This window comes from Eleutherodactylus coqui, chromosome 4 (genome assembly GCF_035609145.1).
Source record: "Eleutherodactylus coqui strain aEleCoq1 chromosome 4, aEleCoq1.hap1, whole genome shotgun sequence".
Lineage (NCBI taxonomy): Eukaryota > Metazoa > Chordata > Amphibia > Anura > Eleutherodactylidae > Eleutherodactylus > Eleutherodactylus coqui.
Window position 1 is genome coordinate 233,680,953 of NC_089840.1, and position 121,896 is coordinate 233,802,848.

Below are 121,896 nucleotides of genomic sequence, written 5' to 3' on the forward strand. Positions count from 1 at the left end.
ATTATGCCAAGACGTGTGCATGTGTATACAAATATGATAATGTGATGACTTGCAAAACTGCAAATCACTGTATTTACACAAGATGACGCTATTGTGCTAAAAAAAAAAAAAATTTTTAAGTCACTCAAGTGTTAGCCCACCAAGGGTCTCCCTTTCTTTTAACTTGCTGTCCACTGCTTGTTAAATCCATCTCTAATAACTTCTAGTAATAGAAGTTAATGGGATCACAGGAAATGGAAGAGAATGATTACTCATGCTGCCCATAGAAGCCTATGGAGAAGAGGGGAGGTAGGAAGACAGAAGTAGAGACTCAGACATGGCAGCAGTTAACCCTTTCCAATCCACTGTCTGACCTCTGAAGACATTAGGGTTTAAGGCTGTACAGCTCCAATGTTCGAAGTTGCCCGCCGGGGTTCTCTTCCTGTATATTGCCAGCCTCTCTGCTGTCGGAGCCTATCCAACGTGTCACCTCATGCAGTACTGGCTTTAGCCAGCATATAGCGCCGTTGTATAACGGCAGAAAAAGTGTTAGCCCCCTAGGAAAACCAGGATACAAATTGGATTGGAAAGGGTTAATGGTGATTTACAGCTACTGAAATCACATGTATACTGCTCAGAACGTCTCTAGGGTCTTCCATGACGCTGTTATTTGTCTGTGTGTTCTACAGAGAGTTAGGGAGTACATGCAGTATGTAAAAGACGACCCCTCAGCTAATCTCCACCCATTAGTTCAGGGAAAAGTGAGAATTCGAGATGGCACCTGCAGAGACCAAAAACGGTGATAAATGCCTTATACAAGCCATACCGTATAACGGTCAGAAATGTTGTCATTCCTTGTGTACACACACGACTGCCTATTCTGAAAAGTCATCTAAAAAGTTAGGCACACTTGGACAACCACCCAATATACATCTTTGTATGATGATTTTCATGGTATCTGTCGAAGGTGACAGGTTAATCCTCAAAAAAAAAAAAACTGTCTCAGTTACTCATTTATTACAATGTGCCCCTCCTTAGCTTGGAGAACTACATGACCATCATAATGCAGTAGCTGCATGTCTTCACCAGAGTAGTACCTTATTTTTGGAGTACAACTTTGTTAAATGAACAAGCACATCATTTTCTATTGGAAACGGGTAACACCGTGTTCTTTAGAGGGGTTGTCCAAGTTAAGGAAACCCCTGTTAATGGGCCGCTATGCATGAACATGAACAAACAAACAAACAAAAAAAACCCATCAGTTCCTCACCTCTCCCCGTTCATCCTCCACCACCAACTCCGATCTCCATGTGACACTTTTCATGCTGAGCCCGTCTAACAAACAAGCTGCAGCAGCCAATGACAATGCTGAGCGATGACGGCCAAGTGCCGTCATTAGCTGCTACAGCAGGTTTACAGGAAGTCACAGCTGCCTATAAACAGACAGCGGAGACCGGAGATGGCGGTGGGGGACGAATGGGGGAGAGGAGAGAGGTAACTGCTGATTTTTTTAATCTTAATGCATGGGGCCCCGTTGACATGGGTTTCCCTCAACTCAAGTACCACATTGTCATATTTAGTCCTTCGCTATTTTACAAGCTTTTTATTGCAAGAATGTTAAGTCAGAAAATGGACACAACTTCATGAAGAGGATTTTTTTTTATTGTGGAAAAAAGAAAAACATATCTGATGTCTCTCTAACCACATAAGAGAAAATCAAAGTAACAGACTTTAACTTGACAGTAGGTAAACAGACTCCTCCTGATTTGTTATAGACGTCACCAAACCACCAAGTATATTCTCCATAAACAGGAACCTGTTACTTGATAGGGCAGATTTTCATGACGGCAAGAACGTTAAGCTGTTGTGGGGGTTTATAGTGACTGTATAATGTTTTTGAGTATACACAGTGAAGGTCAGGCATTGTCTGCCAAACATAGTTACAGTTAAGAGGCACGTAGGGTGACAAGGGACCCGGTCATACTTCGTCAGCAGTTAGGATAAAGTTTTCATAGAAGTCCACAACAAAAGGTGACAGATATGTTAAAGTGATCACATATCTATTGAATGACTTTCAGGTAGAAGATACTTTGACTTAACCATAGACAAAAAAAAAAACCAAAAAAACTTTTCATCAAAGCTGGGTTACTTTTAAAATTATCCAGCCACTAAAGACAACAAATAGAAATAAAATGTGCCTACAGAGACTTTCCAGCGAGTCTTGTAGAACATAGGATACTGAATTACACAAAAACATACATAAAGTGCACTCTTACTTGTCAACATACTATATATCCAAGATCTGTCTCAACGGAGTATGAAGAATAAAAGTTGGAATTTTTAAAAACAACTAAGGGGCACTTGGACAGAAGCGACTAAATTCTTTGTGCCGCTTCCCCATGCTCAATGCATAGTTTTTTGTTTTTTTTTATAATACAATGCACTGAGGAGGGGTATATATTTCCGGGCGGGGGCATAATATTATATGAAGGAGTTAGGAGCAAGTCACTCTTCTTCCAGTATCCAGCACATCTATTTCGGACTTGCAAAAATAAAAATAAAAAATTGGCATGCAGTCTTCTTCTCCGGAGCTTTAACTTTTGAAGGCTCAAACTCATGAAATCTCAACTGCGGTATAGCAGCATGCGTTCGGCACAGGTCTGACCCACCAAAGTGGCATACTGCTTGACAACAGTCTCATCGCTTGGCCCTTTGCGCCTCTTCTTGTATATGCTGTAAGGCATGACGGTGCGTTTGTGTAAGACTCGAACTCGACTCAACTCTGTCAAATAGTCTTTGTCCCCTGTGAAGAGAAGCAGAGGTGATGTTCACACAGTGTAATACCACAACAGAGAGAGGGGGGGGGGGAGCAATAGTGATGAGAATTTCCAAACATCTGTACAGAACAAAGACATAAAAACGCAGGATTGCCAGTTCAATCTCTGATGGACAGAAAATTTTAATTCTGCAAAAGAACATCTGTGGCCCAGCTGGGTTTAAAGAGACCACCTCAGTTAACACAGTATTGAAGGCCTCCACAAAAAATGAACACTATAGGGTCCGGTTGGACTTTCTTGTATGGAAGTTATATAAATGAAAATGTCCGTCAACAGGCTAAATAAAGCAATAATAAAAAATGTGAAGTTTATTAAATAAAAAGTAATAAAATGGGCAAGAATACAGGAAAAAAAAAACTAAGAAAAAACAAATAAAAAACCAACACACCTTCTTTAGGATTCCCATTAAACCGAGAGTACTTAGAGGACTCCAGCAATGGTAAACATTTCTCAATAGGCACCCAGGAATAGCTCTCCGGACAAAGTAGTTGTGATGGCTTATACTGACCCTACAAGATAGTGAAAAACCAAAGAAAAATATATATTAATACTATTTGAGTATTACAATAACTTTCACAGAAGAGAAAATTCAAGACGTTAACCACCATTAGAAAGGTTTTAAACCCATTTACTACGTGGTCTTTGGGTTTGCCCTACCCAATGTCTCCGGCACAGTAGCCTATTTAGGTCTGAGTGCTGTCCATGTTACAGCACACAGACCCATTATAGCTCATGAGGCTATGCACACTACCGCTTTTTCCCCTCGTGGACCGATGGTCCGTGTGAAAGAGTTCATCGTATGTCCTATTCTTGTCCATATCAGGGACGAGTCTTAGGACATGTAAATACATATCTATGTCTGCGCTATACATGAATCAGACAGCATGTGGGCTGATGTCAGATGCAAGTTGCGCCCGAGCCTCTTAGGCACAACGCGGACAAACAGCAAATGTGTTGGCAGCCTTAGTGTAACCTGCAGTTTTGTATTCAAACATCAGAAATCTTTGCTATCAACTTTATGCTCTTTTATTAGAAGCAGATTTGTGACATCAATGCTGGGCCTACCCCTAAGGTCAAAGAAGAAGAACTGGCCACTGACCTCTTCCCATTTCACTATTGTTGCATAACATTACTGGAATACCAGCAGAATTTTTGGTAGCAGCTTCTGCTTCAGTAAGACGATAAAAGTAGAATAGCACAACATACATTTTTTGCTAATAAGATATTGAACAATGTCTTTGAAGCCCAAAAACAGAGTAATGTTACATAATTACTACAAGATGTTTAACCTTCATGATGAAACCGCTAAAAGGGGTTATCCACAAAGAAAAAGAAATGTTTTCCATAGCTGTTCTGAGTGGTGAACAAGCATAAAAGAAGTCACCCTTCACTCACCGGCTCCACTGGTGCCTAGTGTCCCGCTGGCCTTCATTTCCGAGTGACATCATGAGCACAAGGAACATGTGATTGCTGTGTTCTCCAAGCGGGATATCAGCTGAATCGATAGTATCAGCGGTATCCCGCTAAGAACTCAGTGCATGGTCCTGATAAGACTCACCCTTGTCTTTCAGCTTGCTGAAAGACAACGATGAGCGAATCATTAACAAAAACTGCACAATGGCAGCGCATTTAGACGATTATTGCTCATAAGTGTGCTTTTGAGCGAATTTTGAGTGATAATCGTTGTGTCTAAATGGCACTTTAGTCAGACCTCATCTGAAATACTGTGTCCAGTTCTGGGCACCACACTCATTTGCACAGGCAAAGACTAGAAGCAATGGGATGAAACTGAAAGGGAGGAGACCTAGATTAGATATCAGAAAAAAACTTTCTGACAGTGAGGGTGATCAATGAGTGGAACAGGTTACCACGGGAGGTGGCGAGTTCTCCTTCAATGGTAGTGTTCAAACAAAGACTGGACAGATATTTGTCTGGGATGATTTAGTGATCCTGAATTGGACCAGGGTTGGACCCGATGACCCTGGAGGTCCCTTCCAACTCTACCATTCTGTGATTCTACGAGTATTTGTATATATTATGCCTAAAAAGGAACTAATTCAGTCCTTAAAGGGGTTGTCCCGCGCCGAAACGTGTTTTTTTTTTCAACCCCCCCCCCCCCCCCCCCCCGTTCGGCGCGAGACAACCCCGATGCAGGGGTTAAAAAAGAACACTGCACAGCGCTTACCTGAATCCCTGCGCTCCGGTGACTTCTTACTTACCGGCTGAAGATGGCCGCCGGGATCTTCTCTCTCGGTGGACCGCAGGGCTTCTGTGCGGTCCATTGCCGATTCCAGCCTCCTGATTGGCTGGAATCGGCACGTGACGGGACGGAGCTACAAGGAGCCGGCATCCTGCACGAGCGGCCCCATTGAGAAAAGAAGAAGACCGGACTGCGCGAGCGCGTCTAATTTGGCCATTAGACGCCGAAAATTAGGCGGGCTCCATGGAAACGAGGACGCTAGCAACGGAGCAGGTAAGTGAAAAACTTCTTATAACTTCTGTATGGCTCATAATTAATGCACAATGTACATTACAAAGTGCATTAATATGGCCATACAGAAGTGTATAGACCCACTTGCTGCCGCGGGACAACCCCTTTAAAGAGAATGGACAAAAACCACAGCCGGTCATTCTTAGGTCAACGACCCCCGACGGGTTAATCTGTGTGTGATTTTTGGTTACTAGAAGGTTATATAATTTCAAATCAGTTCAAACATCCCTTCCATTACCTTATTAGGAACCTATCACCTTTAAGACACAAACTACGTAATGGGTCATGAAGATGATGAAATGGGGATTCCAAGGAGTGCTTTTTCATATTCACCGGTCACCAAGTCCCAGTGAAGTTGTGGCACGAACACACCGACTCTTTTCAGCTGGCTGTGTGCACGCGGTTTCCCAAAGAAATGGATTGATGAGCGCATGGACATAGTTGGCTTAGTGTCATACTGTGTGTGCATGGGGACACCGTACTGAAAAGGGGCACCTGGTGACTATGAAAAAGCACACCCTGGACTCCCTGTTCCATCACCTTCGAGATCCATAATGTAGTTTATGGGGCTCAAAAAGTGATGGCAGGTTCCCGTTAAAGAAACATTCTGGGAACACACCATGTTACGACTGATGCGGAGCCAGAAGGGTCAGTACATGACTCAATAATTCTTTGGTGTCCATCAATCCCCAAGTCATGCACAGTCCTCCCAGGGGTTGCAATATGTATAACACAGCCTATCAGTTTTGCAGTGTTATTTGCAGAGCACACATTAACTAAAATGAGGTCTCTTCACCGAATGTGACCAAACCAATGGTAGAACCTTTTAATGGGCTCCATAATAGGCCCCGCCGATCCTTATAAAGAAGGAGCAGTATGACTGCCTCTGCTCCTTCACATCATTTCCCTTCGCCTCATTACATATTACAAGGTGGGTATATCCTTTTAAAATACTGGCGATTTTCAGAAATGACTGTCTCTACAGAAATAGAAACCGAAGAATTACCATCTAATGATCCGCTAGTTGTTTCTGACAGATTTAATGGAGCTGATAAAACACCTCTGGAAAAAAAAACAGTTCTGAGGATAGAAACCAGTTTTTCTGAATATTTCCTGGCATGGGTTGTCTATTTACAACTTTATTCCATACAAAAAGCGCACAAAAATAGCTTCAATAATTGCAGTGAATTTCTGTTATGGAAAGGAGCTACTGAAGAACACCAATGTGATACAACCCCAAGAGACCACACACAATTCTATTCTTCAGATGCCTGGCGCTTCAGAGGTTAGACAATCAGTATGAAACTTCTTGAGTTCCAATCCAACCCAAGGTCTACATGGAGCGGTTTTTCCATCCTGGTACTCCAGTTTTTCCTTCCACTCTCTAAAAACGAATTGGGAGACTAATTGGCTTCCTATAAAATTAAATTTATCTACAAGTGTCTCCAAAGAACCTATTAAACAGCCTGAACCTTTGTTTCCCCAACTGGCCTGTGGGAATGTGCAGACAATTAGCTGACGAAGGAGCAAAACGCTCATTCATTGGTTGAAAGTGTCTTTTGTGTGGGCATAAAACCGCTAGTCTTCGAAAGAACATTTCCCTGAGTAAGGACCCCTATACAGCACTCCGCTCTCGAGCAGATTATAACAAAGCCGGTCGATATGCACGAGTTTGACAGAGGGTCACTGGTATGGAGGACGAACAATTGGGGAGGTGTGCTGAGGAAGAGCAAGAATTTTTACCCCGAAAGAGAGACAATCGGCCAAATGAGCGTTTGCTCATGATGTTGTGGATATTCATAAGTATGTTTATAAGATATTCACGGGAGGTGGCGAGTTCTCCTTCAATGGAAGTCTTCAAACAAAGGCTGGACAAATATCTGTCTGGCATGATTTAGTGATCCTGCACTGAGCAGGGGGTTGGACCCGATGACCCTGGAGGTCCCTTCCAACTCTACTATTCTAGGATCCTATAAGTGGAATCGGCGAGACAAACATGTTTGTGAGAGATGACCGGTCTGCGTAAAAGGCCCATAAATGGTGAGATGCTTTCCAATGAATGAATTCTGTTTGGTTGAATGATTGTACTGCATTTCCCCAAAAACATGACCCTATCTTGTATTAATTTTTGCCACAAAAGAGGCACAGGGTCTTATTTTTTGGGGATGTCCTTTGACACTTACCTAGCAGGCGCAGTCTGGGTTCTTCCCACTGGTCTCCAATCACAGCCATCGAATTATTCATCGAGCGCTGCATTGATTGGTTCTCGAGCGCCATGGCTTAGCCAATCAGAGTCATCACTTGCTGGAGGCGGGGTTCACAAACCCAGTTACCAGCAAGCGATCTTCTGTCGGCAGCTGAGAACTAAAGTAAGAGCGACGGCACCTGCTAGGCAATGTATTGTTTTTTTTTAATGTAGTATAGCTAGGGCTTATTTTCGTGGTAGGGTTTATATTCCAAGTCCCCCTGAAAATCAGGGTATGGCTTATTTTAGGGGAAACACGGCAGCAACGTCATGTGTCAATGGCAGTCAACAAGCACTGCTCGACATGCTTTGATAAGCGATAGCGCCAATTATAAAATTTTTAGCAATATGATTATTCAGGCTTCATCCTCCTCAATTAGTTCTTCAAAGCAAAAAGTCTTGTTACTTGTGGGCGGAATGAACCCCGATGAACAGGAGAACAGCTACTGTTACACCATATGGCTTTCCTCGCTTTCATAAACATCCTTTGCAGCCGAGAGACCCTTCCAACGTGGTTCTTACTTGCTGCCAGCTTTCTTTATCCACTTTTGGGAAATCAAAACACAAACCATCTTCGTGGTCAGGAAATGACTTGTTCATCCTCCAAAATTAATAAATCTGTACAGTATACACAGATAACACTAGCCTGTCACCTACAAACCCTCTAACAATAGGAAATCTCTATATATAGTCGCATATGAAAGGACCGGAAAGCCTTAATTGCAAATGCTGACAATTTCTCACCCACTGCGTGCATCCTTAATTAAACAACTTAATCCAGAGGACATTATACTAATGATCAAACAAAAAGTTTCAGCTTGTAGTAAACACAGAATGGACAGAAGATATGCTTTAATAATGTTTAGAGGATCTCAAAATAAAGCAGAAGGATCCAGGACATTCTCCATAAAACAATCCGCAAGGTCAGCCAAATCCCTTTTTTAAACTATATAGCTGGAATGTCTGCAGACCATCTTATAGCGAGCGGATTCCGGGCAGCGTGCCCCATAAGATTTTCAAATGGGAAGATGAAATACCTCTGCAGCGCCACCTATTGGAAGGCAGCATGCCTGCAAGTCAATGTCAGACTTTTTAAACAAGTCTTGTAACAATGACTGGGAATTGTGAGCCAAAGCCAGAATAACCATACACAGACAGCCGATTCGGGCGATTACCCCCCATCACAATGTAGTAGATTTCTGGCTTAGCTGGTGAGAGGCCTATAGATGTGGGTCGGGAAGGATATTGTTTCTCCTTAAGGAGAGCACCTAGTAGGTGTGTAAGTAGGCTTATAAGGCCATTTGGAAATATTCAAAATGAAGAGCTTGCGTGGTAATATCCCACAGAAATGATGACGACTGAAATACTGATGCCTGAACAATACATAAACACAAGTAAATCCATCTAAATCTCATCTAAGGAGAAAGGAGTCACATGACCAACCTGTTTCGGATTGATAGGAATGACTTAAGGCCCATTTAGACACAACGATTATCGCTCAAGATTCGCTCAAAGGCAATCTTTTGAGCAATAATCGTTGTGTACATTTATGTGCTCCGAGAACTGCTGAGCGCTCCAAGCGGGGTATGTAGAACACAGCCGGCGCACTGTCTTCTGCACAGTCCTGCTATGTTCACGGAGCACTTAGCTGGAGCGCTGTCTTCTTCATACTCTTGCTGTGTTCTCCGAGCGGGATATCAGCTGAAAGAATATTATCAGCGGTATCCTGCTGAGAACACAGGGCGCGGCACTAATAAGGCTCATCATTGTCTTTCAGCTAGCTGAAAGTAAACGATGAGCGAATCGTCCACGAACAGTGCACAATGGCTGCGTGTTTAGACACAAGGATTTTGAGCGATAATCATTGTGTCTAAATGGGGTATAAACAAGGTAATACTAGTCAACTGATATATACTGGGGGACTAGCTACATAACTAATGAAGACAATTCACTGGCGTGCCCATTTAAAGGGGTTTATAGAATGACAAACTGAACAATATTTTTTTTTCAGCAGAGCTAATGCTTCACAATACTGTATGTGAATCTGCAAGGAGGGTGTTGACGCTATACCAAACTCTTATTGTGCCCTGGCAGGATGAAGCTACCTGTTCAGAAAGGCACGTTGCTAGCACTGAAATGTGGTTTTGGCTACTTTTACATCAGTACTGGAGTCTCCATTGCAGATTACGCCATATTTCATAGGAAAAATAGCATTGCATGTAGCTGTATTTTGATGACACCTCAGTGGAAAGCTGAATTATACGTCTATATGGACAATTGGGCGCGGTTACTGTGTATTATGCAACTGATCTGGTAAAGCATTGTGGCTTCTAAAATAAATCAAAGCAACAACGCAAATTTATATTGACAAAATTAAGAAGGATCTGCGAAAGAAGAGCAGTTACTAACTGTAGTAGACCTGTGCTTCGACAGGCGGCATACACTTTCCCATCCTTCTCTTCAGGCGGCATACACTCTCCCATCCTTCTCTTCAGGCGGCATACACTCTCCCATCCTTCTCTTCAGGCGGCATACACTCTGCCATCCTTCTCTTCAGGCGGCATACACTCTGCCATCCTTCTCTTCAGGCGGCATACACTCTGCCATCCTTCTCTTCAGGCGGCATACACTCTGCCATCCTTCTCTTCAGGCGGCATACACTCTGCCATCCTTCTCTTCAGGCGGCATACACTCTGCCATCCTTCTCTTCAGGCAGCATACACTCTGCCATCCTTCTCTTCAGGCGGCATACACTCTGCCATCCTTCTCTTCAGGCGGCATACACTCTACCATCCTTCTCTTCAGGCAGCATACACTCCCCCATCCTGCTCTTCAGGCAGCATACACTCCCCCATCCTGCTCTTCAGGCGGCATACACTCTGCCATCCTTCTCTTCAGGCGGCATACACTCTCCCATCCTTCTCTTCAGGCGGCATACACTCTCCCATCCTTCTCTTCCTCAAGATTTCTCCTAAGTCATTTTTCTTCAAACATTGTACATAAAGCCGGCACTCAACATTAGATAAACCCCACTGATTTCTACAGGACTGGTTGACCATTTTATCTGTAGGGTGGTGTCTCCAGTCCCCTGTGGCATAGAAGGCTTGGGCAAGTTGGATTTCAACATGCCCAATCCTTGGTTCTCATGGGAGATAAGCTGTCACCAGAGGTCTCTTGCAGTAGCTTGTCCCCCTCTTCCTTTTGAGAGCACATGTGTGGTTGGCCAACTGTACATATGTATTGGGTTTGGAAGTAATCGCTGTTGGTTGCACACTTCCAATCTAAGGAGTCAGTGATTAATGGAGTTGCGTGGAGGCCCAGCATGTGTAGGCAGAGATAACACTCAATGCTCATCAAGAGCTCCTGGTTTGTTTCAAAAACACATGTGCCCAATGGAAGTGTGTGGGTGACAGCGGATGGAGGAACAATATAAGTTTACCATTTTTAATCGGGTAGATGAAATTAGGCATTGCTAATCCCTAGCATACAATGACACTATTCTATGAAAAAAATTTGGACACCCCTATCAGTAGAATGCATTGCGTCCTATTAACACTTCACAGAGGCAGTAAGGTCCCAATTACTTAATTAAGCTCACTTTTAGGACCCAAAAATATAAATTCATAAAAATTAACTTTTAATAAATATTGCTTAAAAACCTTATGGACACACAAACAACAACAACAAAAAAAAAAAAATCAACTATCCGGTAGGGAATGTGAAATTGTATCATACAGTAACACTTCAAGATCAGTATCGATCTTGGACGTTTTCTTTATTATGTCTTTTACGTCCAAAAGATAGCTCTTTTTTGGGGGGGTTCTTGGTTTTAATGTTCCAAAAAACCTATGCATTTTTTCCGAACCTGAACATGATGTCGTAATCAGCCGGAATCTACATGCAACTCATATAGTCCAATGTATAATAGACATGAGATGTTTTTATGTACAGAATAGACCTTGTAATTGCCCTGGCAGTCCACCACCAGGACTGTCATGCTGCCGCTTGTTCTATTTATTTTATGATTTCATTCTGCTTTATCTGATCCTGATAGGGGGGGAAACCTTACAACCCTTCACTAGGCTGAGAATTTGCCTGACTGCAGAAAAACCCTATTTAGTGGGAGCTATACTATTGATAGCTTTTGAGTATATCAAAACTCACCTACTAAAAGGATCTAATAGACAGCGATGCATAACCTGGGGAACCTTTTTTTAGTGCGCAGACTATCTGGGTATTGACCAAGACATCACTCTAAGTGATAACTGGGCACTGTTCCTCTAGGAAATATTATTAGGCTATTAAGTACCGCATATCAGCTTAAGAGGTATTATTGCAGCGATCACTCCTCATAGTGGGGTGCTAATTCAATACAGTACCTTACCTATACTTACTCATTGCCTCTAATGGATTATAGTCCTAATCTATAAACAATTTTCTATACTCAGTTGATGACTGATAACCCTTTCTCCAGGGAATCATCCCAGGAGATACTTGAGCCCCTGAGGAGCCCACACAGTGGGCGAAACGCGTAGGGAAATTACAAGGTCTATTTTGTACATAAAAACATCTGGGCAATTACAAGGTCTATTCTGTACATAAAAACATCTCATGTCTATTATACATTGGACTATATGAGTTGCATGTAGATTCCGGCTGATTACGACATCATGTTCAGGTTCGGAAAAAATGCATAGGTTTTTTGGAACATTAAAACCAAGAAACCCCCCCAAAAAAAGAGTTATCTTTTGGACGTAAAAGACATAATAAAGAAAACGTCCAAGATCGATACTGATCTTGAAGTGTTACTGTATGATACAATTTCACATTCCCTACCGGATAGTGGATTTTTTTTTTTTGTTGTTGTTGTTTGTGTGTCCATAAGGTTTTTAAGCAATATTTATTAAAAGTTAATTTTTATGAATTTATATTTTTGCGTCCTATTAACAGGTTACGTGTTCCAAGGGTCTGCATCATATGTAGCATGGTTTAGAAGGGTCAGTCAGTTTGTGATGAGAACTGCATACTATTGCATAACAATGGAAGAATGTTTTATGGAGCGCCGATGCTACTCGAAATCAGATGGATGTACCTGTGTTTAGAGGATGTCTGGGGAACAAGTCTTGCCAGAGTGTGTTGTACCACCAATGAAGTATAGCCTAGGAGAGAGACATAAAGGCCCTGACAAAAACTGGGAGGCTATCACGCAAACAGGCCACAAGCCATCAGGTTGTGAGTCTGGATACTAAGTGCATAGAGAGCCATCCACCTAATTTCCATTGTTGTGCAGTTAAGGTAGAGGTGGAATCCAATGCCTAACTTATGCAAGGTAATTCCACTAAGGACTGTCTGAAGATCCTCTAAGACCCATTCTCTTTATGTGTTTGGGCTCCATTAGGGCTTTCCATTTTGCTCTTCCGTTTTTGGTACAGAAAAACTGAAGTTAAACCGATCAGTTTTTCCCCACTAAAATCAATTACAAAAAAAAATAATTTTAAAACACAAACTGGAAATATGTTTGTTTGAATGCATTCCATTTGACTTCCGTCTTCTTAAAGGACCAATAAAGCAGCGAACTGTGCTTTTTGGCCCTGAAGAAGAAAAAAAAAGGATTCAAAACGGAAACATTTGTTTTTTTTCCCCATCATTAATTCAAGGAGAAAAAACCCAGATCTGTTTAAATTCAATTTTACTTCAGTTCCAAAGATGGAACAGAGAAACGGAACGCCCTAACACAGATGTGAATGAGGCCTTAGAAAATGCTCTTTTCTATTCCCAGCCCCAATTAGCGGGGATACCCAGATTAGCACCTGCCAAAACAGGAGATCACTTACAGCAAAACTCCAACCCCGCTGCAGCAACACAGGGGGCACTCCACCACTGAAGGGTTCCCCCACACCTGCAGAAGGATCCCTTGAGGACAGAAGAAAAGAACCTTTCCTTCCAGACCACGAAAGACCGGGGAGTACAGCATCCACCAAGAGGATTCCAGGCTTCCCCAGTGGCTCCCCGTGAAGCTACCACCGGACAGGTAACCTCTCACGCCATCAAGCCCGGCAGCGAGGCCCTGCAGTCCAGCACCTTGAGAGATCTGGAGAAATTCTTGAAAGAGCTGAGACAGCCAAGCAGTAGCTACCTCCTCCAACTTGTCCTATGAACAGGAACTGAGGAGGTGAAGGGTATTCCTGTCTTTAGAAAGAACTAGGTTCCAGTTTCCTGTTTGGAGGGAGGCAAGCTCAATGATACAAGCCCTCATGGGACATAAAGGAACATAAACGAGTTTTGATTTTTTGAAAGTGGGGAGGAAAAACAAAACAAAAAACTTTTTTAAAAAAGGCAGTGCTCATAAAGGGTTAAAGACTGCACATATTAATTAAACAAAAACTTGAGATTAGAATGAAGATTTATCGAAGTCAGGGATTATCGGCCCTCAAAAAAAAAAACCTACTTTGTGGATGAAGGCGGCTTCTGTTAACAGGCGAAGCGAGCCCTACTTACCGATGATCTATGGCGATCCGTTAATACGGCGTAAAGAGGGGATAAAGTGAAAACATAAAGTGTTGAAAAGAATGTGGGCCGGGTAATGTGATATAAAGACAGACTTGAGTTTCAGGCCTCGGCACCTAAGATCGACAGGGAAAATGCCTGTCAACTAAATTTTTGTTTGGTAAGCGAACAGTCTTTTTAAGTAGTGCCATATAACCCAAATATTGGCACGCACACAGCATGCCCCCGCACAACATCAGAAGCAGGCAGCAGCCCTGACCCGCGCCCCCTCCTCTGCCCTGCATTCTGGAGACGTTTCAAAGGGAATACTGTAAGGGATTTGTTGAAGGGTCTGAAAATATTGTTTGTTTTGTCGTATCCCATCTAGGAAAGGGTCGCAATGAGATCAGCCTTTAACAAAGAGGAGATTTAACTCAGCGGAGTCCACCCAGGCTGGTACAGGAAAGGTTAAACATACAGCCATTCTTGCATTCACATCTGCAATCTGTTGCGGCACAATGACCCCTGGTGAGATCTTATTAAAAGGGTATTAAAGCAGCTTTGCAAGTTTCAGAGAATCAGTCGCCGAATAAAGAGACTTTCCTCTAAACTGTCATCAGCAGAAAATTAGTGACAGCAACACCTCCGGAGGGAGGATGGCAGGGGGACGGCGCAGGGACAAAGGCGGGTGCCGTTTATGTCAGTCAGCAAAAAGGCTTCGGACAGGAGGCACATGTATCAACAACGTCGCTCACGGCACCATTTATTGGTACTACTGCCATAAGTTTCCCAAAAACTTGCAAAAAGTGTTGTGTATAGGGGATCTTTTTGGAAGTTTTAGGAGGACATAAAAAGGTTTGACTGCTTGTAGGCCTATGGGGTCATCCACGCCAAAAAATGAGTGTGTTTATATGCGTATTGTGTTATGTCCATGTTTTTTATGTTTTTGGGGTTTTTTTTCTTTTTAACAACTGTGTGCCAGCCGTTTTCAGCACCCAAATCTTTTCTGACGAGCAGGCAGGTACTTGAAAAGGACGATACTCGCTCAAGTATTGTCCCTTAACGAGTATGCTCGCTCATCTCTACTTACCACCAACCAGGGGCATAACTAAAGGATCAGGGGCCCTGATGCAAAAGGTGAGCTGGGCCCCCCCTCTATCTGTATCTGTACCCATACCTAAACCATGCTGCACAGAGACATACTATGAAGCTTCTGGGCCCCAATGCAAAACCTGTAACAGGGCCCCCAACTATAATGCTTTATTCATAGTACTGGGCTCCTTATATGGAGAAGAGAGGCCTTATGGGCCCCCTAAGGCTCCTGGGCCCGGGTGCAACCGCATCCCCTGCACCCTCTATAGTTACGCCCCTGCCACCAACTGTTCTACAACGAGGTTCCGAGTCGTTCCATACAGAGTACGATTTGTGCCCCGAATTTCATTACCAATCAATGTGCAGAGAATATTCTTTATCTCTGCGATATATATATGTGTGTGTTCTTATTAAATCATACCCATGGGGTAAATGGTACCAAGAAATGTTTTAATGGTTGGCGCACACAGCAGAACTGAGCGCATTTATATGTAACCTGTACTGGTGCCATCAGAACTGTGTGAGGTTTAATTCTTGGCCAAGAGACACATGAAGTCATGAAAACTAATTCTTGTTTATAAGTTTGGACTATTGCTAAATGTTTTACAGGAAATGGATGATCGCGGATGTGTGTATGTGTACAAGATAGATGGACATATATAGAGCTGCAGAGCTCCTGCCGCCCCTTATTACACAGCGATAGGCACCCTACGCTTCTAGGGGAGATTCATTGGAAAACACAATATTTGATGAGCCACAATGTATTTTTAGTTGGATTCATACAGAGTCCAACAGCAAAGAAACTGAAATTGAACACAAAGTGTCCTGTAGAAGTCTACGGGTACCATATTTAGGTTCTACACAACTTTGAAGTCGTAGAGAGCTACATGCTTGTGTGTATATGATGTCTTGGGCAAGAGTTTGGGCACCTCTTGTCAAGGTTTTCCATCTGGCCAAGTTATGTTTTAAAGAGAATCCGCACTTTTTTTCAGGTCTTTGACATGTCAAAAGTTTTGATCAGAAGGGGTCCAAGGCTGAGACGCCCGCTGAGCGTTAGAATGAGGGAATGCAGTGCTCCCCTGAGCGTTGTGCCCCTCAGTCTGTCTTCATTGCTTGGTGGCTCCTCTCGGCAGCTGAAAACGGACTCGGAGATCCACAGACATCTTCTACAGATCTCTGTGCATCAGTCTTCACTTGCCAAGAGGAATGGGAGCACAACGAAGACAGCCAGAAGGGGCGCAGCGATCAGCTGGGGTACCAACACCCAGCCCCCCTATTACTCAAAACTTTTGATATGTTGCTCCAACATGTCAAAAGTTTTCAAAAAGTGCAGTTACTATTTGAATGGAAAGATTCTTTTCCTTGGTTCATTAACTTGTTAACTTCAAAAGATTACCTTCTGTTCCATAACATGAGGTCTTAGAAAATGGAAATGTATAGCCTACTTTGGGAGTCATTTATTTTCATGATCAAAAGAATCTCATGGCTGTTGAGTGTAAAGTCTCAGCACAACACCCTAAGAGGCTTGGAGAGGAGCAGAATTTAATTAAAAGTGAATCTGCATTGTCCTAAACTACCCTGGGGGCAGCAAAAGATAGACAGGGGTGGGGGGGTGGGGGGGGTGGGAATGCTGATCCCAGGGGATGCCGAGGTCATCAGGCCATTAAAGCAGCTTTGCCATTTCAGAGAACCAGTCACTGATTAACGGAAACAAACAAAAAGACAGCAAACCCCCTCCCCCAACAAAACAAAAAGGGTCAATGCTTTGTGTTTGTTTTTTATGTTTTTGTTAAATAAGAAAAGTGGTGAAAAACCAAATACATACATGATATAAATTATCTATCTATCTTTATATCTCTATATCTATATCTATAACTATATCTATATATATATATAATCTATCAAGACGATTCTCGTTTGAAAAAGAGGGTAACGTCACCGCTAGCTCGTTCGCGCTCATGCCGGCTATTTAGGCAGGCAGAGGCATCATTGGCCCGTTCAAGGGGGCATCGTTCAGTGTTGTTTAGTCTTTCCCATTTGCCGTATAACTGAATGTGAAACACTGAACGATATGGGTGAATGCATACGGGTGGAAATTCTGCGGCGAGATTTTCCGCAGAATTTCCACCCGTGCCCGCTGCCATAGGATTGCACCGATTTATGCCACCCTACGCAGACAGCTGCAATTTGACTGCGTGAAAACTCACGTGGTAAACAAATCGCGGCATGTCGTATTTCTGCGCGAGGTTCGCAGAGGCCCGCACAGAAACATCACCAGCTGGCACATCGCAGGGCAGAGAGAAGACGCCGGAGGAGGTGAGCTGCGTGCCACGGGTCGCATCGTGCTGCGATCCAACCTGGCTGTCTACATTCACCCTAAGTGAACGAGCCAACAATGGTGTTTACGCCTGCATAACATGGACGAGCGAAAAGCGAACGATTCTCGTTAGTCATTCAATCGCTGACCCGCGTTTAGACAGAACGACTATCGCTCACTTTTGATCGTTGAACCGATTATCATTCAAAAACATTGTTCAATCTAACAGCACCTCAGTGTCAAGCCGAAGCTACACGACCGTATAAAAACCTGTCCATGTTGCAAACAAGAAAACCAGAGAGACAGATTTTTCCGTCCCTGTGCAGTTCTGTATGGCATCCATATGTGGACTGCGTGGCCTTATTTTTCACTTCAGCAAGTCATCAATTTTTCACGCCCACAAAAACTGAAAACGGCCCAATTCTTTTTTTCTACATTTCTTAGCAATGTATTCATGAAATACGTACAGCATAGAGGCGGCGGCCGAGTGCTGTCCGCGTTTTTTTTTTGCACCCCCACTGAATTGAATACGTACTCATCTATAAATCTGATGAAAATGGCGCATGCTGCAGGGCTTTTCTTCCCACGTGATCCGTATGCCCATGTGAAAAACCGGTGTGCGTTTTTAGCCCAATGGCTACTATGGGTCTGTGAGCTATCCGAGTCCAGTCCATTGTAGACTGGGGCAGCATGCCGAATACATGCTTATGTGCCTTTGGTCTTATTACGAGTGCTCCTTTAAAAGGGTTTGACAGCATTCCCCCTTTAACACCGACTATATAACAATACAATTGGCTGTACTTATCCGCCCTCTGCCGCCAAGATCTAGCGCTGTAACCCTGCCATCATCCTGGTGCTTCTTGTTGAAGAGGATGGCACTGTCACCGGATAAAACGTGACCGCTGCAACGGTTCTCCTGGCATCAGCGCTCACATCCCATCCTGGACACCATGATTTCGGGAGTGGTCTTTAAAATCGGGTGAGCTCATCGTCAACAGCAAACTCTGGGGCGACGGCACTGGATCGCAGCAGCAGATGGCGGATAAGCAAGTACAGCCGATGTTGTTGCTTCAGCACAGTTGGCGTTACAGGGGGAATGTTGTCCAGTAACCGGACAACCCCTTTAAAAAGTTTTATAACTTTAGAAAAGTTTGCCCACCCCCGGATCTATCCAGACATCTACACACAGTTGACTTTAAAGACAGAACAAATATAAACTGAGTAATGGCAGCAGTAATAGAAAAGGTGTAGTAAGGAATGAGAGCCTTTGCCTTGGCCGCTAACCAAAGCTCTGTAGGGCATTTAGCGCAAGCACTGCTCTTGTTAAGAATTTCTGGTATGTAACTATACTTCACCCTCTGTAAAAACAACTTCAAATGAGAAAAAAAAAGCAGAGCCCCAGAGTGCTTTTGTGTTCACGGTTACAAAACTGCTCGGGCCGCAGTGTCACTACATATCGGGCGGTGAGACCCCCACAACGCATCTAGGGTGGCAGAATGCTCAAGCCTAGTGCAGACACCAGATGCGACTTTAGCAGCCGGCCCGGTAATTATTCTCCGTCACCAGTTCTTATCGCTGCCAGTCAAAGCATTTAGCAATTCATGGAAATGATGTAAAGTAATCTATAAAACTTGTTAGAAAGATACAAACCCAATCTGTGAATATAGATAAAATGGTTCTCATGATAAAGAGGCTGTTCCCTGTCTAAAGGGTAGAGGATGACTAGCTGACTGCTGGAGGTCCAACCGCAGAGACCCCGTCAATCATGAGAAAGGGGGTCCCGAATAGCCTGCAGGAAATGCAGCGGATCACGGCTGCACATCATTCATTTCAACTGGGCTGCCGGAGATCGATGAGTCTTTGTGCTTCTCCAATAGTCCCATTGAAATGAATAGAGCATTGATGCGCATGTGTGCTGATTGTACCTTTCAATCGAGGACCTTCAGGACCCCTGTTTTCGTGATCAACGGGGGCCGCTGTGGACAGATCCCCAATGATCAGCTACCCTGGTATCCCCTGCCTTGTGAATAGGAGGATAGCTTTATTCTGTGGGGTAACCCCTTTTGGATGAGTCCCAAGTACGGTATACCGATCCCCTATTAAATATTTCCCCTTCATCAGTAATAGCAGCTAACAAGTATCCCCCCCCCCCAAAAGACCCCAAACATTATTTAGCATTACTGCTCACCTTATATCTCATCTTCGGACAGGTGTGAATATAAAAGCCCATGTAGTAATAGCACAAGTCGGCAGCTTTTTTTTGCAGCTCACGGGTGAAAGTTATTTCTCTTGTGGAGGAAAACACAATAAATATTTTTTTATAGAGAACAGCAAGATAAATCGGAAATCTGCCAAGACCAGAAGCAAAGATAACCAATCATGTGACGACTGAAAAGTGCACCATCATTATCTAGCCATGGTGACTATACACATTTAGAGGGGTTGTCCGGGACTTTTACTATTGGTGACCTATCTTCAGGACAGATCAGTAGTTGATCTACAAGGGTCCGCCAGGTGGGATTCCTGCTGATTGCTTAGCCCAGTCATTATGGACAGTGCTGGACGGAAATAGCGCTGTCTATATTGCAGCAGCCTAGTTTGGTACTATAGATGCTACTCCCACGGAGTACAATGGGGGCTGTGCCTGCAGTACCAGCTCAGGCTGCTGCCATGTTGATCGAGTTAGTCTGCCGATTCCAACACTGTTTGCACCATCGATCAAACACAACCTTTGATATGTCCATCTTTCATCGCGATGGCACGTTGCAGGGGGACCCATGGAAGGGTCCCCCTAAACTAGTAAGTGATTTACCTATATAACATGGTTATACACATGGCACCTTAGTGGATGCTTCGTCTACATGCGAGTTGCTTCCATTATACCGACTGAGCGCGGCCTGCCTTTTCTTCTCTCTCACAGAACTACTGGTGATCTATCGTGAAGATAGGTCATCAATAGCAAAGGTCCCAGACAACCCCTTTAATAATGAATAAGCTTCCAGCTTTGTTCGTAATTACCTTAAGGCAGAGTATACTCCGAGTGACAGGAAGGAGTAATCGGGGTCATAGTAGAGGTATACAGATGAAACACAGGATGGAAGAAGGTCAATAACTCCCACTGCAATAATCTTCCCATCAAGCCAATACTGCTGGTGAAAGGAGCCATAACCACAGGACAGGCCATCTGGGAGAGTCTCCGGCTGTCGAGAAATTCATATTTAGGTAACATCAAAACCACATAAAAAAAAGTAGAGCAAATGCATGAAAATGGCATTTAAAAAAAAAAATTAAAAAAAAATTGGTGAGCTTTTCACTGGCCAAAATCCCAGTCACCCGTGTGAATACAACCTAAGGGTACGTTCACCATCGGAGATGATGTGGATCTTCTGCAGCAAAAAATCTGCACCATTGGAGCAGATTTTGGTCCGGATCTACAGCAGATTAGACCCCTTCCATTGAAAAGGTGAAAACAGTTGTGGATCTGCGCCAAAATGTGCGTCAAAATTCCCACCAATGATGTGGATTTTGACGTGTTACTTGCCATTACATGTGCACATACCTTAATAGTGTGCGACAGAGTTTGGCCTCAGATTTTAACTACTGTGCTGCAGTCCAAAAGGAACCCGCTGGAGGTTTTTGATTACAAGCTGCCAGAAAAGCTAATAATGAATTGAGGCTTCAATAAAGGCCAAAAGTAATTAAAAAAAAAAGGATTTTAGGGGTATGTCAATTACAAAAGAAAAGTCAAAGATGCTATTGGATGCTTACAAGATGAAAATGGTGAATTGGTTAAGAATGATGATGAGAACGCTGAACTTTTAAATTCCTATTTTGTATCTGTTTTCTGATCTTCCTTGTGCTATTGGGGGAATAAAAAAATGCAGGCTATCTATAAACAGAGAGATGGTAAGGAAACACATAGCTAACTTAAAGGGGTTGTCTCGCGAAAGCAAGTGGGGTTAAGTACTTCTGTATGGCCATATTAATGCACTTTGTAATATACATCGTGCATTAAATATGAGCCATACAGAAGTTATTCACTTACCTTCCCAGCGCTGGCGTCCCCGTCTCCATGGCTCCGTCTAATTTCAGCGTCTAATTTCCTGATTAGACGCGCTTGCGCAGAAGGGTCTTCTCCCATCTCTTCGGTCCGGCACAAGCGGCATTCTGGCTCCGCCCCCTTGTACGCGTCATCGCGTAGCTCCGCCCCCATCACATCTGCCGATTCCAGCCAATCAGGAGGATGGAATCGGCACATGTGACGGGGCGGAGCTACGCGATGACGCGTACAAGGAGGCGGAGCCAGAATGCCGCTTGTGCCGGACCGAAGAGATGGGAGAAGACCCTTCTGCGCAAGCGCGTCTAATCGGGAGATTAGATGCTGAAATTAGACGGAGCCATGGAGACGGGGACGCCAGCGCAGGGAAGGTAAGTGAATAACTTCTGTATGGCTCATATTTAATGCACGATGTATATTACAAAGTGCATTAATATGGCCATACAGAAGTACTTAACCCCACTTGCTTTCGCGAGACAACCCCTTTAAATGAACTCAAGTCTCAAGGTCCAGATGAATTACATCCTAGGATACTAAATTAAGCTGCGGAGGTAATTGCTGAACCACTCGCCATAATCTTTGAAAATTCCTGGAGAACAGAAGTCCCAGAAGATTGGAAAAGGGCAAATGTTGTCCCTATATTCAAAAAAGGGAAGAAGGTGGATCCAGGAAACTATAGGCCTGTGAGCGTGACTTCTATACCGGGAAAGATCTTTGAACAAATTATTAAACAGCATGTATGCAAGTACTTGGATGACAATGGAGTAATCAACCAGAGCCAGCATGGGTTTGTAACAAACAAGTCATGCCAGAGGAATCTAATTTCCTTCTATGACAGAATCAATGACTGGGTTGATCAGGGAAATGCGGTGGATATAGTATATCTTGACTTTAGTAAAGCATTTGAGAAAGTATCTCATACCATACTTATTGAAAAATTGACCAAATATGGGATTGACAAGGCAACTGTTAGGTGGATTCACAACTGACTGAGTGGCGTAATCAAAGAGTGGTCATAAATGGCTGCACATCCAAGGGGAATGTATCAAGTGGGGTACCACAAGGCTCTGTCCTAGGCCCAGTGTTGTTCAACATTTTTACAAATGATCTGGAGGAGGGAATTGATCGGAAACTGATCAAATTTGCCGACGCCACAAAGCTAGGAGGGATAGCTAACACTAGGGAAGAGAGAGTGCATTCAAAAGGATCTAGAAAAGCTTGAACAGTGGGCAGCATCTAACAGAATGGTATTTAACAAGGAGAAATGCAAAGTCCTACATCTGGGCAAGGAAAACGAAAAAAACACTTACAGAATGGAAGGAATTTGGCTAAGCAGCAGCACATGTGAAAAAGACTTGGATATGCTAATAGATTATAGACTGAACAAGCATCAACAATGTGATGCAGCAGCCAAAAACTCAAACACAATTCTAGGATGTATTAAGAGAAGATTAGAGTCTAGATCACATGAGGTTATTATCCCCCTCTACTCTTCCTTAGTCAGACCTCATCTGGAATACTGTGACCAGTTCTTGGCATCCCACTTTAAAAAAGACAAAAGACAAACTGGAGCAAGTTCAGAGAAGGGTTACCAAGATGGTGAGCGGTCTGCAAAGGATGTCTCATGAGGGACAGTTAAAGGATCTGGAAATGTTTAGCTTGCAAACAAGAAAGCTGAGAGGAGACTTAATAGCTGTCTACAAATGTCTGAAGGGCTGTCACAGTGCAGAGGGATCAGCCCTATTCTCAAAGAAAGACTAGAAGCAATGGGATGAAACTGAAAGGGAGGAGACACAAATTAGATATTAGGAAAAACTTTCTGACGGTGAGGGTGATCAATGAGTGGAACAGGTTACCATGGCAGGTGGTGAGTTCTCCTTCAATGGTAGTGTTCAAACAAAGGCTGGACAGACATCTGTCTGGAATGATTTAGTGAATCCTGCACTGAGCAGGGGGTTGGACCCGATGACCCTGGAGGTCCCTTCCAACTCTTCCATTCTATGATTCTACGAGTATTTGTATATAATATGCCTAAAAAGGAAGTTATTTCGTCCTTGAAGAGAATGGACAAAAACCACATCGGTCATTCTCATGTCAGCGATCCCCGACGGGTTAATCTTTGTGTGCTTTTTGCTTACTAGAAGGTTATACAAATTTCAAATCAGTTCAAATGTCCCATCCATTACCTTAAAGGGAACCCATCACCTTTAAGCCCCATAAACTAAGTTCATACCATTCTATGTGACCTCTGTGGTCACAACATACTACTGGTATCACCGCTCAGCACTAAGCCATGATACTAGCAAGTGCGGCACGTGAATGCTGAGTCCAGTGATCAACTCCAGTGATCAGGTGCAGATACAGTAGGTCAGCACCGACAGACTTAACAGTGGCCAGCGGGGAAACACCCATGTATAGCAGCTGGATTAGCAGAAGATGAAAAAAAGTGGTGGGTTTTTTTTTTCCACTTCTTAAACTTTTGGGTTTTGGTCCTGAAGAAACTGGATGACCCCTAATGACAGCCTTTTTTTTGCCCCCACTTTTGGTTTTTCCTCCAAAGTTTCAAATAAACATATCTTTTATCTATAATCACAGAAAATGCCCGTTACTTACTGACTGAGGAGTGCACATAGATGCATCCTCCCCTCACCATGCAGGTAGCTGACTACCAAATGGAGGAGCCAATAACACCTGTGCCGGACACCGATGAGACACCCACTCACACTGCCTCCTGATAATGAGGGGGGTGGATGCTTGGTGTAAACTCCCACACATAGTGGATACAGGGTGCCAGACCATTCTGCTATATGTAGTTCACCATGCAGACCAGCAACCTATTAATGACGCCATGATAATTCGGAGGGGGGGGCCTGCATTTCAAACAGTGGACCACATTGGTACTGCCACCCTGGGCTCCCCCTGGAGTCTTAAAGCCACACTGCATGTGAATGATAGATAATAAATGGAAGGCATTGGTTGGATGTTGGCCAAGATACATGAAGTTTACGCCAAGCATCCACCCCCCTCATTATCAAGAGGCAGTGTGAGTGGGTGTTTTAGCGGTGTCCCACACAGGTGTAATTTGCTCCCTCATTTGGTAGTCAGCTACCTGCATGGTGAGAGGAGGATGCATCTATATGCACTCCTCAGTCAGTAATGATGCATCTATCTTTTATCTATCAATCAAAGCAGCTGTCTGAGGGCTTGTTTCTTATGGAACGAGTTGTATTTTTCAATGGTGCTGTGTAATGCACCATAAATGTACTAAAAAAAACATAAAAAAATTATAAGTGGAGTATAATGGGGAAAACAACACCAAACAATTCCATTATGTTTGGGAGGGGCTTGTTTTTATGGCGTACACATTACAGCAAAGGAATGACACAACAAATTTATTCTATGGGTCAGTACGATAACAGCAGGACAAAATAGAATTGGGTTTTTTTTTGCTGTACTACTTTTAAAAAAAAAAAAATCTTTGGAAAAAATAAAATTTTCTGCCATCCTCTCTTTACAGCAATAACTTTCTTTTTTTCTTAAATCTATATAGTTGTGTGAGGGCTCGTTTTTTTTTTTTGCTGGACGGCCTGTAGTTTTTATCGGTACAATTTTGGAGTTCATATGACTGTTTCTTATTTAATTTCCCTTGGAGATGGGGAGAGCAAGAAGACTGGCGGTTGTGCATAGAGCTCTAGATCGGCCCCCCCTGACCAAAGCTCACAAGGAGAGGCGCGTGCAGTGGGCTCAGAAATACATCAAGACTCATTACCAGACTGTTCTCTTCACCGATGAATGCCGTGCCACACTGGATGGGCCTGATGGATGGAGTTCTGGATGGCTGATGAACGGCCACTCTGTTCCTACAAGACCGAGCCGGCAGCAAGGAGGCGGCGGAGTGAGGTTTTGGGCCGGAATATTGGGAAGTAAGATGGTAGGACCCTTTAGGGTCCCCGGGGGTGTCAGAATGGACGCTGAACGATATGTGGAGTTGCTATCTGAGCATTTTCTGTCCTGGTATAAAAAGAAGAATCGTGCCTTCCGAAATAAAATCATTTTCATACAAGACAAGGCACCGTGCCATGCTGCAAAAACAACCATTAACTCCCTGGCTGCTATGGACATAAAAGGGGATAAAATCATGGTTTGGCCACCATCATCTCCTGACCTCAATCCTATTGGGAACCTGTGGAGCATCCTTAAGAGGAAGATATATGAGAATGGGCGTCAGTATACCTCAGAACAGCAGCTCTGGGAGGCAATACTGGCGGCATCTAATAAGAGATACATTGATTGGAAAAAAAGAAAAAAAACATCCCTCCCCTAGAAAGAATTGTCGGAATCAAATGAAACTTCCTGTGTAATTGTAACGTTAATATAAGTGTTACAATATCAGAGCAAAAGGATAATTTATTGCAGAAAACTGACCATTTGAAGGCAGGTTTTAGTACCCTGTTGTACCACCTCAAGCTTGGATACAGGATGTGAAAAAGGCGGGCATGGAGGCTCTAGTACCCTGTTGTACCGCCTCCAGCTTGGATACAAGATGTAATACAGGGGATGGGGGGCATGGAGGCTCTAGTACCCTGTTGTACTGCCTCTAGCTTGGATACAAGATGTGATACGATCAGGCATGGAGGCTCTAGTACCCTGTTGTACCGCCTCAAGCTGGGTAACAAGATGTGATATGAGCGGGCAGGGAGGCATACAGGTTCCATATCTTATCCTGCAGCATATCAGTCCACATGTGCTGTAACGGAGTCTTTAAATCGTGCAAACTTGTAGGCTGTCAAAGTTGGTGTCCCAGATGGTTCTATATATATGTTCTACTGGTGATAAATCTGGTGACCAGGCGGCCACGGAAATGTGACAATGTTGTAGAGACATTCCTGTGACCCCCTTGTGTGTGGCCGAGCATTATCCTGCTGCCTCTTGGAAGCCGCCATGAGAGGAACACATGTGGCTGCCGGATGTCCTGAACATATCGCTGAGCTGTCATTGTCCCTCGTACCACCACTAGGGGTGACCGACTGTTGTATGCAATTGTCCCCCAGACCATCACACCAGCAATGGGAGCAGTGTGCCACTCCACAGCAAAGACAGGATCAAGGCATTCATTTATAGGTCTCCAGACACGAACATGGCCGTCATCACTGCCCAAACTAAACCTGGAATAGTCACTGAAAACAACTTTGTTCTACTCCAAAGCAGTCCAGTTTTATCGTTCATGAAACCACTGTGAATGCAGCCAATAGTGGGTGGAAGTCAAAGGCAGTATACCTAATGGGTGCTGTGAGACCAAATGTCCCAACAGACACAGGGGTGCAACAAGGGTGTCACCGGTCTTTGAATGGCGGACAATGAAAAGGTTGGAGCTGCTCGTGCTGGTCAGATGATCCTCTCTACTGGTGGTCTGTTGAGGGCATCCTTAGCCTGGTCACCTTGTGTGCCCTCACACATCCACTGGTCTCAACACCCCTTAACAGTCTGTACAGAAAAGCCCAGGAGACGGGCAACTCGTCAAAACAATAACCCAGCTTCTCGCATTCCAGTAATGAATTCCCTTCCAAACTTAGCGCGACAAAATCTCTTCTCTGCATCGTAGAGGCGTCTAGTGCCCAACAAGCTCTACACAAGCAGAAGAGGTCAATACACACAAGGAGCCTCCGAGAGCCTTTTTGTAGGCCAAGGGTGGAACCACTTTTAGGGTCTCAGGTGACCGTTCCTCTTATCACACCCCAACTCTAATCATTTTTGCAGCATAACAACAACTTCTTCTAGGTGCTGGATTGTCTTTTTTGACAAGGACTGTACAAGCAGAAACTATTCATGGACTTACAGGTTCAACAGATAAGAGTTGTTCAAGTCATATCAAAGTAGGGCTCCTCGTATCAATACGTAACATCATCTAGAAATACAAACTCTGAATGCGTTAGGAGCTCAAAAGCTGAATTTGGTGTAATAATTTGGAACACCACATTGTGTTCATTGCAAAATTCTAAATAAAGCCATCGCCATTATCAGAACTTCCACTTGTAATAACCTTCACATTGCAATATAACTATTGAGGATTACAACAAAAATAAGAAGAAAAAAAAAAAAAAAAAAGAATTCCTTGCACGCACCGTTTTGGAAAAACAAAAATGGCCCATGCATAATAATGTGGAACACGGAGTATAATGGGTAAGTGTGCTGTCCGAGAGAACACAGCCCGATTATACACCGTGTGAATAAGCCCTTGGTTCCAAAGAGATGAAAGGCTACGACTGGTCAACAAATTAATTGGATATGCTGAAAAAGTTCATGGTGTCTAGCTGTTGTTGGAGCAAGACCAAAGAGTCCAGAACTCGTACCAGACATTGTTAGATATCCAGAGCATTCAAAACTAGCCATGCATTGATTTGCATGGGAGATGTGCCACCAACTGGTCGTACATACCATTCCGATCAGCAACTTACAGGATACATGCCACAGTACTCCTCCCCATGCCTTATGGCACTATCATCCTGAGGAATGTCATTAAGGCATGCCATGCCTCTAAACCAGCAAGAACAGGACAGGAGTGGTTTTAATCTGTACCCCCCCCCCCCCCTCCCTCCAAACTTCCAAAAGTTGCCTGGCGTCCCTAAATCTTCGCCCGTCTCTACTGGATTACTAGGATAAGTCTCCAGCACTAGTCCCATTTAGATCCCTCTTTTCGGAGTTGCTTTGTTGTTTTGACAGTCAATAGGCAAAACCTCGAAGTCGGTAATAAACTGGTAGTGGAGCGGGGAGTCTAGTGAAGACAGCAGGAGGGGAGGTTGTGCCGAAATCTGCAGTTAGACACTCTGATGTGATTTACTGCCGCCGATTGTGAAACAGCATGAAATGTGCTATGCAGGGGAATGAAAGGAAGGAGCACGTGGAGGGGATTAGGAGCATTTGCCATTGCAGAAACCTATATGAAATGTATTGTTGCCATTGGTCCTCCTGCAGCTGCACAACTGGATGCAAAACCCAGCGGCCCCGAGGAATTAAGGACAAGCGACTCGTTTAACTTCATCTGGATTTACAAATAGGTCAACCTTTGACCGTTTGCAGAGAAAATCGCTAAGCTTTCTGCAAATAGATGGATCTCGTCGCTGTTTTTCCAGCATAGTTAAAAAGACCTGTAGAAGAAGAAAAAAAAAGAACATTTTTTTTCTTCTTTTTCTTAAATCTCCTTTTTATAGAAATGACGCCATTTGTTTCCATGGGCGATGTCTGCTATGGCCGCTCAGCCGTGTTCAAGTGAAGCTGAGCACGCTGCAATAGCAGGCAAGAAAAGTTATGGATGGGAACGGCAAGGATATCCTAGACAGCCATCTCTTATGCATATTTCCTTCGAATCAGTGACCATGATTACAAGGGAAGGACCACTTTTAACCCCTTAAGGGCACAGCGTATTTTGGCTCAAAGGATGCAACAATTTTTATTTTTTTTGGGGGGGTGGGGGGGATTTTCACTCCTAGTATTCAAAAGCCATTTTTCAGTCGACATGGCTTATATTTTTTTTTAGGTTTCCCACTTTTGCACAATAAACCCTTTTATTGCAATTATTTTCCTACATCAGTACATTCAAAGTCCCATAATTTTTTCACTTTTCCATGTTTTTGCGCAACAAGCTGTAGTTTTTATTGGTCCCATATTGGGATACATACAGCTTTTTTGATCACTTTTATTGCGTTTTTTTGGGATGCAGAACAAGCAAAATAAGCATTTGCCTCCGTTCATGCAGGATAAATAGTGTGTTCAATTTATTGTACGGCTTGTTACAGATACGATTATACCAAATATGTGGGATTGTACAAGTTTTATTTATGCAAAATGCACAATTTTTTTTTTTTGGACTACAATTTTTATTTTTAATGTCCCTGTAGGGGGCTTCAACCGTAACAACTATGATCATGCATTGCAGTCCTACTATACTGTAATGCCTTATCATTCAAAATAAAAAGAAAAAAACTTTGCAAAGAGTTTATCATCAAAAGTTTCCTATCCTTTTACATCTGAATTAGAGGACAGATACACTGGATGGCCCCCTTATTAGAAACACCCTACCTAGTAGTGCATTGGATTTCGTTTTCCCTTCAAAACCACAGTCATTTGTCATGGCGCCGATCCACAGGTATCATAGGCTCTCAAGTGAGCCAAGAAAACCTATCCCACATCATTATTGCACCTCCACCAGCCTGAACTGTTGACAACGGACAGGAAGGGTTCAGAGATTCATGCTGCTTGTAACAAACTCCGAGACTCCCATCAGCATGGTGCAACAGAAAGCTGATTCATCTGATCAGGCGATGTTTTTCCAAAGCTCAGTTGTCCGATTTTCGCATCCTTTTGCCCACCTAAGTCTCATCTATTGGTTTCTCCTAGACATCAATGGTAGTTGAACTGGTCGACTAGCCAATCTGTGCTACAGTACGACGAGTTGGACACATTAGTTGGAGAACCAGCATGATAGTCAGCTGCAATTTCCTTGCCTGTGCATCGGTCATTCGCCAGAATGATTTTTGACACCCTCCTCTTGACACCCTTTGTTGACATGTTATGTCCACAGGATCGCCTTTAATGGATGTTTTTGCTTTAACACCCCATTTTTGGCATAATCTCAACACCATTTCATATAAAAACACTGCAAGGTTGGCAGCACATGAAATTCTGCCCCTGGCAAGTCTAGCACCGAAGATCAGACCTTGTTGGAAGTCATCAAGATTGCCGAATTTTCCCATTCTGATGTGGACTTACACTGAGCTCCAATCGTGAAAGGGCTGGTGTCTCCAATAATGTGGCCATTCAGTATAACCTACAGTCTATAGTCAGCTACCAGTCTGAAAGAGGGTTATAGACACAAAACGGTCAGAAATTTTAGTTAAGGCAATGTACAAAGTTGCTTCGTTGTGGATCCAACGGAGCGCTAAAAAGTAGTTGCACCGGGGACCCCGTTAAAGAGATAAAGGGAGGTAACTAAATAAATGCAGGACGGCTTTGAGCAAAGCTGCTGTATTTTCTTACAATTTCCAATAATGCTCATCCATTGCAAGCAACTCAGGCAAGAGACTTGTCACTACTGAAGCCTAGTGCTGGAACCTCCATAGAAAGCTTGTGTTACAAGACAGCAGATGCCTCCGCAGGAGTCTTATTTAATAGGAAGCATCGCAGTCAAGCAGATCCTCATTGGCGTTGGATATGGTTCATGGAAGCCCTTGTGTAAATAGCACACAGAAGTAGGCCGGCCACATTCACATCGCTACAAAGAGTGCAATGTAGTGGTGGAAACGGGAGGAACCGGCAGAATGCAAGACACAAAATAACTACTGGAGCCCTAAATAGAAAATTTGTAGACTGGGTTGAAAAGAAACCATGTGCGACAAGCCGCAGCGGGTCTACAGCAAATATTTCTCCACGCTTTGTGAAATGGGCCTTCCTGTGGAGGCAATTGACTTGATATTGTTGAAGCTTTATTTATTAACCTATTGGGTTTCCTCTACTTTTTTTTATGGTTCATTAAAGAGGAGTGCAGAAAGTTTGGTTAAAGTGCAGAAAGTTTGGTTAAAGTGCAGAAAGTTTGGTATAAGTTGCAGCGGGAAGTCAAGCGGTGGTTCAAGTGTCTATATTCAGAAGAAAGATGTATGAAGGGCAGGAGGTGAAGGAGAGCAGCGAGGAGATGGTAAGAAATAGTAAATTAATATAAATATACAGCATTGGCTATGTATGACAATGAAAACCACAATTACAGGTCAATCTTTTTATCCTTACCTCCAATGGAGAGTCGCAGAGGAACCTTGTAAACTGGCCCGGGAATCAACATGGAAGGAAAAAGGAGAAGAAAAGTCACCAAATACACTAAAGATATACTATTTATTATACAATGTAACACTAACTCCTGTGATTGACCCTATAATGTACTGATGCATGTCTGACCAAACCTGACAGGACCTGGTGAGACCCGTCACATGGCTTGTGAAGTGATGGACCCAATAGGAACTAGTTCTAGCACCCAACACAGATGATAAAGCTTGTGTTCTAGAAGAGCTACGGTCTTCTATGGTCAGTAGTTTTCCATTTCTAGCTCTTCCACAAAGCTGAGCTATTAAAGCCTCATGCTTCAAAAAATATCTAGTAGGCACATTTGGAGACTACGTTCCCCCAGGGCAGCTTGAAGGTGTTGCATACATCTGCCACTGAACGCCAGAAGCAGAAGAACCCCAATGTAAAACCGCTGAATGTATGCCAGTTCTCAGGGCCCCTTCGGCAGTTTTCCAAGGTGGTGGTTGCACTTTTTTGGATATACGATGTGAACTGTGGGTTGATGCGCTATATCTGCTCTAGGACTGGCCATCTGAAAGCAGTAAGAAGTGTCTCAAGACTACCTATGGATATAATGTGCACTGGGTAATGGGAGAAGTAGTGCCGCCATCTTGGAAGACCGAAGAGGGACCATGAAATTCAGTGAATCTGCAGCAGAACTACCCCCCTCCCTGCTAACAAGTCTAGTAAATACTAGTAACCCCATTTTTTTTAAGAGCTCTGTATTGTGCCATCCCTCTGTTATGGTTTCTGGAAACAAACAACATTAGCAACTAAAGGCCCATTTACACACAATGATTATCGCTCAAAATTCATTCAAATGATGTCTTTTGAGCGATAATTGTTGCATGTAAATGCTACCATCGTTAGCTCTTCTGCCGAATGATGATTTTTAGTTTAGCATAAAAACCATTGTTCGGCCGGCCAGCTGATAGCAGGGACCACACGCTGTGATTATCCATGGGAGCGCTGATAACATTGTTTCAGCTGCAGTCCCATGGGAGAACAATGGAGCTGTATGCAGATAACAGAACACTCGCTGTTATCTGCATACAGCGAAGGGAGCCTCATTTACATGCAATTGAAGCTAATCAGCTACTAATGGGCATTAGTGCCCATTAGTAGTCTATGCAAAATGATCGTTCAAACTGTCCTCTTGCCTATCTTTTGAACGAATTTTGAGTGATCATCTTTGCGTGTAAATGTGGCTTATGTGTAACAATTTCCCTTCTCAAAGGCCAGCATTCCAGTACAGCAAAACTATCAGTACGGACCGTGTGTAGGTATCTACCCCACTGACAAAAGGTAATGGAAATTGATTGGTCGTGTGATCCCAAGTTTCCAGGAGGCACAACAGAGGAACAGCATAAAATAGAGAGAGTGTGACAAAAAGCTTCTCCAGCATTGTCACTTCACGAAGCATTTAGAAAAATGGACATATCAAGAGGGGCGACAAGTCCTATTTAAGAATAAGGCGACCATTTATTTGGGTGCAGTGCAGGAGAAGTTAAGGCGGGCAGAAGACCCTCGCCCAACTGCTAACCTTCCATAAGAAAGTGTCAAGGGGAAATCTACAATACTGGTCTCCCTTCTGACAGAAAACTTTAGAATAAGGCTTTTTGCCAGTTCTTATCTAATTAGCAATTAGCGCTGTAACTCTTCTCGCGGAGCGTGTCCTCCCTGGCTGATTAGGAGCAGGAATTTCCTTGCAAGTAACAAGAAGAGATTAGTCATGTTCTGCTAGAGAAGGTTCACACACAGCCTATATATGGTAAGTGGTTTACTCCAAGTGTCACCTCTCCTAATGTGCTTCTGCTTTGCATCTGCGGAGATTGATTTCCGGACAGTTCAGATGTAAATGTACCACTAGTGGGGCTGGAAGTCCCATGTAAACACTATACTGGGAATTTACGCTCCTGGATGTGATGCAGACACGTTTTTTTCCCCCTATCCTTACGCTTATAAGAAAATTGCATTATAGCGGTAGGAAAGCTAAAACCAGCGACTCAAACATTGTCCATTACCGTTTTGTACAAGGTACTTCCCCATGTAGCCAATGTTACCCCCATAGTAAGGTCACTAACGTGGGTGGAGAGTTATACAGCACCAGCCTAGTACACAAGACCTTCACACAACGGCCTCGGAGAATCCTCCTCACATAATTAGATGGATCCAATTTATTGCTAATTAAGAAGAATTGCAGAATGTGGCAAGTAAATAAAGTAAGCCACAATAAAAGAGAAGCAGCGAGGGAGGGGCAGACTTATTCCGCCACATGCTGAATGAAGTCAACACGCAGATGTAGAACTAGGAAGACATTTCAAAGAGCTTAAAAATAAGAAAAAAAAAATTAAAAATCCTCAGGAAAAAAAATATGTAAAACGCACGGTCGTCGTGCCGGCAGGATAACGGCAGCACCCGGGTATGCCGCATAAATATTGGACCATCCCAGAAGAAATAATATGCAGAAAAGGGGGGGGGGGGGGGGGGGGAGTTATTAACCAACAAGAAACTTCAAAGGATTTGTCCGGGACTTTTCTATTCAGGACAGGACAGATCATCAATAGGTGATCAGCGGTGGTGCACCGCTAGTCATCCCCACCGATCAGTTGATTCGTGGAGTTGCTGTCATCGTGGACAGCACTAGAAGCAGGCTGCCCTGATCATAGTGTAGCGGTCCAGTTGGGTCTCGCAGGCGCAACTCCCACTGAATTCTGTTCCACTAAAAATGCTGTCTTTATTGTGATTTGTGGGTCGCGGTAACTTGTGAGCCACAACGCAACTGCATTAGCTTTTATTATGTTGTGATGTCACAGAGTTACACTGCAATCTTTGACTGCATGTAGCATTTTCTTCTAGCATTTTCGGCCGGCCCTGTGACAGACCGTCCGGCCCGCCTCCGCGGCCGAACCGTCGGCCCGGCTCCTGCATTAGAACTTTCCTTTATAATTTCCTCTCTGTGTTCCATTTCTGGAACAGAGAACTAGAATGAAATGTTTCAGTTTTTCCCTGCATTGATTTTAATGGGTTAACAGAAAAGCCCCAAAAAGTGCACCGTAAATGCATCTAAAAAGTTCATGCAAAATTGTGTATAAAACACCAAAAACTGCTGCATAAGGAACTCCGATGCTCTTTTTTTGGGGACCGTGACAAAGGAAGCGGAGAGTTAAAGCGCACTATAGATTCCGACAGCTATATTAATAGTCTGCCCCGCAGGTGAACTTTCTCCAAGTGACTGGCGTCTCTCCAGTGATAAATAAGGCTTTTATGAAGGCTCCTGAGACGCGAGGAAGCCCCCGTAGCTGAATAATAAACCAGACGGTATGGGTACAAATGGACCGCTGCTTCAAAGCTTGGTACAGTCTGCCCCCTTTAAAGAGCTGGCACCGTACGGGCACCGTTTGCTCATTTACAGTTCCAGGAATAGTTTTAATCCCACAGCTGCGTGAGCAGCCCCCCGGGCAGGAGGGCCTGGCCTGCCCGCTCTGGGCATATCCTCCTGCCATACATTTTCCAGGGCCGAGGGCACAAGCTGTTTCACACCAGTGCAGGGGACCGGTTGAGGTCTGTAAATCTTTCAGCACGCTGTGAGATGTTCCCTAAGAGGTCTGGACAGCCTTACTCACTGCTACCAGCACAAAGAAAACAAAGTCATCACAGCCAAGTCCTCTCCAACCAGGCGGGGGCTTCCTTTATGGAGAGCAGCGTACGTACTGGGGTATACAGGCACCACCACAATATACATCACCCATGAAACAGGAACACCCCTAGCCAGGTCCCAAGGAGCCTTCACTAAAACACATGCCTTCATAAATAATTTTTGTCAATTATTTAACCCCTTCCTGCTACAGCCCTTTTTTGCTTTCTTTTCATTTTTCTTCCCAACTCTCAAAAACAAACAAAAAAAAAAACCCAGCTGTTCTCTGCTCAGAGCGCCCGGCTGTTAAACAGCTGAGCGCTCCGGGCGGGGGATGAAGAACACACCCTGACAGCCGTGTTCTTCATACCCCGCCTGCGTTCAGGAAGTGGGATAAGGCTGAAACAATAGTATCAGCTGTATCCCGCTGTGAATTCATGATAACTGATCGCTGATCTTTTAGCATGCTGAAAGACATCGCTGAGCGACAGCTTAACGAAAGTTGCACGATGTTAGTGGAGTTAGACAACGATTATCGCTCAAAAGACGGCTTTTGAGTGAATTTTGAGCAATAATCGTTGTGTCTAAACGGGCCTTTAGACAGGAGTAAAAGTAGTCTTACTCACTTCTCTCCTTTTCAGTGCCCATAGGAGACTTTAACTTGCAATCTGATGGCTTATACAGTATAATGCAATACCATAGTATTGCATTACATTGCATTCTTACAAGTATTCTATTAAGACGAGCCACAGGCTCAACTTGATTGGTGCTCACTCAAGGCAGCTCTGGGGGCTGTCAGAAGAATCCAGGCTGCCACAACACCCAGACAGCACCTTGGGAGTCTCATTGTGGGGTTGCTGTTCGGGACCCCTGAATGCTGATTGGAGCATTTAAACAGGTAACAGCCACAATCTATTTCATATCTGAGCGCAGCTGTTGCAGATGGGCATTGGCTGTCAAAGATGCCCAACACCCACCATGTATGGAATGGGCTCAGCTCCCCAAGCCTGCTCCATATACAGACACCCGTGTGCTGCACATGTATGGTGCATGTCGGGAAGGGGTCAACTTGGAGGATTACTTTAAAGAGAATGTGTCATCAGAAAATGACCTGTTGTATAGCTCAAGTTTTGAGGTTAAACGTAGTTAAGACTGGGGATTTTTTATTAGATTACGGACGGCATGGTCTAGGTTAGAAAAAAAAAAATATCCTAAAATCCTGCAGTTTTCACTCTGACCACTATTCCCAATAGTCTGATCATTCCTGTTCTCTACAAAAAAAAAACTTTAGCAGTCATCTCATTATCAAAGGCAGGATTACAATGACAGATAATTTCTTAATACAGATAACAAGCAATCCACTATTCACAATAGATGGTCACAGCTCACCTCCGCCCCCTCACTGCACAATGACAGTTACACAGGTTACAAAGCATACCCACAACACTCTCCTATAGAAATCAATGGGTCTCCAGTTTCGAGCTGCTGTAATGAGGATCTATATAATGTTGTTAAAGCACAGCTCAGGTAAAATGGGCACAGTAACGTACAGGCAATGGAATGGAAAAAAACTACAGACATACAGATTAAAAACTGGTTGATGCAAGAATATTAAAAACAAAATAAAAACACGTGAAGAAGCTGCCCGGGAATTAGAAAAATATGACTGCTTTCTTGCATAAACATCCCTTCTGCTGTCGACAGGTTGCATATGGTACTGCATTCACTTCAATGGAGCAGAGCTACAATATCAGGCAGCACTTAAGGACAGGTGTGCCGCTGTTTTTGGAAGAAAGCAGCAGTGATCCGGATCTTGGACAACATCTTTGTTATTTTATACAGAAAGTCTTGATCAAAACTTAGTTATTTAACTTTTCACACAGTTTTCTTACAGGGATTTGATCTTCAGTCATTACGGCTGCAGGTAAACGTACCGTACTACTCTACTCAACATCTCTATATACCCATCTCACTTTGCATGTTATCTCCAACCCCGTTTACGATGGACTGCATGTAATAAAAGGTCTGAAAAAGGGAATAGCCGACAGTGACCGCATATCTCTCATTTGCACTAAAAAAAAACCTTGCACCTACAAAAACAGACAACCCCCCCCCTCCCCAAAAAAACTGAGATTTTCATTAAAAAAGGGGTGTCTCCCAAAGACAACCCCAGTCTACATGACCTGTTAGGGGGATAAGGATGTCAGCGTAGGTTGGCCACTCATTCAGGCTCCCACTATTCTGAGCCCCCCTGCCAGACCATGGCAGACTCCTCCATGCATTATATCAGTGGTCATTTATTTGAATGACAAAAGTAAAACTTCAGTTCGCCCGTGGCCCCTGATCCAGCTTGCCCGTGGCCCCTGATCCAGCTCGCCCGTGGCCCCTGATCCAGCTCGCCCGTGGCCCCTGATCCAGCTCGCCCGTGGCCCCTGATCCAGCTCAGTACATCAGAATCGATTTGGCAGGCAGGGGCTGGTGAAAGGAGGTCTCCAGATGTACCCGCCGAATTCATTCACTTACACTTCGTAATTCCAGGAGTCAGCCCAGTCTCAGAAAACAGATGAAAGCCCGGGTTATCTTTAAAGTCATGTCTATAGGCAGGATCATAATGACTGCCATTCACTCAGTAGTGTGCTTCCAGGATAAAGGACACCATGAGCATCCCACCGGACAGTTGCCTTAAAGGGGTTGTCCCGCGCCGAAACAGGTTTTTTTATTTTTTTTTTAATTTGGCCATCGGAGGGCGAAAATTAGTCGGCTCCATGGGAACGAGGACGCCAGCAACGGAGCAGGTAAGTATAAAACTTTTTATAACTTCTGTATGGCTCATAATTAATGCACAATGTATATTACAAAGTGCATTATTATGGCCATACAGAAGTGTATAGACCCACTTGCTGCCGCGGGACAACCCCTTTAAATAACCCCTTAGTGACACGGCCTACTTTGGATGCAAGGATGCAACGATTTTAGGGGATTTTTATCTAGACTTTTCAAAAGCCATAACTTTTTTTCCCCCTTTTTTAAATGGCTTTTTACATTTTTTTATGTGTCTTTTTTTGGACTGATTCTTTTTTACATGTCCCTGTAGAGGACTTGAACCTGTGATCTCAAAATAATTCAGATAATACACCGCAGTACGTCTGTATTGCAATGTATTATCACCGTTTCTGCCTATGGCAGGCAACTGCAGACCCAGATGCCACTGACTGTCAACCCGTCAGCCCTCTTTGATTTTGTGGTAGAGAGTCAATGACATCACAGAGGGAGCGCCCTTCTGTTAACCCCTTACATGCCACAATTAAAGGTTGATCGTGGCACATAAGAAGTTAACGGTAGGGATCGGTGTTCTCACCAATCCCCACAGATGGGAGGCTGGATGCCAGTTACAACCAGCTCCGCTTGCGATGGGGTGAGCTCAGATCCCAGAATCCACGTCATCCATAGGACCTACCTATACATCCTTTTGTGGGATCCCTCTCTCGCCTAGGATATACATATAAGTACTGGGGCAGGAAGGGGTTAAGAGGATATAAAGCAATCCATTTTACCCAAGTAAATGAGATGAAATAAGTGTTGGAGGAGAATGAATACCGCCAATATATTTCTTTTTTGCCCCCTTCACTTTAAAGGTAGCCAACAAATGAGAACTGCCCTTGTGACCTTGACGTCTTGAAAGTAACAAGCCCCATACCTGCGCAGTCCTCATCTTGTTACTGTTATTGTGTCATGTAGAACAGGTCGCTGGCAACAGTCTTTAGAATTGCATGATTACAGGGCCAACAATTGCCAAGCAGACAGAATAGGCCGTCATTCGAGTCCTCGCTCTCTTTAAGTGGCTGTGAAATCTGGCGATTATAATTAGGAAATCACATGCAACTGGATACTCTTGTTAACCCCTATATTCACAGTTCAACACATCCCCCAAGTCATTCCCACTAGGCTGCTAATCCTTCCCCAGCCAGGATAATCTCCACAATATTAGATGCATAAACACAGTAAGGTAACGGGGATCCCATCTTTTGCGCTCAGACTGAACCCATTAAAAGTGAAAAACATGGCACATCAAATTATACCCAAATGAGGGGGAAAAAAAAGTGAAAAACAATTTCAATTTGTGACCTTGATATGTAAAGTATACAGACATTTAGTCTGTATGAGGGTTAGATGTGAAAAAAAAATTAATTATGTAATTATTAAAAGTGTAAAAATGTAAAAAAAAAAAAAAAAAAGGAAGAAGAATGCAATGACTTGGAAATCCTCTATAACCGTATTTTATTCGCCATATTCGCCAGACAGACATTCTTCCATTTCATTAAAAAAAATTAACTCACTTAGAAATTGATGGCACAACACAATTCAAAAAGTTGGGTCAGGCCCATGTCTACCATTGTGCTACAATAATCTGTAAATGTCTGGGAGGTGGGGAGACCAATTGCTGGAGTTTTGGGAAAAATGCCCCGTTCTTGTCTGATGTAGGATTCTAGCTGCTCAACAGTTTGCGGTCGTTTTTGCCAGATTTTGTGTTTCCTAATGCGCCAAATGTTTTCGGTTGGTAAAAGGTCTGGACTGCAGGCGGGCGGTTCACCCCGGACTCTTTATGAAGTCATGATGTTGTGATGGATGCAGTACGTAGTTTAGCATTGACTTGCTGAAATATACAAGGCCTTTCCTGAAAGAGACCCATGCAGCGATTTGCATTAAAGAATCATGCCTATTTTAATGCAGTGCCACCTGAGGGTCCGTAGACCTCAAGCATCCAATATTAGCTGTCAGCCTTGTATTCTCGCGCACATGAATTTCTCTAGATTCTCCGAATCTTTTGATGACATTATGTAGTCTAGATGGTGGGATACTTAAAGGCTTTGCAATTTTAAGTTGAGGAACATTTTTCTGAAATTGTTCCTCGATTTCTAAATGGAGTTTTTGACAGATTGGTGATCCTCTGACTATCTGTGTTTCTGAGAGACTCTGCCTCTCTAACATCTTTTTATACACAGTCATATGACTTAGTAGAAAATTGGCCCTTCAGCTGTTTTTCATGAGTACAACTTACTTTGAGTCTTTTGTTAATTCTCTCCCAACTTTTTTGAGATTGATTGCTGCCATCAATTTCTAAATGTTGTTGTTTTAATGAAATGGAAAATTGTCTCGCTTTCAACTTCTGCTATGTCTTCTATGCTCTATTGTGAATGAAATATGGTTACATGAGATTTCCAAATCATCGCTGGCTTTTCTTTACATGTATTTACATTTTACACAGTGTCTCAGCTTCTTTGGAACTTGGGCTGTATATCTAAGCAATGCTACAAGTGCAAAGCACTAGTGTACAGCTACCTGCACATTTATCACCCCTGGGGTATTGTACCTGCACATAGATAAGGCCAGTAGGTCAGGGTGACTTTACCAGGGACGACGGCCGGGTGCCTAAAGGGAATGGGTGGTCCTATCAGTGATTGACAGCCGTGTAGGACTGCACATATAGGAGTAGCTGTCAATCAATGATAGGACCGCCCATTGGACTGTTCAGCTGAGATTGTGCAGAGGTTTAAGTGATTAAAATGCAAGTTATATAGTTTTATGGGGAAAGATTCAGTATATCAGTCTACTCAGCTCCTCTTCCTCTATAAGGTGCTGCCTGCAAATTCGAGTTGACAGATTCCCTTTAAGCACCCTATAGCTGTGCCAATGATAGTTGCTCCGGTGCTTTCGGCAGAGCAATAGCCGTTCAGTAGATGAAGCTGAAGCGCGCCAGAAATCTCTTCCAGCCACCTGCCTCAATGCAGAGGAAATAAGCAGTTGCTCATAGATGAACGACTGCCTTTTTACACGGACTGATAGTCACTTGGTTTTTAGGCAAGCCAAAATGATTCTCTTTCCCTTTTCCGTTGGGTCTCGTGTTTACACAAGTTAGACAGTCGCCTTTAATGGCTCTTATGAGCGATTCATCGAGCAACTATCAACCTATACAAAGCACAATCACAGTGACCCTTTGGTCTTCGGACTTTAGGGGGAGCTATATTAACTGCCGTCCTTTTTTTTTGATACTTGGTCTTCAAAGATGACTGTGGTGCTTCCATAACTACCAAATGCACCTTGTACATCGGTAGTCTAAGGGTGGCTTTACACTAGTCAACTATTGTGAGAAAGTTCGCTCAATATAGCGAATGTAAGCAACAGATTTTCCATATGAACACAGAAAACCAAGATGGTGACGATCAAGAATTAGTACACCGATTGTCTTCTTTTAGTTCATCCAAAAACAACTGCTGGTTGAGTAATTATAGTCTTTTGCAAACAGGCCTTTTAATGACTAGTCAATAAGTTTGCAGGGATGTGCAACAGTTTGTACACCGACAACTTACTTTTGCATGCCGCCCTGATTTCCTACAACTGGTCACGTGAGCAGCACTGGCCAATCAAAAGGAGCGTAAAGTGTCTTAGACTGAGAGGTGGGGCTGTGGCCATCTTGGAAGACCGAAAAGAGTCCCCTGCAACTGGCAGAGAGCATGGCAGATAATATTGCTCTCCTCCTTTGACAAATTTTGACTGAAGAGTTGCTTTAGTAGACCTCCTTACGAAATTTGAAGACAGGAACTGCTGTGATGGAAGCCAATCTCCATACTGCACCGCAGAATACACTGGAGCTGTTTAAGCAAGAAGGAAAATCGTTCCTACTATTGTACAATTTATTTTGGGCACTCCTCCCGGATATTTCTCAGTTAATAGTTCTGAACACCACAAAAAAAAATACATATATCCCTTTAAAGTAGATCCGGTAATTGTTCCAACTGTTAGAAAAGAATTGGAGCTGGATTATCGCCAACAATCATCTTTACCTTGTGGAACATTAATAATTGTTCGGCGTAAGAACAACTTAAGGGTTTGCTTCCAGCAAGGAATACAAAACTTGCTTTAACGCCTGAAAGACAAAGGCGCATCTCCGCTGACTGCAGCATGACATATAGCAATGTCCCATAAATGTTTCATCAAAGTGCCTTCAGATCCCACAACACAGAGCTCATTTCAGAACATCTGTTCCTCCTTAACCCAACACCCCCATCACTCCTATCTAAAAGGGCTCTACAGTCTGCCGAGCAAACGTCTCAGGCTGGAAAAATTAAGATAAGTGATAAATAATAGCGGGGAAAGTTTTGGCATGGTAGATGTTAGTGCAATTACTGGCCTCTGCTTTTCTGCTTTGGACAAAACTGTGTTAAATCTTGTGTAGGGCCGGAGGGGGCGCTGCATGAGGAAGGAATCAAAGATCACCGAAGACAGAATGTCTAGGTACTGCATCGCCCTCGGAAAGATGGAACAATGCCTCTGCAACGCCACCTATTAGAAGGCAATATTTCTGCAAGTCAATGTCAGACATTCTAACATGACTGGGAATATAAGCCACAGCAAGAGTCTTCTACAGAAGGAAAAGATAAACCATGTACAGACCCTGTTCTGGAGTTTTTGCCCCTCATCAGTGCAGGGTGGGTTGCTGGCTGTTCGGAGATGTGGTTTGGAGATAGGTTAGCTCCTCCCAGTCAGCAGAAACCTACAGGACGCGACCCCGAAATAGCTGTCTGTGCATGGTTATCTTTTCCTTCTGGAGAAGATGCTGGCTTTGACTTTTTTTATTCACAGTCATGTTACAAGGCCTGTTAAAAGGTCAGATAATGACTTGCATAAATGTTACCTTCTGATAGGTGGCGCTACAAAGGCATTGTTCTCATCTTTCCATTTGCATATTTCCCAGAGGAGCACGCATGACCTTATATGTTTCCTCACAACTACTAGGTGCTCTCCCTAAGGAGAAACGTTGTCCTTCCCAACATGCATTTCCCTTAGAATGCTTAAAAGGGAACTAGTCACATGCTACGAGCCCCATAAACTAAAGGTATGAGCTAGTAGGAGATAGGCCAATGACTTAGGGGTGTAACCATTATACACGTCTTCCACCATGTTTCCTCGCTATCTGACATCTTCTTGCATTCTGATTGAAGATTGTACAGCTCCAATGTCAGAAGACGTCCAACAGGGTATTCTTACCATCTATTGCCAACCACTCTGGCGCGCACACACTGGCTTTAGCCAGCAGATGGCACCGTTGTATAACAGCAAAAAGAGTAAGCCTTTTAGGAAACCCTGAATTGGATTGAAAAGGGTTAAACAAGCTACGATCCAAATGTGAACAGAGCTTAACACAAAAAAAAAAAATGCAGAGACGGATCAGATCCACCAGAGTCAGGACTGTTACTTGCTCGTACCTCTTGCTTCTAGAAGGTGCACCCAAGCAGTGACCCTTTCCCTCCACCAACCCATATTCTACATTCCAGCATAATAGAAAGCGGTCGTCTAGATAATTGCTTTACAGAGTTTTTTTTTCATCTCACTAATAACCCTGTGAATCTTAACTTATATGGTTTCTGGGTATCCCAGTATTATTGTAACCCAATGTTGCCCAAAAATGCCAACTAAAAACAAAAAATTGTCTTGTGGTGTTAAACAGTCACTAAGAAGTATTAAGTCATGTCGGGTTACAGTTCAATAAATATAGCCTGCTGCCTATTCCTAAAATTAGCCTAAGCGAAAGCAATACTTTAAAAACCATAAACCAATATAAAAACGCCTTCCCTCCCAAAACTCTCACTGCAGCGCTAAACATTAGAAAGCTGTGAGGGATTTGAGCAGCAGGTTTTCTGGCACTTTTATGGAGCGAGGGGCTCAGCATGAGGCTGACACAGCACTTCACAGCTCCTACCCACGGCGCTCACTGCCAGATCACTAACCTCATCAAAAGGACCAGCCCGATATGCTTTAAAAGGTGCATTAATAACCGCGTCCTGTCGACAGAAGGAAAGGTCAGCACCCATTGGAAGCGGGGCTACTGGTCTTCGCTCCTGGGTGCTCCGAAGTTTCCAACCCGACATTCAGCTGCTGGATTGCTTGGGATTTTCTGGAGCTTTTTTAAAAAAATGCAGGGAATGGGTTGAAATAAACTATGGTGTACTCAACAGTTAGAGGACCCGCTGGTCCACTCCGATCCTGGAAGCTCCTGCAGCGATTATCTGCCGATCAGCATGCACATGATCACTGCAGCCAATCACAGGCTTCAGAGGGAATACGGTCATATATGGCACATGACCATCAAGGCTGCAGTTTTAATATAGAGGTGGAGACTTTAGTGGCTGTACTGGACATTTATGGGTGAGCACCGCATAGTTTATCCTGTTATTTCAGAACTATGTTTTATCATCTACCCATAGAATAGGTGAGACAAATCTCATTGGGGAGGTGGGGTGTATCACCACTCCACTTATTGAATGAAGCAGCAACGAGGGGGGTGTAGCGAGGAGGATAGGAGCACACAAGGCTCCCGTTCTTGGGATCATTGTAAGTCTCAGTGGCAAAACTGCTATCCTGTACAACAGGATTCTGGGTGTTCCGCTGAATCCCTTTAAACCCATTCATTAAACGTGCAATGGCATGGGTATAAGGTTGGGAATGCTTGCTGTAAATATGACGGCTGCTGCTTGGAGTTTGAATTCTTTGCGATAAGAAATGGTTGCAATGAATACCATACTACGTATTTTCGTATAACAAGCAAGTCTGACGCTTCAAAAGCGTAAAACCAAATAAATGAAAGGCGATGAGGAAGGAAAATATTTAAATGAAATCTAATACAAAGCCAAAGTGGTCTCAGGTAGACAAAAAAAAAATTGGGCAGAAATAAAATGCATCCACAATACTGAAACGTGTGAAGGCTTCAGGTTCTAGCAGAAATGGTGGAGCTGAATGAAGGTTTTCCGCTCCCCCTGGTTTCCTCTGTATTGAAGGACCACCTTGTGCAATCACCAATATTGCCATAAAGGGATCTCTATCCTCGTCTGCCAGCCAAAGCAAACATACTCCCCACCACAGCGTTTTAGTGGCTTCCATTTACAGCCGCCAAGGAAAATGAAGGATGCTCACATTACAGAAGTTCTACATAAGGTGCCAGCGGAGCATCGTAATGGACCTCAGACTCCTCAGCATGAACAGGGCTGTAGACCAAACCGGCCTACGACATCCGAAGACATGCAGTCGATAGAAAACTACTTGGTGTTAGAGGTCACATATACCTGGGCTGCAATTAGCAACGAGGAAGGTCTGGATCAAAAAGACGGAAAAAAAAGTAGAAATCCCACAATAAAAAAAAAAATGTAAAAACAGTGAAAAGTAGTAGAGTCTCAAACCTTCCAGCACAGAAACATGATAAGTCAATCATGACATCAATCTGGTGACTAGGAAGAGGTAGCTGCACAGATAAAGCTTCACACGGGCACAAATCTCACGCTTTCGCACAAATATTGCACGGATATAAAATCAATCCTTTTGAATGGACTTCTTCACATGAGCGTTTTTTTCCTCGCAGCATGTTCTATCGTTGGGCGGTCCCTCGGAACGCCTCGCCCATTGTTTTCAATGGGGCCTTAAAAGATATTGCATGGCGCTCACATGCCGTGCGATGAATTCCATTGAAATCAATGGCAAACACTTGTGATCTTTTGACGTGTGTGAAATGTGAGCCTGGGGATTACCATTTCACAGAAAAGATGCGAGGCGTGATGGCGAACCCGATATCGCGCTTGCCCGTGTGACTGTAGCCTTAGGTTGGCTTTAATGATTTTAACACGACACAGATAGAGATCGGGGCCCGTTCGCATCTGCGTTGGGTCTTTCCATTTCGCTATTCTGTTTTTGGAGCAGAGAAATGGAGTTAAATTGGATTTCAGTCGGTTTTCAGAAAACCAGGAAGCAAATGGAAAGTTTTCAGTTTGCTTCTGTTCCATTTGGTTTCCGTGAATAATGCAGTCTGCAGCGCTATTTGTTCAGTTAGGGAAAAAAAAAGGACTAAACAGAACTTGGTTTGCTTTTTGCTTTTTACCTTTTCGAAATCCATGGAAATGAATGGGGAAAAACTCAGATCTGTTCATTTCCATTTTAATTCTATTTCTCTGCTCCAAAAACAGTAGAAACAGAAAAGAGACCGTAAGCCCTAATGGACCGCCATCAATGGCTAGAAAGGAGAGAAAAGGCCCTTTCACATGCAAAGATAATCTTTCAAACAGCTGAAAGATTGAAAGATTTAGCGATGTAATTGCATAAAGTGTTAATGGCTTTTATGGCCATTAACACTTTATCATCTTTATTTGTATGTAAAAAGGACCTACAGGAGTTGTTGCAGAGCCCAGCATGTGTTTAAACACACTCTCAGCCGTGCAAACAGCTGCCAGCACATTCCATTGTTCTCCTTGTGGCTAGTGTAAACATACTGAGAGGAGAACATCCTGCAGTCTTTGGAAAAATGAGCGAAATGCATTCAAATGGAATGTATTTGGAACTAAAATCCCTTGTTCAAACGAAAAGTGAACGATGCCCGCGTTTTCATTTAACGATTATTGCTCATTTTCAGCCATTTGGAAGAATTTTGAGCGATAATCGTTGCGTGTAAAAGGGCCTTTAGGCCTCTGTCATGGCCGTGTGCTGTCCGTATAACTACACTGATAGAACAAGGCTCCACCATAGGCCATAGAGCATGAAGAAGAAAAAAATTTATGGCATGTCCTATCCCTGTGCATTTCAAGGACAAGAAATAGGGCCTGCCAAAGCTTGTCAGTATGCTGAGTCTACCGCTCCACACTCCTCCTCATTGTGGTTGTGCTCTCCCATTCTTCCTGAGGCGACTAACTGTTAAACCTCCACCAATCTAACTATTATCCAGCAGATAGGTGTTAACTATAATATGCACTGGAAAACCCGTTTAAAGGGGGTTGTACCAGGAAAGCAAGTACTCTCTTACCTGCAGATTATAGGATAACGTGTGGATTGCTAGGGGGTCTTACTGTTGGGATCTCCACCGATCCTTAGAATGAAGGACTGGAGCATCCCCAGATCTATGGGGCACCAGTTACACATGCACACTGCTACTCCATTATTTCAATGAGACCACCAGGGAGAGTTGAGTTCAAGTGCTCGGCTATCTCTGGTGGTCACAATGCAATGAAAAGTCTGTGTGTGTGCATGTGCAAATGCTACTCTATTGATTTGGGGATGCTCTACCCCATTACCAGAGCGGTTGGACCATTTCATAGGACAACTCAAGTAATTATAGCCCCCCCTCTATTTCAGGGGAAATGCCCTATAGTCAGTCTCCCAAAGAAAATGCAGCCAATAGCAAAAGGCACTAAGTATCACTCCATAGTTTGTGATTGCCTCAGGTGGTGGCTAATCTCCAAACGTCACTGTCGCTAATCACGTGACCATCTCATAGAATGGTAGACCTCCAGGGTCATCTGGTCCAACCCGCTGCTCAGTGCAGGATTAACTAAATCATCCCTGACAATTATTTGTCCAGCCTTTGTTTGAACACTTCTATTGAAGGAGAACTCACCACCTCCCGTGGCAACCTGTTCCTCTCATTGATCACCCTCACTGTCAGAAAGTTTTTTCTAATATCTAATTTGTGTCTAATTTGTCTCATAATCTCTGTTAACAAGAGAGGACGACAAGTGGCCAATCCCCAATGGCGCTGAAGTGATACACGCAATGCCGCCACTATGGGCTACCTTGTCTTTGTGAGACAGACTACAGCGTATCACAGATTTGGTCAGCTCTGGTTTTTCCTAAAAAGGGAGGTATAAATTAAATCGTATCTTCGACCTGCTCTATAAAAGGTATTTTTGAAGTTCTAAAAAAGGTTACCAGTCATTCAACAAACATGCAGAATGAGATGGAAGGAACTGAAAATCAAGACGTGTTTTTGACTCTAACCAATGCATACTTTTTCTCCCTATAAAGCCATGTGCCACTTGGCAGTACGAGCGGGAACTGCAGTAAAAAGTCCGAAAAAAATCTCACTCGCACCTACTCTGCCATTTTTACTGTTTGAAAAGTTAATAAACTTGTTACCTTATGAAACAAAGGCAGCTTTGCTTGAAATCGAGAGCGACTGCTATTACAGAACCTGCAGTTCTTACGGCGTAGCGATGAGATTATAAAGAGGCTCAGAAGGCCGTGTACAGGGATCGTTTAAAGTAAACTTTATCTGGAGCATAACACAGTCAAATCTGCAAAGCACATTAGGGCAGAAGTCATTAACACTAGTCAAACCGAGACGCCGAAGAAAAAAAGACGAACTGTGGTGCCGCCTAACGCAGCCGACATTTAATTGGAGTTAAAGAGACAAAACAGAAGCCGCGATGGCTCACATCTACGCAATCAATCAATGCTTTATGTGTACTTTGGATGTTACCGTAAGCCAATGTGCCAAAGACTCCTCAGAAAGAATTGAAGAAAGGCATTGTAACTTGCAGGTGTGGGGGCGAAAAGGGAGTCAATGTCAAAACAAGAGTAGATACATTCAAAGGATGCACATCGGGCAAAGGATATAGAGTCCACACACCGATAGAGGTGAGAAAAAGTAAGAAAGTTAAGGATGGTATTGTAGAAGTTTGGGTAGAAAGTAGAGAAAATGGCAGAGAGCCTGTAGGGCTCCAAACACGGCAGCGAGCAGGTAGAGCCACGTACACGATTGATCAATACATGATAAGGTGCTAGCAGCCTAGTATGCTGGCTGGCCATAGGTCGAAATAGCTTAACGATAAAAGGTAGAAGAAGGGTCAAATCAAAACTAAAGCTCTAGTGCAACCTGTTGCTATGTGTCAACTTAGAACAGATAGGAGTCGATGTTGGTACAATCAGGACAACGCTTTATTCTGAACGAACAGGTAACACATTTCAGGGGGTGCAGACCCCCTTCATCAGATTAGCTGGATTACTAGTGAGAACATGTAAAAAAAAACCACACTGTAAAAAATCCAGGAACAAAAAAAGAAGTGTGAAATAAAAAAAGTAAAGAAAAACATATGGATAAACAAAAATAAAAAACCGTAAGATCTAGTGGCAGCTGATAAAATTCCAAAAACATAAATCCGAATAGGTCATCAACAACTGCTTAAAAAACCCCTTTAAATACCAATTTAGAAGACTATCCTAAACACAATAAGAACAACCAAACCAATGGCCCGTACCTAAATGGTACAATATACTGTATGAAAATGGGCTGAGGGATGTAACACAAGTGGTAGTGAGCAAAAAGTGAAAAGAAGAAAAAAAACAGCAATACACTATCCCCAAGCCTAACTTTATCTACCCTAAGGTTATACAGAGCAACCACACTGAAATGGGCGAACCTGTCCAGGATTTTCAGCCTTATGTAGCCTCCACAATCCACTAACGAGAGTGTGAACACAATTTTCTCAAAACACTTATGTCCATCAATGGGAAGTGAAAAGGGGCAAAATAGTTGAAAAAAGTTACACAAAATAGGGTGGACAAATGCTATATTGAACCACTGTTTAGGCTATAAGCACAGCAAAGTATGTATAGCCAGGTTCCTAATAGAGCTACTCAGTGTGTCCCAAGTGTTGAAGAAGTTGTCATGCAGTCCGGGACCAGCAAAGAAGATAAAGCCGAGTAAACTGCTGTCAGCAGTGCCATGGGACTAGTTCCTCCTACAAAACCAGTAGGAACCCACCAAGGTCACCTAGATTGCTCCTCGCGACCTTAGCATTTGTAGGGTTAGAATTAGGGACAGAATATTGGCATCTCTTGTTCCTCCGCCATTTCATCCACTCATCCTGCTACCATGACTGAACTGCTGTTGCACCACGTTTTCACGTATTATAACATCTAGATATGAACGATTGGCTTAGTTGTTCTTTTTCCATTTTGTACATTTTTCTGAGTTGGTATTCTAATAGAGGGTATCTCTAAAGTAAGTCCCACTTTAGTAAATTACTCAGCAACCAACATATATGAAAGGCTGTTTTTTGATTTATATGATGCACAAAGATCCCAGGTTTTATCCACATTGCATTAATTCAAGTGAGCCCCGTGGGTGACAAACACGATGCGGTTATCGAACTTCTGCCAGACTCTGTCCAACATGTCTGGCCACAGTGTTTGTGGCTTCCTGAATTCTTACTCGCAAGTCATCAACGTTACGTGGCAGAGGCAGCACATAAGTTTAGTCCTTGACGTAGCCCCACAAACTCATGGAGTTAATTCGGGTGATCACGGGGGCCACTGAATGAGGACCTGGTTGTTTCTTCCCAGTCTTATTACTCCGTATTAGGTAGGCATGAACTTGGAGAAAGCGGGGGGATGCACCGTCCCTGCTGGTAGACATCATTCCGTTGCGGCCTTAACCAATTTTCCAAAATTTCCAGATAGGAAAGGTGGGATACTGTGAACTCCACAAAAGAAAAAAAAAGCGGACAGCCGGCATGGAGTGTTGGGGAGGTTTCAGAAGCCCTCAGAGGTCTTTGCACCGAGCCTCTCATGAGGTGCAAATGCCGCACCAGACGGTGTGGAGGATCATCAGCAAAAGGCTGCATATGAAGCCAAACAACTTGCACTACATTGGGCACTGGAGCACAAGGACAAAAGTTAAATGTTATCACTTTGCTTGGGCAATGCAAGAGTATGGACCGGAAAACAACCTCACGGAGTTAGGCCGAGTCTGGGCAGCAGTTTGATTACCGCATCGATGTTTGTTGCATCACCAACGGGGTTCATACTCAATTGATGTAATGTGGATAAAATATGAGATCTCGTCCATCACCCTATGGGCTTGTGAACTTAGCAGAAACTGCTCAAAACAGTGGACCAAAAAAAAAAAAAAAAAACCCCGGGAATAAGAACACATGCTGCGAATATGTTGGGTATTGAGTGAAATTATGAAAATGAGGGGAATTTCTAAATGAAACATCAATCCAGACCATCTCAAAAACTACTATCTTACATCATGGATTTGTGATCTTCATGGTTTGGGTTAATATAACATAAGAGTAAGCTTAAATTTGCAATTCATTTACAGCTGCACCGAGTCCCAGGGTCTTCAGTGAAGGGTTAACTAGGAGTGAAGAGTGGGGTGGAGGGGAGATGGAAAGTAGGCATTCCATCACTATGCTGGCCTGCTTCCTTGCACATGCTGTTACTGCACAATGTCAAAGCTGTGATTGTCCCTTCGAGCTGGAACGCGCTGGACCCGGTGTGCTTGCCTCCTGCATTTCCGTTTCACTGACGGGTGGCTGTGGTTTAGAAAGCACGCAAAGTGTACCCCCTCTGAAAGGGGGGTGGTGGACGGCTGAGCTAATGTAGTACAGGAGAACAGAGGAACGCTTGTTCACCTTCTCCCAGCAAGCCACACAGTGCACTAAATCCAAGTACAGAAAGCAAGCTATATTTAAAGGTCTCACCTAGCCACAGATTTACATGAAGGACAGGGACCCGAGTGTGTCCAGGAAAGGCACTTGAGGGAAATGCTTATTTAAATGTTCCTCTTGTTGCAGAGCTACACTCATTGTTAGAAAGTTTCACTCAATTCCGACAACTCCTTCTGGGAGCGGGATTTTTCTTTTTACGTGGGATTGTAACGTTGATATAAGGAAGGGGTTACAATATCGGAGCAAAAGGATACATTATTGTAGAAAACTGACCCCTTGAGGGAGGCTCTAGCACCCTGTTGTACTGCCTCTACTTTGGGTACAAGATGTGATACAGGCAGGCATGGAGGCTCTAGTACCCTGTTATACCGCCTCTAGCTTGGATACAAGATGCAATATGGGTGGGTATGGAGGCTCTAGTACCTTTTGTACCACTTCTAGATGGATACAAGATGCGATACGGGTGGCCATGGAGGTTCTAGTACCCTGCTGTACCGCCTCTACTTTGGATACAAGATGTGATACAGGCAGGCATGGAGGCTCTAGTACCCTGTTGTACGGCCTCTACCTTGGATCCAAGATGCGATACGGGTGGGCATGGAGAATCAAGTACCTTGTTGTCCCTTTAGTTTACTGCCTGGAAATGGCTCCGACAGACACAGGGTCCTGTAACCATAGTGCCATCTGTCTCTGGATGGTGGACAACAAAGCAGTTGGAGCTGCTTATGCAACAATCCTTTCTACTGGCCGTCTGTCAAGGCCATCCTGAGCCCATTCACATGGTGTGCTCTCACACATTTACTAGTCCCAACACCCAACCTACCAGTCTGATCAAAATGGACCAGGTGGCAGCAACTCATCCATACGACCATCCAACTTCTCATATTCCAATAATGCTCCCCCTCTCAAACTCTTAACTCGGCGCAATCTCTTCTCTGCATCGTAGAGGCGTCTGGTGGCCAACAAGCTCTACATAAGCGGAAGAAGAGATCACTACACACAAGGAGCCTCTGAGAGCCTTTTTATAGGCCAAGGGTGGAACCACTTGTAGGGCCTCAGGTGGCAAGACCGTTCATCTAACATCAAAACCATACATCCCAGCAGAAGTAACATAAAAGAAAAAAAAAACCATAAGATTCCAGCCTGTAAGACTTCCCTTACGGGAGCAGTTCCGCAGTATAGCAGGGGTGGCTGGGTCCAGGTTTAATGGCACTGTGCACTCTAACTCTTTACTTGAATAGTACTCAGCCTGCAGTACCAACCTGAACCACTGCACAATGTATGGAGCTCTCTGCTTCCTGCAGCCAAAAACAGCTACAACTTTAAGGGTTTAACACATCTTGCCAACTTATGTTCTAAATAAGGACCTGGTTTTAATGAACTATTGGTTCAATGGCTAAAACCCAGGACAGTTCCTGTGTTATTAAATGGCACACCATGTACGATAAATACAAAAAGTTGACCAAGTCCTGCGGAGCCCATCTTTGCAGCTGCTGCAGCTAACAAAAAGCAGCAAGTGGTAAAAACTGGCTGTAGCTGTATTAAATAAAAATGGCGCAGTCGTCCTTCGCAACCAGAAGCTGGTGCTTACATTGTACGAAGAGCTGGAATGGGATTGCCATAAATAAATATTCCTAGTCCTTGCAGACACGGTTATAGGTTACAGCTGCCAAAGCCTCTCACATACTACCATCCAAAGAAAACGTCAAGCAGGCACTAGAGACCGGCCGCTGGCATCGGAATTAAGAAGATACACAAATAAAAAAAATCCCATCTTAAATCACCAACCTAAACTGCAGCCAATAAGAGGATATTGTGGCATTAGCAACGTGTTCGAGAGTATGAGCGGGGAGATAAATCACATTCTTCAGCTTTTATAGCTAAATTTCTTCAAACTGGGTGCAAATTAAGTGTCCATTTAGGCTTGCGTCACTACTTGGGGCTTCAGGTGCGGCGAGGAGAAATGAGAGAGACTGTAAAGTGTTTGTAAGCACCAAAAAGAACATTTCATACATTACTACATGTAGGATTAGCATATGCCAACAAGTGTTCTGTGCCAGAAAGCAGCGGGTGGCACTTGCTGTAGAGTGCCAACCGCAAGCACTTTTGGGGAGTTTTCTTGTATGGCCCATAACCACAGAAGTACAGAGACTATCTGTGCGGCGATCGGATGAAGAAGAGTTTTAGGTGCTCTGCTGGGGACAAGGGATACATTTTAGCATCAAGCGGTGTTTACTTATTGGAATATATAGGACTTATTTTAGCTTTAGATTTCTTGGACGGTGTCTCCGTTTCACTGCAGGATATAATCGAGTAGTTGTAACTATTCCATCTTCCCAACCTACAAACTGACATTTAACTTACTGCTACAAAAACATCTGTCTGGGGTTTTAAGGGGTGGTAAGCAGGGGAAAAAAAAAAAGTGGTCCGTCAGCAACCGACCAACATGAAAGGGTTTACGCTTAGGGCTGGTTCACAATGGTCAAGTAACTGGGCCCAGTTCTTGACTTGCTCTCACATTTTAGTGCTTGACCAGTTTAAGGGAAACTCCTATCACCGGGTTCCCCCATGGTATAAAATAATATCAGCAGCGGTTCACCTCTCCCCACTCGTCCTCCGACACCGGCTTTGGCCTCCACTGTGAGTTTACAGGCAGCTGTGACATCCCATAAACCTGCTGTAGCTGCCAATGACAGCGCTCTCATTGGCTGCTGCAGTTTGTTTGTAGACGGGCTGAGCATGCAAACGGACGTCACAAGGAGATGGCGGGGAGCGGAGAGAGGTGAGCAACTGCTAATTTGGTATTTTATTCCATTGGGAACCTTGTAATAGGGGTTTGCCTTAACTTTGACAGGCTCTTTAACTGGCCCAATGAAAAAAAAAAAGGAAAAAAAGGATTCCTCCTTCTGCTATTCTACTCGCCTACGCACTGCTCTGTGCACTTTCCTGTCAGTTAACACAGGGTAGAGTGCAAGGAGGGTGCACAGTAGAGTGGGGAAGAAGAGGGCGAGCGAGCAACTATGCAGTCTGCTCAACTGTTAACTGTACTCTCCCCTCCACTGGTCGAGTTGTCATGCTTTTACTAACTTCCCTGCCTACTTGACCATCTACTTGGCCAATGTAAACCAGACTTTAGTGCAATGTAAAGTTTACCTTGATGGAAGCTTCAAAGGAGTCCCTTACTAGGGTCACATGATCATAAACAACCTCTTGAAGGGTACTTTTACACGGGCTGAGTAAATCACCGGAAGAGACCTCCTGCTCCACCTCCATTCAGTGAGTGATTATCACCCCAGTGTAAAAGCACAAGAGTGATAATTATTGGAACGGCAACCCAACAATCACCCCATGTACGAAAAACACCCTAGGAGACAGCTTTCAACACCTCTGATAAACCATTTATTTTATTGGAGAAAGTTGCTATCAGCTGCTCATTCTCCTTATTTTAGCAGACACTAGAGAGGAGGAGGTACACACTAACCGTAACACGAGTTGTACTCAAGAGACTCGGGGGCAACTCACATCCAACAGGACACATAGCTGCCCGTGTGCTCTCCAACATATATGGACTCCCACACTTCCATGCATTGGTATGTCCCATTTCTCTTTTGTGAAACTGACAAGAATAGGGCATGCCATGAGCTTTTTTTTTGTCTATGCGTATAGCGTCCTAGGCCTATAACGGGGCAGTGTGCTGTCCATGGATTAACAGACAGCAGCAGCCCCAAATATGCTAGTGTGCTGGAGGCCTAAGGATAATGATCGTCCGTAAGATACTTTGTACAAACAATCCAACCGGCAACAGCAAAGGCTAAACTGTTCGAAGATGCACAACACACACCGAGGTTGGGCGATCAAGGAAATGATCAACCAAGTTGGCAGTTTATGAAATACAATTGTATTTTTGCCCAACCATGGCTGAAACTTTCCAACCAGACAGGTCACACATTTTGTCAGATGTGTCGCCCATCGTAAGTGATCGTTAGCATAGAATTTCCAGATTGTCAAAATCATCCAGCTATTGACTTGTGGGCATATGGGCAGCTTTAGCAGCTCTCCGCTTTGGTTTAATGTGGGTTCTTCAGCAAGGAACCACTTCTATGAAGTCAATATGCCCATATGAAAAAGTGGTTGTCGAGAGGAGACCACTTCTATAATACAAGCTGCAATTTCTCAAATTCTAAGAGATAGTCTCAGAACTAGTTTAATAATGAAGGTGATCAACGATCCTGCAAGGGCCCTCACAGATTAAAACTGTTCTACCAAAAAGTGACAGTGTTGTTCATTACAGTCAGTTTCTTAATTTTATTTCAGGGTAGGGTTGAAAATGTAAAGAAAAATGATTGGTTGCTATGATTACTTTAAACTGCTTTTATGTATAAGAACTAGTGTGTCAATCAGCTGGTGGATATTAAAGAGTTGTGCTGTGACTTCCTGCTGTGATAGAGGCAGACAGAGCAACTTTCCTCTGTGTTTATAGAGAGCGCTATCCATACAACTGCAGCAATGACCTGCCTCTCTAAAAACAGGTACACTATAGAAAAACTTTTCTCTTGAAAGGGAGGGGCATTTATGATTTAAAGCCCCTGTAAACACAAAAATTCTAGCATATGTAATAAACCTATTCTTGTAGATATAAGCTCACATTTAGATCATCAAAACCAAAGATGGATTTTGTGTTTGTTCCTACTGTAAATCTATTCTTTGGTACCTACTGCACCCTCTCCCAACTGAATAAAAAAGCCATAGAATATTTTCCATTCTCTGCAACGTTAATACAAGCAGGCTTTACCAGACAATAACCAGTTCTGTGTTTGTAGATACGGCACATAGAAGCCAAGCTATAGATTCTGTATAGTGCATGCCAAGCTCGTGAAAGAGTCATTATCTTTGTCTGTACTTCGTGACTGGGTGGGCTGTTCTTTAAAACTTTCCCAGCAGCAATTCATTGGACTGCATTATTTTTTACACCTATGGAACTACTGGAGGCCTCCTTTTTTTAATAAGTAGAAATGGGTAACGAGCGAGCGTGTAAAACCTGATCTGGATATCTTCAGAATTTTAAAAGGGAGACCATAAAATATACTGGAAAAGCAGATGCAAATAGTCCTATACACCTTACAGGAAAAATATGACTCACTAGCCATGCTACACTTGTGCAAAGAAAGACTGCTGCAGTGTGTGAGGGAAAGGTCAGCCGTGTCTACAAAGTTCCATGACGAACCATGGAGAAATGGGAAAGGTAAAAAAGAAAGAAAAAAAGGAAAAAAAAAGGGGGGGGGGGGCGACACAAAACATACAGTTACAGCAGACAGGCAATACCTCTCCAGGTCCGCATTCATAAGGAAGGTCCTTGTGCACGCTCATCTGGTACTTGGCATAAAGAGCGGCTGAAGATTCGAAGGAAGCCACAAATTCAGGGTCCTCCATGGAAACCGGAACTAACTTGACCTTCAGGGGCAAGGGAAAGCCAAGCTTAGCTACAGAACAAACAACATCGGACAGAACTTGTGAAGTGGTCCCGCTAAATGGACTATGAGCTTGGTAAGCTGTCACCTGCTACAGTGGGAATAAAACATACATCAATAAGGATCTTAATAGACATCAGAGAAAAACGACTGCTCCGAGTTTCTGCGTCGTCACAACTTCCATCTCTGCTAAGGAGCCGTTACCTGTAATAATTTGTTAGGTTGCAAAAACACTGAGGGAAAGACAAGAACGGCTCTCTAGAATGCTATGTACTAAGCTGCAGTCCTGCACCAAGAGGCTTTGGAACTACACAAGGTCAGGATGCAGACAGCTTCTTGTCATGCTGCCTGAATTAGGTGGTGGCTTATATGGCACTAAATCAGGGGAGCGGATTTACACGTGGTTTGACAAGGTGCCCTGTCATGCACTGGTTTCATTACTTTGAAAACACAGAAAAGAGAAGGAAAGGAGTCATTCAGAGAGTGACCCATTGTAAAAAATCACGCTACTTCTGCCTAAACAAATTTAAGAGTTTTGGTAATTTAAAAAAAATCTTATATATATATAATTATTATTATTTTTTTAATTCTAAAACCCTATACTTTCTGGAGATTTCTTTTTATTGCGGATATTAAAAAAATATGTAAATCTAAAAGTATATCCTAAAATCCTGCTGTTTTCCCACTGATCATCAAGCCTAAAGGGCTTATTTACATGAGCGTAAATCGGCCGGTGTTTTCACGGCCGGCCGATATACGCTTCCATCTGAGCGGTCTCCCCCCTTCCCTCCCACTCACCGACTCTCTGCCTCTCTCCTTCACTCCAGCGTTTTCAATGGGAGGGGGCGGGACAGGGGCAGCGCTAAGCTCCACCCCGCCCACTCCCATAGCTGGCCAGGTGCAAGGGGCGGGGAGGGGGGAGCTTAGCTCTGCTCCCATCCCACTGCAAACCACTCGGAGGGGAGGAGAGAGGCAGAGAGTCGGTGAGGGGGAGGTCGGCCGTGAAAACGCAGGCCGATATACGCTCATGTAAATAAGCCCCAATACCCTGATATTTCCTGTTCTGTAAAGAAATCTTTTCAGCCGTCATTGCATCGTCATCATATAATATAATGTATGTTACCTTTCATTGTGTTCCTGGCTTAGTGGTCAGTGTGAAAACGGCAGGATTTTAGGATGTATATCGTATATTCAATACATATACACACATACAAAAAAAAAACCCCATAGAATCCACTAGTCACAATAAGAGATGGTCACAGCTCCCCTCCTCCACCTCCCTGCGTAATGAACACTGTACAGATCACAAACATGTCTAGAACATGTCAGTGGGTCAGCTCCTGTCCTTTGTATCTATGGGTCATGAGGCTACTGTAAAAGCATCACTCAAAATTCTGTTAGCTGCAGCTCCGAAAGATTGACGTCCGCATAGCCATGTACAGGAAATTTTTTAAAAGCGTGGAATCACAAAATAAAAACATTAGAAAATGGAATGGGTTTTACTATAATAAATTATATATATGTAATGTATAAGGAAAAAGAGGCACAGCAGCAGCAGGTGCCTGTAATGACAACTAGAAATAGTCCAAACATCTTTCTTTAAAAAAAAAAGGGGGGGGGGGGGGGGAGGGGGGACAACGACTATCAACTGGCCAAAAAAAAAAAAAGCATACGCTTTCTACATGTGAGTAAACATAGTTTTAAGATTTGATCTCTGCTCATATTTGAGCCGGAGGCCCTGTAGTAAAGTCTGAGATCTTGGCAGGACCTCGGATATTCCGTTAGACTGTAGTGGCGCCCAATGGACTCCACTGATTTATATTGTGCAATGGACCCAGCACTGAATTTTGCTTTCATTCCTAGAAAAAACCCACAACGCACATGTAAAAAGAGCCTTGAAGCAACCCTCCAAACCTGGACAAAGATGGCCGCACCACTTCTGTGACTACCTGATGCCCACTGTATTGCTAGTTCATCATTAGTCTAAGACACCACATTGATCAGTGCTGCCCGCGTGAGTAGCACTGAGCAGTCAGAGCAGCATGTAGTATCTGATTAACCAGCAATACAGTGGGCATCAGAAGCTGTGCGGCCATCTTTGTTTCTCCTGGATCGGAGGGTTACATGAAGGAGCATGCATCCCCAAAGGATGGATCATAGAAGTCTGATAGATGCGGACTCCATGTAAGTCAGGGACTGACCACTCTGTATGCAATGGCTCAAAAGAGGTGTATAGTTGACCATCATCATAAGATAGAAAGTATCTAGGCACGTTACTAACTGGAGAAGTTTTTCTCCCCTTCTTTTTAGACAAGAGATCCTTTGTAAATGTCTGATAGGTAGGGATTCCCCTTCTGGGGCCCACACACATATTGAGCGAATATGGATCCGTGGACCCCAGATCCAGCCTGAAGCTAAGAAGACAGATGACCGTGCGTGTGGAAATATTTGTTCAAGTCTGTGAGAGTTATGGCATGAGCAAATATGCTTGTCTTTTTGCATGTTTCCTTACGGGCAAGAGGTCATCAACTTGGCAAGTCATCAGAGTAGTTGTGGGGAATAGGTGCGTAATTTAACCCTTTCCAATGCAATTTGTATCCTGGTTTTCCTAGGGGGCTTACTCTTTTTCTGCTATTACAGAATGGTGCTATCTGCTGGCTAAAGCCAGTACTGCATGAGGTGACACGTTGGATAGGCTCCGACAGCAGAGAGGCTGGCAATATACAGCAAGAGAACCCCAACGGATGTCTTCCAACATCGGAGCTGTACAGCCTTAAATCATAATGTCAGACAGTGGATTGGAAAGGGTTAAAAAGGGTGACTATATGGGGTAGGAGGAGATTATTTTGCCCATCTTAAACCGATTGCTTTCAATGGGAAACCTCGCATCCCACTGTCGTGCGATACGTTTTACTATCCCAATGAAAACAATGGGCGATGCGTTTACGTATATGACTTCATTCAAAAGAATGGGATTCCTATTCGCGCGAGTCTCGCAACACACAAATGTCACGCGAGACTCTTGGCTGTGTGAAACCAGCCATAGTGTGTAAGGACAGGTTTGCAAGATGGATTTTCTGCTCTGAAATCTGTGTGAAAGATGTTTGCATTACCCCCATCTCCCTATTGTCTTCAATGGGGATCTGTGTGGCGCTCATACGATGTAGAGTTCAAATCCCCATCATGAACAAAAAAAAACGAAAACAAAAACTTAAATTTTTGGCGATTTCTGCATGAAAGTTGCACTGAAACTATGGCGGGTAAGCTCACAGTGTTACTGTTCCACACTCCTGGTATGATAGTGTACAGGATGTGAGTGCCAGTGCCAGCAGAATGGGCTGTGATGCTGCAGCCTCTGGTTGGCAGGCAGGAGTCACCTGACTTGCGCCGGACTACAGTGCTGGATCGCCGGTGCCAAGGATAGGCAACTACTGCTATATTTGTTATTTTCTCACCTGCCATAAAATATTAAAAAGTAACCAGACACCCCCTATAATACTGTGTGGACGCGCTCCGTGAATTATGCTCACCCCCAGACGGAGTTAAGAACGAAACCTGGAACATCAGATTAATTGTTCCTACAATAACTTTTTGTGCTGCGATACAGGAAAGCATGAGAAAGCACAACGATCACAACCAAATCTGATGTACTTCAATATCTAAAGACATTGCCCAATACAGGTCTACTGGCCAAAAACGTCCGTCTCTCCCACACACCGCACAATACCGCCAAGGCAGCGTCTGATCTCTTACAGCAGATGTCAAAAACTCTCACTCACTCAAGTGGAGGGGGGCACAGATTCCCCGAGAACTGCCACAATGTGACTAGAACATGGAAGGAGACTGAAAGCATTTGTTCTGCTCTAGGTACGCAGCGCTGGGTTGGCACCCGCTAAAAAGAAGTGAAGGAGGTCACTGCCCATTTGAGCAGAACACCGAGATCCTGTTTAGATTTCTCTGCTTTTTGACTTGAACATTCACGATTCTCGCTGGCACGCGATTTCCCACGGAGCTCCAGAAATAGCAGGCTTGTGAACATCTAAGGGTTTGATCAGAAACCAAATACTGTTTGTGATGCGATCTCGGGCAGGTCACATTATGTGCCCGTGTGTCTGGAGCACAGCGAGATGCAATGGAGTCTCGGGCCGGTAAAGGTCTTGTGAAGGGATGACATACAGTTGGTGCTGGATAAGTCTGAACCCCTTACAGTAGTGGCGGGGTGAAGGAAAAAAACAAATGCCTTATTAATTTTGGCTCTTCGTTATTGTTTTGGCTCTTCCAACACCCGCCTATTCGTATGCCTAGACTTTGTGTTTGTGCAAGGTCCACCGTGTATCTCCTCTGACCTGGCTTACGGTTGGCTTGTCAGGTGGGTCCTGGTGAATGGTCGTCTGATAGCGCTTATAGACTTGGTAAGACTCTTGGAACGTTGCTTTGAACTGGGAGCTGGGAGGACAGGACCTCACAAGTTTTACCTTTGAAAGGAGGGGAAAAATAAAAACAAACAGCCGTTACGGCACATTGCGAGAGACGGATCACCCCGTAAGGAGAAGGAACACCATGGTGGTCACACAAGAGCTTGGTGTAATCCTGCTGGAAAAGATGCAGACTATAAAAAAACAACAATGTGATAAAGAAAAAAAAATAACAAAGGGTTTCTGTTACGGGCAAGGGTGGTATATTACTGGGATAGGTCACCAATGACCGATCGGTAGAGGTGGACCCCCAATGGCCTTCACTATTCTAATATACATACGCTACAGGCTTTTTCGTGCACCGCAACTTTGACCTCTTTGTATGACCTTTGGTGGATGATTTTGGTGTCATTAGATTTGTTACATCCTCACCACCATAAAATTTGATTTTGATACATTAGGTGACTTGTCAGGCCATGTCAAAGTTACTATGTTAAGTCTAGTGGTGCTGTTGTGCTTCAGCCAACATCGCCGCTAGGGAGAGTCAGGGCTCCTTCTCACTGGCGAGGGCGATAACTGGCTGTCAATCACTGCCCGATGTTGCCCTCAGAATCCATGTGGAAACCCCTGGATGCGAGAAGTTTTCACAAAGAAACAACGTCGCATCCCTGTGTAGCTGAAGGAAACCCCCGGCGTGGCTGTCACAGCCGTGACAGGGGATTGCACTGTTCTCCCATTATTTTCAATAGGACTGGAGCTGCTGCCGCCGGACCCATTGGAAACAATGGACGAAAAAGAAAGGACATGCTGCGATTTTTTTCCCCTGCATAGGGCATCATGCAGGGAAAGCTTGCAAATGTGAATTAATCTATTTTATTTTCACGCAGCGAACATCGCGTTAATCTAGTTTCTAGAACAACGTGGCGTTGGCACTAAACGTGCTGGGGCAGTTAGCCTCCTACCAGCTCTGCGTGGCTTTTGGCCTTGCTGCTTTCTAGCTCAGCTGTTTTAGATTAGAGCTGTGATCTCTGACTATAGTTTGTCTATAGTGCCTAATCTGGAGCAGTCTGGGACACACCTCCCGTCTCATCATTGGTTCAGGCTTCCTCTCCTATGCAGCTTTAACCAATGGTCAGTCAGCGGGTGTGTCCCAGACTACTCGGATGAAGCTGTAGCTAAACTTTAGTCACAGATCACAGCTCTGTTCTAATGGAGCTAAGCAAAAAAGAAAATTAACCAAGGAGCAAGGTAAGAGGAAAAAATGAATAGCAGGTATAATAGATATTGACTTGCATATCAATTCTGAGCTCCTGACAAAAGGGTGGCTTTAATTTCATTTTAAGAACATCTTGATTAAAGTCACAGCCACATCATATATAACAATGGGAAGATGGAACAATACCTCTGCAGTGCCACCTATTGGAAGGCAGCATTCCTGCAAGTCAATGTTAGACTTTTTAAATAAGCCTTGTAACAATCACTGGGTATTGTGAGCCAAAGCCAGAATAACCATACACTGACAGCTGTTTCAAGGAATTTGCCACTTATCAGTATTACTGCAGGTTTCTTTCTGGCTTGGCAAGTGATAGGCCTATAGACGTGGGTCAGGAAAGGTATAGTTTCTCCTTAAGGAGAGCAGCTAGGTGGTGTGTGAGGAGATTTATAAGACCATCTATGCTCCTCTGGGAAATATGCAAATGGAAAGATAGAACAATACCTCTGCAGCTGTCATTGTTATAAGGCTTGTCTAAAAAGTCTGACATTAACTTGCAGGAATGCTGCCTTCTGATGGATGGCGCTACAGAGGTATTGTTCCATCTTTCCATTTGCATATTTCCCAGAGGAGCATGCATGGCCTTATATGTCTCCTCACACACTTTCTAGGTGCTCTCCTTAAGGAGAAACGATACTCTTCCTGACCCACGATCATATATGATGTGACTACTACTACCAAGCAGTTCTTCCCTTTCTCTGCTGGCAACGATGCCAATCCCGCTTTTACATAAATAGCTGACCGTGACAGTCTGGTTGCAATGAATATATTACCCAACAACCTCAGTCTTAATGCGGTGTCAAGTGGTTTATTTGTTGGCAGACAGTCTGTCTCTGATTTTCATGTATTCAACTAAAGGCAGAATGGCCAGTTAACTGAAAAATAAGGGCTCGTCCACATCTGCAAAGGTTTCATTCGGAGTTTCCGTTGTGGATTTCCGTTAAAATCAAGAAATGGCTAGTCTGGAAAAAAAATTGCCAGAGGGCATAAGTGAAGCCAACGGGCTTTGTTCGGTTCTCTCATAGGACAGATATGATCTGAACGGGGATTCCAAATTCCTAGATAGTGGAATCCAGAACACTGATGAGAATGAGCCCTAAGGAGGAACTTGCAGGAGTTAAAAGAGTGTTGAAAGAGACTGACGAAAAAAAAAAAAAATCTTTTTTCCAGAAAGCGCCACTCTTCTCCACAGGCCTTCTTTGGTATTACAGCTGAGATATTAAATATTAATAAAAACCATAATGTTTGTAGCTGCCTGTAAAGAATTAAAGTTAATGGACACGCAGCATTGTTGGTTTAGGAAATGAGGCGGAACACAAGATAAAAGATAAGACAGAAAGAAATTTGGCAAATTAAAGCTTTTTGATATTACAGAACAAATTACTGCATATACTGCAAAACTATATAGTGATATAATAGGAAAAGTTATAAACTGTTACAGGAGGAGAGACGAAAAAGAGTTTGTTTTTTTTTCCCTTTTGTGTAAAAAAAAATAAAATTGATATTATATTGCCCCCTTGTGGCTAAAACCATACACAAGGCAATGGAGCATCTAGACACAATATAGTCTGGTCTGTAGTGACTATGAAAACACTAGGACAACTTTTAGACATTTAGCAGAAAAAAAATGTCATTCACTTTATTCAGTGGGTCAGCACGATTACAGTGACACGACAAGTAAAGTTATTGTATTTTTTTTTTTTACGTTGCACCAATTTAAAAAGAAGAAAAGGAAAATTCTTTCATCGCCGTATTCCCACAACTTTATATTTTTTTTAACTTTTCCAATTAAAACTGTGTGGGAACTTTTGCAGGGCCTTGGGGGTGGGGGAGGTATGTTGGGGTGCATCCGATATTTTAATCTCTTTTTATTCATTTTCTTGGAGACAGGTTGACCAATTTAAAAATAAATAAGTAAATTAAAAAAACCTGTCATGGAATTATGCTTTTCTTATGAAGCAGCAGGAAATTATTATATATCATAGATCTTTTTTTTTTTTTTTTCCTCCTCTCACATTTTCTTTTCTTTACTTCCCACCAAGGCACTTTTAATTGCAATTATCCAATCGTTTGGTATTGCAATATAGTGTCCTTTTATTGGCAGCCTATTAAGCCCTACCACAAGCAGGGCTTAACGGGAAGAAATCAGTCTTAGGGTGGATTCAGACGATCGTATATCGACTCGGGTTTTCACGCCGAGCTGATATACGCTGTCCTCATCTGCAAGGGGGGAGGATGAAAGAGCCAGGAGCAGGTACTGAGCTCCCGCCCCCTCTCTGCCTCCTCTCCGCCCCTCTGCACTATTTGCAAAGAAAGGAGGCGGGACGGGGCTAAATTCTGAGAATTAGCCCCACCCCCGTCCTGTCTCTCCCCATTGCAAATAGTGTAGAGGGGCGGAGAGGAGGCAGAGAGGGGGCGGGAGCTCAGAGCACTGCTTCTGGCTCTTCCAGGCTCCCCCCCCTGCAGAGAGAGACGCCATATATTGGCTGGGCGTGAAAACCGAGCCGATATACGTTCGTCTGAATCCACGGGCAGATTTGATTAGCGGAATCCGCATGGCAGATCCGTAATTCAAAGTGCCCATAGGGAAGCATTGGCATCTGCAACTGAATTTAAGCATGTGGACTTGATTTGCAGACTGTTTGGTGTGGAAAACAAATCCCAGCATGCTCCACTTCAGTACGGATTCAGTGCGGACGGGCTCAATAGAAGTCAATGGGTGCGGACAATCCGCAGTGCATCCTCAAATACTATTGCGGATGCACTGCAGATTTGAAGGTTAAAATTAATTAGGGAGGTGGGGTTGTGGATTTTCTTTCTGCGTGGACGCTCCGCAGTGCATCCGTATACATCCGCACGGAAAAATCATTACATCCGCCATCTCTCGCAAATGGTTTCACAGGTCTCTCGCAGCGTAAATCTGCATGCAAAATCCGATCCACTCGTGAACATAAAGCCTTAGGCACAATGACTACATGTGGATTTGATACACTGAATCGACGTGGATCTCCTGCGCGGGAAATCCGCAGCTCTAGCCGCCAATGGGAAACAATGGGGCGTTCGCAACTGAATTAAACCCTGGGGATTTGATTTTTAGGCGCTTTGCGGATCTAAACTCGCAGCATGCTCCATTTTATCGCGGATGTGGCTCTATTCATCTTTATGGGAGATGAAAACACACAATCTGCGATCACCCACAAGCCATTAAAAAAATCATTTTTAAGAAGATCCGCAGTGCACCCGCTGCGGATATCCGCACTGAAAATCTCTGCGTGCCATGGCCATTGGGCCTTAGGCCTCGGAGCCTTCATTAGGCCTCAGGCTGCCATGGCAACCTAACAGCACCCTCCAAATCTGGTCATGGGGGCCAATTCCAAGGATGGAGGAGCTTCAGCCATTTAAACACTGCTGTTACCAGTCACCTCCGATTCTGGTCGCTGTGGTTAGGCGTCAACTGTGTTTTACATCTGACATCCTGACCCACAATGGTCGATATGGGGGGAGAGATTTAGGGGTTGTATTGAATCATGAAAAACAAGACTAGACGACAAGTATTCTTACTAATGTAGGGAAGAGCTTAAGATGCATTCATCAATAAATAAGTAGGAGACCTTTTTCTTACCTCCAGTCTATGCGCTACATTTTCCCTGTCTGGCACATCAATGAACTCTTCTATAGATTTGCTGCCGCCTGCTTTGGGCTTTGCTGCGGTTGGGGTGACAGCTGATGGCTGGGATGTTTGATCACCCTTTTGAAGCAGCATTTTCTGCAAATGGCGCTCCTTACGGATGTCTTTGGCTTTCCTACGAGGTGGCTTAGATGTATCAGCACCTTTACCTGATTATTAAAATACAAACGGGTGATTGGTTGAGCCATCCTGACAACACACCCGCCCGCACAGTGCTAAGTGTTATGTCGTTTTTTATAAAAAATTACTTGCCACCCTTGCCTCGCCTCCCGTAGTCACCCACTCTCGAACTACACGCCATTTTATTTTAGGAGGGCTTTGAGCATTGGAAAATGAAACAAAATTTCACAGCTGCGCGTTGTTTGCCGGCGATCGCTTCATAATTTTGGTATCGTTGTAATCGTACCAACTTGCAGAAAACAAATGTGTCATTTATACTGTACAATTAACGCTGTATAAAAATATATAAATTAAAAAAAAAAAAAAAAAACCAAAAAAAAAAAACAACTGCAGAATTGAGGTGTTTTTCTCCCTGCACTACTAATAAAAAAAAAAAAAGGTTTACAATTAGAGATGAGCGAACCTACTCGTTTCGAGTAATTACTCGATCGAGCACCGCGATTTTCAAGTACTTTCGTACTCGGGTGAAAAGATTCGGGGGGCGCCGGGGGGAGGTGTGGCGGAGCGGGGGGTAGCAGCGGGGAACAGGGGGGGAGCCCTCTCTCCCCCCCCCCCCCCCCCCACTCCCCGCTGCACACCCCCACTCACCCACGGCGCCCCCCGAATCTTTTCGCCCGGGTACGGAAGTACTCGAAAATCGCGGCGCTCGGCCGAAAAAGGGGCGTGGCCGAGTACGCTCGCTCATCTCTATTTACAATACTAATTTATACCGCAAAATTGGTTCCAATAACTACAGTTGGCTATATATGGACTTTTTTTTTCCCGTCGACATCACCACACAAAAAACAATCATGGCTTTTGAAAGCTGGAGATGAAAATCCCCAAATTGCTGCGTCCTTACAGCTAAAATAGGCCAAGTCCCAAAGGGGTTAGCCCTTTTCAATCCAATTTTGGATTCAGGGTTTCCTAAAAGGCTTTTTCTCCTTTTGCTGTTATACAATAGTGCCATCTGCTGGCTAAAGCCAGTGTGTGCGCGCCAGAGAGGCCCCGACAGCGGAGTGGCTGGCAATAGACGGTAAGAATACCCTGTTGGACATCTTCTGACACTGGAGCTGCACAAGCTTCGATGAGAACGTAAGAAGACATCAGACAGTGGATTGGAAAGGGTTAAAGGCTATGGATACCTATGGGGATACATTTTCTTTGTTCAGCTTGGATCGACAATCAGTTTTGCAATGGTGTTTAATTAAAAAGTTTGTACAGTTTGTCTACTGCAGCTTCTACTCATCAATGTATATAGTACACATCCATCAGCGAGGCTGGTTTGGTCATCAGCCCTCGTCTCCTGCACTTTTTATCAGCTAGTTTATGATCCCAACAAACTTTGCTCTGCTCATAAACTAGCTAAGATAATTCAGGAGAGGAGAGAGCAGAGGAAAACTGCCGATGGGGCAACCATCACGCCGGTGCTTTCACACAGGAGCAACAATCATTCAGTGAATGGAGGTGGAACGTCCCAGACATCTCTTACAGCCGCCCGCCACCATTCACTGCGAACAGGCAGCACAAATATGATGCCTGTTTATACTGAGCGTGAAGTTGCTCATTAGTCACTTTTTTTAGTGAGCTGAAACAAAGCAACTAGCGACTTTTGAGTGATTTTTTGCTGAGTACCATGTTGGGTTTACAAGGGACAGCGATCACTTAAAATCTCTCATTTCAGCCAGTAGTTGGCCTGTGTAAAAGTACCCCAAATTGTCAGTCCAGCCTCACTGACAGATCACCTACTGCTGTGACTTTACTTCTACTTTGCGTCCGACAGCGTGTTTTAGTGCACCCCATCATCATGATGAGTGATGAGGTGCGCCAAACAGACAAATATAGAGCAGACAGCGCTCGAAAATAGCTGGAAAGCGCCATCCAGCGCAGCGTTTGAACGCATGTCTGCGAGGCTCCATTGATTTCAATGGGAGCGTTATATTGCGGCGTTCAAAACACTGCAGTAAAAAGCGCCTGTGTGAGAGAGGCCTTAGACTGCAGTGTCTACATACAATGATATGCAGAAGCTGCAGAAGACAAGGGGTGCAAAGTTTTTAAGTAAACCCTACCGCAAAAAACGGTTTAAACATTTATGAACAACTGCTAAAACACATACCTGCCCTCCAAAACTACGATGTGGTCTGTATGGCTACTATTACACAGCAGTGTTTTTGCCCTGCAATAAACAAGGGGAGATACAGACACTACAGCCAGCCGCTGCATGAGCCGAGACATCCAGGTGCCAGCTGTAATAGAGCTCCTCCTGTGTTTTGCACGGAATCATATACACAAGCAATGTTTTCTCGCATTGCGATGAGGGGAAAAAAAATTGTGGCATGCTCTATCCTTGCACGTTCCGCGGAATGCATCGCTTGATTGATTTCAATGGAACCTTGAATGCATTGCATGGCTCCTGCATTGAAATCAATGGGAAACACTTCTGATCCTCCATCGAGTGAGAGGATCAGAACATCACAAATGCAATGCGAGGAGTTTTTGCCTGAAAGATGCCTGGCGTCCACGGGTATATCGCATGGTTACGAGCGCTATATCAGCCCGATATCACACGCCCGTCCTTGTGTAGGTATCCTTAAGCTGGATTCACATGAGTATATGTGTACTTATGCATGATCTGTGCTGCTTTTTTGCAAAATGGGCGTTGCGTATTTGCGTGTGCAAAATGCCCAAAATACCCTTGTAAGAAAATCGGCCTAGACTATGGTAGGAAGTCTTTGTGCTCCGAGGAGACTCATAGAATCACCTATATCCCTAATGCCTTGGTCAGATGTAAGCCTAGTACTACCCGCAGGGCAATACCACCACTACACCCAGCGCTGGTCACATAGATACAGTGGTTAGAATTCACAGGGCCATTTCAAATACAACTAACCTGGTTTTGGCATGGAGTAAACGGTTGTCTTTACTGTAGTAGTGTCTATTGGATCTCCATGATCTTTGTGCGTTTCCCCATCAGTGATCTTCTCCATTGCCTTCTCTCTATGTTGTGCCGCGGGGTCTTCTCCCTCCGTGCACAGAGGTTTGAGCTCGTCCTCGGAGATCTCCCTCTTGAAGGATGTGTTGCAGGACACGGGGCTGTCAGCCTGAGAGTCCATTGGTTCCACTGAAATACCTGGGAGAAAGACCAAAATGAAACGCTTAGTTTGATTCTTAAGGACACAACCAGATATTGCATTATTAGAGCTTGATCGTTGCAGTAGTTTTTATTGGTACCATTTTAGGATACATGTTATGTATTGTGTAACTATTTTTTTTTTGGTGGTGGCGGGGTTAAAGAACACAATTCTGCTTTAAAAAAAAAGTTTTTTTAAAAGGCATTCACCATGGGGTATAACGGACATGACGACCTTACTTTGGCAGATCTGTGAAACTACAAGGCTACTAAATTACCGTATTCTTCACTCTAGAAGACGCACTTGTTTATGCGATCGCAAGTTTAGCACGCAAACACAATTTAGGTAGTGCAATCACGTGTTAAACTCGCGATCGCACTAACAAACGTGCGATCAATTAGCAGTTCTCTCCCACTGCCGCCCATAAGTACTACTGATTGGAGGTGACCCCCTGCAGGAACTGCTGCTGCTTTCCCACCTCCACCAAAGAGCTTCTTCCCTTCCTCCTGCCATGCACAATGCCGCTGTGACACCAATCTCCGGTTTTTCAGACCTCCGCTGCTTCTTCTGCTCCGTCGCCCAGTACTATCCCCTGCACTGTCCCTGGGCGAGTTCAAAATATTTTTTCCCTGTTTTCCCCCTCTAACACTTGGGTGCGTCTTATCGAAAGAAAAATACAGTGAGCTTTTTTTCTTGTTTTTTCCACTTTTGCACAAAACAAAACCTTTTTTTTTTTTTTAATAAAAAAAATTATATACATATACACACAAACACATATATGCATTTCTGCAATCAAAGATCCAGAATTTTATTTTCTTTTATAAAATGCTTTCCATTGACAGAGCTGTGCGCCGGCCCATTTCTGGCATGCTGCACCGCGGTTTTTACAGGTGCTATTCAGGGCTACATAAGACTTTTAGCATTTCAGTTCCTTTTTCTGCGCTGCTATTTCTTTAGCACAAAGTGTTCTGTGTGGGATTAAAGAATAATGAAAAAAATTTTTTTTAAAAGGTGTTTTTTTTTTTTAACCTTCTTCTGCGTCTGTAGGGGACTTAAACTTGCGATACTTTCCGCCAATGGAGGAGCCTTTTGGCTGTTGGAGTAATTTATTACAGCTCTGGAGGTACAACTTGTGGGACATGTTGTGGCCCTATCTGGTGTCCACCGCTAGACAGAAATACTGCATACAACGTTACTCTATCCAGCGCAGAAAGACGGCATCAAGCGAATCGACTGAAGAGGATGGATTTTTGTACTGAGCTGGAGGACAGGATATCCGTGAACCAAGTCCTTACATTGTATGAACTTTTTTTTCAGTATTAATATCCTGTTCAAAACAATACATTTAGAGGTCCTTTAACCCCTTCAGAGCAAGAGATTTTTCTCTTTTTTTTATTTTTTATAATTTAAATTTAATGTGCCATATGATGTATGGGGGGAAAAAAAACAACTTTACATTTTTAGGGCGGCTTTTAGGGTGGGTTTTCATGCCCAGCCGATATGCGGTGTCCCTCTGTGCTGGTGGAGGAGGCTGGAAGAGCCGGGAGCAGTGCACTGAGCTCCCGCCCCCTCTCCGCCCCCTCCCAGGGAGGTGGCGGGATGGGGCAGGGCTAAGTCTCAGAACTTAGCTCCACCCCTGCCCCCCGTGCATAGCAGTCCTGGGAGCTTTCAGTAGGCTCCACGCTACCATGCTATCACAACCTGATTGCATTGCGTAGGGTATTGATGGGATACAGGAGGGGGGCGCTCTCCACCCCGCTAACTGCTTAAATGCGTGGCCAGCTTTGACCGTGACAACTAAACATTAACTACCGTGATCAGAGCCAACACTGATCATCGCAGTTACCAGCGCTGCCAGCTGTCAAAAACAGTCAATAGGCACTGGGAACAAGCAAGAACAGCTCGAGTCCGGCAGAAGAGAAGCCAATCAGACAGAGTTCTGGCTCATAAAAGTGGGGCCCCGATGATGTCCATATGCTTTAATAGGGCATATGGACAAGAATTATCTTCATAAGGCAACTCCTTGCAGAGCACACCATTAACATTTACCTCCGGATCCATTCCATGCCCTACCCTTAATGTTTCTATGTAACTACGAGGCATAAATTGCCATTCAACACACTCTTTCTGCACTCTACTTACCATCACTGGTAGAATTACACACTTCTCCATCCTGAAGAAACTTCTGCATTTTTTTGAGGACTTTCTTGTGGGATTTATTGGGTTGGTAATTCAATGCAGACAACCTATGAAGAAAGATACACAAGTCATTAGCACAAGTCTACCAGACCGTATCAAAGACCTGCTCAGTATACAATAACTAGCAAACCTAGAAATATTGAAATTCTCTAAGACAACCCCTTTTAACTCTTTAGATAGCTTTAAAGCGTACACACACTTTCAAGTGACTGTTCAGAGTAAGCTACTGTTTGTACATGCGGAATAACACCATATCTGTCCATAATATGAACTGTATCCTGCATTTTTCACTAATTTCACCTCTGCAGGCTCTAATTCCCACTCTTCCTTGAGCTGGTGGGTGTAGACTAGCTGCTATGATGTCTTCATATCGTGTACACAAAGAAGAGAAGGATATATTCTCTTTCTAGCAAACCATCAAATAAAAAAGGGTTGAAGACATTGTACAGCAGTACTAAAGAGTGGAGATGTGATTCTGAGATAGTAAACACTTAACTGCAGCAGTAACACTATTTCTAGCCATTATATGACTTATATCCTGCATTTACCAGAAGTTTCCCTCTCTGCATGTTGTATATCTGATTTTCAGTCTTCCCTGAGCTGGTGGGTGGACACTGGCTGTTATATGGTTTCCGCTGACTCCTTTAAATGTGTGCTCTGGAACTGCCAGTCAGCATGCAATAAACTCCCCACCATCCACGACTTTTTCACTACTAAATCTCTAAATCTGCTAGCTTTCACAGAAACGTGGATAGAGCAGTCTGATACTGCCTCCCCTGCTGCATTGTCTTATAATGGCCTGCAGTTCTCCCACACCCAAGACGGGAAAACAGGTGTAGCAGAGGTACTCTTTTCTCCCCGAAATGTACCTCCCAGGTCATCCCCCCCATACCTTCACTCACTTTCCCATCGTTTGAGGTACATACGATACGACTTTTCTGTCCGCTGTCCATGCATGTAGCAGGTATCTACCGCCCCCCAGGTCCTCCCTGCCTGTTTCTGCATCATTTTGCCACCTAGCTCCCCCACTTCCTATCCTGCGAAATCCCAACCCTCATCTTAGGCGACTAACATCCCCACTAATGACCCCTTCTCCCCATCTGCCTCTCAGCTGCTATCGCTCACCTCCTCCCTTGGTCTCTCACAGCCTCTCCCACTCACAGGGATGGCAATACTCTGGATCTGGTCTTACTCCGTCTCTGCTCTGCTTCCCACTTCACTAACTCCCCTCTCCCGCTCTCGGACCATAACCTCCTCTCTTTCTCTGTGAAGCTCCCTAGCATCTCTTCAGACCCTCCTACCTCTCCTACGTACAGGAACCTTCAGGCCGTTCACACCCAAAACTTTGCTGAGTCTCTACAGTTTTCTCTTTCCCCTATCTCTCTCCTCTCCTGCCCCAACCTGGCTGCCGCACATTACAACACCGTCACCCAAGCCATCCGATGCAGACCTCAACAACCCTGGCTCACTCCTCAAACGCGCTTCATCTGGCGGTGCTCGAGAAGTGCTGAATGGCTGTGGAGGAAGTCGCCAATGTCCGCAGACTTTCTCCACTTCAAATTCATGCTCAGAAACTACAATCTCGTCCTCCACCACGCCAAAGAAGTCTACTTCACCTCTCTCGTCTCCTCACTATCCCACAACCTTAACAGACACCGATACTTTTTACTCCCTTCTCAGCCCTAAACTGCAGTCCCCCATGGCAGATCAGAGTGCTGAAGAGCTGGCTGTTAACTTCAAAAAGAAAATCAACTACATCCAATAGGAAATAATCTCCCAATCCCAGACTAGCCCTGACCTTAGTCTTGTCAGTAACAGAGTCTGCTCACTGTCTGTACTCAGACCAACAACAGAGAAGTCTAGAGACTGCTTTCCTCCGCTCGCCCCACCACCTGCGCTAGCAACCCTCTTCCCTCACACCTCCTCCGGTCCCTCTCCCCAGTGGTCATCTACCACCTCACAACTATATTCAATCTTTCTCTGACCTCTGGCATTTTGCCCTCCTCATTCAAACACTCCATCATATTCCCATTGCTAAAGAAACCGACTCTTGACTCGTCCTATGTTGCCAACTACCAACCCATCTCTAACCTTCCCTTCATCTCCAAACTACTAGAACGCCTGGTTTACTCTCACCTTATAAGCCATCTCTCAGAAAACTCTCTTCTTGACCCTCTACACTCGACAGAAACAGCCCTGACTAAAGTGTCAAGTCGAGGGGCGACTACTCCCTACTAATCCTCCTTAACCTCTCCGCAGCATTTGACACTGTTGACCACAAACTCATCCTCAGTATGCTTTGCTCCATTGCACTAAAGCACACTGCTCTCTCCTGGTTCTCCTCCCACCTATCCAACTGCTCCTTCAGCATCTCCTTCGCTGGCTCTACCTCCCCTCCTCTTCCCCTTGCTGTTGGGGTCCCCCAGGACTCAGTTTTTGGACCCCTCCTCTTCTCCATTTATACAGCCCCCATTGGACAGACCATTAGGAGATTTATCTTTCAGTACTATCGCTATGCTGACGACACCCAGCTATACACCTCGTCCCGTGACATCACAGCACCCTTCCATTCAGAATGCCACAGACTGTCTGTCCGCTGTCTCTAACACCATGTCCTCTCTCTACCTAAAATTGGACCTCTCAAAAACTGACCTACTGGTGTTTCCGCCCTCTACTAACCGACCTCATCCTGACATCTCCATCTCTGTGTGTGGCACCACCATAACTCCCAGGCTGTCAGGGGTTACATTCCAGACTGATCTCTTCTTTACCCCCTATATCCAGTCTCTCGCCCGAACAGGTCTCCTGCACCTCAAGAACACCGCAAGAATCTGCCCCTTTTTCACCTTGGACACGCTAAAAATGCTCACTGTTGCCCTCATCCACTCTCGGTTCGACTATTGCAAGTCGCTGCTGATCGGCCTCCCCTGCACCAGACTCTCCCCTCTCCAATCCATCCTGAATGCGGCAGCCAGGGTCATCTTACTGTCCAGCCGCTACTCAGATGGCTCTGCCCTGTGCCAGTCACTGCACTGGCTGCCCGTCAAATACAGAATTCAATTTAAACTCACTACCATCATCCATAAAGCCCTCCACAGCACCGCGCCGCCCTACATTGCTTCCCTCATCTCAATCCACCACCCAGCCCGCGCCCTCCGTTCCGCTAACGAAATCAAATTGAGTGCCCCTTTAACTCAAACCTCTCATTCCTGCCTCCAAGACTTCTCCAGAGCAGCACCAGTCCTCTGGAACGCGTTACCCCAAACTATCTGGACATTCCCTGACACACAAAACTTCAGGGTACTCTAAAAACGCACCTCTTCAGGGAGGCATACCACATCTCCTAAACTCTATGCCAATTTACTCCACCTAATAACATGCTCCCTGTCCTACCGACTGCAATCCCTGCTAGCTGCCATAAACCGCCCCCTGAAGTCATACCGATTCAGCCATCACAGGCTAAATGTCTGACCATTATGTGTGTATAGCATCCCTCACTCTCTACCTGGTCATACAGTGCACATTTCCAGCCCCTTTACCTTCTGTATCACCCCATTATCTGTAGTATGTAGGCTCATTGGAGCAGGACCCTCACCCCTTCCTTTTTTATTAATTTATTACTAGATGTAACCGTGGCGTTTGTATGTTTGTTTTTTGTATCTGTTCTCCCCTGCTTTGTAAGTGATCTGGAATATGTTGGTGCTCTATAAATAAAGATATTATTCATCGCACATGGAGAAAATAGAAAATTCTACCGCCTAACTCTCTATAGCATACACAGAAATAATATCATCATCATCATGGAGGGCAGTGTACAGCAGTGTAGATGTGATTTCAGTACCTGTAACACAGTAAATCACTATTAGCTGCAGCATTCTTACCTCTTCTATGGGTAGGATGAGAAAACACCCACCGCAACTTACCGTTAACTATCTTGGAGTATGAATAATAATTAGAAACAGACAGCATCCAATTAGAAGTGTGGGAAACTCCTAGTGTCCAACACTCCACCTGCACACGATCGGGTTGATCCCGCAGTGGAATTCGACCTTGTGCCCGGCCGGTGACCCCGCGTACCTATCCAGATTCTTTTATTCTGTACTACAGATGTGCTGGCCGTCATGCTGGCACACATGCGCAGTACAGATTATACCGGACCGTCGCTAGGCGATGATGTTGCAGATCTCGCGACTAGAGATGAGCGAGCATACTCGGTAAGGCGATATACTCAAGAGAGCATCGCCTTTTTCAAGTACCTGCTGGCTCGTCCATGAAGATTCGGGGGGGGGGGGGGGCGCAGGGGTTGGGGGCGACGCAGCGAGGAGGAGAGTGAGAGAGATCCCTTTCTCTCTCGATCCCTTCCACAACCCCCCACTCACCCCTGTGGCCCCCCGGAATCTCTACTCACGACCTTTCCACAATGGAAGTTGTCTGCACGGAATCCATCTAAAAATAGAGCATGCTGTGATTTTTCCCCTGCGAGCGGAAAAATCGCAATTGATTTTCGTTCGTGGGCAGAAAAAAAAACACTTTTCCATAGGTATTTGTTGCAGAATCTGGAGGCGAACGCCAGCTCCAGAATCCGCAACGCAAATCCATCCGTGTGCAGGCGGCCTTAGATGGTAAACAAAGTGATTCGCAATTGGGCTAGTCATCACACTGACGCAAGTTGTCTCAAAGCGCAGTGACCTTTAATTATATTTCTACCGCAATTTCGGAGTAAATCTCCTAACCTACTGCAGAGGTTCACACAGGATGGGAGGCGACAGGCACCACGTTTCCTGAACGGTCCTCTCATACACAGAGATTGCCAGTGAACAAGCTGTAGTCTTACCTTATAGTGTATTGTGGGCAGCAGGTCTGGCTCATTAGTGGTTTGTAGACATACTTCCCGCTCCTGCAGACAGAAGTTACAAACAGTAAGAGAGCAGCCGAGTACATGGAGCGCTCCGTCATCCTATAAACACGACATTCCACACAACTGACAACGTGCGGACGTGGAGCCGGTCACGCTGCATTACCAGATATTCTCTATAGGTTTTTCTCAAGTACTGACATCGTTCTGGAACTCACAGAGCAATTCAAATCCTGGACATTTTCAAGATCTCTGCAGGCGGTCAGTGAATGGAAACAATTGCGCTGATTTCTGTAGGTTGAAAACCAGTTGTGATGATGCATTGCTTAAGCGCTATGAAGACTTCTGATATGCAATGCTCAGCAGGTTCCAGTCCGAGTAGGGCAAGGCCACGCGGTGCTACGGATTCTGCGCAAAATCAGCATGCGTTACACGACGATTTTGCCACAGAATTAACGTTGCTTTTTTTTTTTAAAAGGCCGAAAACCCGCTGCAAAGAATGGACATTGCTGTGAATTTAAAAGGTGCCCCGTGGTTCAATTTCACTTTTTTTCTTCCACAGTGTGGATGAGATTTAGCATAAAAGCCGTTGATTTTACGCCCAGGATCTGCAGCGTTTCCGCCCAGTGTGGCGGCAACATTAGGATATGGTCTTCCACAGCTGTCGGGATGCTGTTTTAAGGCGGATTCAGACAAACGTGGTTTTATCCCCTTATGCAGCGCATAACGGGACCTAAAGACCACGGATATCAATAGACATCAGTGGTTTCGTTTTCACTATCGGGAATTTCGACCGTTAACGGTATGGGCGAGGTAAGATAGGACGTGCCTCATCTTTCCTGGGTGTAGTAAATACCACATGCGGGAAAGATCGGGTGGCACGCCGCGCCGGAGGATCCCTACATCCCCGAAGTGATGTGAGGCTGTTTTGACATAAAAACACTCCGCATCCACAGGAAATTCACATGGTTGGGAGCGCGATATGGGGTTGTGATTCACAGCCACATATCGCGCTCCCCCGTGTCGAGTCAGTCTTGGGGTACGTTCACACGCAGCAGATTTTAATGCAGACCCGCAGCATATCTTGCGCTACAAATATACGGATTTTGACACTGATCTTCGGCAGATTTCACCCATTCAATGGAAGAAGTGAAGTCTGCTGCAGGTGCGCGGCAAAATCTACCCCAAAGGTGCGGATTTCAATGAAGATTTTGGCGCGGATCCACAACAATATTTTCTACTGTAATTCCCTACATGTGAACGTACCCCAACATTGTTTGTGAAATGATTGTTTTTAAACGCCGCAATTTTAAAGCATGCGGCTCTTAACAATCAGCAGTAATCCAGCCTACACTGAGAGGACCTCATAGAACAACATTTCGAGATAAAGCGGCTCGCTTCAGCGATTTTCAGGAAACTCACGTCATTTTTTTATGTTTGCGCTATATTCAAAACCGGCAAGCTGATAAACATTAGTCACTATTTACCCAGATCTGGAGGAGTCAGAAGAGAGGCGAGTTGTGTCACGTACTGAAGATTAGGACAGGAAGTGGGGCGGGTACGAGGAACAGAGATCGCTACATAAGTAGACAATGTAATTCTGCAGGAAGAAAAGATTCAGAAGCCGCCGCGTACACAGCCTGGTCTTACCGTCGCCATCCTCTGTCGATCAGGTCCTGGTAATCTTGGACCGTCAGCGAGTGCGCCCACATGCCTAGGAGCAAAGAGAAAGAATTATGGGAGGATGATTGGCTCCTTCATACATCACACACCCGGAATATGTTGCGACTGCTAATTTGGTGCAACTTTGTTTTGTTTTGCCCTATTTGTTAAAAAGTTTCTATGAACATACCCTTTAAAAAGAATGGTGCAAAAGAGCTGATGTCATCATACATGAAAGCACATACAACAGCAGAATGACATGAAAAGACAGAAGAACTCTTCCAGTTTGTATTGCACCTTACAGATGTCCGATATGGGCGCTGTCTGTGACACTGGACAACCTGAAACAATCCATCTCCACTGAAGTGGTATCACTAACAGAAGAATGCCAGGATGCCTCTGGGCAGAACTGGACTACCAACTTTACATCTGCTGTGTCACCAACTGTGCCCACATCGTACATCTGAAAGGTGCAATAAAAACTTCTCTTTTTATGTCATTCTGCTGTTGTAGCAAAATTTTCAATGGAGAGCCCCCCTTGAATATGAACATTTAGGATATGTTCACATGGCAGATTTTTGCCGCTATGTGTCACAGTAATGTTATAGCCACTGGTCACATTGGAGTTGTTCATTTTCCCTTTTTTCTAGGTCCGGCCCAGACTGCATTGACTACTTCTCCTGGACACAAATTGTCTCTGCAGAATTTGGCCTACATCTTTGCCACCTTGCTCTTCCTTCTAGCACCCTCTGCACGATTTTCACACCTCTATACACAAATGGATTCCTAACAGCAGGGCAGCAGAAAAGGATCATCTATAAGGGACGATTGTGCGGAATGTGCTCAAATGAACGAAAATGTGCGATAATCATTACACCTAAATGCAAAGCCATTGTTTACTTTTCGTTGGTTGCGCACCGTCAACCAGCATAAAACCCAATTGTTGGTTCACTCGCTACGTGTAAACGCTCCCCGCTCAGTGTGTACATAGAACGTGAAGCGCTGAGTAAGAAGTGAGCGATGCCTGTCTAAACATTCTGCACGAGCGCCAACAACTAGTGGTGACGTCACTCGCTCCTATGGTCCTTTAGCCGACAACTGTCCCGTGTAAATAAAGCAAAAAAATAGCAACATCCACATGGAATTGAAACTATAGCTCCTGACCCATTAACTCCTCAGACGATCATGTGATCTCAATCCTGACCAACGCTGGTTTAGATCTTCAGTTTGTAAGTCTACGTGATACTATTTCATGGACCATACCACAAAAACGGCTTCAGGGGGGGAGGGCACAGACACTCTTATCATAGTTACTGATGATGGTCACACAGTTATAGTAGAGGAGATCACAGCTCATCCTGACTGTATAATTATGGTCTGTAGCTTATTTAGGTGAATACAGAAGGTAATGAAAATTACACTGTATCCCCAGAAGGCAAAAATTGTAGAGGCTTTAGCTAATAATGTGCTGATGCATTAACCGAAAGTAAAATCTAACCATCAAGATGGTGCCTGATAAGCATCTGACAGGTGGCTGCACTGCAGGGAAGTGATTGGGATACACATAGGAGACCTCCAGAGTGTGACAAGTAATCAAATGAAGGGGACAGGGATGAAAAAAAATGTGTTTTCACCAGAGTTGCCCTTTAATTTCATCTATATTTAGTCAAAGTGCTGACGACCACTTGTCCGTCATTCCATGTGTGACGTGTGAGTTACATGCAGAGCCTGACAGCACCTGTGATGTAGGTTACCGACTCTTAGTGCCGCTACCCGGATGACATGACGGTGACATCATCACAGGTCCTTTATCCTCGTCCTGCACTGAATGAGGGATTATGGGCGGACTACATCCCCACAAACCCCTTCGGCCTCAGTTGCTATGAATACAGCAGTATTCAGTCTGGCAGTTTGTAGCTGGTTGTGAGACAGCTGCACACCTGTGTGGAGACTCCAATAAATGACACCTCACAAATGTACACATACACAGCTGGCAGTTCATATTGACCAACAACATTGAAGCATAGTCCTTCATAGTTATCTACACATCTCCTGAACGTGAGATCATGTGATCTCAAGTGCTAATGCTGCCAACACCAGTCCAGCCTTCATCTAATCGTGAACCGGTGTTCAGTGTGGAAACAAACCGTCGCTGTCGTACAAACACGTCACCAACGAGAGTTCAACACTACCGTGAGGCTACAGCAGCTTACATGACACAGCGACAAGCCATGATTTCCCCTCAGCCACCAGCTGAAGTTTGTAAATTACATGCAGCTCATATGTGAAAGCAACGAGCCAACATGTCTCCTCAGTGAGCTGCATGTAGCAGAGCTGTGTGATGCATTATGCCACAAGAAACACTGGTACTATAATTTCCTAATAATTACTAGTCCTGATACAAACAAGGCCTGCTCTAGCCCCAACCGGTCCTGTAGTGTCGTTCATGACCAGAGCTGCACAGTGACCAGAAGCAGATGGAGTGCAGCTATAATGGCGGCGAACTCCATACTGTGTACAGTATATACAAGACCTCCTGCGGATTTTAGCTAACAGTTCCCACACCACAGCTGTCCCCACCTCCACCCCTCGGGACATTTTCCTATGGGCTTCTTCATAGGAACCTCTTGGCTTCAGAAGCTTTCTGTCACATATGTTCACCTATTGAGGAACTTCCAATGAAACTTTTCTTTCCACTAGGCAGGAAGCCGCCTTCAGTAAGGCTGTCCGATCACACCGCGTCATCTGTAACAGATGCTGTGAGAGACAATGTCCGTCTCCTGGGAGCTGCAGATATTTTCCACTGTGGAGATGACGCAAGAGCCTAAAGCATCCCTGTTACTTGGAGGGGAAGGAAGGGGGGATGGGGTTACCGTAGATTTTGCTGGAGATTTCCTGCTGGCACAGGGGATTAGTGGCAGATTTTTGCTGTGGATTCTGCGCTGAAAACATGAAACTAAAATTATCATTCAAATGAGCAAAAAAGAATATGTTCAATCTTAACGCAACTGAACGGCGAACGATAATTGTTCGCTTTTCAGTCGTCGTTCATTTAAGGCTGGCATAGAAAATCGTTGGCTCATTTGCTTTAAACAGCGCTCGATCAGTCCCTGTATTTGCCTAAATGATTCTCGCTTGATCGAGCCAACAATGTAGCTACCTGTCTGTACAGGTGGCACGATAGCCAATGAGTGAAAGCCCACTTACATGCAACGATTATTGCTCAAAATTTGCTTAAAAGCCAAAATGCTCCCACCTTTCACTCTTCGGCTGAACAATGATTTTTAGGTGAGCCTAAAAACCATTGTTCAGCTGGAGAGAAGATGACACAGGCCGTCTGCTGTGTTTGCTGTCCATGGTGCTGTATTCTCCACAGGAGCTGCTGATTACGTCGTATTAAGCTTGCAGCCCCACTGCAGAACACAGGAGCTGGATGCAGAGAACAGACCACCTGCTGTTCTCTGCAAACAGCTCCTGGAGGCTAATTCACATGCAAACGAAGGTGATAAGCTGCTAATGGACATTAGTGTCCATTAGCAGTTTATGCAAAACAGTTGCATAAACTGTTTGAACGATTATCTTTGCATGTAAATGGGCCTCGGACCCGTCTGAAAATACGGTAAGCAGCCCTGCATGCAGCGCTTTTTCCTCTGTCCAAAAAAGCAGCTAGCTGGGCGGAAAGCGGGCGAACCCCATAATAGTCGATAGGGTCCATCTGATGCTGTTCAGTTCTGTCCACAGACGAAACAACTTGCCCACAGGGATTCTCCAAACGGAGCAGGAAGGTGGAATCCCCAGCACAGGTGAAAGCAGCCTAATGCATGTTGCTGCTAAAGAGTATTACCATATAAAGGACGCAAAACGACACCACATAAATATTACCGCCTGGGCAGGTTTTAGGCAGTACAGATCTGCAGCAGGTAAGTCTGCCAAGGAGTCTGAAGAGCAAGAAAAAAAAAATAGTCTTAAAGTGACGCGCAGATCCGCAATGAGTGGAAATAACTACATAATGTGGATTTTACAATAATCATTACAGGGTGATATTTTCCGGTCAGGTGAGCCGGGCATAAAGTAACCCGTTCACATCCTCGGACGACTGCTGGATACAAACGACAGGATAAAGAATCACTTCTGGTATCTCCACTTCTGTTCGCTGCCCTTCGTGTTCAGTTTATGCATGCAGGAAACTAAACGACGGATCTCCGGTGTGAACAGGCAGTAGTCCATTTCTGAATGAACAGGAGCGATCTGTCATCCAGAGTGGATCGTCAGGAGTCCGACACCCAGCTGTTCTCTGAGCTGATGTACTTGAGCTTGATGTAATTGATTTCTACAGGCAGCTCTGTTCTCACTGCAGTGGCCAGGCTTGGTATTGAAAGCACTGGAGTGAATGAAGACTTTGCATGCAATACCACGTATGGCCACTGCAAGGAGAATGGAGCTGTTCTGCTTCCTGCAGAAATCAGCTCAGTACACTGAACCAGTGAACAACTGATCAGCAGGGGTGACGGAGCTCTGCTATTGATGGCTAATCCTGTGGACAGTCCATCGATAGTTTACAACTGGACAACCCCTGGCAGTAGCCAGGATAGACCTTGAATAAAAGGTACAGTCTTTGTCTTATTATGATTGATACATCTTCTCTTTTAACATGTGATGGATTATTTTCAGTATATTTATTTTTACACGATTTTGATTATTTTTGTGCACGTTTTGAAATCAGCAATATAAATGGAAACGCTGAACGTTCGTCGCTGAACGTCTCTGCCGCCTGTGCAGCAGATTGTGGATCTCCCCTCTACGTCTTGTGCTGTAAAAGCTGCAGAACCCCAATTTTTAACCCTATGAATGTACAGGAATGAAATCCCTGGCAGAAGTCACACATTACATGGGGGGGTCTTCATGTGGGTTTGCCACATGCCGGAATTGCGTAATACGCTAGTGGGAAAAAAAGACTGGAGCATGTTCTGTTTTGCGGTGTATTACGTCCGTTGGGCTCTATGGGCGCGTAATCAACACCACCCATATGCAATTATTGGTGCCACACTCAGCGATACCCCGGGTCACTGCCGGATTCACACGGTCGTCTTATCCTGGTTTACAGACCACAGACACCCAACAGACGGCATTTGGCGGGACATCTGTGACGGGATCAATTAGGGAGGTCAACATTTTCGCCATTCAGGTTGTGTGAAATGTTCCAAGTCTACAAGTCTGCGGTGTTGAAAGAGTTAAGCGCCAATCATGGGGTGCAGATCACCTCCGCAAACCTCTGGACAGAGAGGCATTTTGGATGCATATGTTGCAAACCTATGCCGTGTGGAACCCTTGGATGCGAGGCGTTTACATGTGATAACAGCCACGCATCACTGCGGGGAATCCCTTCATCTAATCGCTTAGAATTGGGCAGCAGCACCGACACCATTGAAAGCAATAACAGAACATCGCCACCTCCTGCTCTGGTGTGACAGCAGCAGCAGGGGATTCCTTCACCCCCGCGGGGAGTCCCCTTATCACTGAACAACCTGCCGCTGCTGTCACAGTGTTCAGTGATGAGGGGACTCCCCGCGGGGATGAAAGAATCTCCTGCCGCTGCTGTCACAGTGTTCAGTGATTAGGGGACTCCCCGCGGGGATGAAAGAATCCCCTGCTGCTGCCGTCACAGTGTTCAGTGATTAGGGGACTCCCCGCGGGGATGAAAGAATCTCCTGCCGCTGCCGTCACAGTGTTCAGTGATTAGGGGACTCCCCGCGGGGATGAAAAAATTTCTCCTGCCGCTGCCTTCACAGTGTTCAGTGATTAGGGGCCTCCCCGCGGGGATGAAAGAATCTCCTGCCGCTGCCGTCACAGTGTTCAGTGATTAGGGGACTCCCCGCGGGAATGAAAGAATCTCCTGCCGCTGCCGTCACAGTGTTCAGTGATTAGGGGACTCCCCGCGGGGATGAAAGAATCCCCTGCCGCTGCTGTCACAGAGTTCAGTGATGAGGGGACTCCCCGCAGGGATGAAAGAATCCCCTGCCACTGCTGTCACAGTGTTCAGTGATGAGGGGACTCCCCGCGGGTATAAAAGAATTCCCTGCCACTGCTGTCACAGTGTTCAGTGATGAGGGGACTCCACGCGGGGATGAAAGAATCCCCTGCCACTGCTGTCACAGTGTTCCCACAATCACGTGGGGAAAAAAAAGAAGATCCGCTCATGTGAACGAACCCGCCGACATCAATGGTTCTATTCATGGTAGAGTGTGCCAAAAATTGAGCATAATACGCAGCGCCAATCCACTCCTGTGAATGCTCCCTGATAGTATTTCCCGTAGACTTCTAGATGAATAGTCTGTGATCAGTGACGGCGTCAGCGGCTTCCGGACATTCCACCCACTAACAGAGCGCGCAGGATAACGGACACCGCTGTTCTCACGAATAACGGCAATCCCAGTGATCTGCCAGGATTGGGTACAACTGGGACCACCGCCATCTGGACGAGCAGCGGCGACGCTCCATGGGAGTCAATGGGAAATAAAGTTGATGACCAGAAAAGATCCCAATGATAACTAACGTACAAAAGCATAAAGTTGCACTGCTTTGAATGGTCACCTGACCTGGGCACCGGGCTGCACTGATGATGAGGAGCAGCGGTCACCCTAATGAGGTCATGGATGACAGGACACACCCATCACGTCACACCCGAACTCACTGACAAACCCCCAGCTCCTCACCATGGGAGACGTTCCCAGCTTCGCTCTTGCAGTACCCGCACCGGTTCCCGTCTTCCCCACCAAAGTACTCCAGAATACTCAGCGCTCCCCCGCCGGCGGACGCCATCTTCCTCCCTGTTCCAGGCCGTGAGCATTGCACAGCCGGCTGCACGCATGCGCACTACCTTGCCCGTCAATGCTAAAGCCACCATTTTTAGTATTGGTAAAAGGTAAACTTCCTAAACACAACTAAACGTCACAGCGGTTCCGAAACGCCATATTGAATAAGGGCAAGAACCGTTTTTGACATGATACATGTTAGTCAAAAACATAACATACATAAATAGTACCAAACTGTTCATATAGTATGTGATGGCGGGACCTACCGTGAGAGACTTTTCCAGCATGTGTACGGCAATACCCGCAAGTAGCCGCATCGCGCAGTCCCCTGTACTCCAGTATGGAGTACATCCCTGCACCTACTTCTGGCAAGAGCGGACTGTTCCACTGTGCGTAGAGGGGTGGCCCGCTGACATCTACGGCAACCAATCACAATCCACCTATCCCTCTGCACGCCCCAGCTACGTGATGTTAGCCAGCAGCTGATTGGTTGATTCTGCAAGCCCCGCCCCTGTGTCTCTGCATGGTTTGTTTTCATTATTTTTTTTAATCTAATTTAACATTTATCGGTTATATTATGTCTTATATCACTATTAAATATTACAAGATGTAAAATAAGTATTTATCCATGAATTTCACACTGCGTTTTTGCATTTCTGGTTATAACTTGCGTTGTGCTCGAAATCGATCACCTGGTCTTATTTTCTACAGTAATCACTGAAAATTAAAAATATCAATAAGGTAACGAACTACATAATAATATAGGGGGGAAGGCTGAAAATAGCCATATGCCCATCCAGCTCAGCCTATTACCCCCCAGTGTTTCCATGGGGCTTCTCAGACATGCGTTTGAGCCATGAGGCATGTGATTTTCGAGCCCTGTCTGCTCTATTTTGCTGCGTTTCCGCACTTTTTAGCACACCTTATCACCCCTCACAATGATGAGGTGCGTTACAAACTGTCGACAGTACCGTCTGAAAACGGCGGTAAAATCGCGGCAAAACACTGTGATCGTAATCATGGTGTTTTGCCGCCGCTGTGTATATGAGTGGCCTAAGGGATTCATCTTACACACCAGTAACTCATCTCAATAATGCCAACCCTTGAGGCCACCTTCACACGTGGCGAAATCGCTGCGGACATTCCGTGACGGATTACCCACAGGAGATCTGCATTGGCCTAAATGGGGCAGATTTGACCTAGTTTTAAATTGCGCATCAGCTGCAGTATTTAACCCTTGTTTTTCTAGGGCTGAATTGTACAGTATGGCCGGCTTCACACGGCCGTGACGTGCTCCGCCGCAGAATTCCGCGGCGGAGCCCGTCACGGTGCCCCCAGAGACCCCAATACTTACCTCCGGATCCGGCGTCCTACGTCCCGCATGACGCTGCGATTTGCCGGCTGCGAACGGAGAATCACTATGATTCTCCACTTGTAGACAGGGGGCTGCGCTTTCCATAGCAACGCCGCGGGGAACGCAATGCAATAACGCCCGTGGACAGACAGCCTAAAGGAGATATGGCTTGCGCTTTAAACGCTGCGAAATTTGCGCATCATTTGTGGCCTGCATGAAGGCCACTTTCACACGGTCATAATTTGGACGTATTTTAGCTTCCCTATGACATTCACAATGCCTGTATGGTCTCTGGTTCTACTGAAGCAGACTCAGATCACCATTGGAGCCCGTGCTGGAGTAGGACCGCGGTATGTCCAGGCAATGTGAGCATAATATGGGTGCAAAACTGCTCCCATAGTACATATGTCTGAGAAACAATTAGGGTCCCTGCAATTCCCTGAGCAGGCCCTAAAAAGTAGTGTGGGTGGGGGAATGTGTGTTTTCAGTTGTTAGCACTGCTGCCTTTTAGTGCTGGGGTCCTCAACTCAAAATGCCTCAAGGGAACATCTGCATGGGTTTTGAAGATGAGGAAGAGAACAACAGCAAGAATAAACACAAAGAGAACGGAAACATCCAATCCAGATGTTGTCCTTGGTCAGATTTGACCCTACAACTCCAATACCGTAAAGCAGTAGCGCCAACAACCGGGCCACCACACTTCTCTGTTCTGCTCCAGAGGAGGAGAAGAATAACAGCAAGGTTAAACACAAAGAGTACAAAAAACCCATCCAGATGCTGGCCTTGGTCAGTTTTGAACATAGAACTCCAGTACCGCAAAGCATGAGCCCTAACAACTGGGCCACCATACTTGTCTGCCCTATGCCAGAGGAGGAGGAGAAGAACTGTAAGGATAAACACAAAGAGAACATAAAATTCGATCCAGATGTTGGCCTTGGTCAGTTTTAAACATAAAACTCCGGTACCGCAAAGCATGAGCCCTAACAACTGGGCCACCATACTTGTCTGTCCTATGCCAGAGGAGGAGGAGAACAGCAAGGATAAACACAAAGACAACATAAAATTCGATCCAGATGTTGGCCTTGGTCAGTTTTGAATATAGAACAACAGTACTGCAAGGAATGAGGTAAAACCAAATCCAGATGTTGGCCTTGGTCAGTTTTGAACATAGAACTCCCGTACCGCAAAGCATGAGCCCTAACAACTGGGCCACAATACTTGTCTGTCCTATGCCAGAGGAGGAGAAGAAGAACAGCAAGAATAAACACAAAGAGAACATAAAACCCCATCCAGATGTTGGCCATGGTCAGTTTTGAACATAGAACTCTAGCACTGCAAAGCATGAGCCCTAACAACTGGGCCACCATACTTGTCTGTCCTATGCCAGAGGAGAAGAAGAAAAACAGCAAGAATAAACACAAAGAGTACAAAAAAACCCCATCCAGATGTTGGCCTTGGTCAGTTTCAAATATAGATCTCCATTACCGCAAAGCATGAGCCCCAACTAAGTCGCCATACTTGTCTGTCCTATGCTAGAGGAGGAGAAGAAGATCAGCAAGAATGAACACAAAGAGAACATAAAACCCCATCCAGATGTTGGCCTTGGTCAGTTTTGAACATAGAACTTCAGTACCACAAAGCATCAGCGCTAACAACCGAGTCACCATGGTCTTCCTATTCTGGACGAAGAGATGTTGAAACACAAAAAGAGAAGTCCATGCAGATGCTGGCCTTGGATAGACTTGAACCTAGGACCCCAGCAATGCAAGGGTGCTAATGACTGAGCCACCATGCTTGTTCTTCCTTCTTGTTCGTTCTTCTTCCTCGACCGTCCGAAGAGAGGGAGACGAAACCGAAGAAAGAAGAGAAGGAGGAGGTGAGAGGCAAGAAGGTGATGAAGGAGAATTATAGGAATTAAGTCCTACCATTAATTTGGTTTCCATGAGTCCAGCATCACTGGAGGATTCCCTCTGACATCTGTAGGGACACGAAGACGGAGAGTTTAAAGACCCCTCTCTCCCTCCCACCTACCTCCAGTGTTTTTCCAGTAACTACATTGGATACAAACACAAGTGATTTATTAATCAAACAATCCATACAACATTATTTTACGTGTAAAAAAGCTTACATTTGGATGGGAAAGTATTGGTCCTGCCATGATGGACTTGGGGAAACCCAATTAACGGTAGGACATAATTCCTGTATTCTACATCGACCAATCATGACAGCACAACTGGAGCAATACCAGATTATAATCTTAAAGGGGGACTACAGCCTGCAGAACTTTACATCCCAAAGCAAGCTCATTCTAGGCCAAAACATTCAGTCTATAATATATTGCAAAAGTATGTATATTAGACCAGGCAGTGGCTCTGCATATTTGCTCCATCAAAGCCTCTGCATGATCAGCCGAGGATGAGGAAAGGGCCTGCGTAGAGTGAATTTAAGGTGACCAGATGTCCCGATTTAGGGAGGACAGTCCCACTTTGGGACCCTGTGTCCCACCTTTGGGAAGTCTGGTCATCATAGTGATTACAAACTGGGGTGCTGCAGCTCTCCGCCGGTAGTCACTGTGCAGCGCTGCGGCGGATGCTCACACTGACGGCATTGTGTGCATCCGGAATCTTCCTCCACTCCTCCCCTTCCCGACTTCTCCTCTTTAGTTCCGCACACACATTCGCCTGCAGCAGCGCCGAGAAGAGGAGAAGTAGCGGCGCTCTGAAGACCGGGAAGAGGGTAAATATATTGGTTTCATGGGGGCTCTACTACTGTGGGGGTCACTGTTACTACCGGGGTCAAAATAGGGTTATAATAGCCCCAGTAGTAATAGTATTAGCACTGAGGCCACCGTGTGTGTGTGTGGGGGGGGGGGGGGGGGTGCACTGTGGTAGTCACTATTTCTACTGAGGGCCACTGTGGAAGACACAATTACTACTGAGGGCCACTGTGGAGAACACAGTTACTACTGAGGGCCATTGTGGAGAACACAGTTACTACTGTGGCCACTGTGAAGGACACTATTACTACTGAGGACTACTGTGGGGGTCACTATTACTACTGGCGCCACTCTGGGGGCCACTATTACTACTGATGGCCAATGTGGAGGACACTATTACTAATGAGGACTACTGTGAGAGCCACTATTACTACTGGGGCCACTGTGGGGGTCACTATTACTACTAAGGGCCACTGTGGGGAACACTATTACTATTGAGGGTCACTGCGGGGGACACTATTACTACTGAGGGCCACTGGGGGGGAACTATTACTACTGGTGCTACTGTGGGAGTCACTATTACTTCCGAGTCCACTGTGGGGGGACACTATTGCTACTAAGGCCACTCTGCACATGGCAGCATAAATAAAGCTGACTAACGGTATGTTTACACATGGCGAAAATGCTGTGGTATGTCCACAGCAGAAATTTCCACGGCAAATTCTGCATCATAAAAAATGTCAAAATCTGTACCATTGGTGCTGATTTTGACTGAAAATCAGGTGCGTATTCACAGCTGATTTCTTGCTATGCGGCGCTCCCCCTCACCTCTTCCGTAGACTTTCCTGGTCAGGTGCGGTGCCACTGGTCAGGCGAGGCCACTACAGGCCGCTGGGAACCGGAAGCCTGGGATCACTGACAGCGGAAGGCCTACAGAGGAGGTGAGGGGGATTGCTGCATAGTATGAAATCAGTTGTGGGTACACAGCTACTTTTTAGTAAAGATTCGCACCAATGGAATGGATTTTGACAACTTTTTTGTAAGCAGGAATGCTGCGGAATTTGCTCCGTCTTTTTTCAAAACCGCCCTGTACTTTTTATAACAATAGAGGTAACATCATATGTCGCAATAAGCTCCGCCCCTGACCACGCCCCTCTGTGCCGCTTTGACCGTGTGAAAATCTGGTCACCTTAGTGAACTTTAAGAGCATCTGGAGGGATTTTATCCTGAACCCTGTAAATCCCCTGGATTGCCTAATCCATCTGGCGATAGTAGTTTTCGAGGCCGCTCTTCCTTATTTCGACCCTGGAATTGAATATACAAGTTACTGTCTTTCCTCAAAGGCTCAGAAGCCTAAATTATAACGATCTCTTTCTTTATGGTTCTTTGAGTTCTGGCAAAAAGAAGGTAGAATTATTTCCTGTTCTAGGTGAACTGAAGAGATTACTCTGGGGAGAAAGGAAGGGTCTAACCTGAGAATTAATCTATCACCTAAAATTCTAAGGTAAGGCTCTTTACATGAGAGGGCCTGAATCTCACCGATTCTTCTAGCCAACATAGTGGCTACCAGGAAGATTACCTTTAAATGGATATATGATGTAAGGCTCAATGCGGGAATCACATATAATCTAAAACAAAGGAAAAGACTCACAACTGGGGATTCCGGGAGTAATAAGAAAAAAAAAACTAAGAAACTCTCGTAGTGCAACTTATAGTCTGGAAAAGATAGGTAGACAGATCTATGGCTGTAGCAGGACAATTTGTCCAACATCCCCAGATTTTGTCAAACTTTGCTAGGCAGGGGTACTATGCCATTAATCACCTTAAAGGGGTTGTCTCGTGGCAGCAAGTGGGGTTATACACTTCTGTATGGCCATATTAATGCACTTTGTAATATACATCGTGCATTAAATATGAGCCATACAGAAGTTATTCACTTACCTGCTCCGTTGCTAGCGTCCCCGTTGCCATGGTTCCGTCTAACTTCGGTGTCTTCTTGCTTTTTTAGACGCGCTTGCGCAGATGCATCTTCTCCCTTCGGCTGGTCTTGGAAGCATCGGCGTTTTGGCTCCGCCCCCTTGTACGCATCATCGCGTAGCTCCGCCCCCATCACGTGCCGATTCCAGCCAATCAGGAGGCTGGAACCGCCACACGTCATGGGGCGGAGCTACGCGATGATGCGTACAAGGGGCGGAGCCAAAACGCCGATGCTTCCAAGACCAGCCGAAGGGAGAAGATGCATCTGCGCAAGCGCGTCTAAAAAAGCAAGAAGACACCGAAGTTAGACGGAACCATGGCAACGGGGACGCCAGCAACGGAGCAGGTAAGTGAATAACTTCTGTATGGCTCATATTTAATGCACGATGTATATTACAAAGTGCATTAATATGGCCATACAGAAGTGTATAACCCCACTTGCTGCCGCGAGACAACCCCTTTATTCCAGGCAGCTCTAGTTCGCCTCTTAGGAGGTTTCCAATTCAATAAGATGAAACCTGAACTTTAAGGGTTCTAAGAGTCAGGCTCTTATCAAACCCAGCCTGGAGGAAGTGAAGTTTTCTAGGTATATCTAGATCCTGTAAACCTGGTTGATCTGAACCACACTCTAAACAGAACCTCCTCCATTCTCTCGAGTATATAGAGGAGGTGACAGCTTTACGACTCAGTAATAGAGTATTTATTACCTCATTAGAAAGACCCTGGTCTAAAAGTCATTGTTTCTCAGGATCCATGCTGCTAGTCTTAACATCTTGATCTCCTGGCAATAAACTGGACCCTGAAACAGAAGGTCCTGCCTGGATGGCAGAAGAATGGGGTCTTGAACTGAAAGTGATGTTAAGAGTCGGAACCAGGATTTTTTCGTCCAAAACGGAGCAAAAAGAATCACTATTGGTTTTAGAGCCAAGGTAGTAAGAGTTAGGGGAGGCATAGGCTAGATCCATGTCCCATGGTGGGCAGAGTGTATCCAGACCTGTTGGGTTGTCTTTCGGGTTTAGGGGAAAGTTTGTGGCATTTTGTGTTCTCTTTGGTTGCAAATAAATCTATTTGAGGCTATCCCCATTTTTCTATTATCTTATGAAAGGTTTCCCAATTGAGCAGCCATTCCCGTCTTCAGATTCAAATGTTCTGCCACAGTATTTTGGGACCCCCCTTAGATGCACCACTGAAAGAGAGATAACTGTAATTTTTGAAGTTGAGGACAGGTGGTTACATTGTCAGAAAAAAACCAACATGTTTTCCCTTTAATAGCTTTTCCGACTGTTTAAGGGCTTCCCAAACTGCTCTCAATTCTCTATAATTAGAAGATTGACAACTGACCCGTTTTGTCCAGGATCCCTGAAAATAGCAATTTGCTACCTGAGCACCCCAATCTAGCTGGCTTGCGTCTGAGGTTACCAATACAAAAGGGAGAAGAGGACCACCTTCTTTTTAAGACTCATAGGATTTAACCACCAGATAAGAGATTTTTGTACGTGAACGGTTAAATTAAACTTTCTATCCAAAGAAGAATGATTTTTATCCCACAAGGACAGAATGAGATTCTGTAAGCTCATTGATTGATTTAAGCCTAACAGACCATCTGCATGCAGGAAGTCATTAAACCCAACATACTCATTGCCTTCCTTAGGGAAGTTCGGCTCTTTCTTTGAAAGCTGACAAAGATTTAATAATTCTTTGTTTTTTACATTTGGGGGAAAAATGACTTTCTTAAGCTTGAATCAAGGACGACCCCAAGAATATTTTCCGGGTATCTGGGACTAAGTGGGATTTTTGAAAATTAATGATCCAACCTAAACTAAAAATAAGAGACAACGGGGGAGTGGCCAAGCAGCCGACCTAACCGGCCGCATGTGAGAAGGGCTCCTGCTCTAACCGACTAATTGATAATCCTGGATTGATCCTGAGGACTCCCAACCCCGACAAAACACTACCGGAGGAGAGGGGGAAGAGACCGGACCCTAAGACAACAACTCCTGGCAGACAAAACGCAGCAAAACAGAGTTAAACAAAAGACCTGTGAAGCTGGGAGCGCCGCCATTACAGAGCCTGGACCACCGGCGGGGCCGCGAAGCGCCGTAGCACCAGCCCCGCACCGCAGCAAGAAAGCTCTGGGGGTGAGCACGGGAGGCCGTGGCCGCCGCCATTTTGAGGAGAAGACTCTCGACCGGTGAGCGACTGCCCGAGCCTGTCGCCCCCCCCTCCCCGAGCGACTGCCCGGCATAGAGAGGAGGAGGATCGGGCGCTGAGCGAGGTGTCTGTGGCGCCAGCAGCCAAAGCGACGCCGGCGGCAGACCTGCAGCGCCGTGGCTGACGCAGCCGCCATCCTGTGGACGGGGCAGACGGGCCTAGCAGCGAAAGACCGCATAGGGAGGCTGCACAGAGAAAAGCGGGAAACCGGGACGACCGGCGGTGCCGCGGAACACCGAGGCATCCACACAGCACCCCCCAACAAGAAAAGCCTGGAGGGCGAACACGCGGTGCCACAGCCGACGCCGCCATTTTGCAGGACAGACCCGGCTAGCCGGCAATAACCAGGGCCCGGCACGCCTCTATTAATACAAAGAAAGAGGGGATCGGACACCAGGCGAAACAGCCAAAGCACCGGCAGCCACAGCAACATAAGTGGTAGACTCGCACCGCCGCGACAGACATAACCACCATCTTGTGAACGGAGACGGCGGACCTAGCGGTGAGAGGCTGAGAGAAGAGACCGCACAAAGACCCCCTACCTGGAGGAGGAAAGCAGCATTAGCAGCAGTACTCAGTTAAGTGCACCGGGGAAGGGGAAAAGGAGCAGCAGTCACTGTACCCCATATAAATACGAAGCCAGAGAGTGAGACCCCCCTCCCTCACAACACCTAGAGGAAAGGCCAAAGAAACAGCCCCAGAATACCCCCCAAAGGGGAAAAGAGGGCGTAAGGCCCGTAGAAGACCCCCCACGGGTAGCGGCAGAAGACCACTACTGTTAACAATAGAGATCAGGGCAAACACCACCTACATAAGCCCTGCACTGAGTATACTAGTGAACCCAGCACTATAAAACATAGGCAGGCAACCGAATACGCCGCCAAATACCTCTGACAGAACAGCATGGGGCCTACCAGGCAAAACGCTGCAGCAGATAAATTAAAGGCATTTGCCAGAAGCGAAAATCGCAGGGACATAAGCTCTGATCCCACGCCGCCGGCCCCGGGGGGCTCACCCCCCCTGACAAAGAACAATCCAAACCCGACAGAGGGGACAGTCCAAACCCTACAACAGCTATCCGAACAGCTGCTGACAGCAATCCAGACATCCACGACCACTCTTACAAGTAAAATTGATGAAGTAAAAATGGATGTAAGCCTCCTCAGACAAGACCTTCAAAACCTAAGAGATAGAGTCACAACTACGGAAGATAGAATATCCACACTAGATGACACCGTTTCCCCAATGTCAGCCGCAATAAGAGACCTTACACAGAAAGCCGACTATTGGAGACAAAAAGCGAATGACCTCGAAAATCGTTCGCGACACAACAATTTGCGCATAGTCGGCCTGCCAGAACGAACCGAGGGACAGAGACCTGAAGAATTCCTAGAGAAATGGCTCCGCGAACTTCTCCCCAATGCAGAACTATCGCAGGTCTTTGTCATCGAACGGGCTCACCGAGTGCCGATAAAGCCGCCATTACCCGGTGCCCCACCCAGACCTGTATTAGCAAAGTTACTCAACTCTCGGGACAGAGATATTATTCTGCAAGCCACCAGAAAAAGGGGACCTCTACGCCACGATAACGCCACAGTATCCATCTTTCCGGACTTCTCGGCAGACCTCCAAAAGCAAAGAGCCTCATTCTTCAGCATTAAAAGGCAACTTAGAGATCTGCAGCTCCCGTACTCCATGGTGTACCCAGCATGACTATGAGTGATTGACGGAGACCGTACCCGTTTCTTCACTTCACCATCCGAAGCAGAAGAATGGCTGACCACCAGACGACGACCAGAAAGACTGTAACGTATACCAAAAACCTAACCATTTTTTGTCCTCCTTTAGGTGACGGGACTTCCATACCAAATATAAAGGACCCATTAAAGCCGCCTAATTGTCCTGCAAGCCGCTAACCTGGAGAGGAAACCTTCCCCCCTCCAGGCTACCCCTGGCAACAACCGTCCCACGCTCACCTCTGCTCCCCCTCCTCCCTTCCTCCCCCCTTACTCCCTAACCCCCCCCCAGAATTCTCTGGTTCCCCTCCGTTCTCCCGGAAGGGATTCCACCTAACTAAAATACAATATGACATGGTCGGTTCACAACACTGTGCTAACAATCAAACAAAACCACAAGTATAGCGACGATTAAGCTATGCTAAGTTGGTTACCCCGAGTTAAAATTAGCCACGAATACTAACACAGCGAGGAAGTAATCAGTATTTGAAACCTGTTCAGTTACAAGTTGTTGTAAGAGTTATAAGTTGGTAGTACGCTACCATAATGTTTCTAGAGTGTATACATCAGATGCTTAATGTTTTTTCTATAAATGTACTGAAGTGCGATTGCATGGTAGGTAATGGGGATGAGGCGGGGCGTGGTGGGGGGTCTCCTAGCAACCAGAATGACATAAACAATTTCACCCGGACCCAATCAAACCATCTTTGCCAATGGCTGAGATAACTTTTGTGTCCTGGAACGTCAGGGGCATGGGATCTCCCAGGAAACGAGTCACAATAAACTCCCTAATACGCTCCTGGCGACCACATATATTATGCCTGCAGGAGACCCACCTCACGCCCGAAACCTCTAAATGCCTGTCGAAGCCGTGGGTCCAGTGGTCAGCACACTCATACCACACATGATACTCCAGGGGGGTGTCTCTACTGATAGAAAGGTCCCTCAGATGGGAGGTAGAACAATTGAAAAGAGACCCAGAGGGTAGATTCATTTTCGTAAGAGCCAAAATAAACAACGAATCATATGTACTCCTATGTTACTATAATCCACCAACAACGTCAACAGCCCTCCTGGCAGAAGGCATACAATTTGCCTCATTCACACCAGATGCAACGACTATCTGTATGGGGGACATGAATATGGTCATGGACCCACACCTGGACAGATTCGGAGGGGGTGCTCGGGGGGCGGGAGACGGAGGCCTGACCCGCCTAGCCTCTATGATCTTGGTCGCAGGATGGCTGGATCTATGGCGAACATTCCATCCCCAACAGCAAGAGTTCTCTTGCCATGCAGCCCATAACCATGCACTGAGCCGAATAGACTATATATTTGGATCCCCCTTACTATTTACAAAAATAGAGTCCATAGAATTTCTCCCAAGAGGGGTCTCAGACCACTCACCGATCCGCATGGTTCTCAAAAACCCAGGCCCCCCCGTAATTAGGAAGCAACGCATACACCCGTTCTGGCTCTCGCTGCTCGGCCCAAATGACCGAATAGTGGACCAAATCCAAATATACTACGAGGCACACGAAGCAAGCCAGAATAGGATGCTGGTGTGGGAAGCCTTTAAGCCATACCTTAGAGGATGCTTTAAATCCTCAATCTCCTTCATTAAAAAAAACGCAGCTAAGGAGGAAGAACAGTTAGCGCAACAATGCCAACAACTAGAAAAAGAATTTATAGCCAACCCCTCAAACGCCGAAAGAGATAAATGGCTACAGGTAGGCAGAGAGTATCTGATGCATTTGAAAGAAAAGGCTCAGAGGAAATTATTCTTCACCCGCCAGTCCTTTTTCGAGCTAGGTAATCAATCCAGTAAATTGCTAGCATATATGGCCCGACAAGAGACTACTTCCCCGGCTATATTGAGGATTAAATCAACTGAGGGCACAATACTCGCAAATCCCAAAGAAATACTAGAAAGATTTCAACAATTCTACCACGACCTATACCCGTCCCAGATTAACTACACCCCAACAGAACTAGAGAACTACCTAACCAACATAACATTTCCAGTAATACAAGAAACACATAGATCCCTATTAGATGGCCCTGTCACAATAGAAGAAATACAGGAGGCAATGGAGGGCATGGCAAAAAATAAGACCCCGGGTACAGACGGCATACCAGTAGAAGTATATCTTCAGTACAGAGAGGGAATAACACCACAACTACTCTCGCTGTATGAGGATATATTTGAGAAAGGATACCTGCCAGAGTCGATGCTAGAGGCCAACATAGTCCTTATACTAAAGCCTGAAAAGAACCCAGAGGAGTGTGGGTCGTACAGACCTATCTCCCTCTTAAATACAGACTATAAAATCCTTACCAAAGTACTGGCTTCCAGGCTGAACCAAGTAATTAAGGATATCATTCACCCGGACCAATCCGGATTTATTCCGGGAATGTCCACATCAGACAACATTAGAAGAACGCAGGTAATCACACAGGTGGGACGGAGATGGAGGGAAAACTGGGCCCTGGCCTCATTGGATGCTGCCAAGGCATTTGACTCAGTGGAGTGGCCATACTTGATGGAGGCTCTACGGAAATTCGGGTTCGGGGAGCCGTTCATCAGGTGGGTCTCTATCCTATATAGTGCACCGACGGCGAGAGTAGTGACAAATGGCCTGATCTCCGCCTCCTTCCCACTACACAGGGGGACCCGACAGGGCTGCCCACTTTCCCCCCTCCTATTCGCGATCGCCATAGAACCTCTGGCCCTAAAAATTCGACAACACACACTGTATAGGGGGATCCAGATCGGACCCAGAGAAGACAAAATAGGATTGTATGCGGATGACATAATACTCTATATGTCAGAACCCAAAAGCACCCTGCCCTTGGACATCTCCCAGATAGACGAATTCGGGAATTTCTCAGGCCTACGTATCAATTGGCAGAAGTCTACCCTTATGCCGCTGAGAGAGGAGGAGTGGAGGACGGGGGTAGTATACCACAACCTGCAAATCGTCCCTCAATTTAAATACTTGGGGATCTACATCACTAGAGACCACACCCAGAGCTTTGATCTAAACATCGCACCCCTAATAACAACCCTGCAATTAAAACTGGAAGCCTGGAGCCCCCTGCCATTATCGGTGGCAGGCAGAATAAATCTTATTAAAATGATAATTCTCTCCAAATATCTATACCGGCTAGAACATGCAGAAATAACTATAACACAAAAATTCTTCAAAACAACTAACTCATTAATAACATCGTTTGTCTGGGGGAAGGCTAGAGCTAAACTCCGTATGGAAACCCTACAAAAACCCAAAGAACTGGCGGGAATGGCACTACCGGACTTCAAAATATATTACCTGGCAGGACAGGTCAGATATATACGCTATTGGCTGTCGGGCGCCTCTCTCCCGAACTCCGAGCACCACCTGATGTACTTCCTTTCGGAGGCATCCCTCTGGATTATCCTGGAAAAACCAGGACTGTTGACAAAACAAATGCTGCCCATTCACAGACTCGCGACAAGTGTCTGGAGGGCATGTAAGAAACTGACGGGGCGAGAAGACACCCCCCTGGAAACCCCCTTATGGAATAATAGAGCGCTACAGCATTTATTGAACCTGCCAGACAGACAATTTTGGTCAAATCTGGGAATTACCACACTGGAACACCTATATATTGATGGGACACTAGTCTCCTTTGAGCAATTGCAACAAATATACCAGGTACCTAGAACAGGATTCTTTAGATATCTGCAACTCAGACATGCATTGACAGCGCAATTCCCAGAACCCAGAAGACCCTTCTCCACATACCCACTAATAGGTATACTGCGCACACAAGGCCCTAGGGGCCTAATCTCGACGTTATATACCCATCTGCTATACTCAAAGATCCCCAATACACAAATGGTGGTGCTGGAAAGATGGAGAGAACTTATCCCAACACTGACTAACGAGGACTGGGAGACCGCAATGGCTACGTACACCGGGGTCTCACCAGCCGTGAACAACAAACTAACCCAATTATATATCCTGCACCAATGCTATCTGACACCAACTAGACTCCATAAAATGAACAGAGCAGTCACCAGTCAGTGCCACCGATGCCGTGCAGCAAACGCAAACTTCAATCACCTAATATGGGGATGTCCGATGGTATACACATATTGGGAAGGGGTCACAGAGTTCCTAACTCAACTGATGGGAATACCAGTACCACTGGATCCAGCGATGTGTCTGTTAGGGATCATAGACGAGGAACAATGGCAACACTATGATAAAATATTCCTTACTAAAGTATTATTTTATGCCTGCAAAGTTATAGCGCTACGATGGACAGGCGCCCTCCGACAATTACAAAATGGCAGAGTATTATCAATACCATCCTACCATACGAGAAAATAGTTTACAAAAACAGGAAATATCCTGAAAAATTCGACAAGGTATGGGGGATTTGGTGCGGGACAACAAACACAAACATCACGCAAGAAATGTTCCAAAATTTATTGACAAACCACACCCAGGCTCGGCAGGTAAAATGAGTAATAACGCTACGAATATTACAGATGTATGTATTAAGATACACTGGGTAAATATAGAGAAAATGTAACGTATTTGAGCACCGAACACTGTTACCAAAGAGTTTTCTGATGTATGCAGAGTTAAATTATTTGTTAGTGTATGTAATACACATTGGTTTAAAAAGTTGTTTATTCATGCAATGTACAAAATATATACTGCTCAATAAAACGAGTTTAAAAAAAAAATAAGAGACAACACCTGTGTTTAAGTGGTCATTAGAGATGAGCGAGCGTACTCGGAAAAGCACTACTCGCTCGAGTAATGTGCTTTATCCGAGTATCGCTGTGCTCGGGTCTGAAGATTCGGGTGCCGCTGCGGCTGACAGGTGAGTCGCAGCGGGGAGCAGGGGAGAGCGGGCGGGAGAGAAGGAGAGAAAGATCTCCCCTCCGTTCCTCCCGGCTCTCCCCTGCAGCTCCCCGCTCCGTGCCGGCACCCGAATCTTCAGGGACGAGCACAGCGATACTCGGATAAAGCAAATTACTCAAGCGAGTAGTGCTTTTCCGAGTACGCTCGCTCATTTCTAGTGGTCATTCATAATTTCCAATGAATTTGTTGAGAATCACTTAGTTTGCTGGGAGTCCATCCATGTCCATAGCTGTCGCAGGAGATGCTGGAACGACAATCAGCGCCACTGAGCAGGGCCACAAAGAGCAGCAGAAGTCGGCATCTTTCCTCTTTTAGAGTTTAAAAAACTTTGCTAACGCTGGATTTTTCTCCCTTCGTATGGCTGTACAGGAAGCATAAGAATGCTTCACCTCTCCAAAGCCCACATGGCACACTGATGTCACCGCTGATGTGCCTTCCGGAGCTTGCAGAGCTACAGCGTCAGTCAGTAGCCCTGCACCTAAGAGGGAGTGTATGGCGCAGGCTAAGGGACTCCGCCAAAGGAGTTTTAGCTGCACAAGCCATGGAGGAGGCAGAGCTGAGACCCCCCCTCCCTCCCCTCCAATCATGCCCAGCCCGCCACTACAGGTAAAAATGCTGCAATCACATAAATTTTCAGACACAGCAGTCTTTTCTCAGTTGTGTCCTTTACACTCCCCATCTTCCTGTCCCTACAGGTCAGAGGACATCCTCCAGTTGTGCTGGACAGTGTGGAAAAGAAGATCTTCTCATTCTTATTTTTCTCCTACTCCAGGGAAGAAGCTTGATGGCTCAGTGACTAGCGGTGTTGTCTTGTAGCACTGGGGCTCTAGGATAATTATGGACAGCATCTGCATGAAGTTTGTGTGTTTCCCTTTATGTTTATTCTTGTTCTTCTCCTTCTCCTCTGGAGAAGGGAGTAAAAAAGTATGGTGGCTCAGTTGTTAGCACTGCTGCCTGGCAGAACTGGAGTTCTAGGTTCACATCTGTACAAGATCAACATCCAGAGGGGGTTTTATGTTCTTTTTGCGTTTACTCCTCCTCCTTCGGAAGAGGTGTGGTGGCTCACTTGTCAGCACTGCTGCCTTGCAGTACTGGAGTGTTATATTCAAATCTGTCCAAGAGCAACACCTGCATGGTATATTCAGGTGCTCTTTGTGTATATTCTTCAAGTTCTCCTCTTTCTGGAGCAAAAAGGACAGGTGTGGTGGCTCAGTTGTTAGCGCTGCTTTGCATTGCTGAAGTTGTAAGTTCAAATCTAATCAAGGGCAACACCTGGATAAAAGTTTTTCAAAGTCCTTGCAGAGGTTACCCTTGATGGTATCTGAACCTAGGACTCCAGTACTAAAAGGCAAAAGTGCTAACAACTAAGACACATTAATAGAAGAACACCTTCTTGGGGGTTTAGAGTCACTTGACAGTGACTAGAGTGACATCCTCAGTAGCAGAGTCTGATTGTGTAAGTCTTGTCTGCAGTGATGCCGGCTGCCCCATCCAGGTGGCAGGTGAATGGAAAGGTGGTCACAAATTTTTTAATTTAACAAAAGTACATCATGACTAGAGATGAGCGAGCACGCTCGGCAAGGTCAGAGCATCGCTCTTCTTGAGTAACTACCTTCTCGTCCGAGCGTGCTCAGGGGGGGCAGTGAGAGTGAGAGAGATCTCTCCCCCCGCTACCCACGCCGCCCCCCAAGCACACTCGGCTCACTGCCCTTCTCTAATCATGACGAATGGATGGGTGGGGGTATACGGTAAATACTTTGCAGCAGGATTTCTTAAGTCCCCAAGACACTCTTTGTAGATGTTTTGTGCTAATAGACAAGGGTCCCGGAAGACATGAAAAGGGTTTTTCAGGGAAATAGGGCATTAACAGTTGATCAGCTGGTGTCAGTCGCTCGGGACGCAGCTGATCTGGAACTTGCTGTCAGCGTTGCAATATACAGGGGTACGGAGCAAAAACTACTGTTCTGACCCGTGTAGTGGCTAGCGCTTCCAACTGCATTCACACATCCCATTACAATCAATGACAGCTGCACCTGCAGTTACAAGCGTCGGCCACTACACTGCAGTCGGAGCAGCAGCAGCTTTTGCTCCATACCAGTGTATTGGGTGCCTGATCAGCTGATCGGTCAGGATCCCAAGTAGCAGACCCTAGCTGATCAGCCATTGATTACCTGCCCTGAGGTTACATCATCAATAGTATTTCCCAGGAAAATCCCTTTTCAGGTCTCCCTTTCAGGACCCTCCTCTAGTCTCGGGAAAACCCCTTTAACTCCCATTCAGATACAGCGCTGTAAATAAGAGGGTTAACATAGTTTTCTGGAACGCCAAAACATTACAACACTCACACCCTGGTGGGTGGCCAGTTTATAGATTTCCTAAGGACTGGTGCCCGGGACAAGCAGCTGGACCTTACTGAAGAATCATTGGCCAACTGTATTGTCTGGCATGGCCAATCCAAACAAGTTAACCCATATAATGCCATCCTAAAGGGCTCCCATTAAAATGTAACCGGTATACAAAAGGGTTTCCACAGCATCCTGTTCTCCTAGGAGGGAACACTACGGAATATTCCACTCTTCTGCGCAGGCAGCAGTTTCATGCCGCAGAGACATCATGGAAATGCTACCTGCAACTGAGTGTAACGAATAGCCCTTTTACACGAAACGATAAATCGTCCACTCGAGCGAACGATAACAGAGTTTCTTGTTTTAAAAATGCAGTCACTTTACATACACAGATAACCCTGTAAATGTTTTTGTTATTAGTTTCTTCACTCAATCGTTGGTCTTCCAAAGGACTGCGCCATTGAATGGGAATGACTGAGTGATCGCTTTTTACACGCAATGACTGAATAATGATTTTTATGACTGCATAAGGCCGATGCACGTGAGTGTTCAATGTATTATGCTATGCGCAGCGAACAGAACCCATTCCAATAAGGGAGATGGAATAAATCCTCCACAGTGCCACCTATTGAAAGGCAGCATTTCTTCAAGCCAAAGACTGACCCCCATCCCAGGCCTCTCACTAGCAAAGCCAGACTCCTACTATACACTGATGAAGGGCAAAAACCCTGAAACAGCTGTCCGTACATGGCGTCTGGCTTTGCTTTTAATTCACAGTCATTGTTACAAGGCTTGTATAAAAAGTCTGACTTTGGCTTGAAGGAATGCTGCATTTCACTAGGTGGCACTGTGGAGGATTTATTCCATCTCCCTTATTTGCATATTACCCAGAGGAGCGTGCATGGCCATTTGAGTCCCCTCACTTAGTTTATAGTATAGTTGCTCTCCCTAAGGTGAAAACATAGTGTTTCTGACCCTAGAACCCATTCTCTATTGGGTTTGTTCATGTAAGCGTTTTTTTTTTTCTTGCGCAAAAACAAAATAACACACCATGCTCTACTTTCCTGCAGATTTGCACCTATTGAACTAATTACACTAATTGCACATTTCAATAAATGAGTATAGTTGTTTTTTGCGTGTGCAAATATGCAATGTCCACTTCGCAAACACGCACGTAAATATGCTTACGCCTGTGTGACACTGGCCTAAAATGGAAACAAGTGAACGAATTATCGCTTGTCGTTCAATCGTTTGCCGCGTTTACACCGAACGATCAGGGAGTTTTGCACTGAGTGTTTTTTTTCTGAATGATAATCGTTCTACGTAAAAAAGTTCTGCGACATCTGATCACCGCCGGGACTTCCTGGGTGGTGGTGGAGTGCCCACTAGTTAGTTGCCAGGGATGATGTCCAGCATACAAGGAAACACAACAGACTACAGACAATATAAACTTATTTATTGCAACTTTAAATCTCAGAACACAAAATATTTTCCAGAATTAACAAAAATGTGAAAAAAAATAAAAAAATTAAAAAAATTTTTTTTAAAAAAGACAGCAGATGCAAAATAAATATCTGTCCAAGCCATGAAACCTGCTGGTGATAGGACAGTTGACTTACAGGGGTTGTCTGGATTCAGGTAACATAGGGAAACGCCCCATAAAGAAGGCTATAAAATGTTTTAAACATATGTACATGCTATATACATAATAAAACGGTCTGCAGTTCATTGCATACAGAATTTACATAAGTTTGGAATAATGGCGGTGATATTTGGCGTACCAGGCGTGTCCAAACCTAAAGAGATGACAAGACAGGACTATCAGATCAGTACAGTAAACGTTACACTACTCTAGTATGCTGAGGATTGGAGCCATGTTTACAGCTGCCCTGGTGTTAGAGACCGGTTTGCTGCCCGGCAGCTGATCATGTGCAGCACATCCTCGCATGTATGAACAACACAAGACCGCTGAGGCTAGCGATGGACTACGACAGTACAGAGGGATAAACAGAGACCAAAGTGGAACTAATGGGTGAGTAATAATAGTTGTTTTTAATTTTACAGTATTTCCTGCCTTTAGAAAAAGAGAAATCTGTCTAAAACTCTAAAATACAGGAGCCAGAGAGGTGTTGAGGGGACCCTCCAGTCACAGGACAACTTACTAACTAATGCATACTGTGCACTGCTATCTGATCATGTGAACAGTTTTGGCCAATCAAAGATCAGGCGTAGTGCATTGGTAGTCAATCACTACCAATGCAATATTAGGTAGGATTAGGAAGACTGTGTTGGCCATTCTGTACAGCCAAAAGTGAAACCCAGATAATATACCCCTCCTGTTCCTCCGGCACCAGAGCAGAACAAGCAAATTACATGTGAAGGTACACATAAGCTATGGCTGCAACAATTGCCGCAGTACTTGAATGTCTGAACAAAATTGCACAACTATTTGTACAAACAGCATAAAAAGGCAAGGTTCTTAGTACAAATTTTGATTAAAGCATGTGGGCCCATCTGCCGTGTCCAGACGAACCTTATTGGGCAGGTACCCATTTTGTTCTGAAACTGGAGGGTCACTTTGAGCCAATGCTGACACAATATTTTAAAAGAGGTTTTACCATGATCGACCTTTATCGCCTATCCATTGGATAGGTGATAAAACTCTGATCAGTGGCGTGTCAGCGCTGAGACTCCCACTCATGGGTAATAAAAGTTGATTCTGGTACCACTCCTCTAACAATGAACTTTGAGTTGTTCCCTTCACATGTCGGCTGTAGTTTTGCCGCAGAGGTCATCTTTTGCACTACAAGGAGTAAATTCTGTACCAAAAATCCACAACATAAATGGACATGCTGCATATTTACAATCCGCACCACGGCTGACTTATTTGTGGATCTGGTTACTTTTTTGATCGCATTAAAAGCTAACCTATTCGAGAACTGTAAAACATCAGTTCATAAGTAACCGTCATAATCTGCACTAGAGAACTACTTACCGCAGCGCGGAGCGGAGCCGCTCATGGGGGAGGGATCATCGGTTCTGTAATTTCAAAGGTTTCCACAATTTCCTTGGGGAAAGAAACTCATTTAGTTAGTGAAAAGGGCCACATGTTCTACTTACAAGAGATGTGCACTGATGGGGTCTACACAACATTTTATACTTGACCAAAAAGGCATAAAACATCCCACAATGTATAGGGAATGTCTAACCCACAAGTTAACAACTCTTGCCAAATTTTTGTTAAATAGAAGAGTATTTCTTAAAGACTGAATCAGGATATTTTCTAATCAGCGACAGTTATCATAGAGGTAATGAATAGCTACAGGCAGACGCATGTACCCATGTTGCTTTGATAGCAGTATACAATAGGCTACTACACCGACCAGCTGTTTGGGATCTCCTCAGTTACAGCAGTTTGAACTCTGTCTCCCTCTGGCAGTCCCATTGAAATGAACGCAGCGACAGCATTGCACGTTCAACTGCTGCTCCATTCATTTGGTCCAGTAAAACTCCTTTAAAGGGAACAATCTCCTCTGAATTTCTATATACAAGTCTAATTCTCTCATGTAAATTTTTTTTTTTTTTAAGTATCTAATCCAGCAGTTAGTTAGGACTCCAACACTGTATGAGCCTGTACACCGCTCCCTCCACTCTCAGAAGAGAGTCAAACAGAGCCGATCACAGCCAAAGAGGCACTGTTCTTGGAGGAGTGCCCATCTAGACACAACGATTATCACTCAAAATTAGCTCAAAAGACATCTTGAGCGATAATCGTTGTGTGCATTTACACGGCAAGATGATTGCTCAAAATTTGCTCAAACAGTAGTTTGAGTGACAGTTTTGAGCGTTCACTTTGCATAAGTGTGTAAATAAAGGCTCACGCTGTATGCAGAACTCAAGCGGGACCGCTTTCTTCTCTATACAGCTGTTGTCTTCTCAGAGCGCTCAGCTAGTATACAGCTAAGCGCTCTAAGTGGGGTTTGCAAAAGACAAGCGGGGCAGTTTGTCTTCTGTATTCAGCCGTTTCAGCTGCTGTCCCGCTCGGAGAACACAGCAGGAGTATGCAGAAGACAGCACTGCAGCTGTGTTCTTCATACCCCACTCAGAGCGCTCAGCTGTATACCAGCTAACTGCTCCAAAAACACAATAGTGTCAGCGGCACGGATAAGGCTCATCATTGTCTTTCAGCTTGCTGAAAGACAACAATGAACGAATTGTTAACGAAATCTGTACGATGGCCGCGCGTTAGACACAACAATTCTCGCTCAAAAGATTGCTTTTGAGCAAATTTTGGGAGCTAATCGTTGGGTCTAAATCGGCCTTTACTTTGGTGGGAATCCAGGTGTTGAGACTCCAGCTAGTAGCGACAGGTACACTTTAAGAGGATTTGTCATGACTGTGCGTGCGGCTTTTTTAAGGCATATGGCAGTCATAGAGAGGTGGTCCTCCATTCTGGAGCTCTTCAATGAGCTGGTAATAAGTAGCAGCTTTCACTCTGGCAGGCTCAGGCCAGTCACGCCATAAAATGTGTCTAGCTGGCTAAAGCAACCCCTTGCAAAAAGCAATTACTGCTATGACAGCTCCCTTATTAGTCCGTCACCCAGTTCTAACTTTAGCAAGTAATGCTATCAGAAGATGTGGGATTCACAGCCTAAATTAAATGAACTTTTTTAAAATTTCACAGAAAATCGGTTCGCCAAATATTTCCTTCTTCGTGTGATATGCTCATTTATTCTAAAGTGTTCAATGGGGGGGTTCTTCATTCAAACTCATCCAGGCTCTCTTCCCAGTCTTTAGTAAAACATGTCCTTTCTGCTGTTGATTGATGTCTCCAGTGTTGGAGATGCTGCGTGTTCAACATAGACTGAGCCCGTGTCCAATACCCAAGTGCGGCGTAGGGTATGCTGGTGATGTCGATCAACAACGAGAAGGGTGTGTTTTACTAAAGAAGAGGGAGAGAGCCCCTTGTAGAAGAAATTAGTATACCACCCAGGAAGCATGAAAAAAAAGCAGATATTTGGCGAATGCACTTTGAAATAAAATAAAAAAAACCTGAAAGTGCTTTTTTTTAATTTTTTTATTGAGTTTTGACATTTATTTTCAAACATAAAGTTACATTTCTAACCCCCTTCCCACCTCCCGCCCCCCTCGCATTCCCAACAGTTAAGTCAGCTTGTATCATTGCCAGCATTAACCGACCCTTCAGCAAAATTTAGAACATCTCCCTCCGCCCTACCCCCAAACACCATTTCTGTACAGGTAAAATTTGATGGACTTACCCTCCAGTCCTGATGGCTTAGACTGATAACGCTTTGATATCTAGGTTGGTTATCTTTGTCAACCTGTGACTCGCTGTCTTGAGCTATGGGCTCTGGTGAAAGAAAGTAGTGAATAACATTAAATTGGAAATAAGAGAAATGGAACAATACCTCTGCAGCGCCACCTATTGAAAGGAATCTATTCCTGCAAATCAATGTTAGACTCTTTATACAAGCCTTGTAACACTGACTGGGAATTAAAAGCCAAGCCAGAATCCATACACAGACAGCGGTTTATCAGGTATTTCAGCGACTGCAACCATGACTGATATAGAATGGTTTCATTACAACAAATTACAGGACAGCCATCTATAGTCCATGTTGGTTTCTACTAAAAGTTTCATAACGACAGCGTGTCCTCTAAAAATAGTAGTTCTGGAACATATTTTCTTAGATCTCTACCGTCCCTCAATTATTACTCCTGGAATTGTATTGGAGTTCAAGGACACATCCCTTAGACAAGAGGTATGGTAACCACCCAATTTGTGGATTCACCATACTTTTTCTGGAGGAATAACAAAGGAGCAGCACAACAAAGGTCTAAGAAAAGAGGCTCCGGAATTTCATTTAACGGAGATTACATGTATTTACTAAGACAGATGTGCGGACTTCTGACTTGTTTAACGCGTAATTGTTTTAAACCGTTGACATCTCAGAATAGACAACTGTGTGTCTGAGGATTAGCACTATTCCTGGCCATTACATGACTTGTATCCTGCATTTTTCACAAGTTATCCCCTCTGCAGGTTCCATTTCTAATTGTCCCTTTTCTCTAAGTTGATGGGTATAGACTAGCTTCTATGAGGTTTTCTATATACCGCATACATAGAGAAGAGGAGATCCTGCTCCCCATCTCTTGCCACAAGCAGCAGTAGCATGGAGGACATTCTACAGCTTTACGTAGCTGTAAATCCAGGACTGGGCGAGATTGATCCCTTACTAGAGCCTTCAGCAGCGTCTCCATCTCTCTCTGCACCTGCTCCATTCTCCTTCTCACATCTCCTTTCTTATATAGACAGCATGTAACCAGATTTATCAGTGCCATGATAAAATCAGCCTTGAAAAGAGATGGATTAGCAGTAAAGTGAATGATCAGGGCAGGAGGTGGAGAGTGGTGAATAGTGATTAGCTCTAAAAGATCACAAGGTTTCTTAGATTTGCTTCTGCTATTGATTTAAGCAAAAAGTTTGTTTAAGGCACATCTTGTAAAATAAACAAAGTAAGCAGGTATGTTCAAGGCACCTTTACACACAAGCCCTTTACAATTATCGCCCAGACAGCGATTTTCGGCACTAGTAGTCCCGTGTACTCACGGCCACCGACAGGGCACTGAGCCAGAACCACTCAGTAGTTGCTACTCACATTGTCTCACTGAAACGAAGCGACTTCTCGCTCAGTGTAAACAGGAGTCGTTCAATCTTGGCATGACTGCCTGCTTGCAGTGAATGGAGTCTGGCGGGCGGCTCCACCTCGAATTAATGAACGACTCTCGCGCGCTTATGCGTCTGACGGTTTTCCCACGTAAACAGGCCTTAACTATGGCATAGGAGGCAAATTACTGCAGGCTTTCGGAGTAAATACGACGGCTCCATGAGACGGGGTTTTATGTATGTAAACCAGACAATAAGAAATCCCATAAACATCAATTTAAAATAAATGTACTATGCTTGTTTCACATTTGGTACTGTGGAACACTGCCTTACCGATTACTGGCAATTTATCATGATCGAGCTTTATTCTTGCAAAGCCATCCTTTAAAAGAAAAAAAAATAAGAAAAAAGTTAAAGGTTTTTTCCTATAGATAAAATAGGCGAGTGCTTTCCGATTTCTGTGGGTCCAACTATTGGGACCCCCAGCGATCCCGAAGGTCCCTGAATGAATGCAGTGTCAGTCAAACATGGCTGCTGCATGGGACTGCCGGAGTTAGATGGTCACTTGCACTTCCTACTGAAATGAATGGAATGTGAGTGTGCATGCTCGACCGCCGCTCTATTTGTTCAGAGACTGCCATTATTATATGACTGGTGGGAGACCCATGGTTGACTCCCTACCAATCAGAAAGCTGTCCAATATTATATGGATAGGGGATCATTTTACAGGTTGGCACAAACTTTTTGATTGTTCCTGTGCTTTATTCATATAATTTGTAATACCAGTTTGTCCAGACCGCAGGTGATGTCATTTATAGCAGTTTGCCAACTATTTTTAAGGCTTCAGGTCCCACCTGCGGGGTTAAGAACAATGGACCCCTGTGCTATATTTCAACGACTATCAATGTTGCAATCCATAGAAAAAAGTGACAGACTGTTTATAAATTCAATTTGTCAGTGCCTAGTGCTACTGTACAGCACATTATATAATATATAGAGATGAGCGAGTGTACTCGTTAAGGGAAGTTACTCGTGCGAGTATGGGCATTTTCAAGTACATGCCTGCTTGCCCGAAAAGATTCGGGGGCCGGCGGGGAACGGGGGAAGATCTCTCCCCCACCTCCCACCCCCGCTACCCCCTGCTCACTCCCGCAACTCACCGCTCACCCCGTCTGCCCCCAAATCTTTTCGGACGAGCAGGCATGTACTCGAAAATGGCGATACTCGCTCGAGTAATTTGCCTTAACGAGTACGCTCGCTCATCTCTAATTATACACACACACACACACACACACGTGTTCCGTAACAGATCTAATGATGCATCAACTATTGGCAGAAAGACCAAACATTCTTTTGTATGGGAAGAAAAAGGAAAACTCACCCGAATAATAAAGGAAACGTGAAAGATGTTCTCAACTGTACGAGCAAAGGAATTCGGATCAACTACAAAATCAAAGAAGGAAATGGGCGTGTCCGCTGCAAGAAAAGAAAATAAGTCAAGATTAGGATATGGACACGAGGAGCTTGTATTCACATTCTGCACAAACACTACAATGTTGTAGGTCACCCAGGAATAAAAGCATAAAGATGTACAGAACACCTTGTTCACGGACCAAGGCTGGTTTCACACGGGCGAGAAAAACTGTGTGATGCGAGATTAAAAACGCAGAATTATAAAACTAATGATTTTCAATGGTTTCTTTCACATTTGCGATGTTTTCACTCTTGCTATATGGTGTGAAAAAAATAAATCACAGCATATTCTATCTTTATGCGTTTGGCTTTTTTTTTTTTTTTTTTAATCTCCCATGTTTGCGACATGCCCCGGGTGAACGCTTCTCCCGAGGGCAGCCGCGACATGCCCCGGGTGAACGCTTCTCCCGAGGGCAGCCGCGACATGCCCCGGGTGAACGCTTCTCCCGAGGGCAGCCGCGACATGCCCCGGGTGAACGCTTCTCCCGAGGGCAGCCGCGACATGCCCCGGGTGAACGCTTCTCCCGAGGGCAGCCGCAACACGCCCCAGGTTAAAGGGTTATTTCCACAATTGACTTTATCACCTATCCACTGTATAAGTGACAAAAATCTGGTGGGTGGGGGATTTCACTTCCGAGACCTCCACTGATCCCAAGTATGGTGGTCCTGTGTTCCCCTTTCCTCCTCAATTTCGCCCTCAAGGAGGAGAAGCTGGAATGGAGCGGTTGGACAAGCAAGAGTGGTGCCAATTCATTCATTTTCAATCAAACTGTACAAGAGCTTGGCTATCTCCAACAGCCCCACTGAAAATGAATGGAGCGGCAGCGTGCATATACAGCCACTGCATCATTCAAGCTCCTCCTTCTGAGCGTGGGGGTAGAAGGGGGGCAGCGTAAAGAGGAATGGGAGATCAATGTAGGATAGGTGGTCAAGTCAATTCTGATACAAATGCTTTAATGGGCTCTGTTTTGTGACAGTTTGACTATAAATGGGTTTTCAAAATAAACATCTATAAGATATCGATATAACGAAGCAAATGTTTGTCATACCAAGTTTTCTACTCTCACAATAGCAGGAATTGACTGTACTTGCATGGCCAACAGTTCAACGGAAACAAGGGACCAGGAACCCCCATACACTTGGGATTGGAAGGAATCCCAGTGCTCATGTCTCTAATAATCAGACATTTATTGTGTATCACATCACATGATGACTTACATCGTTTATTTCCCTGGGTTTACTTCCATTAAGTAAATTTCTGAAACTTCCCTTTAAAAAGGGGTATTCCTATCTGAACTTTTCCAGCACATCAACAGCATAGACCATAAAAGTGTTATAGGTATGGCCCCCACCTCTGGGACCCCTGCCTATCATGAGTTCTAGCTCCCTCTGATTTGCCAATTACGGTAAACATTTTGGGTCGTCCAAGATGGTCAACACAATCTTCCAAGTATCTAATCCAGAGTGTCCGGGTAGTGTTAGACTACCAATGCCCTCTACCTGCTCTTTGGCTGGCCAGCATTGCTCATGTGCTATCGCTGGCCAACCAGAAGGTGGCACACAAGATAGTTAGAAGATTGTGGTGGCCAGCTTGGAAAGAAAAATGGGGTCTGGAGCTTGCTGTGCAACAATGGCATGGAAGACCAACCGCAAGTAATATAACCTCCCGCCTCCGGTCCTGGGATGAAATGTTGTGCTAGTTCCAGAATGTCACTTTCATTGCGTTTGCAATAAACAAAACTATATGACAATATTGTGGTAAAAGTGAATATTTCACACTTACGATCATCTTCAAAGTAACTCTGCAGGAACCCTAAAATCCTTTCGACTTCCTTCTCTGTTGCTTCTTGGTGAGACTCTTCCATTTTTTTCAGCTACAAAAAGAGAAAACATTTTCCTCACATGATTTGACTTCAGGTTTGCCTATCCTGAGTGAATTCTGGATGTGTTAAAGGGAATCTGTCAGCTTGAGCATACTACCCAAACTGCATGCAGCATGTAACACAGGAGGGGGAGCTGAACAGGTCGATATATAGTTTATGGGAAAAGATTCTGTATAACTTGGAGCGTATTCATTGATATCCACCACTGCTGATCTGATCTAGCATGATAGGATGGCTTTAAGGGAAGCCGGAAGGCCACGTCTCGTCTGAATAAAGACATCTGGGATATATTCTCAAGGTCCAATTTATACAGAATATTCCCTCGGATGAGTGGCAGAGGGATAGAACGAAGGTAAGGTGATGTCCTCATTGATTTGGAAGGCCAATACCACCTTAGGTAGAAAGGCAGGCACAGAACCACCATGTCCGAATGAAAGATGGTGAATGGAGGTTTGGCCGATAAGGCTGCAAGTTTAGAAAACCCGACGGCATGGTCGTAACCAAAAATGCCATTTTCAAGGACAAAGATTACTAAAAATGTTGCGTAACGTTTTAAAGAGACTGCATCGCATCTAGTACCAAATTGAAGTTCCAAGATGGGACAGGAGAACGATATGGAAGGGCAGCGTGAGCAGTCTCTTGAAGATATGGATGGCCAAATTAGAAATCAGGAGGCATTGAAACAGAATGGACACCTGATCCTTCAGGGAGCTGAGGCCCAAGCCCACGTCCACACCCTCCTGAAGAAAGGACAGAAGGCAAGATAGTGAAAACGCATAGGATGAAAGTTGCGCTGTTCTTCCAGACACGACAGTAAACCCTAGAAGAAAAGGGCTTTCTAGTCTTCATCATAGTTTGAATAATGGGTTCCGCAAACCCACGGGCTCTCAGGATTGCGGGTTCAACCGCTAGGCCGTTAAACGAAATGTGGACAAACTCAAGTGAAAGAAGGTTCCCCATAAGAGAAGATCTTCTTGAGGTGAAGGCGCCACAGAGCGTCAACAAGCAGATAGACAAGATCCGCATACCACGCACGTGGAGGCCAGTCTGGAGCGATGAGAATCGCCTCCATCTTGATCTTCTTGAGAAGACGTGGGATTACAGGAAATGGAATGAGGATGGACGGGAACTGGAAGTTGGTCAGGGAATTACCAGTCCATCCACTGCTCAAGCCTGGGGATCCCGAGACCTGGACACAAAGGTTGGGAGCTTGCGTTTCATTCTGGACTCGATCAAATCGACATCAGGGTGACCCTATTTTTGACAAAGTGTTTAGAAAATGTCGGGATGTAACTCGCATTCTCCCAGGTCGACAGTCTTCCTCTGTAGAAAACCAGCTATCCAATTGTCCACACCTGGAATGTGGACCGCCGACAGTGCTGGAAGGTGATCTTCAGCTCATGTCAGGATCTTCACTGCCTCTATCATGACTGAAGAACAGATGGTCTCGCCTTGATGTTTTATGTACACAACGGCTATCGCCTTGACAGTTTGGACCCAAATAGGGAGACCTGCTAGCTGGGGTGCAAAGTGTTGAAGCAACAGGAGAATAACCAGTAGTTCAAACACGTTTAATCAGAAGGAACAGTCCAACTGCCTTGCACGGTGAGTTTCTGCACAGGTACATGGTATACTGCTAGGAGCACTGCAGGAGAAGCAATAGAGAAGGGGAACTAGCCACCAGGCAGAGCTTCCCTGATTCGAAGCCGTTCCTAAAATGCCAGTTGTTGGATGTGTGAGGAGCATGTTAGAGGCACCACTTTTCTCAGCAGGCTGCTGAGGAATGTGAGATCAAGTAAATGAAGAAGGAAAGGGTGGGGCTATCCGATGAAAAGAGGCATCTGTCTTCTCCTCTGGGTCCTCAGCTATCACTATTAGCGAAGGACCTGACCTGTTCCTGCTAGATTGTAGGAGCTTTGATCCCGCAACGTATTTTTATTATGGTGAAGGATTAAAGCCCAGGACCAACTGCCATATATTTACTTCGCTTGGTCCTTATCGAGTTAACGCTTTCCAATCCACAGTCTGCCGTCTTAAGACATTATGATTTAATGCTGTACAGCTCTGATGTTCGAAGAGGTCCGTCGGGGTTCTCTTACTGTATATTGCCAGCCTCTCTGCTGTCGGAGACTATCCAACGTGTCACCTCATGCAGTACTGCCTTTAGCCAGCAGATAGCGCTGTTGTATAACGGCAGAAAAAGAGTAAGCCCCCTAGGAAAACCAGGATACAAATTGGATTGAAAAGGGTTAATCTACTGACCACCAAAAGGGCAGCAATAGATAATACACTGAATGTCTGCCTGACCATATACTGTTCCTGCTGGTAAAGGCAGCAATATGCACAAACAGAAGCATAAGAAAAGGAAATGAAATAATTCTCAGGTCCCCAGTGTCATTTTAGAAAATCCTACAAACCTGCGCTGGCATCGCTACTTTTTCCACCACTTTGCTAGTCCTCTTGTGTCGTTCAACCTTTGGACGTACAACTGGAGGTTCAGTCTTAAAGGAGCCTAACCTATTTGAATAAAAGTAAGAGCTTCATTTTAATCCTTTAGGTGTAAAACACTTTTTTTTTTTAATGACAGCAGTGTAAAACTCACATAAAATAAAACGTTGGGGTTCTTCTGAAGTATTTATTAGCTTCGGATCCCAGTTTTTGCCAGGCATCTGCCCCAAGATATCCTTTGGCACAACCCTCGTCTTCACTGTCACTGTCTGGATTTTCTAGTCGATTTATGCCCATGAATGAAAGCTGCAAGAAATCATAATATGGGATATGGCTGTTATTTCTAGAATTTACATGTTTAGAGCCAGGGTAACTCTGCCACATTACATCCAGATTACAAGACTGGCCAATTGGTTTGCTAACTGCTGCAAGTACATGGATACAAAAATCAATCAATTCGTCTGCTATTCTCCAACAGACCTCCAGTTTAAGATTAGACATGCACTTTTTCAACTTGAAGGTCTGCGACATATGATTATCAAAGTACTAATGACCACTTGTCCGTGAGTGACTGAATGAGTTACATGCTCTGTCCCTGATCACATGACCTCACAGGTCCTTCATCGAGTAAGTTACATGCTCCGCCCCTGGCGGCATGATTGTGACGTCATCACAGGTCCTTCAGTGCGAACACAATTTCAACTCAGCGAGCAGCTGAATCATCGGATCTCTGATCTCCTCCCCTGATAACGACGGTGACATCATCACATGTCCTTCAGTAAGTTAGATGTGATGAGGTCATTCACCTATATTATATTATGAGTGGCACATTGCACCACCAGAAACACTGGTACTATATAATAATACTAATAACTACTAGTCTGTCATCTATGCCATAGCAGTGCTTTCAATCATACACAGGAACAGACTACTCGAGTCATCCGCCCAAAAACTGCAGAGGATTGCATATCGGTGTAACTACTGGCGAGGCTTGGCCATTGCATCGACAACTGCACCTCAGAAAACTCACTGAAAATTGAGCCACATTAGGTACACAGTTGCGAGCCAAAATATTTTACCCCGTTGCAAATTAGGTTTATTTTCCAAATTTACAAACTTTCAGCTGTTTGCAAAATACAATCAAACAAGAACAATTTAAATAGCTGAACACAACTAGTACAACATGTGATTACTCCAAATTCAACACTAGATACGACTGCAGAATGTAGTAAGCGTTATTCTACACTCCTCCAGAGGGGGCAGCGATGACCTGGGTTTTCCTATAAGAATAAATAGGCTCCTCAGGAACGCCAAGAGGTTTAAATGCGGTGATTTTCCAATATTGTGATCAGAGATTTACAGAGACGATTAGGTTCCTAGTTGGCTTTAAGTGCGAATTAAGACCTCAAGCATATAAATTAAGGCCTGGTTTTAAGGCGTCAAGGATATAAACGTCCACTGGGATGAGTATGAATCTACTACATAATCACGCTATGTAGTTGAATTAGAACAATGCCGACTACTGCTCAGGATTTTCGTCCATCAGCTGATCATCTGGACCGCTGTCAGTGCAGCGGGCTAGACGTTGTCATCAGTGGTCACCACAGGAAGTGTGAGCGCCAGCTTCACCCCCACTGAAACCAATGGGAGCGTCACACTTCTACTGTACTTCCTGCTTCTGTCATGGTCAGGACGTTACATGCAGTCCTGACCATAAGAGAAAGGCTGAACTCCAACTGATTTCAATGGCAGTTAAGTCTGCTTCCGACCACTGATAACATCCAGCCCACTGCACTGACAGAGGTCCAGACAATCAGCTAACAGACAGGGGCAAGAGCCACGGGCCCCCGTTCATCACCTACTGATGACTTATCAAGAGGATAGGTCCTCAATTCAAAAAGCCCAGGACACCCCTTTAATAGCTAGAGGATGTTCATTCAGAGTCAGAAAGAGAGAATGTAACTTTTCATTATTTTAAACATGTAGTGCCTATGGACATCTGTAATGGGCCGTACCGCACATGATCCATCGATGGCTACATATAACATACCAGGTCCTCAGCAAACGAAGTTGGATCAAAGACCGTCATGTCTGCTTGGAGCTGATTGGCCTTTTCCTTCCCAAGATTGGTTGCCAAAACGAGTAACTGAGCATCCAGTGCCGCTTCTCTGGGTTTTTGAACTTAAAGAAAAAACACACATTTGTATTTTAATTGTGATTATTTAATAGCTGCGTTCACATGGCTCCGAAAATTACATCGCAGTAATCTCTCATTCTCCCCCCCCCCCCGCCGCTGCACCCCCGCATTTGCTCAGACGAGTATGTAGTTACCCGAGAAGAGCAATGCTCGCTCGAGTATCTGCCTTAACCGAGCGTGCTCGCTCATCTCTATTTTCATTGCAATTTCCATGTGTGTACGATGGATTTTTGCAAATAAAAAACAACTTTCCATCAGATTTCCATTTGTTTTTCTTGTGATAGTTCCAATAGTAAAATGCTTTAAAAAGGGATCGCACCGGCATGCAGATCACACGCCATGCGAGCGCCATAGACTCCTATTGAGCCCCGGATGTGCAAATGCAAGTGGCCTATTTTTTTTCCCTCTAACGGAAATCTGCGCTCAAAAACGTAGAATATGAGGAAACCCATTGAAGTCAATGGGTTATATTATCTGGAGTTTTGCGTGCGAACAGCCACGAGCAGAATCGCCTGCGCGAAGGAGCCTTAAGGCTAAATTCACATCTGGGCTAGGGACTCCATGCTCCGTAATGGCAGCAGAGAAACTGAATAAACGGATCCGTCAAATAATGGAACTAAACTGTGCCGAAAGGACCCCATTGACCATAATGGGCTTTGCTGGTTCCTGCACCTCTCCGATGCTGGCCAATGACTATTTGGCCAGCATCTCATGCCAGATCTACGCTAGAGGCTATGAATGGAGCCCCCCACGTAGATGTGCATAGAGCCCAAGACCAACGTCAGCAGGACCGGTCGTTCCTCTAATGTGTATTGCTTCAAACGGGCGAGCGCGATATGGGGCCGTGAATCCCGCCCCCATATCTCGCTCCCCACCATGTGAAATCCCCGTCACAGCCGCGGCAGAGGATGGTGAAGTTTCCCCTTCAATGGGGCGGGCGCTGCCACTGACAACAATGGGCTGTGCGATGCGAAAACACGCAGACAGATAAAACCTGCTGCGGTTTGTTCCCTGCATCACATTGTGTTGCCATGCAGGGGGGATACAAATCGCTCATGTGTATGAAAATCGGGTTCACATTTGTGCGTCTCGCAACGCACAAATCTCCCACGATTTTCTCGCCTGCGTGAAGCCGGCCTTACTCAGTCGCGTTTGTTCAGCAGACATGGGGAATGTTGTATGTTATGCTTGAGGAGGAGCGGCCTCCGCTCCGAGGTGGCCAGTGGCCGGCTACTCTCCCCTCCCAGGACACAGTCAGCCGCACCTCGTGGTAACTTACCTACTGCGAAGAGCTGGTTGGCCGCCTGAAGAGCGTCCGTCAGCTTGTTATTGTTGGAGCTCAGCAGGTCTTCTCTATTCTCTGCATAGAAAGAAGCGACACAACAAAGGGTTAAACATGTCCGCCAGAAGGTGCCAGCGAGAATCAGGACATTTTTTCACACGAACTAGGAGTCCATCCAAAGAGGATGTGCGTAGATAGGCGATGAATACGCAGGTTTTCGGCATACTTACACACACCTATTGATTTCATTGGGCTTCTACGGTACACAATACGCACCAAGATGCAACGCGCTCAAGCGAATGAGCCCATTGCAATAAACGGGTTCTATTCACTGCATATTACGCTCGTGCGAGGTAGTCCTTAAAGAGTAATTGAACTTTTTAAAAACTTTTGACATGTGAAAAGTTTCAAATCAACAGGGTCAGGGTGCCAAGACACCGCTGATCGCTGACTGACGGGCCTGAAGCGCTGCCCAAGACCCCTCTGACGGTGTTCACTGCCCGTCGGCTCCTCCCGGCGGGTGCAGACAGGCTCATAGAGGTCTATTGAAGTCTATGTGTCTGATTGCAGCTGCTGAGAGGAGCGACAGGCAGTGAAGAATGAGCGCTGAGTTTGGTTCCTTTAACCAATCGGCAGGGGTCTCAGCACCGGGACCCCCGCTGATCACAACTTTTGACATGTCCTTCTAATAAGTCAAACGTTTTTAAGAAGTGCCGTTCCTCTTGGGTTTGATAGTCCAGCACAGATGCAGAAACTGCCAAACTAATCAATCGCAACGGGTAGATTTACAAAAGGGACAGCAGGAAGGGCGGCCATATTGGTTGTCACTTTTGAGTCCGTTTTTTCAGAAATTGATCAATTCATTTTACCAATCGTCTATCAGTAAAGGGTTAATTAGTCTTAAGGCTCATCCACACGACTGTGATGTCGGCACATACTATGGGCACATGGCACGCGGGGAAAGAAAACAGACTTTTACTGATTCGTTCACATTAGCGCACCGAAACGCGTGAAACAAGATCGCCACACGCAGCCGGCGCCCAATACGTTTGTATGGGCAGTGTGGGCAATGCTGTCCATACGTAATACATGGCGTACGGGCGATGATACATACGCAATCCGCTACGACACAGAGTGGCGCATTTAAAAAAAAAAAACAAGATAAAAGTCACACTGCGCATGACCGTGAGATGCGTGGTAAACTCACCGCCGTACGTGGTCTCTGCCGGCATCACACAGACCGGTAAAAAACACTTCCGATCCCCTATAGAGCTTGAAACTTGTGCAAGAGGGGCGGAGCTTCACAGATGCGATGTAAAGGGCATCCGCGGGTACGTCGCACGTTCACAAGAGCGATATAGGGACAGGGTTTACAGTCCGCTATCGCGCTCGCCCGTGTGGAGGTAGCCGGAGTGCAGCAAAAACAATAAAAACCTCCGGAAAAAAATACTGCGGTTTTTCTTTTAAAAAAAGCTATGCGTGAACCCTCCCCCCACGGCTCAGTCACACGGGCGTGCGCCGCATATTCCGCCCCCTCCAGCTTGTTTTTGCATGAGCATATACACTGCATTTGCACACACAAAAATAAACGTGCGGAATCGCATTTAGTGCATAAATGCGCAATTTCCCATGTATTTTGCACATATTCGCGCACTCCTACTGATTTCAATGCGTTTCTACGGAAGCTCCTGTGAACGCGCCCATTCAAATCTACGGCTTCTATTCCCTGCGTATTAAACGCACAAACAAATTGCGCAGGTAATATGCGGCACCGTTGCACCGGTGTGACTGCGCCCTTAAAAGCCGTATTCCTTTCCATCACTACATTGGGGTACACAGCAGCATCTATCTTCATGGTAACCACACAGGAGGCGGGATCATTGCCCACGGCAACCAATAAGAGGTCAGCTTTCACTTTGGAAGTGGTTGCTACGGGCAACAGCCCCGCGCGCCCCTCACGTTGCATGCTCTGCATCAGCTCCCGGTACTGATGCCGGATTTGGCGTCGGTTTCCATCGTCTTGTTCCGCTTCAAAGTCCTCGGTGCCGTCGTGGTCCTCGTTCTCCTCCTCGTTGGACGACGATCTCCTTCGGGACATCTTGGTCGGCGGTGGCTGCAAGTTACCGCCGCTTGTACCGGGACAACTGGAGGTGGGAGGGACTTTCTGACGTCAGCGGGTCAGGTGACAGCCCCCAGTTACGTGACTCTCTCACATAGGCGGGCACATATTAACATCTTCATCAGCACTCCTGCCGTATTCCTGCAATTCCAGAAACCTGATTGGTTGTTTGGGTTGGCTGATTTAACCTTATTGGTTGTTTGATATTGGCTTATTCAACCTGATTGGTTGTTTGGGTTGGCTGATTCACAAGTGCTGATGAAGATGTTAATATGCGGCCGCGGGGGGGGGGGGGGGGGGTAGGTTTCTGTGTTCAATAGTAGATGCGGCCTCTAGAGGGAAGGGGAGGGACTGCTGGGGGGTCTTGTGTGAGGGCTAGCTGTACGCTTGGGGGGGGGGGGTCGTTCAGGAATGGGTGTTTTGGGGGTTGTTGAATTGAAAAGCACATGGGGAGGACAGGGTGCTTCTGGGGAACATGGATGCTTGGGGCAATTGTGGCAGGCGGGTGAATAAAATGCACATGTGGGGCCGTAGGATGTATGTGTGGAGGTGCAGCTGAGTAGTGGGAGGCACAGGGGGGGAGGGGGAGGATACCGCAGGCGTGTTTGGTTTTTACTGTTTTTTTTTGTTTTCTTTTTTAATAAAATTTTATTTTAAAAAAGTTTATACACGACTTTTATTGTTACCGTTTTTAGTTCTATATTGGGACTTTTAATTTTTTATTGCTGACCTATGGTCAGGATAGATCAGTAGTGGATCTGCTGGGATCTGCTACTCAGAACCCGACTGATCAGATGTCCCTGGGAAAACTCAGAGTAGAAGTGGATCACTCCGACTGCTGGTGTAACTATAGGAATGCCGTTGCACCCGGGCCCAGGACCCTTAGTTGGCCCTCATGGCCTCTCTTCTCCATATAGGGAGCCCAGTACTATGAATAAAGCATTATAGTTGGGGGCCCTGTTACAGGTTTTGCTTTGGGGCCCAGGAGCTTCCAGTTACGCCTCTGCATTAAGGGTTAATAGAAGTTGGGGGGCCCCAAATAAATTTTGCACCCGGGCCCATGAGCCTTTACCTACGCCCCTGCCTCCAACCTCTGGATAGTGGTAACTGCAAGTGCAGCTGTCATTGACTGTAATGCGACCCCAGCCTGCATTTAACAGCGATCACTATATGGCTTGGAGCGATCTCCTTCTGCACCATACCCAGTCAGTGGGCGCCAGAACAGCTGATCAGTCAGGTGCCAAGCAGCGGGCATCAGCTGTGGACCTATTTTCAGGAAACGTCTTCACATTGCCTTTAACTATATATATATTTAAACAACCACGTACTTCTGCATGTTACGATGCTGTAGCTGTACACCGGCCCCTGTTGGGGCTCATTCACAGGGGTGCGAGCACATGGCGACTGCAGTCTTGACTATACGTATAACTGCATAAAAAGCAGTACAGTGAGAATACCTCCGCACTCCGGACTATACGTATATAGTAACTGCATATAAAGCAGTACAGGGAGAATACCTCCGCACTCCGGACTATACGTATATAGTAACTGCATATAAAGCAGTACAGGGAGAATACCTCCGCACTCCGGACTATACGTATATAGTAACTGCATATAAAGCAGTACAGGGAGAATACCTCCGCACT

At 45.0% G+C, this 121,896-nt stretch overlaps 2 protein-coding genes across 8 annotated transcripts; both read right to left on the bottom strand.

Moving 5' to 3' along the window:
* Positions 1–1,619: 1,619 nt before the first annotated feature.
* ATE1 (arginyltransferase 1) lies at positions 1,620–85,275 on the bottom strand. Of its 7 annotated transcripts, none has more exons than XM_066600866.1 (12): positions 85,166–85,275; positions 78,076–78,139; positions 76,405–76,467; positions 71,514–71,617; positions 69,131–69,370; positions 66,016–66,230; positions 56,560–56,688; positions 31,282–31,314; positions 20,466–20,647; positions 19,636–19,735; positions 3,205–3,325; positions 1,620–2,782 (listed from the first exon to the last, which is right to left on the bottom strand). In XM_066600866.1, the coding sequence occupies exons 1-12, from the start codon at positions 85,248–85,250 to the stop codon at positions 2,604–2,606; spliced, it is 1,515 nt and encodes a 504-aa protein (XP_066456963.1). In that variant the 5' UTR covers positions 85,251–85,275; the 3' UTR covers positions 1,620–2,603. The 7 variants fall into 7 exon arrangements, with proteins under 7 accessions (XP_066456963.1, XP_066456959.1, XP_066456958.1 ...); XM_066600862.1 differs by lacking the exon at positions 56,560–56,688 and adding an exon at positions 61,052–61,180; XM_066600861.1 differs by lacking the exon at positions 85,166–85,275 and adding an exon at positions 84,801–84,940.
* An 18,320-nt stretch (positions 85,276–103,595) lies between these two features.
* On the bottom strand, positions 103,596–120,326 carry NSMCE4A (NSE4 homolog A, SMC5-SMC6 complex component). The gene is made up of 11 exons (XM_066600867.1): positions 120,091–120,326; positions 118,129–118,209; positions 116,703–116,833; positions 114,807–114,958; positions 114,622–114,721; positions 112,105–112,195; positions 110,230–110,324; positions 109,182–109,230; positions 107,440–107,531; positions 105,156–105,227; positions 103,596–103,956 (listed from the first exon to the last, which is right to left on the bottom strand). Exons 1-10 carry the CDS (start codon positions 120,227–120,229, stop codon positions 105,177–105,179), a joined length of 981 nt encoding a protein of 326 aa, XP_066456964.1. The 5' UTR covers positions 120,230–120,326; the 3' UTR covers positions 103,596–103,956; positions 105,156–105,176.
* Between the last annotated feature and the right edge of the window lie 1,570 nt (positions 120,327–121,896).

Coding starts and splice junctions, on each gene's coding strand:
- NSMCE4A (XM_066600867.1), bottom strand. CDS start 120,229: ATGTCCCGAAGGAGATCGTCGTCCAACGAGGAGGAGAACGAGGACCAC. Junction 110,325..112,104: donor GAGTTACTTTGAAGATGATC/GTAAGTGTGAAA, acceptor CTTTTCTTGCAG/CGGACACGCCCATTTCCTTC. Junction 109,231..110,229: donor ACGTTTCCTTTATTATTCGG/GTGAGTTTTCCT, acceptor TTTCTTTTAAAG/GATGGCTTTGCAAGAATAAA.
- ATE1 (XM_066600861.1), bottom strand. CDS start 84,906: ATGGCGTCCGCCGGCGGGGGAGCGCTGAGTATTCTGGAGTACTTTGGT. Junction 69,371..71,513: donor GTGTAATTCTACCAGTGATG/GTAAGTAGAGTG, acceptor TCTTTCTCCCAG/GTATTTCAGTGGAACCAATG. Junction 19,736..20,465: donor GGAGTATACTCTGCCTTAAG/GTAATTACGAAC, acceptor TTCCTCCACAAG/AGAAATAACTTTCACCCGTG.